The sequence below is a fragment of the Sarcophilus harrisii genome, chromosome 5 (genome assembly GCF_902635505.1).
Source record: "Sarcophilus harrisii chromosome 5, mSarHar1.11, whole genome shotgun sequence".
Lineage (NCBI taxonomy): Eukaryota > Metazoa > Chordata > Mammalia > Dasyuromorphia > Dasyuridae > Sarcophilus > Sarcophilus harrisii.
Genome location: NC_045430.1, coordinates 71,447,360 through 71,591,538, shown reverse-complemented (window position 1 = coordinate 71,591,538; position 144,179 = coordinate 71,447,360). Strand labels below are relative to the sequence as shown.

Here is a 144,179-nt window from a genome sequence, read left to right as displayed (position 1 = left end):
GTACCTGTGGCAACATACAGCTCAACTCTGGTTAATTCATTAACTCTGGTTAATGATAAGGGGCATGGAAGGACTCTTGCCCATCAATGGTAGTCATTTACTTCAGTGCTCAGGGCACCCCATGGGGGTTCAACTCAGCATTGTGAGCAATGGCCCTTGTGGCAGTGGACATTGCTTAGTGTCTTTTTTGGTTGTTGTTATCTTTCTGTCTTTTTATTTTTAGAAGAGAAAAAGTTTAATTAGCATCAGCGGATGGGTAGTTCCCAGGTAGTTAGCAATTTTTCTCTCTTAGTTTGTCTGTCTTTCCTTCATTGCTTCCTGTCCTAAACTTCTCTTGAGTTGTTCAGTAATAGTCCTAGGGCTATTTATGTAGTGTATAGTTCTTTAGAACTATCAGTGTCAAACTCCATAGAAACATGGAGTTCTATCTTTACATAGGAATCCCAGTAGGCAGGGCTTTGCATTAGTTTTAAAATGTGATGTTCTCTATGTTTTATTATATTTTTCTTTCTTTTGTTAAATATTTATCAATCATATTTTAATCCAGTTTCCATGTCATTCAGATGTATTGCTGGCTGGTGTCCCTGTGAAACAAGCACCTGCTTCCAACCAGGTCCCCATAATCATCAGCCAAATAGGACCACCCTAGCGGAGGCAGGACTACCTGTGCTAGCGCTGTGATCCTTGCTTCCTCAGTAACTAAATTGGCTGAAATCTCTGAAGAGAAAGTTCTCTTTGTCAAAGTGATCTCCATTGTCCAAGGATTTATGGTCAGAAAAGAATATGGCTCTATTAATCAAAATGACACAGAGATTAGTTTTATTACCTGTATATTCCAGTTAATCTGTATTGCTTGCTGGAATGTGCTGGATCGCATTTGGGAGAGAGCTGATTGTTAAATTTTCAGTGTGAGCACTTACAACTTTAATTTCTACAAATGCTGCAAATTGGAGCAACACGCTTTATTGTGTTGTTGATTGTCCCGATGGTTCTCAAACTTTTGTTGTCACTATCTTTACACTATTAAAAAAATATTGAGAATCTGTCTAAAGAGTTTTTGTTTATGTCAGTTATAGTTGTAGATATTTACCACATTAGAAATAGAAACAAATTTTGAATTTGTAGAATTCTCTGAAAGGGTTTCAAAAACTCCCAGCATTCTCTGGAGCATACTTTGAGAACCACTGATACAGAGTCTTAAGAAAGTGAAAGAGGAGGGGTAGCTAGGTAGAGTAGTTGCTAGAGTACCAGCCCTGAAGTCAGGAGGAATTCAAATTTGACTTCAGACACTCAACAAGTCTTAGCTGTGTGACCCTGGGCAAGTCACTTAATCTCAATTGCCTCAGGAAAGAAAGAAAGAAAGAAAGAAAGAAGGAAAGAAAGAAAGAAAGAAAGAAAGAAAGAAAGAAAGAAAGAAAGAAAGAAAGAAAGAAAGAAAGAAGGAAGAAAGAAAGAAAGAAAGAAAGAAAGAAAGAAAGAAAGAAAGAAAGAAAGAAAGAAAGAAAGAAAGAAAGAAAGAAAGAAAGAAAGGAAGGAAGGAAGGAAGGAAGGAAGGAAGGAAGGAAGGAAGGAAGGAAGGAAGGAAGGAAAGAAAGAGAAAGAGGGACAGCTAGATGGTCCAGTGGATAAAGTAACAACCTTGGAGTCAAATTCAACTTCAGATACTTGCTAGCTAGTTGACCCTGAGCAAATCAATCCCAATTGCCTGCCCCCCAAAAAAAACCGTGATAGAGAAAATGATAATTATGTAAATTAAACTTAAAAGTGGATATATTGTATAGTTCGTGTGTATTATATATTTTATATATTTGTACATTCCGCCCCTCCCCAGAACTGGTTATTAAACATTTACCAGCATACAATGATAACTTGCCATCTGTGCTATTGGACCTTCCCATGTGCCCTATTTCTTTCCCTTAAGGGCCAATTGAATTCCTTCTATCCCACAGCTACAACCTCTTTCTTCCCCTATTAAAGTGTAAGTTTCTTGAGAGCAGGGACTGAATCATTTTTCAATTTGTGATCTCAGAGTTTAGGACAACACTCTGTGCAGACTAAGTGCTGCATAAATCTTCATTCATTATCACTCTTCTTCCTAAAATCTGTGAATTGTCCCAAGTCCTTGTCAGGAGGGGATGGCTTTGTAAAAAGTTTACTTGTTTTCCTCTGGTCCCTGTCTCTTCTCTACTGTTGACGACTACTGTGATCAGAGGGACTCTTGGATTCTGGTTTCACCGCCGGCTCATGTCATGTAGCCTATTTCTAATCATCTCCCTAATTTGGTAATGCAGGCAGGAGTAGGGGCAGACTATCTCCTTGGCAATGGGCCAGGCACATTTTCATGCTGCCAGGTGGGGCTGTTGGAGGGGTGATGACCAAAAATAGTGTAATATTTTAGGGGATGAATTTAGCAGCTGTGCTGATTTTGGGGAGGAGAAGCTGTAGTATCAAGAACTACAAGTCTTTTCTCTGCTCCATTCTAACTGTGTGACTTTGACCAAGCCATTTCACTTCTCAGTGCTCCAAGAACCTCTCTGAGACTTTGAGTTATGGAAGAGCATCCAAATAATTTCGATTTATACTGTATTTAACTTGCTTGTACACACTTATTTGAATGTTGTCTCCACTATTAAACTGTGAGCTTCTCAAGGGAAGGGACTTTCTTTTACCTCTTTTTTGTGTCCTCAGAACTCAGCACAGTACTTGGCACATAGCAAGCATTTTTAAATGTTTGCTGATTGATTGATTTTGCCTTTCTTTGTATCGTTAGAGCTTAGCAAAGTGCCTGGGTATATAGTAGGTGCTTAATAAATATTGATTGACTAACTGGTAGAGAGATTCCTCATACTGAGATTTCATGAATTAGGACAAAAAAAAAACCTGATTTTTAAAAACTAAAATTAAATACAACAACTGAAATATGGGGAGTAGTTAGGTGGCACAGTGGATAGAGCACTGGGCCTGGAGTTCACTGGAGGATCTGAGTTCAAATATGGCCTCATTAGCTGTGTGACCCTGGGCAAGTCAACTTACTCTGATTGCCTCCAACTCTCCCTCCCTCCCAAAAATTAACGAAAATTAAAATACTGTATTTGTAAGGTAGTGTGGCTATTTAATCCAATTCTATAAAAATAATTTGATCTGATTAGAAGAACTTTATTAGCATATATATATATATATATATATCAGAGAGAGAGAGAGAGAGAGAGAGAGAGAGAGAGAGACAGAGAGAGACAGAGAGAGAGAGAGAGAGAGAGAGAGAGAGAGAGAACACTAAGTGTCTTAGTAGCTAGAACTCTGAGCCTGGAGTCAAACATAATCTTTGTTCATCAACAGATTTAAAACATAGTAGGTCAGCAAAGACAATTATCTCCTTATTAGCAAACTGCCTTGGTAAATCTTGGCTCTTCTCTGTTGGTGTTTTCAATGTATCTGTTGCTGGCAGTGAGGGAAATGCCATGGGAAAGAACAGAGGCCCCGAAAGGGACAAATGAAAAGAGGATAAAAACAACTGGGGAAAGGAAATAGAATACTGGGTATGAGAAGCCTGGTTAAATCAGAGCCATCAGCCAAAAGAAGAGAAGTGATGAGCCCAAAAGTTGTTCCCTGAGTGGAATGATAGGACATCCTCCTAGAACTACCTTCCCCAATGCCTGTGTGCTGGGCATCCTTCCCAAGGCTCCAAGGCCTTGGGTATGGGGGTGAGGAAAAGGCAGCAATTGTTCTTGAGACCAGTTTGAAACCCACCTTGTCCAGAGAAGCTTATTCATGGCTCCTCTCCACTCCCCCAAACTCAGGGAGAGCTTTCTAATAAAAGCTCTGGCATTTGGTCATGTTCTCAGATGATCTTGTTGTTGCAGAATGCAATGGCAGTTGGGTCCAGATGGAAGGTCGGGTCTATCTTTACTGAATTTGCTGGTTGACAAAAACTTGCTAGGAAGCTACTTAGGAAAGAAATGATATTACAGAGGGAATCTAGGCCACATAGCTCAGCTCTGAGAACAATGCTCTTGAAATTCTAGAGTTGAAAGTTGCCTCTGTATTTAGAAGGATGCAAATTGTATTACCATATCTATTTTATTAAAAAATAGAATACCTCAAATTCATGATGATTGGCTGGATGGTACATTTCTTTCACCTTTTTGCATTTAATATGTACTTTTTATTTGGTGGTTTCATTCATTCCTGAGACTGATACATTCTGATATTTAGAGTAAGATTTCCTTTAAAGCACAGTAAAGTTTTTTTTTGAAAACTTTGGTTGTTTTTGGAAGGGTCTTGAATTGTGCACTGTTATTTTAAAAGTCAATTTAATATGTGTGACAATCTCATAGGATATTTATTTGAATCCATTGACGCTCTGGAGCTTTTTATAAGTGTTGAAGGAAATGTAATTTCAGTGACATTAAATATGTTTATACTAAGCCAAAAAAATATTAAGTTCAAATCTGGGTTAGGAACTTACTTACTGTGTAATCCTGGGCAAGTCATTTAACCTCTGTTTGCCTTAATCCACTGGAGAAGGAAATGGCAAACTACCTCAGCATCTTTGCCAAGAAAACCACATGGACAGTATTGGCGTGCTATGGTACTTGGGGTCACAAAGAATTGGACATGACTGAGCAACAACAATTAGCATAGTGCAAAGAGAAATGAAGTCAGGATTTTCCAAGAGATTTACCCATAAAACAAAATAGTATGCACAAAAAGAACTCGTGAGTTCATTAATGTGACTGTTCCCTCTACCTATGCAAAATGAGACTTTTTCAAGCCTCAGAGATGGTTTGATTAATTGGACCAAAACTGTGACTTGGTGACCTAGAGATGGTCCCAATAAACTAGGCTCACAAGATCACAGATTGAGGGATGAAAGGAACCTTAGAGGCTCACCTAGTCCAACTCTCTGAATTTCACAGATGAGAAACCTGAGGTATAGAATGGCAATTTGTCTAGTTCATGTCTGAAGCAAGATTCAAACTCATGGTTTCCTAAGTCCAAGTTCAGGGTGCTGTCTTTTGAAAAGACAAATATACAGTTTGTCCAGCTCAGTAGGATCTACTAGACTTTGTCTTTGAGAACTCAGAATCAGCTTTATATTTTCATAAGGCCAGAATTCTGGTAGAGGGACAAATGGTATTATGTGCACCGAATAACTTTAAGGTTTTTTCCAATCCCCAAAATTCCTTTAATCATTGTTATTGTTGTTCAACTGTTCAGTCCTGTCTTATTCTTTGTGACCCCTTGTACCATAGCATGTCTATACTGTCCATGAGGTTTTCTTGGCAAACCTACTGGAGTCATTTACCATTTTCTTCACCAGGGTGACTTGCCCAGGATCACGCAGCTGGTAGGTGTCTGAAGATAGATTTGAAGATGGGTCTTTTTGACTCTGGGCCTAGCACTCTATTAATAGAGGACTCTCTAGTATTCTTTCTTTTTCTCTAGCATTTAAGAATGTCTAGCACATTTCATTTCATTTGTTCAGTTGTTGTTTAGTCGTGTCTGACTTTCGTGACCCTCTTTGGGATTTTCTTGGTAAAGACATTGGAATGGTTCACCATTTCCTTCTCCAGCTCATTTTAGAAAGAGAAAATTGAGGCAAACAGGATTAAGTGACTTGCCCAAGATCACACAGCTAGCAAGCATCTGAGATTGGATTTAAATCCAGATCTTCCTAAATCTAGACCCAGGACTCTATTCATTGAGCCACCTAGCTGCCTCCATTTAATCTATTATAAAATATATCACAACTAGTGAAGTGTTTGCTTACTTAAATATTACAATAGCACCATTATATACTCCTTTTTGAATAATAACAACTGTCATTTATAAGCTGCTTTATTTGCTTTATCTCAGTTGAGCTTCATAATTCTGAGGTAGATAATGCAGATGTTAATATACTCACTTTGTATGAAAAAATTGAGGCTCAAAAGCTAAAGGACTTGACCATAGTCACATACTAAATTGTGTCAAAGGGAGGATTTGAACTCAGGACTTTGTGATTCCAAGATCAATACTACAAATACTGTCTTCTTCTTGGGCCATACTTTCATAGCTATCCAACCTATTCCACATGTATTTCACCCACTTCTAATCATGTCAGGTCCTGGCTAAAGGAACAGGCTGGTAAATGTTTAACATCCTGCTCTCCATACTCACATACACTTTTCTGTTTAACCTGTATTTTTAACATATTCTTCATTACTTTCTTAACTCTAGATAATCAACCACACAATTAATCAAGTGCTGGTTTTTTAGTCTATTTTTGAGGAGCAAATGCTCACCTTGAAAATTTGAAATTTGACATGTCCGTATGCCCAAAGAACTATCAAACTGTGCATTCTGTTTGATTCAGCAAAGCGGGGTCTGTGTCTCAAAGAGATCATAAGAAAGAACCCATCTGTGCAAAAATGTTTGTGGCAGCCCTTTTTGTAGTGTCAAGGAACTGGAAACTGAGTGGATGCCCATCATTTGGAGAATGGCTGAATAAGTTAGGATATGTGAATGTTATGGAATATTATTGTTCTGTAAGAAATGATCAACAGGATAATTTCAGAAAGGCCGGGAGAGACTTATATGAACTGATGCTGAGTGAAATGAGCAGAAGATCATTATACACAGCAACAAGACTATATGATGATCAATTCTGATCAACATGGCTCTTTTCAACAGTGAGGTGATTCAGGCCAGTTCCAATGATCTTGTGATGGAGAGAGCCATCTGTACCCAGAGAGAGGACTGTGAGAACCGAGTGTGGATCACCACATAGCATTTTCACCTTTTTTGTTGTTGTTTACTTCCTTTTTATTTTCTTTCTCATTTTTCCCCCTTTTTGATCTGATTTTTCTTGTGCAGCAAAACAATTGTGGAAATATGTATGGAAGAATTGTACATGTTTAATACATATTGGATTACTTGCTATTTGGGGAGGAGAGTGGGGAGAAAGGAGGGAGAAAAAATTTGGAACACAAAGATGAATGCTGAAAATTATCTCTGTGTATATTTTGAAAATAAAAAGCAAAAAAAAAAAAAATTAGTGTTCACCTCAGAACGATGGGTCCAGCCCACCTCTGAACAGACCTTTCTCCTTTTATAATCACTTTCTCCTCACCCTCCCTTATCTTCTTACATTCTCTTCCATTTTTCATTCTCACTTGCCATTTTGCTGACACCTTCTTTGGTCTGGCTAGAAGCTCAGGCAGGATTGCCATCAGGCTGTGGCAAAAACTTTCTATCTTTTTCATCTCTTAGGCTTGAAAGTTGCTTCAGGAGGTTGAAGTGGCATCCACAGGACAGATTGGAAGAAATAATCTGCTTGCTTTCAGCTGGAGATGGGGTTGCTAACAAGGGGCCATTTAGATAGCTTTAACTGTGATTTCAGGTGTTAATGAAATTATTTCAGTACAGGTGGAAAGCTATCTAAGAAGTTTTAAGTGGGAAAACTCAGCTGCTTTTATGAGAGACATAAGAAACAAGAAAAAGCAAGGAATATTGAAAACTTATAATTGATATGCCAATTGATAAAGTCATGATTCTTCCTAATTTCTTTTTCATTTTATCCAGGAAGTGGCAGAAGAATAGCTTTAGTTTGGCTCAAGTGAGAAGTCAAAGGTTTTATAGAAGTGCTTATGATTCCTGCTTTCCCCTCCTTAACATGAGGCATATATCATCTGTCTCTCTGTCTGTCTATCTGTCTCTCTCTGTGTGTCTCTTTCTCTGTCTCTCTGTGTCTCTGTCTTTGTCTGTCTGTCTCTGTTGCTTTTTTTCTCTCATTCTCTCTGTCTCTCTGTGTTTGTGTCTCTGTGTCTCTCTGGATCACAACATAGCATTTTCATTCTTTTTGTTGTTGTTTGCTTGCATTTTGTTTTCTTTTTCCTTTTTCCCCCTTTGATCTGATTTTTCTTGGGCAGTATTATTGTGTAAATATGTATAGAATGATTGCACATGTTTAACGTATACTGGATTAGTTGCCATCTAAGGGAGGGGGTGGGGGTAAGGAAGGGAAAAAATTAGAACACAAGGTTTTGTAAGGATGAATGTTGAAAATTATCCATGTATATATATTTAAAATAAAAAGCTTTAGTTTTAAAAATAGCTATCTATAAATCTATATCTATATAGATATAGCTATATACATTTGTAGCATCTTATAAACTCCTTTTGGGCAGGGCTAACCTCTAAGATTTGAATGCACAGTACTCTGGGAAATGTAGTTTTAGACTTCTATGGAATGCTCATGCAGAGATATGTGGACTGAGAGGACAGAGATAAGCCTTCCAAGAGAATAGTGGATCAGATGATGTAGCCCTCCCTGCTGCTTGGCTGGGGAACCATTGCACGGAGCTGCAGGCAGGCTGGGACCAGATTTGAGGCTGAGGCTCAGTGGACGAGAAGTGGCTTCCCTTTCTAGGCCACAGGGAGGAGGAGAGACAATGAGGTCTGCCAACAAGGCATAAAGACTGCTCTATATTGGTCTCCTGGTGGAGCTGCAATTGCAGTCAGGGGAGATGAAGGAAAGTAAGGGAAGTGAAGGAACTGAGCTGGCTACCTAATTCTCCTTATCCCTTCACTCACTTATTCATTAGCATGCATTGATTCACAATCAGCTCTCATGTCAAGAGCTAAGCATATGTCTGGGTCAACCACATAAAGACAGGACAAAAAAAGCAAAAAAAAAAAAAAAAAAATACATATATATAAAGAAATAATATAGTTTTTTGTTCTTTTTGTTCTGTAAATATGTAGTTGATCCAGACATATGTATTGCTTTTCTTTTATTGGCGATGGTAATAGTGTGCATTGGGACAGCGCTCTTTCTAGCACAGAGCTAGGATTCTAATCCCTGGACCATTCATTGTTAAAAGAACCTCTTTCCAACTAGGGGCATAATTTACAATATCTTCTCCTTATAACACCATAAATTCCTAAAAGCAGAACTTCATAATGGGAATCCCAGGTCTTCAAACTCAGTAGATAAAAGTCCCAAAGCTTCAATTTTCATTATATATGTGGGTAGAATTTAATAGCAGTAGAGAACACGGGTGTCAATACTCGTAGATTACTCTAATGTTGTGGAAGGGGCTGGAGGAGAAAGAAAGAGAAGGGACTAGAAAGAGAAAGTCCGACAGTTGAGCTGGCTCTAAGAGAGGGAGTCTCTCTCTTTATGTCACTCTTTGTCTCTCTGTCTCTCTGTCTCTCTGTCTCTCTCTCTCTCTCTCTCTCTCTCTGTCTCTCTCTCTCTCATTCTGTATCTTTCTCTGCCTCTATCTCTATGTCTCTTCAAGTGAGGCGAGCACAGAGTAGAGTAGTTCACATGTATATATTCTATAGCAACAATATATATTCATTTACATGCCTCAGAGTTAAATTAATCAATTAGGTTGCTGAAAAAATGTCAGCCCTGAGGGCTACCACTTTGTGTCTGCTGAAAACTTTCTGTCAGCATGGAGTACATGCCATAGTTCCCAAGCATCTAAAGACTCAATGCCATCACTGGGGTTGTTTGCAGGGCTTGCATGTAGTCATCAGATGAAGGGCACACAATTTGAACTTGGACAAAAGACCAAAATGACCTAGGCTACCCTCCTTGCCATTGATCTCAGCCCCAGCATCTCCTAGGCAGTGATGAATCAGTAGGCACTATTCTCTGTTCACAAATTCAAAAAGTTGAACTGGGCATTTCTTTCCATTATGTCATGGGCTATTAGAGGACAAAGAGTCACTCTTTGCCAAATAAGCCATACGCCAAGTAAAGAGACACTTATGTAAGATAAGTGGACTTCTGAAAACAAAGGATATCCTCAGAGAAAGCTTTGGTCTAAAATGCAGCCTGAATATATTGGGAACTCAGAGTAGAGAAAAATCAAGCAACCATGATCCAACTCCAATTATGGAGTAAATTCTTTATTGTAGAATTCCTGACTCTAAAATTATCTAAATTTAATCTATTCACTTTCAGAGGCAGAGTCATAATTCTATGCATGGGGTGATAATTATTTGTCAAACATAAAAACAAACATAGGCTGACATAGTTGAGGTTATCTCCCCTCCCCCCAAACAAAACATAGACTAAGCTTGACATTGAACCTTAAAAATGCAGGATATTCTGACTTGTAGTCAGGCAGACATGAGTTCAGATTATCCCTTTGATATTTCCAAGCTGTGTGAACCCAGCAAGAAAGGAATTTAACCTCTTGGTATCTCCATTCCTCATCTGTAAAAATGGAAATTTGAGTACTACTTATTACACAGGATTGTTGTGAAGAACAAATGAGATAAGGCATTTTGTAACCTTAAAATCCTATGCAAATTTAGTTGTCCTCTGCTTCCTTCCCTTCCTCCTCCTCCTTTTTATTTCCTATTCTCTTGTTTTGGGTTAGTTTTCATTAGAATTTATAAACAACATGGGAGAGGAAAGAGAAGAAATATTAAATACATTTATTTTAGGACAGTGCTTGTATCCTTTAATCTATTGATGTTAGGATCAGCAAAAAATATTAGCAAGGACATAACAACTGTTTTCAAGTATTTGAAGAGCACTCATGTGAAAGAAAGATTAAACTTATTTTTCTTGGTCCTAGAGGTTAGAATTAGGAGTAAAGGGTAAAAGTTGAAAAGAGGCAAACTTCTCAATCTAAAGAAAAATATCCTAACAATTGGAATTGTTTGTAAATAGAAGGGGCTTTGTTGGGAAGTGATGGGTTCTCCTTCCTTGAAGGCACTCAAGGAACCAGTCTATTGATGATCATTTTTTGATGATGTTATAATTATTATACTTGTTCAGGTACTGGCTGGACTAAATGACCTTAGAGGTCCCAAGCCAGTTCTGATATTCTGTGAAGGTAAGGATTTTTGAGAAGAAAGGACATTTATAAATGAGGGAGGTGAAGAAGAAGCTTCTATGATTTATAATTGTTGCTAGACTCTCTGAAGCTAAGTATACCCCACAGTAGCCAGTGCAGTTCATTCCAAATTATGAAAGCTCTGCACATGTATGTATCTGAATAGCATTCATTAAGAAAATTCAGTACTGTACAAGGAGGGAGAAGAGTGTATTGTATGAATTTGATCTTCAGTGTTTTGAGGAAGGAAGTTTTAATAAATGAATTTAAATTAATTTACTGAGAGCAAGGAAAAGGAAGTAAACTCAGCATGCTGCTCACATATACTTTTTTAAATGAAAACTTTTTTATTTTCAAAACATATGCATAGATAATTTTTCATTAATCCTTGTAACCCTTGTGTTCCAATTCCCCTGCTTCCCTCACGACCTCCTATAGATGGCAAGTAATCCAATATGTTAAACATGGTAGAAATATATGTTAAATCCAATATATGCATATATATATTTATACAATTATCTTGTTGCACGAGAAAAATCAGATCAAAAAAAAAAAAAAAAAAAAAAAAAAAAAAAGAAAATAAAATGCAAGCAAACAACAACAAAAAGAATGAAAATATTATGTTGTGAACCACACAGTCCTCTTTCTGGGTGTAGAAGGCTCTCTTCATCACAAGATTACTGGAACTGTCCTGAATCATCTCATTGTTGAAGAGACCCACATCCATCAGAATTGATCATTGTATAATCTTGTTGCCATGTACAAGGATCTCCTGGTTCTGCTCATTTCACTCAGCATCAGTTCATGTAAGTCTCTCCAGATTTCTTTTTATTCATCCTGCTGATCATTTCTTACAGAACAATAATATTCCATAACATTCATATACCGTAACTTATTCAGCCATTCTCCAACTGATGGGCATCCAGTTTCTTGCCACTACAAAAAGGCCTGCCACAAATATTTTTGCACATCATATATATATATATATATATATATATATATATATATATACACATATTAAAAGATGAGACAAAGAATCTCATTCACATTAAATTGCAGTACAATTATTTTTATAAAGCACTCCCTCCAACTCTCCCAACTTGAACTTGTTGATTTGAAGGTTAAATCTCAAAGGTGCTGACTACTTCAGGTACTAGGAGTAACTCTGTGGAACTATATTTCTAAAACTGTAGCTCATGAACCCCCAGTGGTGTGTTTCCAATTAATAGTCAACCAATAGACATGATTATCTCCAAGAAAAAAGCATTTACTAAGATGGCATTGCATGAGCAGAACTTTTATAAAACATTGTTTCCTTAACCTGGCTTGCACTGTATCTCAAACATACAGAGTATACAAGAGAAGAGTTTAAAACTAAGAGTACAAGCGATATAGGGGCAACTAATGATTCCTGGTATTGCAAGATCCAGAAGTCCTTTCTCTCTTCATGGAAACATCACACAATTAATTTTAAGTATAGCATCTTTGCTAGATGGACTACTCAGTTGAGTTCCCAGAATTTAGTTCTCTTCATAGCTTGCCTTTTGCTTATCTAATGATTCTAATGATTCCATAGCTAAGTCTTTTTGCTGCTGCCTGCAGCTCCATTTTTTGAAGCTGTTTCTTCCATCTAGTAAGATTGATAAACTTTGTATCTATGTCTTTCTGGAAATGTATCTTTAATTTCCCAATTGTATCTTGAACACACTCAAACTCATATATATATATATATATATATATATATAATTCTTCCCAGTCCATTACTAAATAATGGATGATGTTGACAGAGTAGAGAGAAATCCTCTTTTTTCTTCTTGTAGGGATTCCTCCACAAGGTTCTTCCAAGATTGTTTTCTTAACTGCCCAGGCCCAAAGTCCCTAGGAGAAAGGATAATTTATTTTTTCAACCAATATCATTGTTCCCTTATGATTAACTCAAAGGACTTTTTCATACACTATGAAAACATGGTTACAGTTTTATAGTAAATTTGATATTTTGATACCACATTAAAAGTTCGTCATTCTTGATGTCCTGTGACTTAATTAATTAACATTAATTAAGTTGGGGTGAGAGAAAAATCACATTTTTCTTCCATTATACTTAAACATAGTTTGGATTTCAGCACACAAATTGAATTTCTCATGAATAACAGGTTTTAAGAAGTAGAGAATTGGGCATGAAGAGCCTCTTACACTAAATAACTCTTAATTGATTTATGTAAACAATTCTGACAGGAAAATATTTTATGAAGTCATTAAAAACTACATGATATATTAAAAATAAAGAAAACAACACATCATACTAAACAAATTACCCTTTGAGAGTGGAGGGTGAAATCACATTTTTTTCCTTTGGAAAATAGGTCATGAATAGTTATACAATGCAGTCTCTTTACTGTTACATTTTTTTCCCTTAACTTTATGAAGGATTTAAACAAATTCAAGGTAAGCATATACTGAGCATAATTTTGTTATGTTGAAAAATGTCTGAGATATACTCTCTTTATGATGAAAAATGATTATTTGCTTCTTCTACTTATTGCTAGTACAAAATTAGATTTGACACAAACTTCTTATAGGTTCTTAGGAGTAGAAAAGACCTTCAAGATTATCTAGTTCAATTTCCTCTATTTTACACATGAGGAAACAAGTCCAGAGATGTGAAAACATTTTGCTATGTCTACACTGCTCTGAGGGGCACAAACAAGACTTGAACCTAACTTAGTGTCTTATCTTTTTTAATTAAATTTTTATTTCTTAATCAATTACAATTGATCATCTTTCCCTCTCAGTTATCCTACCCACAAATGAGAAAGAAAGAAAAATAAAACCCGTAATACAAACAATTCTCTCATTGGTTTTGTAAAAATAAATTCAATCTGAACTTTGCTTTCATCTAAGCAGCATGCTTCATCATAAGTCCTCTGAAATCATGGTTCATCACTGCATTGTTTAGAGTTCTGAAAGCTTTTTAGAGCTATTTGTATTTAAAATTTACTTGTATTTATAATAACATTGTATGTATAATAACATAGAAATCATTCTTTTTCTTCTTACTTCACTCTGTGCATCAGTTCATACAAGTCTTTCCAGATTTTTTCTTATCCCCTTTATAATTTCTTAAAGAACAGTAGTATTCCATAACATTCATATACCATGACTTGTTCAGCTATTCCCTAATTGATGGGTCCCTTTCACTGTTTCAAATTAATTGCCATCTCCAAAAAAGAGCTGTAAAAGTATTTTTATACATATTACCCTTTTCTTCTTCTTTTTTTCCATTTCTTTAGAGTATAAACTTAATATTGGTTTCATTGGTTTGAAGGATTTTGAAAAACACAGTTACAAGTTGCTTTCCAGGATTGCAAGAATAATTCACAGTTCCATCAACCAAGTACTAATGTGCCTGGTTTTCCATTGTCTCTCTAACATTTCTCATTTTAGTTTTTTATTAATGTTTCCAATCTGATGGAAATGAAATGAAACCTTCTTTTTGGTAAAAATTTATATGTCTTTAATTTTTAATGATACAGAACTTTTTTTCATGAGAATATTGATGACTTGGATGTTTTCTCTGAAAAATGTCTGTTTATCTTTTGAGCATTTGTCAGTTGGGGAATAAATCTTGTAAATTTGAATCAATTTTTTAATATATTTTAGAAATGAGATCTTTATCAAAGAAACTTGATGAAAAGATTTTTCCCATTTACTTGCTTCTGTTCCATTTTTAACTGTATTTGTTTTGTTTATCCAAAAGCTTTTTAATTTTATGTAATCAAAATTATCTATTTTACTTCCTGTCACCCAGTTTAGCCTGTCACTTGTTTAGTCATGAATTCTCCCCCATATCCAAAGTCAATTATGAATTTGGAGTTTATCTTGGTATATAGAAAAAAATTTTAATCCACACCTAGTTTTTACCAGAGTGCTTTTCAGGTTTTCCAGATAATAGAGAATTAAGAAGAGCTTAAGAAAGGAAAAAAAGAGAAGTGGAAGCATCAATTATAGATTACTTTCTCCATGAATTTAGTCACAAAAAAGGAGAGTTATGGGATGACAGCTAATGGGGATGGATGGATCAAGTCATGTTTTTAAAAGGATGGGGAAAACATGGGCATATTTCTAGTTAGTAGGAAAGCATCTCTTTAGGCAAGGAGAGGTTGAATAAAGATTAGTGAGAGAAGATGATGAAGGCGGCACTCTATTGGAGAAGATGAGATGACATGGCATCATTTGAAAATATAAAGAGATTTTCAAGGAGAAGGGTCAACTTTTCATTTGAGACATGGGTAGTGGAAGAGATAGTGCCAAAAAGTATCTAGGTTATGTGAGATGAGGAAGAAGGGAGAAGAGATCATTGACAAATGGACTCAATTTTTTCTATAAAAGATGAAGCAAGATTCTCCACTGAGAAGATATAGGAAACCAGAGTCATGGGAGTTTTAAGGAAGGATAAAAAGATTTAGAAGAGCTGCTATAGTGAATGGGATATTATTAATTAGGGAAATTAAAAAGTTTCCTTGATATAGTGAAGATCCAGTTGAGATGATATAATATAAATTTATCAAGGATTTGATCAGCATAGTTTTGTGATTTTCCTCCAATGTTGTTCAGCAACATGTGTAGCAGTGAAGGAAGTAGTGAGAGTGATCCAAAGCTAAAGTTTGGCAGGGCAAGTTTGATGATACAATAAATTTTTAAGGGACCCAAGAGAAGACTCACAGTAGAAAATTGAATTTGTTCACTGAGGGATGCTGATGAGGAACAGAGCATAACTAGTACAGAGGAGATGAAGGAGAGAAGAAGCAAGAAATCAGAGGATTGGAGGTCAACAGTAAGGATGAAGATTAGGATTTGATTATGAGGCAGAGGGAGAGATAGAATTCCAATAGACTGTGACTAGATTAGGAAATTTCAGAGTTCATGAACATGGAAACGATACATTTGCGGATGATAGAAAGATAAAGGGTTTGAACTTTTTTAGGTGTATTTGAGGTAGAGTTGAGGAACAGGTCATGGGAACTGAGTAGGTTGAGGAATCACTACTCCATCATCTTGGCTCCAACTTTGTCCTTTAAATTATACCCTAAAGATTTTGACTTTCATCTTCAAATCTCTGAATATATTAGCCTTAGATTCTCACTCTAATCAGAAATAAAAGGATATGTTTGATTAAACAACAGAGGAATTAGAATTTAGTGGGAAAGTCTTTCGGTAGAAGGCAGGATTTTAGAGTTGAAATTTAAAGGAAGGCAGAGAAGTAATTTAAGAACCTACTATGTATTATACAAATATATAAGACTACCCCTTCAATCATCAAGAAATATTTATTAAGAAATTACTATGTGTCAGGCACAGTGCTAATCACTGTGGATACAAAAGAGATAAATGACAGTCTCTACTCATAAAGAAATTACAGTGTAATAGGGAAGAGAAGATGCAAACAAATATGTACTAAGTATAGGATAAACAGAAATTTAGTTAAGATTTTAAGTTACCACTTAACTTCCCTAGTTAAGCCAGGAGCAGAGGAGAGAAAGCATTCCAGGCAGAGGGGTTATCCAGCCAGAGAAAGTGCTTGAATCTAAGGGATGGAAGAGCCATTGGTGGAAGAGCCAGGAGACTAGTATTACTGTATTGAAGATATAATATGTGAATGGGACTAAGGTATTAAGAAGACTGCAAAGCTAGGAGAGGGTTAGATTATGAAGGTTTTTGAAAGACCAACAGAACGTTTTGTATTTGATACATGTTTGTCGAATAAATGATTACCTTTTCTTTCCAGAAATATTCTAGGATTTCCTTTTGAAGTAAAGCTCTGAGATTTCATGGACCACAGTCTGAGAATCATTGCCCCTGACCTTGCTGCAGATTGTAATGTTAGACCAAATATCTTTGGCCAGGAGCCCTGTGACTTGGAACTTTTCCCACCTGAGAATTATCTACTGATCAGTATCTTAATACAGAAGGAGCAACTCAATGCTTATCTCTTCATTATCAGGTCAAGAAATTTAGCATTTCAGTTGACCTTTTCAGAAAGCTATTTTAAATAGTGATAATAACACCTTTCTAACATTTGGTACAAAAATCTATTATGCATTAGCTGCAAATGTGAATAATGTTATCAGAATCTGATTTTGCCTTACATTGTAACATAATTAGATAATTGATAAATTCCATAAGGATATTTAGTATTACATATTAATAATTTTTGCAAAGTCTAAAATCAACATTTTGACAGAACAGAATTTATAATAAATTTCCTACTTATCTTAATGATTTCATTACCCATAGTATTACTATGTGAATTATATATAACATATATTACTATGTGAATTATATATAACATATATTACTATATGAATTATTATATAACATTATACAATGTTAGAATTGTAAGGAATCTTAGAGATCATTTAGTTCAATCCTCCCATTTTGCAGATGAGGATATTGAGGTACAGAACACAGGTCACAATAGGTCACAACGACTAGTTAATGGTAGATTTGAGACATGAATCCATGTCTCAGGTTTCTTTCTTCTCAGTTTTTTTTGATATAACAAGGATAGCCTCAATGTTGTCTTTATAGAAAGCACTTTGGGGGGGGGGGGAGGGATAAGTGAGACAATTAGGGTTAAGGGACTTGCCCAGGGTCATACAGCTAGTGCGTGTCAAGTGCCTGAGACTGAATTTGAACTCAGGTCCTCCTGACTCTCAGGCCAGGGCTCTATCTACTGCACCACCTAATGGCATCTTTATTTTTATAAATGAAAATGTATCTGCCTAGTTAAGTACTAATGTTACATTTTGTCAGCATCAATGTCTACAAATTAAGTTTAAAACAAAATGAAACAAAAAAAAATCTTATAAAGAAATGGATGAATACAATATCCAACACCAACAAACATAATTATCATCAAACAACAATTGATACTCATAATCCTCCCTCCTCCCCCCAAAGGAAAGGAGACAGATGCATTTGCTAATTTCTTCTTATAGGTCATTATAGCTACATAGTATTTGGTTTCATTTTAGTCTAATTTTGGTTTAGATTATCATAATCATTATGCATATTGTTTTCCTGGTTTTTCTTATTTTGTCTATATTAGTTCATATTAATGCACATAATTTCCCCATGTTTCTCTGAATTCTTCATAGTCATTGTTTCTGATGGCATAATAATATTTCAGTAGACTAATAACATTTCTTCATCAATGCTCCAATAAAAATTTCATTTTTAATTTTTTGCTGTCATCAAAAGGCTGCTATAAATATTTGAATATTTCTTTATTTTTGTCTTTGACCTTTTTGGTTTATATGTCCAGATGTGTGATTTCTGGGTTATAAAATGAAAGAGAGGGGGGAGAGAGAGAAAAGGGAGGAGAGAGACAGAGAGAGAGAGAGAGAAAGAGAGAGACAGAGAGAGAGAGAGAGAGAGAGAGAGAGAGAGAGAGACAGAGAGACAGAGAGACACAGAGAGAGAGAGTTTAGTTACCTTTTTTGAATAATTCCAAATTATTTCCCAGAATTTTTGGACTAACTCATGATTCTACCAAAAATGTATCATTGTGATGTAGGATAGCTCCAAGGGAGGATGTAGCAATAACCTTAAGGCTACCCAGCCTTGAGAGTGTCACAAACACACTGGCTGTCAAGGAATAATCTGTTGATCAGTAGTGACAAAATTTCTGAAAAATCAACAGTGGGGTGCAGTTTTTATATCTGCCTGGGTTCTAATCCCTTTTAAATTCATTCTATTAAGACATTTGAAGTCCTGCCATTCCTTTTAAAGATTTCATAGAGGAAAATTTGTGTCATCTAGTGAAGAGGAACAAAATAGGGATTCAATGAAAAGCAGGTTTGAGAGAGTTCATATTTCTGTACCTCAATTCTAATTGGATTTGCCTTCATTTTGCATTTTTTGGATTTGAAAATATAACAATAAAAATGACTTGAAATAGCGAATTAGGTATATTTCCTTATAAATTGTAGGATCTGCCCATCTTTAAGGATGGATGTGGATTGCTAGAAAACTCCAGCTATATGTTCTATCTGTACTTCAGAAATTGGGAATAGGGTGGATATTTAGCCATAGCATTGAGAAGAATGATGCTATCAGATAATTATAGAGCATTTTAAGGTTTACAAAGCACCTTGGATGAATTATCATCTTGATCCTCACAACAACTCTTCAAGACAGTGCTATTATTATCAAATCTATTTTTTTAGATGAGGCTCAGAGAGGTCAAATGATTTTTCTAAAATGTTCAAATAGTAAAATGTCTGAGGCAGAATTTGAATCCAGATCTTTTTGATTCCAGAACCAGTGCTCTATCAATTTTTGTCACATTACATGAGATAAGCAGCAACAGGTTCTTCAAACAGAGTTTACCTATGCTATGTGGAAAGAAAATAGATCATGACAAAGACTTCCAGGTCTCTTACCTACCCCTAGGCATAAGGATATCTGGAGTCAGCAATATGATCTTTGAGAACTAAGAAGAAGTCACATATAGACTAGATATATAGAGCAAGAGACACAGAAGAAGTGGAATAAAGCCTGACCCACTAATAAAAAGCTGATGCAAGATTTGTGTGTGAGATGTGTACTTTAATGTATGTCAAGGAAAAATATAGATTTTGAGTGAGGAAATTGAATTGTATTGCAATTTTGCTGAAAGCCATCTTTTGGACACTTGTACAAGGTTTGCTGGGGGCATTTTGTGGAGTGCTGTATGCTGAAAACATTTGCAGCTCAAGGGATTTCAGATTGAAATCATTGGCTCTGTACTTAGCTATACAGCCCTGATAATAAGACAAGGTTGGCAGGGTTAGGCATTTTTTTTTATTTTTGCAGTTGCATTCTCTTCGAGGGAAACATATGTATGGGGTGGTGGTGATGGTGTTGCTACAGAGAAAACCTTTGGAAAATGTTAAGGATAAGCTGAATTAAGATGGTAAAAATGACTATACTGATGAAACCTTATTATTTATTATTTTTTTGAGTTGACATCTGATTTTAATATCATAGTGAAAAAGTACAGTCTTTTTTATAAGCTTTTTATTTTCAAAACATATGCATAGATAGTTTTTGACATTCACCCTTGCAAAATCTTGTGTTGCAATTTTTTTTCTCCCTTCACCCCACACCTCCCTTGGAAGGCAAGTAAACCAATAAATATTAAACATGAAACACACAATCTTAATAGAAATGGAAGGCATTTGGGGATTATCTTCATATCCAAGGTTCATAACCATGGAGTCACCCTCATATACAGTCAATTGCCATATATCTTATTGATTCTACTTCTAAAACATCTCTAGACTCCATTTTTTTTTTCTTTCCACACAGTCACTACCCTAATTCAGGTCCTTATCACCTTTTGCCTGCATTTCTTTAATAGCATACTGATTAGTTGCCTTGCTTCCAAGTTTATTCCTATAATTCATCTTTCACATAGCTGCCAATAGATTCTTTCTATAGCACAGATGATAAAAGAAAGACAAAAACAGGAGAAAGGAAGAGACAGAAACAGTGACACAGAGAATGAGAAAAAGAGAGAGAGAGAGAGAGAGAGAGAGAGAGAGAGAGAGAGAGAGAGAGAGAAGAGAGAAAGAAAGGACAAAGGAAGGAACAAAAAAAGGAGACATATTAAGTAATATAAAAAGTTTTCTGTGCCAGGCAGTATACTTACTGCTGGTAATACAAATATATAGAGAAAAATAGTTCCTGCTCTCAAGAAACTTATGTTTTAACAGAATGGAGAAAACACACAAAATGGAGCTTCAGTGAAGAGAACTGTGGGAAAGGTGAAGATATTCATACAGATGCAAAATAGGGACATCCAGAAGTAAAGAGTTAGGCCAGTTTTGAAATGAGCATGGCTGATGGAGGTACTTCCTTAAATAGAATTTCTCCCAGGAAGAAACTTACCAATTGGAGGATGCTGTCTAGACAGAACATATCTTCCTTTGTGTTTTAGTCTGCCACTAAATCCATCGCCCCTTTCCAGGATCCCTCATTTATATCAAACCATAACCTTAAAGTCGTTTCTGATTCCTTTTCCTCAACATCTACATGCAAGTAGTTTCTAAGTCCTCTGGATTCTACCTCTATAATATCTCTTACATTAATCCCCTTTCTTCCACGCAACCAAACTTTTGTTTCAGTCCCTCATCATTTCTCTCTTGAACAATTAAAATAATCACCTAATTGGTTTTCCCATCTATGTCTCTTTCCTTATCAAACTAGACTCCATATGGCTGCCAAAATCATCTTCCAAACTGACAGGTCTAACAGTGGTTACTCCTCTGTTTAAAAAAAAAAAAATCTTAACATTGACTCTGGAATGGGGAAAAAAAAACTTCTTAATCTGTAATGCTTATCAGTTTTGAAGATAAAGACAAAGCTGGGAGGAAACAACACTGGCAGACAGAATCAAAATATCTTGACAAAACAGGAGAAGTTAAACCTTATAAGATGAAATGGTATAGAGAGATGTGTCAAGTTAATTTTTTTTAAAAATAACTTTATTAGTAGAATACAGGGGAATTATGGATAGATCAAAGTCCTAGGGAAAAAAAAAAAAAAACCTAGTTGGAGGAAAGGAGAAGAAAATGAGAGGCCTAAATTCACTATAGACCAGCAGGATGTCAAATAGACTTTCCTCATAAGATTCATGGGGAGGTTCTGAGAAGTCAAGTTACTTGGTTAGAACAGAGGAGGAAGATAGTAAGAACAGAATTTGTTTCTCCTTTTTGAAATCTGTTGAGAAGATGAATCTTCCTGAACAATGGCCAATTCTCTTTGATGCAAATCTTTCTTCTTGCTGGTCTCATGGGGTCCATGGGATTGCTACAACAACCCCAAATCCTACAGCAGAGGTGTACCTGAAAGTGACCAGAGCAACTCAACTCCATAAAAAAAAAAAAAAAACTTTGAGAGCAGATGGAGATAGAAAGGGGCTCCCCTAAATACTACCATTATAATAGGAAAGACATTGACAAACTGGAATGCACAAGGAAGTACAATTAGAATGGTTAAAGGACTAAAAATCTTGCCATATGCAAATTAATTTAAAGAATTGAGGACATTTAACTTGAGCAGAGGCTCTTAACCTTGAGTCATGGATCCTTTGGACAAAACCTATGGACCTCTTCAGGAAAACTAAGCCGTAGAGTGGATAGAACATCTAGACTGGAGTTCAAATCCAGCCTCAGATACTTCCTAGCTGTGTGATCTTAGGCAAGTCATTTAAACCTGTTTGCCTCAGGTTTATGTGTAAATGAGCTGGAGAAAAAAATGGAAAACGTCTCCAGCATCTTTGCCAAAGAAAACCCCCCAAAGGGTCTTAAAGAATGAGACATAACTGAAAATGACTAAACAACATCTTCCCAAAACCTTAATTCCTATTTCCTGAACTCATGACCTTGAAGGCAGCTAAGTAGTGCAGTGGATGGAGTCAGGAAAGCTCATCTTCCTGAATTCAAATCTGTTCCCAGACACTTATGAATGGGACCAGGTGAAGATTTCTCAGAGGCTGTAAGATCTTAGACCTAAGTTTCAAGAAGTCACATGATCCCTATTTTTAGAGGGCTGTATGGCAGAAAAAGTCAAACCTTAGGTCTAAGCTTCAGGAAGTTACATGACTCAGAGAAAGAAGACAAAATTGCTGATCAATGGTCTATGGTTACTTTCTTTTCAGTCCATCCAATGAACTTAAGTCTTTTGCTATATAATTCACTCCCTGTTTTCCTCCATGTGCCGTACACGATGTTGGATTTTGTCCAGCTGGTGTGCTTGGACCTCTTCTTGCAAGGACAGAATAAATGCTTTCTGTTTGTATCTGAAGATGCTTCCAAGTAATCAGTTTGGGTGAGAGGGCCTAGCACTCCATCACACACACTTACTGTGTGACCATGGGCAAATCACTTAACCCTATTTACCTTGGTTCCTCATCTCTAAAATGATCTGGAGAAGAAAATGGCAAACCTCTCCAGTATCTTTGCCAAGAAAAACACAGATAGAGTCACAAAGAGTTGGAACATGACTGAAATGACTAAGTACCACCACCAATGGAAACTTTCTCAGAATTATATTTTCAAATGCAAAAAATAAATAACCCAAACTCAAACGATATAAGATCCTGAAGGAAACTGATTATATTAAAAATATAATTATCAAAAATTCTTTTTGCTATTTTGTTAGTGGACCACCAATTAAGTACTCCTTATCAAAGGAAAGAAAACTTAAGTATGGAAGAAAAGATATAAAGACTGTATTCAAATATTAGATATATTCTCATAGAGAGAAGAGATTAGATTTGCTGTTTGAACTCAGATGGATAAATCTGGAACAATGGGTGGCAATTGATAGAGACAGAGTTGGGCTCAAAATAAGGGGGATAACGCCCAAATTTCCTAATGATCAGTTGTCTAGAAGTGGAATGGGTTTCTTTTTTCAAAGGTCCTGAGTATTCAAGCAGAGGCTGACTTGGAGATCTTGTTGGAGAGTTTAGAGATGGGCTGGGTGGAGCTCCATTCCTACTCTGGGAAAGGCATAATAATCACCATGATTTTTCTCACTCCTCTATAGCCTGAGGTCTCAAGTCATTAATGGCAAATTCGACTCTCACCTCCTGTGTCTGTTTTCCACAGCTATGATGTACTTTTGGCATGTGGGGTGCAGCTTCTTATGGGTGAATTGTAAGGTATGACAATTCACTGGAAAGTTGTTGAGCCAGTCTGACCTGATCCTGACTTGTTTCACTGCAGAGTCATCCTCCCATCTCTGGGCTTGTTGGAGTCTCCACTGACCAGATCTAGAGGTTGTTTTTCCTTTTTACTTGACAGTGGAGGCTCCCATCCCCCTCCCAGCTTGATATAATTCTTTAATCTCTTTCCTTATAAATAGGTTGCTTATTGCTGATCCAATATAAATAATGGTTGCTGGGCCCAGCAGATTGGGGAACTATGCCCACTCCCTCCCCATCAGGAGTCCCTCTGTTCTGGACCCAGATGTGTGAAACCCCCCACTTACACTTGTGCCCATTCCAAAACAGAATCTCAGTCTGCCTCTGGCTATTTATAAAGTAAGTGCCTATTGTCATAGTACCTCGACAGAAATAGCCAGTGGGTTCCAGAGCCAAATGAAAACAATAAGCCTTGTGAAAAGACTCTATTTACAGTAGTCCTAAATTATTGGAAGCCCAACTCTTTACACTCTGGACTTTCAATGCAATAGTGTGTGTTAACAAGAACAAAGATACCCACCCAAAATTGGTTCAGGTCTGTAGTTAAGAGTCTGAGATGTTTGTCCCACTGACCCAACTTTAAAGTGGGCAAATTGGTCCTCCTATATTGTCCCCAGATCTTCAGTATGGGTTTGAAAATTTGCACAGGATTATGCAAGTGCATAAAATGATAGCCAGGTCAAAATTGGAGGAGGGGAATTCTGTAGAGAAAGGGAAATGAAGGTAAGTATGGAAAGAGAAACTACAGTATTGGCTTAAGTAGGTCAGCATTTTCCTCCTGCAGAAGTAAAATTCAAGTTCCTGGAGAGAAACATAGAATCATTTATTCTGTCAAACAGCAAGCTTGGACTGGCTTTAACAGCTTTGTTGTGAATTTCCACCTGAGATTATTTCCAGATGATCATACCTCCAGTTATTTTGCTTTTTTTGGTCTCAGTTTCCTCATCTATGAAATTAGAGGATGGGCTACATTATTAGTTCTCCTCCAACTGTAAATCTGCGATCTGTATCCTGCACATAAATGTATACAAGGCAAAGTGAACAACACTTATTGTCCAAAAGAAATCCTTTAAGCAGTTTTATGTGTACCCTGGGGAAGCACTGAGCATGTCTCCTTCCAGGGTTTGTTGGGCAGAACAAATCTTTAGAGCGAATCCACATGGAAGGATTCTTCTAGCCGACCTTGGTAGACAGGATAAAGCCAGGTTTGCATATATCACTTTATTCAACAAGCATATATTAAACATCTATGTACAATAAGTACTGTGAGTGAAATATAAGAGATATAAGCCACACTCCCTGAAGTCAGTGTATGTGGTGTTTAAAAGTCTTCCTGTCACATCTGACTCTTTGTGATCCATTTGAGTTTTCTTGGCAAAGATATTTGGAGTGGTTTGCCATTTATTTACTTTTCCAGTTCATTTTACAGATGAGGAAACTGAGGCAAATGGGGTTAAGTGACTTGGCCAGGATCATGCAGCTAATAAGTGTTCAAATCTGGGTTTTCCTGACTTCAGGTCTGGTTCTCTATCCATTACACCATTTTGGAATTTTAAAGGAGACAGAAATCATTCCCAACAGAGAGATCAGGGAGAAAATTTCATGGAAAAAACAAAGAAATTAGGGAGAAGAAAAATGCACACATATGTATACATAGCATAATGCATACATACTTTGAAAAATCCATGATTTCATGTTAATAATGGTTTCCTCCCTAGTATCATCAAAGTAGATCGTAAGCCCTCTCCATCATCTCACCCTATATAACTCATATTCATACTTTCCCATATATCCTCTGCAGGTCATCTGCCCTCAAAGCTCCTTAAAACTGTGGGTTTAGACCCCATGTGGGATTGTATAACTGAATGTGGGGATCGTGAAAAATTTGGCAACAGCAAAAATTATCAAATATTCTGCCAAGATTTAATTCTTTATGTAAAAATAAACAAGTACATCTATCTCATTAGTATGCAAATTTGTTTTCAACTTTAATAAATGGTAAAATTATGTGTACCAAAAATTGTTTTAAAATAAATTTCTTTATTATTTATCAGTAAATGTTTGATTTGTAAATTTACATAACTATATGCCTAAGGTGGCATAAAAATTTCTTGGGCAAACAGGGGTTGTGAGTGGAAAAAGTTTAAGAAGCCCTGATCTATCTAATGCACTGGGGACCTTCTTTTAGGACTTTTATAAACTAGAGGGTATTCATTTCTCACTTAGGCCTTCCACGTATAATGTCTCATTCTTATTAAATAACCAGCCCATTTCTCTTTCCAATCATATCTAACTTCAGTGATGTTTTTTATACTACTTCTTGTAAACAAATCATTATTGGTAACACTGTGCAGCCCGCATAATGCAATTTTGAACTTTTTAATGTTTTAGGGCCATTTGTTATTTCAATTTTGCTTTTGCTATGCTCCCTGATTCACAGCCATGCAATATAATGATGATGTTAAATAATAATGCAGAGTTGTATATGATTATGTGCTGAAGCAGTTCAGGGTAATGGAAAGAGTGTTGAACATGACATCCAAATGATCTCAGTTCAAATTCCAGCTCTGTCTTTTACCTGAGTGATTTTGGGAAACTTGTTTGATCTTTCCAACTTGAGTTTTCTCATCTGTAAAATGAATGAGCAGTGCTAGATGACCTCTGGAAACCTTTCAAGCCACAAATCCATTATCCTTTGTAATGCAGATCTATGTGCAAGGTTGGAGTAGATAATAGCCTATTTATTGAATTCAACAGTTCAAGTTATAGACAGGTACAGATCCCTCCACCCCTAAAGACTTTTACTTTGGAAACTTGAAGAATTGGAAATGTCTTCCCACCAGAAAGAAGGCATTTCCCAGATTTCCCATGGATTTCAATCTTGAAACTGCTGAATCAGGAGAGAAGCCTGGGGAGCCAGATGAACAGGGAAATGGAAAAGGGAAATGGAACACTGTTCAGAGAATCCTGTTAGTCTTGCAACCTTGGAGGCCAGGAAAGGGCAGAGAATGGTGGAGATGGAGGATGCTAAACTGGACCTGAGATGTAAATCAGACCCAAATTCAGATATGTGGAGCTAAGGTGGTAATGAGACATGGGTACGTGCAAAAAAGGGGTAGAACCAGCAGATCATGGGGTGAATGGAACATATAAACTCCCCCTCCATCTCCAGAACCAGGAAACCACTTTCTTTGGCCTGTCTAACCACATTTAACTTCCTGTTTCCTTTCTGAATTGGTGGAAGGAACGGGGTGTTTGTGTGTATGTGTATAAGCCACCTTCCTTTTGGTAACAAAGCAGCTAACATTTTGCAAGCTTTAATTGCTTACTCTTCTTATATTTCTGTACTATGTGATGCAGATACTCATAGACACACAAAAAATGGTCATCTAATATGAATATCTTACTATGAATAAGTGGAGCAAGGCTGAGAAAAGAGAAGTCAAATTTAATGAAAAAAAGAAATTGTTTTTCCAGTTTGGATTGAGGGAAGGCAAAACCAAAAAAAAAAGGTGTTTGCTATTGATCTAAAATTTCTAGAATGCAATTGTGCATTATATGCATATATAAATATAAACATATATATATATATATATATATATATATATATATATATGTTTGATTAGCTAGGGAAAACAGTGGATAGTGTTCTGGGCCTCCTGCCCCAAAGACTCTTTATGAGTTGGACACTTATTAGCTATGGGAGCCAGGGCAAATCACTTAACCCTATTTACTTCAGTTTTCTCATCTATCACATGAGTTTAAAAAAAGAAATGGCTAACCACTGCAGGAACTTTGCCAAGAAAACCCCAAATAAGGTCATAAAACATTGAACAGGGCCAAAAAAATGATTGAAAAAGAGCAAAATATATTTGTGCATGTATATAAACAGACTCACAAATTTTTCTTTTTAACCCCAGAGAGACTTATAAGGAACCTGAAAGAGCCTGAGTGTGTGTGTGTGTGTGTTGGGGACCTGGCTAAAGTTGATGCAGTTTTGTTTCCCTTGAAGTCATCTTGGGGCTAAAACAACTTAGGGGATAGGACTCCTGCTGGCTTTATTTGCTTTGAAGAAGGCTGGCACATGCCCTCCCTACTCCTTGTAGGGAGTACATCCCACCCAAGACACTCCCCTCTCTCTCCCTCCCCTCATTGGGAGTTTTAGAATGAAAGTGGGATTTTTTTCCCCCTCTTGCTACCTGTTCAGTGAGGATGTCTTTTGGCAAAGTGCCATAGGGCTAAGTTACAGTGTAATAACCTTTCAGTAAAGGGGAAGAATGAGAGGATGGATAAAAACGATCCCCCTGAACATCTGTTACAGGTGCTCTTATGCTGGCACTCAACCTGGGACCTCCATGGAACAGCCCAAGAAGGCTGTTGAGTGTATTCAAATGACTTGTATTAAGTGGATTCATTTGGCTAGAGTGAGTCTGATTGAGAGGCAGGCGGCAAGAAGCCTGAGAGAAAGCTGGGTGGAGTCTCCCAAGGGAGGAGAGAGCCAGAGAAAGTGAGAGCTGGCAGCCTGGCAGGGCCACAAGGGCAGCCTGCAGTGGGGAGTGCTACTGAACAACGCCCCCAGGAAGGGCTCTGTGGGGAGAAGCATCTCTCGACTTGCCCAGTTGAAAGCCAGCTTGGGGAGCTTGCATTTAGAACACTGGCTGGCATGGGTTGGCTCTGGGACTGCCCCACCTGCTAACCTGCTAGGAGGGCGGAGAAGTGGAAGGGGCAGGGCAAATATCCTTTGTAAAATATAGGAGCTGGAGAAGCTACTATCTCTGTTGATGGTTTATGTTCTTTGTAAATTTTCATTTATGAATGAAATGAAAATGTATTTTCAAAAAGTATGCTAAGCTTCATAAAAATAAAATATCTTAAACCACCACCTCAACTCTTCAACCTTCCGATCAATTATATTTAGATTTTTGGAACTTAAAACAGAGCTTTATTTGTGGTACATTGACCACCTTCCTTGTCTTCCCTTTATGATCTTCTTAAAGACATTTTATTTTTTGCTGAAACAATTGGGGTTAAGTAACCAGGGTAAAACAGTTAGGAAGTGTTAAGTGTCTGAAGTCTAATTTGAACTCAGGTCCTCCTGACTTCAGGCCTGGTGCTCTATCCACTGTGCCACCTAGCTGCCCCAAGACATATTGTTTTTAACTTTTACTTGCTTTTTAAAAAATTAATTTTAAATTTTATTTGATTTTTTAAAATTAATTTTAAAAAAATTTTAAGTTAAATTTAATTATTTGATTAAATTTTTAATGAAAATTAATTTTAATTTAAGAATTTAATTTTCTTTTGTCTCCCTTTCATCCACTCCCAATTTAAGAAAAGAAAAATTAAATCCTTGTAATAAATAAGCATAGTCCAGGAAAACAAATCCCCACATTGCTCTTGTCCAAAATTATATGGCTGATTTTGATGACTCTGTAGGATAGTGAGATTGGCAACATTGCCCAGCACTGGCTCACTTAAATCCAATTCATGCTCAAGTCATCATCCTTGCACTGTCATTGGTCCTCTCTGAGAAGGAAAGACAAACAACGATGTCTTTTACATCTTGAATTTTTCTTTCTTTCTTTTTCTTTCTTTCTTTTTCTTTCTTTCTTTCTTCTTTCTTTCTTTCTTTCTTTCTTTCTTTCTTTCTTTCTTTCTTTCTTTCTTTCTTTCTTTCTTTCTGTGTGCATCTGCTGTGATGAAGAGAAATAGTTAATTAACACAAACTCAGCTCTTTAAGCAGCAGAATTTTTCAAGACTTAGAATCTAACCTTTAAATACATTGCTCTTTGAAATAGAGTAATGTGTTTGATAGAGTAGCTTAGTCACCATCTGTGATAAAAAAACAAAAATAAAACAATAAAAAAGCTCCCCCAAACAATGTGGTGCAAACTTCTAAGACTACTAAAAGACAGTCATAATTTATTTGATACTAGGCTGATCTATCCATGTATCCATCTGCAGGAACTGCAGGGGAACTATTCCCCTAAAAGTTGGGGCCTAAGAAATGTTCCCTATTTTGGTGTATAAACCAAAAAAACCATCAGATAAAAAAACAATTCCTTTCAGATGTCATGAAATTACATAAAGAGATCAGATGGAAGTTAGATTTTGTTGTTCATAGCTGATGTATACTATTGCTCTATAGGGAGGGGTGAATACATTTTCTAATGGATATGTCAATGAATCATCAATAGCAGTACATTGCAATGTACTATCTATACTCCTTGTTCAGAACACAAAATAGAAATTTCGTGAAAATGACATAGTCATATTTGCCATTAGCAGTGATAAGGAAAGCCTCAGAATGATTTTGAGCTAGATTTAGTTGTTTATATCATTCTCAGACATTTAATCTCAGAAATAAATTTGGGAACTGAAATGGTGTGAATTTTTTTATGTTTTTTTTTCTATCATAACTAACAATATCTTCAAAATATTTCTTTTTTTTACTTAAATTTTTTTCTGCAAATTAAAATCAGGAAAATTCATATAAAATTGGAAATGAAAACTTGAGTGGAAAAAAATCATGAGTTTAATTTTTGAGACAGAGTTTTATGCCATTTTCTATTTAAATTCTCATGCCCTTACTACCTAAGAGATTTGCAAGAATGTCAGTCCCTGAATCAATACGTGTATTTATTGGTCACTGGGCAAGGAGCTCACTTTTAGAGTATCAACAACTAAATTACTGCTTTTAAAGATCATAAAAATGTAAGGATTGTTTTTTTTTTTTTTTTTTTTTTTTTAGTACATTCTGGTCTATTTTCTTCTACTTTATTCTTTATTCTACTCTACTACTTTCTTCTAGTTTTTGTTACAGAAATAGATAGATTGAGGACCAAAGATCTTTGACAAAATCCCCCTTTTTATTTATTTATTTATTTTTTTTGGAGGGGGAGGAATTTGCCCTTGTTAAAATTTGCTGACAAGTGTTTGTTTTGGTTGACATATGATGTGTCAGAGAATGGCTTCCAGGACTCTGTATAGTCAAGAAACAGATAATTAAGACATTAATTGGTTTAGTTTGGTTGTTGTCTTTCTTTCTCACCAAAATAACAAAATGACAGTGCACCTGACTATGGCTGATCAGACTAATACAAGGTCAGAATGGTTTACTACAGTCTGGCACAAATAATCCCTATGAACCTTTGGGATGGACTTGCTAATTTTGTGCATCTCACATTTCTTTTGAGCTACGTCAGAGTGCAGCTTCTTCCCTGATGAAAGTACGCCATATAAGGCAGCCCTGTGCCAGTGTCTCCCATGCCATATAATCAATTCTAAAATTCTTAAGAGAAACTTTGTCCTTATAGTGCCTTTTCTGACCCCCTTGTGAGCATTTGCCCTGTGTGAATTCTCCATAAAATAATCTTTTTGGCAAGTGTGTGTTTGACATTCAAAGCATCAGAAGACATAGTTCTAAGCAAAGACATTTAATGAAATGTGATAGTATGGAAAATAACAATAAAACATGTCCCTGTCCCTCATAAACTTGGGGTTTGATGTTATTAATTATATATATTAATATATATTATATATATTGCAATTGACCCTGGGGAAGTCACTTAATCCCAATTGCCTCAGCAAAATATATATATATATATATATTCTGCAATTGTGGAAAAAGTAGACATGTGGAATGGTCCAGGAATGACATGTAGGTCATATGAGTGGCTAGACATGTGGAAACATGCACTAATAGGGAATTTGAGAAGGGATCACATCTGGTCAGGGCACAAATGTAGAGGGGTTGCTGCTGGAGGGCTCCTGATGTGTTTCAGCAAAGCCTTCACAGGGCTCCAACAAGGTCTGCTCCTTGCCAGCTGGATGGGTAATATGCTGCTGAATACAGGCCAGCTTGTGTATCCACTCCCTCCAGCACTGAAATCCTTGGCTCTCTCTTCTCTCAGGGCCCATGTTTTCCTAGCTAAAATACTATATATAGATTTTCTCCTTTTCTTGTAGAGAAAGCAGAAACCCCTTCATCTAGGACTAGCAAATAACTCCCTTTTTGTTGGGTTTGCTCAGAGTCTCTGCTCTTGAGGTCTCATATCTCCCCACCAAATTTTGTGCCCCAAATGTCCAAGCTCTTTTAAGAACAAAGGCCAGGCTTGCTTCAGTTAGCAAAGGCCCTTTGTCTTTTCTTTGAACTCTGATTCTGAGAAGAGGGATTAGGTTCTCAGTTAGAATTCTCCTTCTGGCTTACGATAAGCATTCATAAAATTTTCCAATCTGCAGTTTTTGGAGATTAGACTAAGAGGAAGATGATGGTTATTTGCTTTCATAACTACCAACTAACTGCTGTTCAGGAATCTCCAATAAATAAACATCTATGTAACTGAATTATATCCTACAGGAAAATTTTCCTGAATTTCTCTTATTCAATTATTTGTAACTCTCTCTATTGAAATTAGTATATAATTTTGAAAATACCCTGTACATATTTAACTGTGTATATATTATATTTCTCCATTCATCCCTTCAGGAAAAGAATTGCTTTGTCTTTTTAAACTTAATGTCCTGCACATAGTAGGTGCTTAATAAATGTTTGTTGAATTTGAGGTAGCATAAAATTTTACATCAATACTAAAAAGGAAGTGGAAGAATGATAAGCAATGGATAAACTTCTCAAGTGCTATATGAACACCTTTTATTTAAGGGAGCTGGAGAAGGGAGGGGAACTTGCACATATGAAATCACGGATTAATCTATGTATCAAAGTATCTTATGTATCTACAAAAGTTTAAGATCTCAGAGCAGGGATTCTTAATGTTTTTATGTGTGTTGTGTCATAAAAGTATGAAGTAAATATTTAACCATAGGCTGTCAAAATTATATGCATATATACTTTTTAAGAATTGGAAATGGAAGGGAATGGCTAAACAAGCTGTAGTATAGATTGTAATGGAATATGATTGTACTATAAAAAATGACAAGCAGGATGATTTCAGAAAAACCTGGAAAAACTTGCATGAATTGGTACAGGGTGAAGTGAATAGAACCAGGAGATTGTTGTACATAGTAACAACAATATTGTTTGATGAATTAACTATTCTTAATCCCAAAGGACCCATGATGAAGTATCCTATCTGCCTCCACAGAAAGAACTAATATTATTTAAATATAGACTGAAGCATGCTATCTTTCACTTTTTTTGTACATCTTCTCATACAAAATGACCAATATGGAAATGTTTTACATGATTGCACATGTATAACATATATCTGATCACTTGATGCCTCAGGGACAGATGCGGAGAGAATTTGGAGCTCAAAACTTTAAATAAAAATGTAAAAACAATTAAAAAAAGGGAAGACCAATAAAATGTAGAGATTTGTAAAAACAAAAGTGTAACTGCATTAGAGACATTTTCTCTCTCACTTTCTTAAGTCTAGCCAACCAACAAAGCAATAATTCAAGCCTGGTATGTGGCTTTTGCTGATTTCCAAGGTATAAACACTCAACTGAAATTATAATAAATGGCTCATGTGAGTTGAAATTTTTTATTTTCACATATTAAATATTCTTTACTAGAATATAAGGTTATTGAACATATGAACCTTGTCTTATTCATCTTTGTTTACTCCACAACACTTAGATTTGTGCCTTGCATATAGTGGTCATTTAATAAATTTTTGATGGATTTTCATTAGCTGACCAAATGCTTTTCAGAAATGTGTTGCTAAGGAACTAGAAACTGAGTGGATGCTCATCAGTTGGGGAATGGTCGAATAAGTTACCATGTATGAATAATAATGAAATATTACTATTCTGTATAAACTAATGCACTGGCTAATTTCAGAAAAACCTGGAAAGATTTACATGAATTGATGCTAAATGAGGTGACTAGAACCAAGAGAACATTGTACACAGCAACAACAAGATTGTGTGATGATCAACTGTGATGGACTTGGTTCTTTTCAACAATGAGGTGATTTAAGGCAATTCCAACAGACTTGTGATAGAAAAAGCCATCCACATCCAGAGAGAAAACTATAAAGAGTGAATGTGGGACATAACATAGTGTTTTCATCATTTTTGTTGTTTTGTTTGCTTTTTTCTTTCTCATTTATTTCCCTTTTGATCTGATTTTTTTCTTGTACAGCATGATAAATATGGAAATATGTTTAAAAGAATTGCACATGTTTAACCTATATTGGATTACCTGTTATCCAGGGAAAGAGGGTGGGATGAGGAAGGAAGAAAAATTTGGAACAGATGGTTTTGCAAGGGTTAATATTGAATATTATTTTTGCATGTATTTTGAAAAATAAAGTTATTTTTTAAAAAAAGAAATGTGTTGCTATTGATTTGGGCTCCAAAGCTGGTGTTTTTTTTTTTCTCTCTAGTAGAGTTCCCTTTTTTCAGTCTTCTGTTTATCCTTTATGCTAATGAGATACCAGAGGTAATTTGCTAGATTGCTGGACTTGCAGTCTTTATGAGATCTGTGTTCAAATTTAGCCTTGGATATTTATGAGCTGAGTTATCATGGACAAATTGCTTAACCTTGCTCAATTTTACTGACTACATCTATATACTAAGAGAGTTGTACCAGCTTGCTTCTGCTATCCCTTTCAACACTAGAACCCTATGACCAGTAGTCTTTGGCTCTTTGAGATATATGAAAAAACAATGAATACCTAACCCATTTCAATGTTTAAGATGAAATGTTATTATTAAATGAATCAACTGTTTTAAATGTCTTTCCCCACTAATCCATGTATTGTACCATGTAACTTCCGATTTAAAACTGCTATTCTATATTCTGAGTTTCCAGGAATAATTTGTGTTTTTGTAATGACTGTCAGGACATAAAGTACTTAGTGTCTCGTCTGGGACAATGGTGGGTAATTTTTTTGACCAGGAGGGTAGCATGGGTAGCAGAAGAGTGAATTGTACTAAGAATCAATCTATTCAGATTTAATTTCCAGTTTTAGTACTTACTACTTATATGAAGCTGGCAAGTCATTGAGCCTTAGCTATTTTTTCTATTTTGCAAAATGAATATAATTTTATTTCCATTTTACAGATGTACTATCTATTGTTTGTTATCAAGATATAACTCTGTTTTTAATCACAGTTATTAAGGAAAAGAGGGTAGGGAATAGAAGTGAAATAATTAGTAAGAGTGACTAAAAATACCTACCTATACATTTATTATGGAGTAGTGATATAATTGTAGTTTTCTTAGTACAGAGGAATTATAGATAAGAAAACGTTCCCTACTAATGCAATACAGCATTGTTTTGGCAACTTTTACAGATATAGAATTATACACAGTACTAAAAATTTAAGTGACTTGCCTAGGGTCATACACTCAGTGTGTTTTGGAAATGGGATTGAATTTAGGTTTGCCTGACTTCAAGATCGCTATGATACCTCTAATAATGAGATAACATCCCCTAATTTTTAATGTATTTAGTCATCGCCAATGTTTAGTTCTTGTATTAAGTCAGTGATGATCAGTTATATTCAACTTTGTCATTGCTCCCTTCTTACCTCTTTCCTACCTCAAAATCATCGTCAACAAACATTTACTAAGTGTCTTTTGTGTGCCAAACACTGTGCTAAGTGCTGAAGATAAAAAAAAAAAATGGATAAAACATAGTCCCCATCCTCAAAGAGTTCACATTTCCATGGAAGATACAACATAAAAAAGACTATATATATGTAAATGGGAGGTAATCTCAGAGGGAAGATGTGGTAGTCAAGGGGAGGGAGATGTCCATGAAAGACTCCTTGTAGAAATTAGGATTTGATGTGAAAATCTGCAGTATTTCTAAATGTCCAGTATTTAGTATTTATACCCTTTCTACTGACACAAATTGCAGTAATCTTTTGTCTTAGTAACTGATATCCATGAACTGCTAGGAACAGAATACTTTTATGAACAGGTGTCCAATCCTCAGTGATGAACATTTCTGATTTTAGTTATGCTGCCCTGAGAGGACAAACATATAGTTCGATCCTGGATCTTTACCCAAAATTTTTCCAGCTGAATGAAGTTGTCATACTTTTGGCATTATTCTTGTGAATCTAGCATCAACTCCTCATCAATATGAAGCATTGGATTGGGATATAAGTGAAAGAATCCCAAACTAATGAAAGATGAAATATTTTCCCTGTCATTTTATGACTACTTTTAGCTAATTCATGCTTTGTTTTTTCCAAAAGTGGCTTCAGAATTGTCATTGACCAACTGTTAAAATTTCCAGATTTTCTTTTTGAAATTTTATTGAAATCCTTTATTTTTATATCATTTCATTTCTGAATATATTTCCCCCTCCCCTTTTATCAAGCTAGTTTTTTGGTGTGGTGGGACAGAGACAGAGAGAGACACACACACACACAAGGAGAAACAAGGAGAAAGATAAAACAAAAAAAGACAATCACAGAGAGAGATAGACGGATGCATAGAGACAAAAAAGCAGAGATAAAGAGAAACACAGTCAGAGATACAGAGATAGTCTCAGAGAAACACACAGAGAAACAAGAGAGAAGGAGAAAAGAGAAATAAAGGAGAGGTGAAAAGAAAAGAGAAACAGAGACAGAAATAGAATAAAAAGCAGAACCTGTCCCACTTTTGTCATCTTAGGCTCACTTTCTGCAAGTTACCTGGAGGTATTGCCCAGAAGGTATGTCCGGTTTAAGACTTGTAATAGAAATCTAACTTATTGAGAAAAGAGCCCCAGTATTTCTCCCAGAACCTTTTACAAAAGAGTGTTAGCCACTTTAAGTGAAGGAACATTATAGTGATGTAGTGATATGTTTCCAAAACGGGAGGATACAATCTACTATGACTGGGATGATGCATTGGATGGTTCTAGAAGGAGAAATGACATATCAAAATGGGAAAATGAAATTGTAGTCAACATTTCAGAATCATTTGAAAGTTCCTTTCTTAAGTAAAGAAACTTATTTTCTTACTAAAGGACCATTCTAATGATTCTTCATTGTCTGGAAATGACCTTGTATCCCCAAAGATTATTCTAGCAGACCATGAGCTATAGCAGATCCCCATAATTAAGACAGTGTTAGATTATAAACCAGTGATTGATTATGGATCTGTTACCAGCAAACAAGCCTACCTAAATCCAAAGGGAGGAAGAAATCTTAGACACTATCAAGTCCATTTTACAGATGGAGAAATTGAGACTGAGATAAGACAAGTGACTTGTTTAGTGTCATTCAGTAAATAGTTTATCTTCCTGACTCCAATTTCAACATTGTATTTATTGAAGCATTTGTCCTAGCCATTCCATCTGGAAACCACATTATAGAAGTCTTAAACCTTTCAGGGTCAAAAATACTTCTGCATTAGTAAATGCCTTACCTGGTCTGTTATTGCAAGAATTGCCTCATATTTAATTAACCCCTCATTCCTCAGCTATCTTCCTTGTCAGCAATTTTGCAAATGTACTTCTAGGCTCTAAGCTTATCTTCCCCCACATCTTTCTAGTTCAGAAATCAATACCTACCATTATTCCTGAAAACAATGTGTCAATCTACTCCCATATAGCTCAATTACCATCATAATTTTCCAAACCAAAAACCTCTTACTGGCTTCTATTATTATATGTGGTATCTCCCTTTTTAGAATATAAGCTCCTTGAGGGAAGGGACCACCTTCAGTTTTTATTTGTCTACCCAGTACACAGCAAGTACTTAATATATGCTTTTTCATCCATTCATTCATTAATGGTAAGGTCGGGACTGAAAGTAATTAATGAATTACCAATAGATTAGATCAATCAAAAATATCAAATGTACCGACAGGAGGGACAGTCCCTGGGGAACTGATCTAGACCCTTCCAGTTGAGGAGGAATTGATCAAGAAAATAATTAAGTCAATTAAGCACCTATTATATGCCAAGCACTATGATGTTTTAGAGATACCAAATAAATAAATAAATGAAGAAAGAAAGAAAGAGAAAAAAAGAAAGGAAGGAAGGAAGGAAGAGAGAGAGAGAGAGAGAGAGAGAGAGAGAGAGAGAGAGAGAGAGAAAGAACGAAAGAAAGACCAATTCTTCCCTCAAGAAGCTTGCAACCAAAGTCAGGGAAGTTATTGGTGGTGCCAGTATACAAATAATTATGTACAAACAAAATATAGACATGCTGTGTTGGAGATAACCACAGAAGGAAAGCACCAAAGATTTAAGATTTAGGGAAGGCAGAAGCCTTGGAAATTTAGGTGATACTTGAAAAATGATAGGGAAGCCAGGAGGCAGAGATAAGGAAGGAAAGAGCTCTAGATGAAGTAATTTATTTCTCTTTTTTTGGTAAGAGAAACTCCTCAGTTTAAAAACAAATTACCATTTTCAAATACTATTGCTTTTGCATTTTGACTATAGTTCCATAAAATTATTAAACAATTAAGAATCAATTGAATTAAATCAATTCTGCATAAGAATAGTTCTTAGTAACAAATTTATTTCAGGTAAGTAACTTACATTGTCCTGATATATGTGTGTAATTAAAAGAGAATCAATTGGTTTCTAGCTCAGATACTATATCTGTAATACTTAAGTTGAGTAGCAGTTCGATTTAGTGAATAGAAAACCTGTTTCTGGAATCAGGAAGATCTCTGTGCAAAACTTGCTTCTGACACGTAAGTGGTTGTGTAACCCAAGACAATTTACTTAATCTCTCAATGTCTCATTGCAAGAAAGACCATATTCATTTCAGAGTGTGTGCTGATTTGCACTAATAGGGCAAGTTTTCTTAGTTGTATTTCTCATTCCAATGAATTTCTAGTTCTGGTTCAAAATGTTATTGATTGTTGATGACATGTAGTTCAATTCATGCCAAAGTTGTGAAAATATAAGATGACTTAGAACAGAGAGGCATTTCTTAGGTACCTGATATATTTTTTTTAAATACTGGAAAGATTTTATTTTACATTCTTGGAAGAATGGGCACCTAGGCTAGGAGGCACACTTTTGAAATTGTAAAGATAGTATTTTATTTCCTATACATCCTTGAAGTGCAAGTCCTTCCCCTGATTCCCCATTAATTTCATATTAAAGAATGTGAATCTCTACCCATCATTTTGTAGCTAGTCTTTGCCCCCAAGGAGCTTGAATTCTTATATTCTTTCAGAAGATAAAACAAATTGGGATGGGGGTAAAGTCCAGAGAGCTCCTCTTCAAATCTAAAATCTCTGCCCTTGAGTACATTCTTTGATGTTCTTATGGTTCCCAGCCTCCCATTTCTTAGCTTTCAATTTTCTAATTTGTTTCCTTTCTCTAATACAATTTTTCATAACTCTGTGGAAACTAAATCATCCTAATTCCAACAATCCCTCCCTTATTTTATCCATAGTTGGTTTCCACATTCTTTTCTAATCTCTCAAATTGGGCTAATACTTTTTACATCCTACTTCATAAAAATCTGTTAACTTCTGCACAGATCTCCTTACACAGGAAAACCTCCTGCTACTAACATCCCAGCAACTGCTGTTAATAAGATCAGGATGAAGATTCCTATTTCTTGTCATTTTCTAAACCATGACTCTAGCTACTCAGTAAATGGATAATTAATTCCTGAATTCTCTGCTAATTCTCCTGACAGTATTGTATCAGGAGTGAAGTTATAAGAATTACCTCCAATCATCCACCTGTTCCTCTTTTTTCTGCTAATAACCATCCCAAGCCATTCTATTTTCACATGCCATACTGTTAGTAGCCTCTAACTGCTCTGCTAACTGTGGGCCCCTTCTTACAAAGATTTCTTTTCTAAATGATGAGTATGAGGGAATAGGCTAAAAGCAGGTCTGTTTTTTTTTTTGGGGGGGGGGGGAAGGGGACACTGTTATTCCCAAGACTCTTGGGTTCATAGTTCTGGGCTGTCTCCATCATGGCTGAAATAGAGATGATGGTCAAGGAAATTGTGGTGGCTTGATTTGCCTGGCATATGTGGCCCCCTGTCTTTTTTCTTAAGAGTTCTACATTGCTTTAATTAGGCAATAACCAAAGTCAGCCACAAATTCAGCACCTACTAGCAGTCAGGGAAAATTAATGTGGATGTAGATGCCTTGTTCCAAAGGCTTTATGGCACTAAACCTATGAGGTGAAGCTTATGTGTGGTGCGTCAGTAACAAGATTTCCATGAAATAACATGGTAATAGCATGTAAACTTTATTTCCTTGAGCCATACTTCCATTGCCTCATTTGTCTGTAGCTGAGTTGTGATAGAAGCTGATGCTTACAAGAAGTCATACAAGATGACATGTAAATTAGTGATGCTTAAGGTTGGAAGTTCTATTCATGGCTAATTTGAAAGCAAAGCATTCCTACAGAAAGTTGGAACTGAGAGGTTGACTAGAAATGCCTGAAGGGATGAGTTGAGAAAGTGATTGGAAAGAATTCTCCAGCCCCCAAGAATGGGTGATGGAAAGAAGGAGTGATAACCTTTACACTAAACCAACATGATCCACACCATAACCATCACTGCCAGATTCCTGTGAGCTATCTGGGGAAATTCCAGATTTCCTTCTAGGCCAGTTTAGTCCTGGACATCAGCTGAGCCATTGCAGCATTTTTTCCTGGCAACAAATCTAACTGCTAAATGAATCTTCGCTAAAAATTACCCCAAAAGCTTGTCAGTCGGAAAATTTCTGGTATTCTACCCCTCAAGTGTACCCACAAAAATAGAATAAATGAAAACCTTTGTAAAATTATTATTCATCCTGAAACGAGAGACAGGTAGATATTTTGTAAAGTATTGTGATTGTTGTTATCAGCCGTATATTAATGCTTTGGGTGAAGAACAGGGGAGTGGCTCAGAAATGGAATTTCCTAGTTAAGGCTGATCAGTTGTATGACTAGACCATACCAATGCTAATATAATGTGGTACTGAGGTTCATGAAAAAACATTGTCTTGGATGGAAAAATTTGAGATGGATCATTATGATGATAGTGTCTACTGCTTTCCTTAGTAGTGCTTTCTTCCTAGTCTTCTCTAGGCTAATTTTTCTAGCTGTGGTTCCTTGTTTCAACCTTTTGCTTAATCCCTGGGATTTTACTGTCCCTAGGAACTCTGGTTTGACCCTTCATGGTGTGTTGTCTACTCTTTCAGATCCAGACTTAGATTTCCCAAAAAATTCTTTCCCTTGGGCTTCATTAATTCCTCCTAATTACTACCTCCCTTAGCCCTATTCTCAGGGGATGAAAAATTTGATAAGTCTCCTAGTGGTGCTAGATAAAAATAAAAACAGATTAAACTTCTGTATACATTTTCAGGACCAAGAACAGTGCTCCTCATGCACTAGTTCAATTGCATTCAATTTAACTGAATTTAATATGGTAATCTCCAAACAACATATTTTATCCATAAGCTTCCTTAATGTTTTGGGGACTGATTCAGTATATGTCTTTAGAATCTGGTGTTATTTTTTCTTCAGTGGGAAAACGATTGGTAGAATTAGGAAGATAGATTTACACAGCTATCTTTAGTTTTTAATTCTAGAAGCTTTAGGTGGAAGAGGTATGGACAAGTCATCTTATTTATTTCCTTGATTCTAGTTAGAACTATATATAAACCATAAAAATTGGGAAGACAATTATCTATGTGACTTTGAGATATGTCCAGTAGAAGAGATTAATAAATTTATAAGATCAGAGATTGAGAGCCAAAAGGTACCATCTAGGATATCTAGTCCAGCCCTCTCATTTGACATTTGAGGAAACTTGGCTTAGGGAGGTGGATTAATTTATAGAAATATACTCATGTTGCAAGTAACAGGAAGGATTTGATCCTCTGATTCTAAATCCCATATACTTTCCATTTCAGTCTTTCCCTCCTCCTTTCAAATCAGTTTTGTTCTAAGAGGTTTGGCAATTGTTAATGCTGTAAAGTTACCCATGCATATATCCTGTAAATAAAAGTCTATTAAATAAAAAAACAAAACAAAACAAAACAAAAAAAAAAACAAATCAGTTTTGTTCTTTTTTCCTGGTAAGCTTGAAATTCAATAGAAAGCACGTTTGCTGAAATGAATTTAGTCAGAAACAAGGTTTTGGGTGAAAACTTTTCAAAAAGAATTTCTTAAGTATTGTATGCCAAGGAGTAGCTGCTAATCAAAAGTGAAATCACAGAGAAGGAGGTAACTTGAAATGAGTTCAGCAGAGAGAAATAAAAAATGCTCTTTTGATAGGAAATTTCCATCATGGGATTTCACTCGGACCAATGAAGATCTCTGGTTGCATAACTTTGTCCTCTTTATTAGACAAAGGATATGTATTGTCTCTTTAAAAATAAAAGTTGATAAATTTTTTAGTTAGTTTTGATTTGTGATGATGGCAGTAGTGGTGGTGGTGATGGTGGAGCTGTTGCTGGTGAAGCCTGTAGTAGAAGGATTCCAGGAAAAGATTTTGATACCAAATTGCTCTGAAGCTCTGCAACATTGGCGCACAAGTATGGAGCTTTCATAGGATTTGATTTTTAATTGGAAATTTAAAGCAAGTTGAAATGCTCTACTCATGAAGGTGGGAATGGAGGATGGGATCATGGTTCGACTCACTGACTGCTAACAGAAATTGGTGGAAATTCATAACCTTTCCTAGATTTTTTTCTTTGTTCCCAATTGTTCATAGTTGCTTTTTAAAAGAATATTTAGTTTTCATAGTGTTATATTTTTCAGATAAATTAAATAATAAGCCACATTTGAATAGAGATCAGTTGTAATTATGAGACACCTATCTGAGTCATTTGACTGGATGGCAATTTACCTTAATGATAAGCTAAGTTTCTAGGAGGAAATAAAAAAAATATCATCAGGGTGGGTTTTGTTAGCCTAAATGTATAATATTGGAGAATGTGATCCTAAGTGTTCTAATGATTCAAAATGAAAATATTGAAAAAAGTTTTTCTCAAAGCATTATACAAATATAGTCTTCTAAAATTCATTTTGTGTGTGTGTGTGTGTGTGTGTGTGTGTAACTGGAACAAAACACATTCAAATTTTTACTTCCTAGTAGATTATACAAAGTATTTGCAGATATTCATTGCCTGGTTCCAGTCTAAGAAACCATATGGAAACTTGGGGGAAGCCTGTTTCTGGCCAGGAGTGATTAAGAAGTTGGTTCCATGAGATGATGGGACATCTTTGAATTGGGTGTGGAACTAAAATGACAAATGATTCAGGAGCTAGAACTCAAGAGATAAGTTCTCTTCCCTTTTGTTGCTCTTTCTTTCCTTTATAGTTTGTGTGAAGTTGCTGTGGGAAGGATAGCTCATCTGTTTTCCATCTGTGGGAAAGTCATGATATATTTGATTCCTTTCTTTGTGTCTGTCCTTTTCTGATTATAGATATATGAATATTCCAATAGTGTACTGTCCAGGTGACCTCATGAGTTTAGAAGATCCTGTTATCCCAGAAGAAGTTTCATTTGAGTGGTCATAGCTAAATGGATGAAACAGCTGAGATGGTGATAGTGTCTGGGGTAGTGGTAAATGGCTGTTGGAGAGTATGCAAAAGGTGTCCAGAAAGACCCCAAAGATAATCAGATTTAGAAGCATAAACTTCTAAGGAAAGGAAGTTTCAGGTAATATGACTCTTCATGGAGTATAGAAGTGTCAGATATAGATTCTTAGGAAGCACTGACCCACAGAGTTCTGCAGACATCTATGCATACCTCCCTCCCTTTCTTCTTCTTTTGTGTCTTTCCTCTCTCCTTCCCTTTTCCCCTTCCTTTCTCTCTCCCTCACTTCTTTCCTTCCTTCCTTCCTTCCTCCTTCCCTACTTTCTTCCCTTTCTTTTTCTTTCCTCCCCTCCCTGCACAATTTTGCCTCTGATATTTTATAGAAGTATAATTATGGGAAAAACACTCAATCTTTCAAAACCTCATACCTTTCATGTGTAAAAAAGGGGGGCAATTAATATTTATACTACCCATTTCAGAGGATCATTGTGAAAAAATGCTTTATAAACCTGAAATCACTATGCAACCATGAAAGTATTATTAGGTGCTAAGAGAGTTATAAATGTGTTACGATATGGTTCCTATCGTCCAAGAACTTGTAAGTTAATTGAAAAAAAAAAAAAAAGGAAGAAAACAAATTCATAGATCACTAAACATGTAATAAGGGCTTTTTCAACTTTCTTTTTATCAGTCTGTCATTATATTTTCTTTAGCTTTTCTTTTCCATGCTTATTTCCCACTCTGTAAAGCCATTTTAATTTTTCTCATTTAAATCCTCTACAAATTCTTTGCATCTTACTTTCATTTATTGAGTGATTGATAATTGATAATAGACATTTGTGAACAATGAAATAGCATACTTTAAAAAAGGTTTTGGGAAGGAGTAAACCTTAAAGAACTATGCAAATATAAGCTAGTATCATTCTTATTATTTCACTATGGATCCCCAAACTCATCATATATTTTAAAAATGGAGTATTTGGTACAGTGATTCCCAACCTTTTGGTATTTTATATCATTTCTGCCTATTCAAAATTTGTGTATATTTCAAAAGTTATATAAGAAATTTCAGCAGAGAGAGAAATTATTTTTAAAAATCCCCCAAAGAACAACATACTTTCTCTTACATGATATAAAAGTCTAGGGACTAAAGATGGACAAAGAATAACTCATGATTCCTATCCTTGGGAATCCTTTCCTCTCTTGGTGGAATCTCCACCAAATTCACTTTTGGTAAGCAAAATTAGTAATGGAAGGGTACCTTCTTCAACTGGCCTGTTTCTTTGCTGATGGCCCAATAATGCTAGATCTAGTGTCTCGATGAAGCACTTCCATTTGCATATCCTTACTTCATTTGACTACTCTTTTTTTTTTTTTCAAATGAGTCAATTGGGGTTAAGTGACTCGCCCAGGGTCACACAGTTAGGAGGTGTTAAAGTATCTAAATTCAGATTTGAACTCAGCTCCTCCTGACTTCAGGGCTGGTGCTTTATCCACTAAACCACCTAGCTGCCCCTGCATATGACTAGTCTTGCTACTAGCTCCTGTTGCTGAAGAGGTCTTTCTGATAACTTTGATAATCTCCTGAATGTATTGGCTAGGTGGATGCTCCCTTTACAGAATTCATTTACCTAAGATCAAAAAAGAAATGAAAAAACCACAAATGAAATGGAAATATCATGTACTCACATATATGGTGGTCAATTGGGAGATACTGAAGCTACTGCCCCTCTCTCACTTGCTCCCAGAAGTTCACAACAGTTCTTGTCTCACTTGCCATAAAGAAGGTAAAGAACAGGGGTCAAGAGGACACATCTATCTAGTTGCATGTCTTATAGGTGTTGGCTCCAAAAGTCAATTTGAAGGCTTTTTGTCACTATATAGTATGAATGTCTGAGTTATCCTGGCCAATTGACTTCTAAAATTCCATGTTAGATTGCCAGGAGTCAGAGAATGTCTATCCATGTTTTAAAAACTGTACCTCATTGTCCAGGTTATATCAGTAGCTCTGTCTAACTTGCTATTCTCAAAGTCAAGACTTTTCTTTGGGGTTACACTTTATATCAATTAATTGGATAAAATAAATGAAATAAATTCCAACACATAAAATAAAAATACAGTAGTTTAAGATCCCTTTAAATAATAAAATTTCTTAGAATGCTAAAGATTGACTATATGCTGTTGAGCAAGTCATTTCCACTTTCTGGGCCTCAATTTTCTTATCTGTAAAATGTAAAAGTTGAACTAGATGTTCTCTAATATCTCTTTTACCTCTAACTCCTATGATTTTTTTTAGGCAAAAGAAGCTCTATGAAATGGAAAACTGGGTTGGCAAATTGCATTAAAATATTGCAAATCTAGTTAAGGGTAAAGAAAAATTTTACACATAGTATAATTTCTCTTTTCATTAAACCACTTTAGTTGTATTTATTAGTTCAATGGTTTCCTTACACTCAATTTTATTAACCTCTCCTTTCATTTTCAAAATTTTCAATTTGATATTTAATTGGAGGAGTTAATTTGTTCTTTTTCTAGCTCTTTTAGTTGCTATTGATCTGCTGTTTCTCTATTTTGTTGTTCTAAACATTTAGAGTTATAAAATTTCCCCTAAGTACTGTTTGCACTGCATCCCATACATTCTGGTATGTTGTCTCATTGTTGTCATTCTCTTTGATGAAATTATTAATTTTGTTTTTTGGTCCACTCATTCTTTAGGATTAAGTTATTTAGTTTCCAATTAATTTTTAATCTATCTTTCCATGACCCTTTGATAAATATAAATAATATATGAGAATGATAGTAAAATGATAAATAAGAATTCATTAAATATTTCTGCCTTTCTGCATTTGATTGTGAAGTTTTTATGCCCTGATACATGGTCAGTTTTTGTGTAGGTGACATGTATCACTAGGAAAAAAAGTATACTCCTTTCTATGCCCATTCAGTTTTTCCTAGGGGTCTGTCATGCCTAATATTTCTAAAACTTGATTCATTTCTTTAAGTTCTTTTTTGTTTATTTTGTGATTAGATTTATCTAGTTCTGACAAGAGAAAATTGAGGTCCTTTACTAGTACAGTTTTATCATCTATTTCTTCCTGTAACTCATTTAATTTCTCTTTTAGAAATTTGAATGCTATACTATTTGGTGTAAAATGTTTTATATTGATATTGCTTCATTGTCTGTGGTACTTTTTTTTTATAAGATGTAGTTTCCTTTTTTAAAAATCACTTTTAATTAAATCTGTCTTTGCTTTTGTTTTGCCTAAAATCAGGATTATTTCCCCTGTCAGTTTTTTTTTTTTTTTAATTTCAGCTTCTCCAGCCTTCAGCTGCTCCAACTTTTTATCTTTACTCTGTTCTCTTTGCTTCAAATGTATTTCTTGAACATGTTGTTCTAGGATTGTTTTTTAATCTACTCTATTTTGTGATTCCATTTTATGGGCAAGTTCATCCCATTCACATTCCCAGTTGTGATTACTGTGTATTTTCCTGTATCTTGTTTTCCCTGTTTATACTTTTCTCTTTTATCCTGCCCCTTCTCATCAGTTTTGTTTTTGTCACTATTTCCTCTGCCCTGCCCTCTATCAACTCCCTCCCCCTTTTTATGTTCTCCTTCACTTATCTATAGGATAGGATAAATTTCTATACCTAATTGAGTGTATATATTATTCTATCTTTGAGGGAATGAAAGTAAAGTTCAATCAATGCTCAATCTCTTTCCTCTTTCCCTTCACTATAATAGGCCCTTCATGCCTCTTTATGTGATGTAATTTATCCCCATTCTATCTCTCCCTTTTCCAGTTAGTCAATTTATACCTGTACTCTCTGTCTATATATATTTCTAATTGTCTTAATAGAGATTTAAGTTATATCATTATCACATGTAGGGGTGTAAACAATTTAGCCTTAATAACTTTGTTTTTTTTTTTTTCATATTTACTTCTTTATATTTAAGTCTTGTATTTGAAAATTGAAATTTCTGTTTAGCTCTGGTATTTTCATTAGGAATGTTTGAAAATCTTCAGTTTCAATGAATTTTCATTTTCATCAGTTTTGTTTGCTAGGTGATTCTTGGTTGTAGTCCTAGTTCCTTTGTCATCTGAAATATTGTATTACAAGTCCTTTATCCTTTAATGTAGAAACTGCTAAATCCTGTATAATCCTGACTGTGAATCCTTGATATTTGAATTTTTTTTCTGACAACTTACTGTATCTCCTCTTTGATCTGAGAATTCTGAAATTTGGCTATAATATTCCTGGGATTTTTCATTTGAGGATCTCTTTTAGGAGATGATCAATGGATTTTTTCAATTAATATTTTATTCTCTAGTTTTAAGATATCAGGGCAGTTTTCCTTGATAATTTCTTGAGAAATGATATATAGGCTCTTTTTTTTTTTCCATCAAGACATTGATAATTCTTAAATTATCTCTCCTGGATCTATTTTCCAAGTCAGTTGTTTTTCCAATGAGGTATTTTATACATTTTCTTTTGCTTTTTCATTCTTTTGGTTTTGTTTGATTCTTGATTCTTGATTTCTCATGTAGTCATGTCAACTTGTTCAATTCTATTTATTAAAGAATTATTTTCTTTTGTTAACTTCCGTACCTCCTTTTCCATCTGGCCAATTCTATTTTTTTTTTAAGAAAATTTTTCCTTCAGTGAATTTTTGTACTTTTTTTTTCTATTTTTTGTGCTTTCTTTACCAAGCTATTGATTCTTTTTTCATGATTCTCTTGCATATCTCTCATTTCTTTTCCCATTTTTTCTTCTACCTCTCTGATTTGATTTTTAAAATCCTTTTTTAGCTCTTCCAGGAGGACATTTTGGACCTAAGACCAATTCATATTTCTCTTTGAGGCTTCTCATGTAGGTGTTTTGCCATTGTTGTCTTCTTCTGAATTTCTGTTTTGAGTTCCCTTATGGCCATAGTAGTTTTCTAAGACCAGAGGTTTTTTTTTTTTTTTTGAAATTGAACTCTGCTCCTTGGCTACAAAAGGTACTACCCATGCTAATAAGAGGCTTGGCCACTGGTTTGCTGTGGTAAACAGGTGTCCAGAGCTGGCAATTTGTCTGCCACATTGCCTAGTTGACTGCTGCATCTTCTAAGATTTTGCCCACCTTATGCATGGAGGCCTCCAGGGCTAGTGGCTTGCCTGCCAGACCTGATTACTAGCTGCTGCACTGAGCTGAAGGCCTCACAGTTGGCCTATTGTGACACTTACCTTCTGAGCTTGGGCTGTGGGGTCCCAGTTGCTGATCTGTGCTGAGACTAGGAACTTCCCACTGGTTTACCCAGATATGCCAGCATTGGGCTGCATTTCCCTTTTACCTATGTGAGACAGACCTTTCCTGAAGTCTTTCTAAGTCATCTTAAGCTGAAAAATTGTTTTAAACCATCCTTTTATGGGTTCTGTCTCTCTAGAATTTGTTTTAAGGAATGATTTAAAGTTGTTTCAAGGGAAACTAGGGAGAGCTACAGCAATATTCTGCCCTTTTTTCCCCTCCATCTTGGTTTCACCTCCTAGAATTTTTCTGCCAAATTATATGTGGTTCCCAGGTTATATATAGGTTACATTTGACAAGTTCATTGGAAAATTAGTCTTCTGAAACACAGAATATGTTTTCTCCTAGAAATAATATCAATTTTGAATGGTCATTGAATTAGCTGGCCAATACACAAAAGTCTAGAACTTAAACTGAAGATTAATACTAATGATATCATTTCTATGACACTTCATTACCATTTATAAAATTCTTTCTTTGAAATAATTCTTGCCAAGCTCCTGTTTGGGAGGCCAAGAAGGCAGGTAGTAACTTTTCTGGCAATAGTAGTGGGTGTTAGGGAGCAGAACCAAGATGGTGGAGTAAAGGCAGGAACTTACCCAACTTCTTCCCAAACAGCTCCAAATTCCTTTAAATAATGACTCTAAACAAATTTTAGAGCATCAGAGCACTCAAAAAGATGATGTAGAACATTTTCCTGCTGGAGGCAACTTAGAATCATAGCAAAAATCATCTGTGACACTAGGGTAGGAGTCTAGTGTGCAGTCCTAGTATGGGTGCATTAGCACAGCCCCAGTCCCAACCCAGCCCCAGTCTGGGCCTGACCTCTGAATCAGTGATAGTACTGGTGGCTTCCATACCTCTCAGTCCAGAGACAACAAAAGACAGCATGGGAGGTTAACAGAAAAGGTCTGTGGAACTAGAGCGAAATCCCAGTGTGCAAACCCAGCACAGCCATGGCTCCTATCTGGCACTGGCCCCAGCCTCCGCCCAGACCTCAGCATCAGTGAAGTGGGACTTCAGCAGCACTCCTCAGAAAGTCAGTGGGGAGGGTCTGAGGCAATGAGGTAGGAATCTGTAGTGCAGTCCCAGTCAATGAAGCCACAGTCCCAGCCAACAATCTAGATCTTACAGCTGTGGTGGGGCAGGGACACATCTAACAGCTCCAGGGCAAAAAAAGAGCTATTGTGATCAGATTCCCAGAAGGATCTCTGAAAATAGCTACACAGAACTGAAGCTTGGGACAATGCACCTCCACCCTGGAAACAGAACCCTACTTTAACAAAGAGTTAAAAGCTGAGTAATAGGCTAGGAAAATGAGAAGAAAACAATAGTGACAAGGAAGATCAACAAACACACTCAGAAAATGATAATAAAATTCAAGCTCTTTCCTCTAAAACCTCCAAGAAAAATAAAAATCGGGTTCAGGCTATGGAAAAGCTCAAAAGGGATTTTGAAAATCAAGTAAGAGAGACAGAGGAAAAATTAGGTAAAGAATTGAGAGAGTTACAAAAGGAAATACAAAAAGCTAATGAGAATTCCTTAAAAAGCAAAATTGGCCAACTGCAACAGGTGAAAAATAATTCCTTAAAAAATAGAGTTGAGCAAATAGAAATTATTGACTGTGTGAGAAATCAAGATGTAATAAAGCAAATAAAAAAATGAAAAAAATAGAAAAAATGTGAAATATCTCATTGGAAAAACAACTGATATGGAAAAATAGATCCAGTAGAGATAATTTTAAAATTATTGGTCTATCAGAAAGTCACGATCAAAAAAAGAGCCTGGACATCATCTTTCAAAAAACAATCAAGGAAAACTGTCCTGATATTCTAGAACCAGAGAGTAAAGCATAATTTGAAAGAACCCACTGATCACCTTTTGAAAGAGATTCCAAAATGAAAACTTTCAGGAATATTATAGTCAAATTCCTGAACACCCAGGTCAAGGAGAAAATATTACAAACATTCAGAAAGAAACAATTCAAGTATAGTGGAGCCACAATCAGGATAACACAAGATTTAGCAGCTTCTACATTAAAGGACTGGAGGACTTAGAATATGATATTCTGGAGAGCCAGGATTGCAACCAAGAATCACCTACCCAGAAAAACTAAGCATAATCTTATAGAAAAGATGGTCATTAAATGAAACAGTATTTTCAAGCATTCACGATGAAAAAACCAGAGCTGAATGGAAAATTTGATTTTCAAACACAGGACTCTGGAGAAGCATAAGGAGGTAATCAGAAAAGTGACATCACAAGGGACTTAATAAAGTTTATCTGTTTAGATTCCTATATGGAAAGTATTATCATTAGAAAGTCCTCATTATTATGGCAATTAGGAGTATATATATGTATGAGAGAGTATATATACATTTCACACATGAAATGAATATGAAGAGATACTATTTTTTTTTAGAATGATGAAATTAAGGGATGAGAGAAGAATGTACTGGGAGAAAGGGAAATGAAAAAATGTAATGGTGAAAATTATCTGCTTTAAAAAAAAAAAAAGAGGCAAGAAAAAGTTTTTACGTGAAAGGGAAATGAGGTAGGAGAGGGTGAGTGAGTCTTACTCTCACCAAAATTGGCTGAAATAGAGAAATAACATCCATCCTCAATAGGGATATAGAAATCTATCTTACCCTGCAGAAAAATAGGAGAGGAATGGGATATGGTAGAAATGGGGAAAGAGTGACAAAAGAGAGGGCATAATGGACAAGGGAGTGTCAGTAACAAAACACTTTTGAGGAGGTACAGTGTGAAAGGAATGGGAGTAAATACAAATAACAATAGTAATTACAAAAAAAATTTTTTTTGAAGCAAGTTTCTCTGATAAGGCCTCATTTCTCAGAGGGAAATGAGTCAAATTTATAAAAAAATAAGAACCATGCCCCAATTGATAAAAGATCAAAAGGATGATCTGCCCCCAAAGGGCTGTAAATTCATACCTATTCTTTGACCTAACAACACCACTATTAGTCAAAAATACCAAAAGAGATTCAGGAGAATAAAACAAAATAAAAAAGGGAAATGACCTATATGTACAAAAAAAATTCATAGCAGCTTTCTTCTCAGGACCAAAAAAAAAAAAAAAAAAAGGCAATTGAGGGGATGCCCATCAATTGGGGAAATGGCTTAATAAATTATGCTATGTGTTTGTGATGGAATAGTATTACTGTCTGGGAATTGATGAGTAGGATAATCTCAGGGGGGAAAAACACTTAAAAAGTCCTCCATGAACAAAGTGAAATATACTGTATACAAAGTAATAGCAATGTTCTGGAATGCCCAGATGTAAATGACTATTATTTTCAATAGTACAATCATATACAACTGCTCTGAAGGACATATGATGAAAAATTCAAGGAACTGATTGTGTCTGAATATAGACTGAAACATTCTTTCTTTTTAATTTAATTTTTCTTGAGAGTTTTTATTTTCATTAGGGTGGGAGATAAGTTTTCTTTCACAACTTGGCTTTTATGGAAATGTTTTGCATAACCTTGAAGGGGGTGTGAAACTGTGTTCCCTTTTGATCTGTAAAATTAACACTCTGAAATTCTGTCCCTTTTGATTCCTGGCGTCTCAGACTCATAGTCTGAAAGAGAGCATATCGCCCCAGACAAGTTAAATTTACATCATTATTCAATTGGAAATCTTGGTCAAAAGCACTCCATTGATCTTTTGGGGTGCTGCTTCTTCAGGAAATTCCATATTCTCAAAAAAGATCTTAAGTCTGATAATCAGCTCAAACTGCCTCCAGCCTCTCACCAAGATCTGCTCATAAAGTAGGTTTCTGTTCACTCATTTCTTTGCAGAATGTCCATGGTAGCATGCTTTGCTTCTTTGGCATAGCTTCCAGGTTTCCTGCCGCTGAGAAGACATTCTCTTCTCAATGCCAACCTCCATTTCCCTATTAGGATTTTGCCACTAGGAAGTCAGTTCCCTAGCAAAGCTAACTTCTAATCCAACAATAAATTTCCATTTTGCCACTTAATATTTTGGGTTTGTGAATTCTTTCATGAAGGACCTGCGCCAACCAAAAGGGGATTCCCATAACTCTCTGACTGCCACTAGAACCCCATCAACTTTACATGTGGTTTCTTAATTGTGGTTGGGGATAGGGAAAGAATCTAGTACTCAAAAATCTTTTTTAAAATGTAAAAAAATATATTTTGAATGTAACTGGGGAAAAAATTAAATAAATAGTAGTGGGTGTTAGAATTAGGCACTCTGGGCACTCTGTCCAATCCTTTCAACTTCCTACTCTCCCATTTGTATTTGTGAGAAGAAACCTCTCTAAGCCCCTCATTCCTCTAAACATTTGATCCAAGGAAGAATATAGTGATCAAATATTAATGTTTGAATCTGGATTCAAATTTCCTGACACCTGTTTTTAGTAGAATCTTTCTCTAAGTCAATGTTTTTAAGATGGGAGCAGTCCATTATACTATCTCACCATTTCAGTTTCGGGCAGTTAATTGTGTCCTTTCATTTCCACAGACATTGACAAAATGCCTATAAAATGAAAGGTACTTTGTGCTAGGGATACCAATATGGTTCACTTTCTTGTCACAGAGGTATGCCAGGGATGTGGCAAAAAAGCATCCCAAGGTAGTTTCAGTAACCCCATTTGTTTATACTCAAAAACTGAGACTAGAAACAAATTGGGAGGTATTATGATCAACTTTCTAGATTCACGAGGAATGCTTCATTAGGTATGAAACTCATTCATTGCCAGGTTCTCTGTGAGAACATCAGACTTGGGAAGCTGCTCTATTACAAGTGTGGCGTTGGTAGAAAACACCTGCTTGGAGATAGGGTGGAAATGGGAGTGAGGTTGGACTATATAATAGACTTCTGAGAAAATTTTTACATGAGGACCAATGTGAACACTCTGTGCAAGTGAGAGGATTCAAAGTGGACCCACTCTTCCCTTGCATGGTTTTTGAAGTGTGTAAGGAGAATCTGGGTCTCTTACCATGACAAGGAAATTCTGAAGTCATCCCCTGGATGGTTACATGATGGACAAGACAAGCTTTTTTCTCAGGAAAAACAAAAACAAAAACAAAAAAAACTAGCAATGTTACCTACTGAACACTCCAAAGGAGTCTGAGTATAGTGAGGGCTTATACTTCACAAAAGGCATAGAAGACTTTGGAAGGAATCAAAAACAGGGAGGGACAGCTGACAATATGGCAATATAGTTCCCCTTTAGATGGGAATAAATACCTTAGGACTTGGATTGTAACTTCATTTTGATACTAATTGTATGACCACAGACAAAACACTTTTGTTCTTGGAACCTCAGTTTCCTCATTTTGTAAAATGGTGATAATATTCGTGATCTAATGATCCCTTTAACATTTACCATGGAGGTCAACTTGGTATAGTGGATAGGGTGTAATTTTTGGAACTAGGAAGGCCTGGGGGCAAATTCTGCCTTATACTAAATGTGTGAGTTTAAGGAAATCATTTAACTTCACAAGACTTCTGGCAGCTCAGAATAAAGAGGTGGGGCAAGATTCTATAATATTAATATTATTAACTTTCATCTTATGAAATTCGGCCCATTTGTATTCCACATTTTTAATGTGAATTATGTTATCTAATCTGCTAATTGGCTTCACCAGTTTGGTGTTTGAGCAAATATAAGTATGCATTTGAATAAGAAAAATCTATCTCACAAATATGTTGGGAGAAATAGCTAAATATTCCTTTATTTGAAAAAGATCTGGCCACTTTAGTGGACTCCAAGTTTAATAGAATCAGTGTGATATAGAAACTTAATGCTGTCCTAAAGAGTTATAGAATCAGAACTAGGGAAGGAATAGTCTCCATATATAAAATCTTTCTGAATCCCCCTTAATGTTGGTGCTATCTCTTTGGTGATTGAGACAGGGAAGAGAAAGGTAGAATTGTGTGTGCACACATGAACATATATGTTGTTATATGCATGTATCTGTATATATACAGTACACGATGCATATATGCAACAATATCTTTATGTATATTTGTGTGCATGTGCAGGTGTGTATATATACCTATGCTATATATACACATACCTGTTTATTGTGTTTGTACATATATGTGAAATTTATTTGATAGTTGTTTGCTCATTGTTTTTCCCATTTGCCAATAAGTTCCTTGAAAACAGAGATTGACTTTTTGCTTTTCTTTGCATCTCTGGGACTTAGCACAGTGCTTGACATTAAGTGCCTAATGGCACTTAATAAATGCTTATTGTGTTCTGTCCCAGTTAGGGAACATCTGCAGTATTGTATTCACTTGTAGACAGCACATCTTGGAAAGGATAATGCCAATCTGGAAGGGGCCAGAAGGGAGAAACCAGAATAAAGAAGAGCTTCAAAATTATTCAATATCTAGCCTCAAAATAAGAAGCCTGGGGGTGGGTGAAATACTAATTTTTTATTACAATTAACTCATATTTATGTAGGTCCTAGTATGTGACAAGAATTATGTTAAGTGCTTTACAAATATCTTATTTTTATCCTCCCAACAAACCTGAGAGGTAAGTGCTATTATTTCCTCCATTTGAAGAAACTTAGCAAATAGAATATTGGACTTGGAATCCAAAGGACATGAATTCAAAACCCACCTCAGGCACTTGCAAGCCTAGAAACAGATTTAAATTTTTTTTTCAGCTCCCATTTCCTCATCTAAAAATGGAGATAATAGCATCTACTTCACATGATTATTGGATCAAATAGATATCAATTGCTTTGCAAATAGTAGTTATAAATGGTAGCTACTATAAAAGAGGAAGGATAATTTAACCAACCAGTTTATAAAAATTATAACTGAATGTTTATCTAAGATTGTTGTTGTTACATACTGTGTTCAGGGCCTAGCCCATAGCCCTGCATTGAGCTGTCTTTCAACAGCTATTTATGTGCTCACCCCCAGTTGATTTATATAGTTGATTCCTGCCCTTGAAAAGTTCTGTCACTGAGTCTTCCCAGAGAATAGGGATTAGGGTAACAATTTTCTCCCTAAACCACCCGGAGAATAAAAAATGGTATATATGTTCTTATATATTTGGAAGCTTTGTGGTGGCCTGAAAATGATTGTTGCTTTTCACAAATTCTATAATCAGTCTCACTTTAGGAATTTATTGATGCGTCAATGTACAATCTTGAGGTTTGGCTTTTCATTTACCCTTAAAATTTGTATTTTGTCAAGTGGTTTACCAGAAAGGAGGGAGGACTGGAAGGAGGGCCTCAGAGAGGGAGGGAGGAAGAGAGACAGGTAAGAGGGGTGGGAGGGAAAGAGGGAAAAAAGGAAGAAAAGAAAAGAAGGAAGGAAGGAAGAAATAATTAGAAAATTTAAGAGAACAAATGCTTTAAACTCTAAAATGATCCCCGTTCTTAGAAATGATCTGCAGAGCTGTTTGTCATTTTAAAATTAAGTTTCAAAACTATGTCTCTAAAAACAATCAAAGGGGTTATACATTTTAACATACTGGCTGCTTTTTCGGGGCCCAGGTATTTTTCTGGTGACTTTTAATTTTGATCCTGGAAACAGATGTGTGGGAATATAAACCAGACTCAGCTCTTTTCTTACTTGTGGAATCATGATTCCTTGCCATGTTTCTAATCTCATAAATTCTAGGCAGACACAAAGTTGAGAGTTTTCATATAAGAGCTGGAAGAATTTTTTGAGGCCATTTAATCCAGTGAGTTCATTTTGCCAGAAGAGGAAACTGAGGTTCAGAGAGATTAAACAATTTAAGGTTTTTCTCATTCAGCTCTAATCTAGGAGGGGAAGACCTTCAGGATTTCTGCCCAAACAGAAACAACTGCTATTAACATTCACTCTGAGTCAATCAGGACCCAAAGACCCAGTGGATCTGGAGGGGAAAGTGAGGAGGGTGACTTTGCACAGCCCTCTCTCACTTAAATCCAACTCACTTGCATGTCATGACATCATTTCCCTGATGACATGGCCCTGTCTTAGAACAAAGGACGAACAACAATTCAAGTCTAATTAATTCCCCAGAAAACCTTTGATTTACTCCCGCTGTTCCTAATAGCAGATGGACAATAGATTTAGAACTGGAGTGGATTTTAGCAGCCATCACATCCAATCATTCTCATTTTACAAGTGAGGAAACTGAAGCTTGTTAGGCAGGATTTGAATTCAGGTCTTCCTGATTCCGAACCCAGCATTCTATTTATTGCACTATATAATCTTCAGAACTCATCTTGGATTAGGTTTTGAGTCATGAATTCAAATCCATTTACTAGCTGTGTGATCCCAGGCAAGTCAATTTATCTTGTTTGCCTCAGTTTCCTCATCTGTACAATGAGCTGGAGAAGGAAATGGTAAAAAACTATATATCTTTGCTATGAAAACCCCAAATAGGTTCATAAAGAGTCAGACATGATTGAAATGAGAACTAAACAGGGAAATCGGATTCCTATCTAATATTTCAACCTTAGGAGGAAAAGAAAAGTGAATTTTCGTTGTTTCATTATATCCTCTCTCTTATCTGGAGCCTGGGACTAATTTGCACTGAAGGAAAAGAGAGCAGCAGAAAAAATTCAGTATACTTGTTGCTGTTATTGTTCAGTAATGTTGGACTCAAACAGAATATGGTACCATGAGGTTTTCTTGGCAAAGATACTGAAGTGGCTTGTCATTTCCTTCTCTAGTGTATCCCCATTTCACAGATAAGGAACTGAGACACACGAAGACTAAGTAATTACCCAGGATCCCGCAGCTAATAAGCGTTGGATTTGAACTCTTGTCTTCTTGGCTCCAGACCTACACACTGCTCTACTCACTTGTCCTTTGTACAGGGGTAATTTGAGGGACACTTTTGGCTGCCTACAGAGAGCCTTCCTTTATCTGGGTGCTCCAACACCTGAAATTCAATTAAGATTTCCTTTTTCAAAATATTCATTTCCTCAGGAGTAGTAATCCATTATTCTGCTATCAGTCAATAAGATCTTAGTGTGAATGGATTAGAAGCTAGAATATCTTCCCTTTTGAGAATGCAGCAGAAAGAACTGTCTCAAGAAGTGGCAAAGGGAAAGGGAAGAAGGGAAGGTCAAACATACAAAGGAAGAAGGAGAAGGTGAGAGCACCAAATACAAATTATGATTGTTTGATTATTTAAAGTTGACCTTTCCTCTTCCTCATATACCACAGTCTGATGGATAGTCTAGCTTTACATGTTATATTTCATAACCTTTGGGGTAGCTATATGCCACAATGGATAGAGCACCAGCCCTGAAGTCAGGAGGACCAGAGTTCAAATCTGGCCTCAGACACTTAACACTTACTGTGTGACCCTAGGCAAGTCACTTAGCCCCAATTGCCTTGGCAAAAAAACAAACAAACAAACAAAACAAAACAAAACAAAAACACTCAGGCCCTTTCATAATCATTGTAGTAGGCTGAATGAATTAATTTAACTTTTAGCTAACATACCAAGGAAAATGTCTCTTGTTGCCTACATGCCAATTTATGCAAACCATGTGAAAATTATAGCATCCTTGGATTAAAGCCGAGTTGAGGTGGGGAGAGAAGGTTGTTAGACAAGAAAAACACCTGTAGGTAGAAAATGAAACCCTTAATTTACTAGACGGAGTAAATCCACTACACAGAGGCATTTCAAGTTCTTTGCCAAATGCAGAATAGAACAAAAACTGAGATGTCAAGCAAAGGGGATATTTCAGGGAAAGATCTGACAAGACACTGGATGTGGTTATATCGAATTCAGGTCTTCCATTTGGTGATCACCATTCCTACTCTCATAGGGTCTGGCATTTATCAGAGCCTGTAGTTACCCCTTCTAGTTCTTCTCAGTGAAGAGGCAAGGATTCCTTATTTTGATGTTTCTCCTCACACAGCTCTTGAGGAAAGGTTTTTAGGGAAAATCTGACCACCAGCACTATCCCTGACAGGCAATTCCAAAAGGCAGTTTAGAATGTAAGAATTTAACCAAGTTTGGAATCTCAAACAAGTAACGGAGCAGGAGTGCACTTAACCAGGGCATTTCCTTATAAATGAAGGAAAAGTTAAATATAAAAGCAATTGTGGGCTCAGGCAAGCTTTTTGGGTTTTGTACACTTAACAATGCTAGAAATCTTTCAATCACTGGAACTTCAGAGAAGTTCTGTGACAATTCTATATAACTCTTATACCAATCTATAAATGGTCAAATCTGTGAAAATACTTGGATTTCTGTACATGAAGCTCCTCATTCAGGTTAGTACTTAATAATAAGGATTCAAATCTAACTTTCTTCCCTCCTTTTACCTTCCTTCTTTTCCTTTCTCTCTTCCTTTTTTTCCTTCCTTTCCCTTCTTTACCTTTTCCTTTACTGTTTTCCTTTCCCCTTCTTTTCTTTTTTCCCCTTCTTTTCTTCATCCTCCTTTCTTACTTCCCTCACTTCCTCCCTCCTTCCCTTCCTTTTTTTCCTTTCTTTCTTTCCTTCCTTCCTTCCTTCCTTCTTTCTTTCCTTCCTTCCTTCCTTCCTTCCTTCCTTCCTTCCTTCCTTCCTTCCTTCCTTCCTTCCTCCTCTCTTCCTTCCTCTTCTCTCTGTGATACTCTGTGTGTGTCTCTCTGCCTCTCTCTGTCTGTCTCAATATTCCTTCTACTTCCAAGTTATATAGTTCAAACTATCTTTTTCTCTTTGGGTATGATGTTATTGACAGTGTTATTCTTGTATTTACCACTGTTGTTAAGAAAGTGTCAATATTTCTTTTCTTTAGATATTTTCTTCCTGTAAGCTGTGTAGCCATTTCTTCCATTTGGCTTTCTTTTGGGAAGAGTATCAGACTAAACTAGTTAAAAACTAATTAAAGGTAGAGATTGCTAATGTTGAATTCTCATAAATACATTAGTTATTATAATGTAGTAAAAGTAAAACTTGACTTAGAGAAAGACAATCTGGATTTAAGTGCTGACTTTACTACTTGAGAATAATTCTATGATCCTGAGGAGGTCATAGAAATATCATATAATCATAACACGGACTCTACTTCCTTATTAATGATGTTTGTCTACATTACTAATGGAAAAGAGAATGTTTTAGTTTAGCCTCTTTGAGCTTCAGTTTCTTCCTGAAAAAAAAAGAAAAGAAAGAAATGAATAATGATTGTATTACTTGGCTCACAAAGTAGTCATGAATGTCAAACAAGAAACATTTTTAAAGTGTCCACCATAGTACTATTGGAGAAAGAAATGGTGAACTGCTCTAATATCTCTGCCAAGAAACCCCAAAATTGGGTCATGAAGAGTCAGGCATAACAAAAAATTGATTAAAAAAAAACCAAGATATAATACTGAGTGCCAAAGATAGAGAAACAAAAGCCATCAATCCATTCATTAGCAAGTATTTATAATGTGTTAGGCACTATGCTAAACTCCCAAGATACAAAGAAAAAGCAAATATAGTCCCATGTCCTTAAGGAGTTTATAATCAAATAGGGGAGAGATAACATTCACATAAATAGAAAAAGCAAAATGCATGTAGATTAGATACTAGGAAATCCTAAAAAAAAATCACCACCTATTGATAGTACTAGAAAGGTCTTTGGAAGAAGATGGTATTTGAGCTGCCTCTCAAATAAAACAATGGATTCCCAGAGGCTAATGTGAAAAGGAAGAATATTCCAGGCATGAGTTGGCCACCTGTACAAAGGCACTGAAGTAACAGTGCCTAACAGTAGGTCAATATGGCAGGACCATAGATAGAATGCATGAAAAGAAGAAATAGACTATGAAGATAGTAACTATTTAAATTGTGGAGCTTTAAAAAAGCAAAACAGGAAATGATGGTGATTCTGCAAATAGGGAATTGAAAGAGTTCATTGAATACAAGGACGACACAGAACTGTTTTAGCTGTGAAGAAAATTGACTGGAGAAGGGTAAAGAAAAGGAATCATTTGTAGAGCAGTCACTATGTATCAGGTAATCTACAAATATACAAATAATCTACAAATATTATTTCACTTGATCCTCACAACAATTCTGTGAGTAAGTAGGTAGTAAAGAAAAGGAATCATTTTTAGAGCAGTCACTATGTATCAGGTACTAAATAATTTACAAATATTTCATTTGATCCTCACATCAATCCTATGAGTAAGTACTGTTATTATCACCATTTCATAATGGAGGAAACTGAAGCAAACAGAAGTCAAATGACTTTTCCAGGCTCTCACATCTAGTCAAGTGTCTGAGGCTGGATGTGAACTCAGGTCTTCCTGACTCCAGACCTAGTCTTCTGTCCTCTGCATCATTTAGCTACTTGGACTATATTGGAGAAGTCCAAGGTAGGGAGATTTGTTAGGAGGGTATTTTAATAATCCAGGATAGAAGTGATAATGACCTGAAATGACTATTGAGGGAAGAGGAAACAAATGTGAGAGATATTGAGAAGGAAAAAGTAATAAGATCTGCAAACTGATTACATGAAATGAGCAAAAATGAGGAGTCCAGGATGACATTGATGTTTAGTAGTATTTTGGTAAGGATTTGTAGTGCCTTCAACAATACAGGGAAATTGGTAGAGGCTACTGAGGGCAGGTTGAAGTAAGGAGTTAATAGTGCTATTTTGGATTTTTGAATTATCCATTAAAAAATAAATCCATTTTGAAAGCTACAATGGATAATTTGTGATATGGAACTAGAAGTAAAGAGAAAGATTGGGCTGAGAAAAGACTCAGGAAAGGCCAGCTTGCATCTATTCTACATCCATATCCACAGATAGGAAGAAAATTGAGACAGGATCGTGTCATTTTAAAACCCAGAGTGGAGAAGATGGTCAACAGGACAAATGGAGAGAGGTCAAGAAGCATAACAATTGAGGAAAAGCCATTGGATTTGGTGATTTAGAGATCACTAAAGACTTTGGAAAGAACTTTTTCAGTTGAATGAAATCAGAAACCAGACAGAACATTGAGAAGAGACAGGGGAGGAAGAAAAGATGCCAAATTTAGGCAGCTTTTACAAGGAGCTTGCCAAGAAGGGGAAGAAAAGTAGATAATGCTAATTAATGAAGATGGTGGTATTTTTTAAAAGATTTTTTAAAGATAGGGGAAACTTGGATGTCTTTGTTGGCATTAGGATAACATCAGTAGATAAGGAGAGAGCAAAGATTAGGGAAAGAATTGGAATCATAACATGGGCAATCTGCCTGAGGTGAGAGGGAATGGAATCTAATATACACACAGAGGGATTGGCTTTGGCAAAAAAGTCCACATCTCTAAAATTAAAAAAAAAAAAAAAACAAAAACCACACAAGGGAATAGTGGAGGAAGATGCCAGGGAATTGTGAATTGAGGAAAATAGGGAAAGTATAGAGAATAGCCTCAACTGGATGGGGGTAGGGGGAGGCAAAAGTTTTAGTTGAGAAAGTTATGGGAAAGACAGTGGGGAAAGAAATGAGATTGGCAAGGATATTGATTTAAAGTATAAATCTACTTTTTGTTTTATTGTTTTACTTCCCTTGATATTCTGGAATTTTCATTTTTCCAAAGTAATTTTGTTATTAATCTATACCTCTGTAATATATGTTTGGTGGTTTTATTAGCAATAAATTAATTGTGGTCTTATTGTCTTTTTATTTTATTGCCATGGCCCAGCCATAAGCACTGAATGTCTCTGCAATTTTAAAAATAGCTTTTTAAAAAAATTTTCTTAAGGATTGTTTCATTTATTTATATCAGACATTAATCATATGTTCATCAATTGATTCCCAGATACTTTATTTATTTTACACTCCCTTTTCAATTATTATCTTTTAGATTTTGTTACTACCAATTAGAAATGTTGTGAGTTTATTTTGTAACTGTCAACTTTACTGAAGCTAATAATCTATATTAATTGTTTTGGTTTCTAGGCAAATTCTTCAACATTTTTGAAGTATAGCTTTAAGTGATTAGTAAACAGAAATAGTTTTTCCCCCCTGTCCTCTATCTTTATACTTTAAATTCATTTTGTTGCTTTATTGCTATTACTAGATTTTCAAGAATTAGCAATAAAATATCAAAAAGAATTTATAGAAATTGCTAGAATTTCAGAATTGTGTCAAATAACAGAGGTAAAAGGAGGCATCCTTGCTTTATTTCTGTATTTATTAGAGAAACCTAGTATTTTCCCTTTGGAAACATGGCTATTTTTTGACTTTGTGTTGACATTTTATCCTTTTATGCCTATGTTTTGTAGGGTTTTTAGTATGAATAAGTGTTGTACTTTGTCAAAGGCTTATATACTACATAGATTGATATATTGCATAAAAAACATTTGTATGTTTTTGTTTTAAGTTTAATTAATTTTGTTAATTGTTTTCCTAATATTGAGCTATCTTTGCATGCCTGGTATAAATTGAACTTGATCATTGTGATTTTTAAAATAAATTGCTATATTCTTTTCCCTATGGTTTTATTTCTTAAAAAATTTAAATCACCATTCATTAATGATATTAGTATATTGTTCTCTTTCTTTGCTTGTTCCTTCAGCTATTATAACTATTTTTGACTTGTAATGTGAATTTAGTAAAGTGCTTTCTTTTTTAATTTTTGAGATATGTAGTATAGGTATTAATTATTCACTAAAAGTTTGATATAAATCCAATTGGACCAAAACTGTTTTCATTGGTAATTCTGTTACAGCTAGTTCAATTTCCCATTCTGAGAAAGGATTAAGATTATTTGATGTTCTGTTAATTTAGCATTATGTTTTTGGAGAATTTCTTTTGAATTCTCAGTTTTGTTGGCATTTAATTGTACATAGTTATGAGAATTCTTATATTTTTCTCTGTTGTGATTTTTACATTGTTCATTTTATATTTGATAATATTCTTTTTCTCCTTTTAAACAAGTTGGTTAAAGGCTTATCAACTTTGTTAGTATTTTCAAAGAACCACTTTTAGCTTGACTCCTAGATTCTATGGTCTTTTTAGTTTTCAAGTTATGCATTTCTCTAATTTTAGCATTTTATTCTTGTGTTTTTTTAGATTTGTTTATTTCTTGGTTTTTAATTTTCTAATTGTGTATTTAGTTCATCAGTTCTCTCTTCAATTTTTTTCCTTGATCTTTTTAGGGGTATAATTTTTTTTTTTTTTTAATTAGTGCTTAAGCTTAAGCTATTTTGTTTCATTATCATCATGGTTTCATAGTTATTATTTCAACCTTTATTCTTTGATCTATTGTTTTTTAGAATTTAACTTTAAAATTCCCATTTAGTTCTGTTTTTTGATGGTGTTTCTTGTATTGATTACTATTTTTATTGCATTACAATGAAAGATGCATTTAGCATTTCTGCTTTTAGAAAAAGCATTTATTTGCAATTTCTCTGTGTTATAGCAACACATGGTAGAGTAAAAAAGGAAAATTGGATACCATTTAGATAGAGTCCAGTTCAGTCAAATCAACAAGTATTAAGCAACTGCTCTGGCTTTCTCTTGGGGATAGAAAAAAAGGCAAAAGACAGTTTCTGTCCTCAAGGAGCTAATGGTCTAATTGGGGTGGGAGTGGGGAGAACAAGGGGGAGAGAACAAATATGATATAGACAGAAAAAAATTGAATTAATCTCAGAGGACTCATAACCAATTATATAGTCAGATTTGAAAGGGAACTTGGAGTGATTTATTTCAATATTTTCAATTTTCAGATGAGCAAACTGAGGCCCAGATAGAAACAGTGATTTGCTGTAGGTCATAGAGGCAATAAGTAGAAAAACACGTTACTAGGTCCTATTGTTTCTATCTCTGCACTGTTTTTCATCAGTCCCCTTCTCTTTGTTTGCTCAGCCAACTACATTAATTATATTTTCATTATCACCAACCTGAACTACTGAAATAACTAACCAAAAGGCTTTCCCCCTTCACAGCCAATCATTCCTGAGTTCTGACTGACCTGTCCATTTTATGTGTAAATCTGGCAGTGTTAACTCCTTTACTCAAAACCTCTCAATGGCTCACATTTACTTATAGAATAATGTTCAGAATCTTTTGCCTAATATTCATAGTTCTCTACCTTTTCTTTACCTTTTCACTTATTATTCTCCTCCATATACTCCATGTACCAGTCAGTCTGAGCTATTTGCCATTCCCTGTTCATACTCACATAAAGGTCAGAAGAAATGATACAAGGACATTCTCGAGGTCTTTCTGAAGAATTTTGGAATTGAGAGACATGGGAGACATTGCACCAAACCCTATGACATACCTACATCAAAGAAGGCATAGTACTCTATGAGAAAAGCAGAAGTGCTCAAATGAAATGTGAGATGTGCAAATAGGATATCTCCATACCAAATGTTCATATGGACTATTTGTTCCTGACCTGTGGTAGAGACTTCCAGTCTCATATTGCTATGATCAGTCATGGTTGGACACATTATACTTTGATCCCAACATAGTCCTTTTAGTCCTCTTCAAGAATGAAGGACAACAGCCAACATGTCCCATCTTTTTTTATTTCTGTGACTTTGCTCACAAATTCAAAATATTTTTTCCCTAAGATTGCAAGGTCTCTTATTATCCTAAATCTATGGAATTTATCTTTGTCCTTTAAAACACAATTCAAGCATCCTCTTTTCCAGGAAGACTTCCCTGATCTGTTCTTTGGATCCCATGCTTGACCTGTATCTCTTGTTGTATGTTTCACATTTTGTTTTATACCATAGCTATTTGTATATATTTCACATGCTCCTACTGGACCACCGCAAACTTCAGGAAAACTTTTCTTTCCTAAACTTTTTAAATGTCTCTAGTTGATTATCCCTAATCATTAGTGGAAAAAGAGAGAGAGAGAGAAAGAAAAGGAAAGAAAAAAGGAAGGAAGGAAGGAAGGAAGGAAGGAAGGAAGGAAGGAAGGAAGGAAGGAAGGAAGGGAGGGGAAGGGAGGAGGGAGTGAAGAAAAGAAAAAACAAAAGAAAATAGGAGTGAACATTGAAGTTTTTTTTTTTTTAAACTTTGAAGCACAGTCCACATTTCTTAGTTTGTTCTTTCCATGCCTCCGTCCAAAGGCACTTAAATTTTTTATACTTTTAGTTTCTATTATAGCAATGTTCTGCCCTCAGAAAGTCACATTTTGGCCACATTCTACAAGCTTTGTGATGGTTTGGGTTATTTCACTGCTCCCTTAGGTACTCCACCAAATGAACTAAAGTCCTAGTTTTTCTTCGAGTATCTGGTTCTACAACTGTCCAGGTGTTTCTGATGATTCCAGCTATCACATCTCTTCACATCCACCCTATTAGTGTGTCTAGGCAACTGGGGAATCAAACCTCTGATAGCAATCTGACTGAAAAGTAGTCAATCCAGTTACATTCAACAAACAATTATTAATAGCCTATGTTATGCCAGGTATTGCTCTAGGCATTAGAGTTATGAAAACTAAAGGGAAAATCAGTCTATTCACTCAGATGATCTATCTATTTATCAGTTCTATATTTATCTGTGAACATGAATCATCATGTAGAAAGTATGAAGGCTGAAACTATTGTTTCTTTTGCATGTGTATATACATATATACATACATACAAAAAATACACATACACATATAATACACAAAAAATACACATACACATATAATACACGTACACATATATACATACAAAACATGACACAATGTAGCATGTACAATATAATATATATAACAATACAACATGCACACAACATCTATAATGCACAATACACACAACAGCACAGCATACACACAACACACATAACAGCATATATTTGCTGTGAGTACATGTATGATTCACATACAATATACACATGTGACATATAAAATGCAACACTATATATGTTTGTCCATAGCAAGGAAATATGCGTGTGCATATCAGTATAACATATGCATACATGTAATATGTACGTGCCACCACAAATGCACACAAAATAAACAGCAATAGGGAGGAAGCAATAGGGAAACAGCAATAAGGAAGTCAGTGAAGACTTTTGGAAGGAATGAATTCTTGATTTGAGCCTAGAAGGAAGTTAGATTCTAAGAGATAAAACAAGGATGGAGCATGTTGTGGAGAGGGAACAGGCTGTACAAAGGTAGATAAGTGAGAGTTGGAGTGTAATTTATGGGGAACAGCAAGCTGACCAGTCTGATTGGAGTACATGAAAGGAGGTAATGTTCAATAGACCTAGCCAAAAGGAGATTGTTAAAAGCTTTAAATGCCCAACAGAAGAGTGTTTTTTTTTTTAAACGTGAAAGCAACAAGGAGCCAATGAAAGTCTCTTCTCATATCTACTATGACTGCTAATAGTTAATAATCATATTTGTTGATCTATAGCAACCTAAAATATGCACTCCTGCTCATGAGGCTTTTTATCACTAGTAAACTTCTAAGGTCATATTTTTAGAACTTGCAAATTAAACTCCATATTTTTCTTTAATATGAATACTTATTAATGTTTATTTGATGCTTTAAGATTTAAAGTGCATTTCAATACATTAGCCTCTTGCATAATTATGTGAGGAAGATAGTAGAAATGTTGTTTCTACTATATTATAGATGAGTAAATATAGTATTATGTTCCAGTCCACTGGACTTGGAATCAGGAAAATCTAGGTTCAAATATTAGCTTAAATTCTTATAGCTGTATGACTCTGAAGGGAGGGGAATGGAGAAAAGAAACATTTGTCAAGCACCTACCAGGAACTGTGCTAGGAACTTTACAAATATTATTTCCTTTGATCCTCACAATAACCCTAAGAGATGGGTGCTAACTCTATTTTACAGTCAAGAAAACTGAAGCAAATGGAAGTGGAAAGATTAATAAGTGCCTGAAGCTGTATTAGAACTCAGGTTTCCCTGAATCAAGGCCCAGAAGATATACTGCTACGTCACCATGACTCTTTAAGAATGGACATGGAGACTGAGAAAAAGTTGACCATTTTTTCCTAAAATTCATCCCTTTTGGGAATTTTTGTGACGTATTTAGTCTCAGATTACAACTGAATATTCTGGCTAAAAAGTGCTAGATAAGATTCAGTAATATAGATTGAGGATGAGTGGTCCAGAAGTCAATTAAATTCCTATGGACAGCTGGCAAGAACTAAAGAAAAAAAACTTTGGTCCTTAGTGACTAATTGGAAGCATAGATGCGAGCTTGAACCCTCAGACAGGTGGTTATTTGAAAGGAAGGGGCTAAAGCAAGATGTTGCAGTGGCGGTTCCTCTTGGGTCCTCGCCACCCCCCACTGGATATATCCCCTAGCTGCCTGCAAGCTGCTCATCCCCTCTCTCCCTCCACCCCACATTTAATTATCTTTATGTCACTACAACCATTGGATTACATACTTAGACCTTGAGCATCTTATTGTGTCAGAACAAAACAGATTTGAGTCTTGGCCCAAACAGATGGAAAATTTGTGTGTTCTTCTAATATGAAGAGAGCTAGCTCTGCTTATTTGTGACTGAGAAAGATACTGATATAGGATCAATCTATCCTGTTTCCTGCCCTCAAGGAACTTGGAGAAACCATACAAATAACTATGTACAGATAAGATATGCATACTGGAAATGGAAAGTAATCTCTGAGGGAAGGCCCTATCAGTATTATATGTATGTGTGGGAAAAGTAAGAGGAAAGATTTCTTGCAGAAGATGAGATTTGAGCTGAGTCTTGAAGGGAAGATAAAGGTGGAGGGGGAAGTAAAAAATAAATCATTCCAGAGATGGGCAACAGCTGGACTAATAGCTGTAGAGAGTTATATTAGAAGAATACTAAGAAGCTTAGTATTCCTAGATCATAGAGTATGTGGAGGGTAGTAAAGTATAAGAAGACTAGAAAATTAGGAAATGATTAGCTTTGGAAAAAATTTAAAATACCAACCAGAATTTTTTATTTAATTTTGGTGACAATGGAAAGACACTGAAGTTTATTGAATGGAGATAAAACAGCCAGAACTGTACTTTAGGAAGATCAATTTGAATAAAGGATGGACTGGCATGGAGAAACGAGGTAGGGAGACCAATTCAAAGTGAATTAAAATAGTTCGGAAATGTTTTGTTGCCAAAAAAGTAATCCCAAGGATAGAGCCTTGGGAATAAAAATGGGCTGGGAAAAACAAGATTACTAGGAATAACTTGGATGAAGATTCAGGAAAAGAGACTGAGAAAAAAATCCTCAGACTGATTGAAGGAGATGGGAGGAGAATCAAAAGAAAGCAATGAGAAAGAAACCAAGAGAAGAGAAAATGTGCAGGGAGAAGTGAGATTGATTAGAGGAACCACTCAGAACCACTTGAATGAGCCTGACGAAGAATATGCATATATCTCATCACCAAGAACTTTGATGAGAATTGAATTAGGACACAGACAAAATGTGAATAAGGAATCTTTGAAGTGGTCACATGTATTTAAGTTCTCAGGAATCAAAGTTATAATGATGTGTAAAATTATGTAAAATATTGGTTCCAGCCCATGAAAATAAACAGCATAAATTTGAATACTGCTACTGACTATATTTTAGGGGATACATTATTCACACTAATTGAGACCTATTTGTACTAAGCACATCCTTTAGAGAAAACATAATTAAAATAATGATCAATTTAGGAAACACACAAACACACACACACACACACACACAAAACAAGGGCCTAAACAATGGATTAAAGAACATATTATAGAAATAATAAGTTTGTGAAAGAATGATGATGGATGAAACTAGAGTAATAGGGGAAAATTCTATCTCTAAAAGCATACATTAACAAAATTGACAAGGAGAGGATTAAAGGGTTGAATATGTGTTTTAAAAAATTAGAAACCCAACAAATAAAAAAAAGTAAGTAGAAAAGAGAAAATCTTGAAAATAGAAAACAAGTAAATGAATTAAAAACAAAAGACTATCAAACTGATAAAATGAAAATCTGGTTCTTTGAAAAGATCAACAAATTTCAGAAACTTTTAGTCAACCTCATTAAAAAGAAGATGACAAAAATCAGATTAAAAAAATACAAATGATTAAGGTGACAACCAAAGAAATAAAAGACTAGGATCTATTATGCAATTCTATACCAATGAAGCCAATGACACCAAAAAGAGGGATAGTTTTTAAAATATGACACCAACTATAACTAATGTACAACCAAAAAGAAATCTTAAATAATCCAGTCTTAGCAAATGACATTGAACTATCTAGCAAGAAATTACTAAAGGGGTCAAACTTTAAAAAAAATTATAACAATACTACATAACATTATGAATAATTGGCAAAGAAAGAACTCTACTAAACTCCTTTTGTGAGACAAATTTAGTCCTAATATCTAACCAAGGAAGGGAAAGGCAAAGAATGAGAACTATAGACATAGCAATGAATATTCATTCAAAAATTTAAATAAGATTCTGTCAGACTATAGCAGTTTATCTGATTTTTAAAAGCCATTAGATTTGGCAGTTAAGTGATCCCTGGTAACTTTGGAGATAGCAATTTCAGTAGAATGATGATGATGAAAGAAGAAGCCATATTGTACAAAGTTTAGTAATGAGTAAGAGAATAGAGATTGGAGGTAGAATCCAGATGGGTTTCTCAAGGTTTTTTCTGAAACGAAGTAGAGAGATCTAGGATGATAACTAGAATAGTTGGATAAAATAGAGAAAGAGTTTTTCAGCATGGGGAAAAGATGGGTTTGTTTGTGAGCAGTAGAGAAGGAATAGGTAGTTAAGAGAGAGGCCAGATATAGGGAAGAAAAAGAGAGAGAGAAAGAGATCAAGAGAGAGACAGAGACAGACACAAAGAGACAGAGAGACAGAGAGAGAGAGGAGCAATCTGATGGAGAACATGAATAAGAGGCAACAGGACCAAGGATACCACATATTAAGGAATTTGCTTTGGTAAGAAGGATCATCTCTTCACATTAGAAGGAAGAAAACACCAGGTAAAGGTAATCTGAATAATGTCAAATGAGCAAAGAGGAAGAGGGTATTAGAAGATTAAAATTTTCTGTTTGGTGGCAGAGGGCAGATTTAAGAACATCAGAAGGAAATTACATCTAATCTAGGATTGATAAAAGGGGGGGGAGAGGAGAGGGCGCGGGATTCTTAACATCCAGGGCTAGTCCAAAATGAAATGAACATTCATGATCTTATCAATATTCCTGTCATTTTCATTAGACTGAATTCCATGATTAAGACATTATAGAACTCTGTGCCTATGCAGAATCCTTTTCAACTAGTCCATTTGAAATCTATATTTGCCAGCAGTGATTATCAGCACTGATTTGGATGACCACTTGTGAATCAGTTGATCTGTGTTGGTAATATATTCATTTTGTATTGTTAATTAGCCCTTATTTATAGTTTGCTTTAATTATGTATTGTTGATACAATGGGAAGAACACTAGTTTTGAAGTCACAGTAAGGAGATTCCAAGCTCACCTGTAATGATTACTACTTGGGTGGTCTTAAATAAGTAATTTAGACTCTGAGACTCCAATTTATCCTGTATATATCATTTTTGTGCGTAATTGTTTGCATGTTTATCAGCTTATAAGACACTTCAAGTTATGGACCATTTTTACTTTCTTTCTCTCCCCAGGGCACAGAGCCTGATACATAGCAGACACTTAGTAAATGCTTGATGAATGTGACTTGGGATGTTGATGTAATTGGGGGGACTTGCAGGCTTCCTGTACTTAAGGTTTTCAAGCCAAGGTCACTATTGGATGTCTTCTAGAAGGAATTCTTGCTCAAGTGCAGGTTAGAGTAGCTGGTCACTGAGGTCCTTTTTCAGTTTGAGATTCTGTGATCAGTTTTCCAATGTATCTTTATCTTAAGATACCCATTTTGCTTTTTTGGGGGGGGGGAGGGGAATATTGAGTGACTTGTTAAGGTTAAGCTGAAAAGCTAACTGTATTGGCAGTTAGATAGTCTGGGGAGTTTGAAGTCATTTTGATTTTATAGTATTAATTGTGATGCATTTGCCCTGCCCTTAAAAGAAAAAAAGGAATTCCTATCTATTGAATTAAAGTCTCAAGAAAATAATGAGGAATGTCAAGAAAGTATCCTTGGCACAGATTTTTCTGATGACAAAAGAGCTTGTTGTGGTTCACATGTAGCGAGCAGAAGCAATCTAATAGATATCTCGGGAGCTTGTTTGAGGTGTGTGATTAGGATTCATAAACAGCTCAAACTGGGGTCTTCAGGAACTGCCTTGGTTTTCTTTGCTGTAATGGAAAGTCATTGTCTGCATTGCTCTTCTGTCTATGGGACTCGAGGAAGAGCAGGCCCATTATATATAGTCATTTAATTCCAGCGGCATCTTTAGAGCCCCTTCTAATGTGCTGAATAGCACATCCCTGGGGCACAATATCTAGCTCACTATGCCCTGTATCATCTCATACTGTATAGCAATTACTGCCACTTCAGGGATTTCACTACAGAGGGTCTTGGGTGGGGGAGAGATGGGAGGAGCAGGGATGAAAGGGCTTTTTCCTAAAAGGTTACATAGCTTGAGGTTAGACTTTTCTTACAAAGAAATATGCATTCTTGATTGGATCAGGCTGTTCCAAGTTCCCAGTTCACTGCAGTGCCTTATTCTATCCTAGACAATTAGCTCTCTGCATTCTTTTTCTTAAAGATTTGGAAGGACTTTTTATTACTTTCTTAGAAGACTTTGGAATGACACAGAAAATTGTGTGTGTGTGTGTGTGTGTGTGTGTGTGTGTGTGCTTAAGTAAATGATTTTTTAGTATTGTTCTTTTACTGGAATTCTTTTTAGATAATTTTGGTTGGTTAAGGTGATTCTGAATCATCCTGTCATTTCCTCTTAACTCAACTGCCACACCATCCCTTTCTTATAAGTAATCAAGATATTTAAGCAAAGTCTATCACAGTCTCATTGCATTCCACTTCTTTAGTCCCTACTTCTGAATTGAGAAGAGGGAGGTGTTTTCTTTATCAGTATTCCAGGACCAAGATTGTTAATTATAATTCATAAGAGTTCAACTATTTTTTCAGTGTTGTTATGGTAACGTAATTGTAGTCACTGTGTCTTTTCTCTTATTTCTCCTTTCTTCTCTCTACTTCAGTTTTTAGGAGTCTCCTCATGTTTCTCATATATTCTTCATATTCATCCTTTCTTATGGCACAATAATAACCTATCATATGCCATGATGCAATCAGGCTTTTAACATGTACTTATTTTTTTTCTCTCCCACAAAATGCTGCTGTTCTTCATGTTACCCTATCAGCTGTTTAAAATTCTTATTCAGTTTAAAATTCTCAGTTATTGGAAGAGTCAGCAGGATGAAATTCCCAATAACCATGTAAAATTAAAATCTTTGCTACTGCTCAAGTTAAAGTCACAGGTGGACAATCTTCTTTTTAGACAATTTAAACAATCATTTCCCAGAACCATGTGACAAAAAGGAGAGAGAATTAAAGAATATATCTTTGTTGTCCCCACATGTGTCTTGCCAACAAATCACTTGATACTGTCTACATAACCTGTTTTGCTTTTTTTATTTTTACTGAAGGTGACATTATTCCCTCCCTTTGGCATTTTATTCCTCAGTTATATTCATTCTATCTCTAAAGGATTTTGTGCTCCTTTGGGAAACTTTATGAGGTTTGAAAATTGTAACCCAGTAAAAAATGGCAGCCAGTGAGCTTAGTGGGATAGTAGAGCGATGTTCAGCATTATGAACAAGCAGCATGCAACACTTTTCTGCCATGACTTCAAAATTCAAGAAGCTCATTTGTGATTCACTGAAATTCAGACTACAGATAACAAAGGTGAAGAGATTTATCTGAATTCAAAACCAAATGACTCTTGGCTTTATGCCTTTTTCCAAGAAGAAAAGTTTACTCTATTTGTCTCCACTATTATTACAAATTCTTTTTGAAGATAAAGGAGAGGGTGTTAGCTAGGTAGTACAGTGGGTAGAGCACTACCCCTCAAGTCAGGAAGACATAAGTTCAAATCTGGTCTCAGATATTTAACATTTCCTAGCTGTGTGACTCTGGGTAAGTCACTTAACCCCAATTGCCTCAGGGAAAAAAAAGATAAAGGAGAGTTTCTTATTCTGGTTCATGGGGTGATATTTATTTGGAGACAGAGGTAGAAATAGGATTCTTTGGGTACAAAGACAAGGGTTGTTAACTTGAAATTTTAGCATTCAGGGCAAATAACAAAACAAATGCACTCAGACAAAGCAATAAGAATACTCCCCTTAACTATCCTTGTGCTTTCAGATGTAAACATAATAGAAGAAATAACCAAGACAAATGTATTTTAATAAAGGAAGGAATTAGTTTCTATAATGATTTTACACTGCTAAAGCAAGTAATATATTAAATGAGTGTGTGCTCTTAAATTTTGCTGTCCTTTATCAAAGCTCAGATCACCCTGCCCAAGTTATAGCTATACTAGAGTCAGTAAAATACAACCCAAGATTCACTAGAAATATTGAATGAGACTGAGAAATGAATCATATACTTTTGCTTCTCTTTCCTTTAAAGCTCACATCAGGATGTTTGTTTGTCAATGTGAATTTTATTGTATTGACTTCCATATTTACACAATCTCTCTCACATTAATCCCCTTTTTAATATTCATTCAGCCACTACCTAGTACATGTCCTATCACCTTACTTACATTATATCATTATATCATTGCTTACATTATATCATTGAGAGCTCTAATTTCTATGTCCAAAGTTATAACTTTTGACCTAAGTTCACTTCGCTTCTTCTTTTATGTATCTTACTTCCTCTTGAACTATTCTAGCTTCTGTTATTTCTTGTTCTTTGAAAAGTTCACAAAATTCTGTCCTGCATCAAGCAGCAACTGTATTTATTTTTCCACTGAATTTGTTTAAAGTGTTTTGGTTTGTCAGATTTTATTTATTTTTTTTCCTTCCATTTTCAAGATGTCAGTTTGTTCAAAGGGTTTTTATTTAGGCTCTATTTCATATTTTGGGTATTTAATTCTTTTTCTTATATTTCCTCATTAATCACTTTTGGCTCTCTTTTCTCTATTGGTGCACAGACCCTAAGGCTGGGTTATTAGGTGTTTATACTCTATTCATGTTGGTTATACAAAATTCAGCCAGCTGGATCCCTGTTCTGAGTGACCCCAAAGACTGGCTCCAAATGGTGTTCAAGGACCCTTTATGTGAGGGTCAAAATTCTGTTCCTTCTCTAGACCAAGGCTTCTTAAAAGTTTTCCACTTGTGACCCCTTTTCACCTGAGAAATTTTTATGGGACCCAGGCATATAGGTATATAAAATAGGTATACAAATCAAATATTTACTGATCATAATTTCACAATTTCATAAGCATCACAATTTCACAACTCCCATATTCATTGTGCCCCTTCATAGGAGATCATAACCCACAGTTTAGGAAGCTTTGCCCTAGACTGTGTCTATGAATGTCTGTTGCATATACTCTACCATATTATTAACCTGGCCCCTTCTTCCATTCTCCTTATTTCTTTTATACAAACAGCATAAGTAGAGTGGTCACTTCTATATCTACTAATCATTTTCCTTATCCTCATCCCTGGTTAAGATAATCAAGGGTTATTTTTAAAATTTCCTTTTCAATTATTAATATAACAACATCTATGTCATTAATCATTGAATTCTGAGTTCTCATACTAGCTTGTTACAAATAATTTATTTCATAAGCTGAAGAAACCTATTTTTTCTTAAGTGTTTTTAAAATATCTATATGTAAAGCTTCCTAATTTCTTAGTTTTAAGTAATAAGCTTTGAAGTTACTGGCTATAGTATTTATTAACAGTGCAAAAAACAATAAAAGAAAGATATAAATGGTTATTTACAACATCAGCTATGAGTCACCTTTAATTATCATTACAACTGCTAAATTCTCAATTCTGAAAACAAAGTCCCACCTTTTAGTTCTCTCAGGATGCCAATAAAAGTCTTAATATTCCCTTTTTGTTTCTTCATTGAGATAAGGTTAAAATTCAGTTCTCTTAGGAAATAAATTGCCTTGATCCTTTTCTACTGTCCTCTCTTCAACCATAACTGTTAAGTCTTTCCAGAAGAATTAGACTCTATTTCCTTCATGGATTCTTTATTGATAGACTATTAACTCTAACTTAAAGATTCCATTGCCTCTTAAAGATACTGTAAAATTATCTAGAGCCTTTGTAGGGAGATTATTGAAGATGTTTTAACATCTTTATATGACTGGGCAGAATCAGTTCTGCTGAGGTATTTGAGATAAATTATCATAGGCATGAGAGAATCCTGATCACTGGATCCTCAGTCACAACCTTTTAAAAATCTTTGCTGGAACCTATTGGAGAGAGCTAAGATGAGACATCTCCCTCAGAGTCATCTCTGACTCATGCCTCTGTAGAGTCCCATTTACCATCCACCATCCAAACAGTTTATGAACCCTGTCAATTTTACCTTTGTGTTTATATTTTTTACCTGTGGTTACATTATATGAGCACATTCTCCTTTCAAATCTCATTGCGCTCACTTTCCTTCAGGACTTAATCATTTATCATCCTGAACTTTTTTTTTTTTTTTTTTAATAAGCCTCCTAAGGGATAACATGTGTATAACCTTGGGCAAATAATTTATTTCCTCTGATCTTCTGGGTTGTTTTTTGCAAAATGGAAAGGTTAGGATGGATGATCACTAAGTATTTTTCTCTTTCAGCATGGTAATGGAGAAAAAAATATTGGACTTTTAGTTAAGAGGATTGGGGTTCAAATCCTGAATCTGCTACATGATACTTATGGGACCTTGAGCAACTCAACCTCTGGAAACTTCAATTTATTTATCTGAGGGGGGAAAAGTGAAGTAGATGAACTAGATCAGGGTCTTTAACCTCAGGGTCATGAACTTAAAAAATAATTATAACTATTTCAATTTATTTGATTTCCTTTATAATCTTATATATTTTATTTCATGGATTTAAAGAGCTTATTCTGAGTGGAGCTCAAAAAATATTTGTTGAAGAAATGACAGAGAATTATGTCAAATAAGGCAATTCAGTTTTTCAAATAAATGGAGCTCAGAACAATCCGTCTAAAAGATGTGAATGAAATCTTTTTTTTCCCCCTTTATTTTTTTCTCATTCCCATACCTACTGTTTTGGGTCATCTTTCTGTATAGGAAAGGGAAGAATTTTTCAGATTCTGATTTGCAGGTTTAATAGCTCAATATTTCTAAAGAGCTGAAACTGATTTTGGATTGCCCTTTGATATAAAATATGTTTCCTAACTTTTGTAAGATGAAACTCAGAACATTATCACTCAATAGAGATCCATCAATTATGAGGTGACAATGAGCACATCTGCCATCTGAGAAGGAAGACAGCACCAGCTGCTGGTAAATGTATCCCACTGGAGAGAGCCTGAAAACCCTGCCCAGGACAGCTACAGCAGGTAATGAAAGGGGGAGAATGATTCACATTCCAGGGGCTCAAACTTTACTGTCTATGAGGTGAATCTTTCCCAATAACCAAGCCACCTCAACTCTGGACCTCAGTTTCATCATCTGTAAAATGAGGAGATTGGAGTAGATGGTCTTTGATGAACCTTCCAGCTCTTGATCAATGACCTTTAAGGAAAGATGAGGGAAGAAAACAAGCATTTGTTAAATGTCTATTATATGCCAGGCACTGTGCCAAGCACTTTGCAAATATTTCATTTGATCTTCACAACAATTCTGTGAGGTTGGCTATTCCTCACTTCAGAGTTGAAGAAACTAAGGCAGACTTGCTCAGGATCACACAGCTGGTAAGTGTCCTAGGTCACATTTGAATTCAGCTCTTCCTAAATCTAGCCCCAGAGTTCTACCCACTGTGCCTTCTACCTGCCTTTTCTTTAGCAAAAGAACACTATGATACAGGTTCTGCAAATATTATTATCCCCATCTTCAGATGGAGATGTTGAGAATCAGAGAAAAAGTGACTTACCTAGATTCAAGTAGCTTATTAAATGACAGAGGGAAGAGACTACAACCCAAGTCTCCTGATTCCAAGTCTAGCACTCTTTCCATAGATGTAGCTGTGTGTCAGAAGGGAAAGAGTTTGGGGTTTGGAATCAGTGGTGGATGTTCAGTCATAGCTGTGTGTCAGAAGGGAAAGAGTTGGGGGTTTGGAATCAGTGGTGGGTGTTCAGTCATTTCAGTGATGTTTAACCCTTTGTGACCCCACTTAGGGTTTTCTTGGCAAAGACACTGGACTGGTTTGCTATATCCTTTTCCAGCTCATCTTACAGATGAGGAAACTGAGGCAAACAAGATTAAGCGATTTGTCCAGGATCACACAACTAGTCATTATCTGAGACTAGATTTAAGCTTGGGTTTTACTGACTCCACTGTCCCACATAGTTAAGATGTAAAATTTATGTCTGGGACTGCTTTATTTTTGCTGTGTACCTATTCTCAATGCCTTCCACCATACTGGTCACTTAAGTCCTGAATAAATTACTTATAGAATCATTCATTGGATCAAATGAGACAGACTTGTACTGGTTAATATTTAGCAACCAGTACTTTGGGGGGGGGGGGAATAGTATAATTTGTTGAAGCTTAATCTTTTTAATTAACATTTTCCCCTTCACCAAACAATAAATCAATTTCTGAGGCATAAATGCTCACACAGAAAATTTAACAATCAGCTCTTCAGAGCCAGTTGGAGAGAAAACCATCACATCCCTGAAAAGAGATAATGTATGTAAATTTTAAAGCACTATGTCAGCTATGATTGTCATGACTTAGCTATTCAGCTCAGTTGGATCTAAAGAAACCTGCATTTTTGTTTTTTGTTTTTTGGGGGTTTTTTTGGGTTTTTTTTTTTTTTTTTTTTTTGCATTTTCTTATTTAATCTTCATAAGAATTCTGTGACACTAGCATGTCAGGCAGATAACATTACCCTTTTAAATACAAGAAAATGGAGACTTAAAAGGAAGGGATGAGTCCAAGACCACACAGAAAATGATTGACAGACCTAAGATTTGAAAATGGGTATTTTGTTCCACGCCCATTGCCCTTTTTCATGCTGGTCCAGTTAATACGTTTCTAGAAAATACAACAGTATCTATAAATAAAATTTGGTGGTGTGATTTGCCTTTGTTCAGTTTTTGCCTCAACAATACCTATAAATAAAATTTGTTGGTGTGATTTGCCTCTGTTCAGTTTTTGCCTCAGGGATCTCCAGATGTTAAGGACAAGCAAATTTAACTGACTGGGTCTGTACTTAAGGAGTAAGTAGTTTGAATTGGTCATTGTGGAAATCTTCAATTAAAAAAAATCAACTTCACAATTGCGGAATGAGTGATGTGGTTTCAAAACATTTCCCTTTTTTTTTTTTTTTTTTTTTTTTTTTTTTTTTTTTTTTTTTTTTGCTGAGGCAATTGGGGTTAAGTGACTTGCTCAGGAATAGCTAGGAAGTGTTAAGTGTCTGAAACCAGATTTGAACTCAGATCCTCCTGACTTAAGAGCTGGTGTTCTCGACACTGTGCCACCTAGCTGCCCCAACATTTCCCTTTTAAGAAAAAAAAACCTATAGATTCACTATGTGTAAAGACTGTGATAAAATAGCCAAAATCATCAATATGACTTTACATTGAACCAATGGAAGTTTTTTCCAAATCCAGTGAGGTGAAAATTCCATTGTCCCCTTGACTAGTCAAATATCTGGAAAAACTGTCTTCAATTACAGATACCATATTTTCAGAGGATTTGGATAAATCTGTAGAGTGTATGGAGAAAGGCAAGCAGAATATCAAGGGACTCAAACCAGGTCATATAAAGATTAGTTGGAAAAAACAGGAATGTTTAGGCTAGAGAAGAGAAAACTTGAGAAATACAATGACTGTCTTCAAATAAACAATCATAAAAAATAGAGATTAAGATATATTATGTGTGACCCCATTGGGGAAAACTGGTAAGAATGCATAAAATTCTAAGGGATGTGGGCTTATTTCAACTTAATATGAAGAATGTCTTCCTGACAATTTAAACTCTTTGAAAATAAAATAGTCTTCCTGATCATTGAGAGGGTTCCCATAGAGGGTATGGGGTCTCTTATTAGGAATGTCACAGAAGTGATCTGGTAGAGTGATTGGGTTACATGACCTCTGAGATTGCTTCCAGTTCTGAGATTCCATGATTGCACAATTCTCTGAATATCCTAAATAGAAAGTAGGTACAGATTTACTGATAGATGTATTGGAATAGCTACAAGTCATAATTTTAATACCAATGTTTTTTTCTCTTTTTTTCTCAGTAGTATCTTATTTTTTCCAAATATACATAAAAATAGTTTTCAACATTCATTTTTGTAAGATTTTGTGCTCCAATTTTTTTCTTCCTCCACTTCTCCTTTTCCCAAGACAGCAAGCAATCTGATGCAGGTTATATATGCACAATCCTTTTAAGAATATTTTTGTATTTGTCATGTTGTACAAGAAAAATCTGACAAAAGGGGGGGGGGGGAAATGAGCAATAAAAAAAAAAACAATAAAAAATAAAAACAGCATATTTCAATCCACATTCAGTCTCCATAGTTCTCTCTCTCTCTATGAATATTGCATTTTCCATCCTAAGACTACTGGAAATGTTTTGAATCACTACATTGCTAAGGAAATCTAAGTTTAACATAGTTGCTCACCACATAATATTGCTATTACTATGTACAATGTTTTCCTTGTTCTACTCACTTCTTTCAGGATCAGTTCATGTAAGTCTTTCCAGGCTTTTCTGAGATTAGTCCGCTCATTATTTCTTATAGAACAATAATATCCCATTACATTCATATGCCATAATTTATTCAGCTATTTTCCAATTGATGGGGGCATCCTCTCACTTTCCAATTCCTTGCAACTACAAACATTTTTGCACATTTGATTCTTCTTTCCTCTTTTATGGTCTCTTTAACACTGATGTTTCTTGCATTAGGGTAATGGCAGAAGGGAACAATATTAAGAAGTGCAGAACTTACACTTTTCCCATAACAGAAACATTCACAAAATCTCAGCTAGTGTAGTTGTGGTGTCAAAGAATTGGAAAAAGAGTGGATACTCATCAATTTGGAATGGCTGAATAAGTCGTGGTATTCTTCTAGTTTGTTTTGGCCTTTGGATCTTGTTCTAATATTTCTTGTCTCATTAAGTCATTGAGTTTTCTTTGCTCCATTCACTTTTTCAGAGTGTTGATTACTTCAGTAAGGCGATCCATTTTTGCTCTCAGCTGTTTTCAAGTGTTCTAATTTCATTTTTTATGTTCTTGTTTCAGATCATCCTTCATTCCTTTCATCTACTCTTGGAGTTCTTGTGGCCAATCCATTCTACTTTTCTGAGGATCTATTAGCAATTATTTTGAATGTATTTCTTTCCTATGAGATTTTATCTTATGATTCCTTTGAGTCATAATATTTCTTCATTCTAGTAGGAGCTTCTACTGTTTGGTCATTACTTGAGTTCTTAGATAAGAACTCTGTGCCAGTTCTAAAATTTCCCCCTCCTCCATTATTGGATGTCCTGCTCTAGGTCTAGATCATGTTTCCCACTACAGTAAGAGTAATTTTGCTACTGAATCTAAGTACTGTCCCCATTGCAGTCCAGAAGATGCTAACTATCATATTGGCTTTGGGTAGGAGGCTACCTGAATTCAGTCTTACTTTCTTTCCCAGCGCTGGCCTAAGGCTGTAGAACTGATTAAGGTCAGAAATTGGATATAGTGTTGGTATTAAACCTCCCCTGATACCTATTATTGACTGTAGCCTCCATCTATTTCTTCTGGCTTCTCTCAAACCACCTCTGCACTGCTTTTGTTCATTCTTTCATATAATTACCCACTACATAAAAGTTTAGGGCTCAGTCCCAGGGACAGCCCAATACCCTACCTTTAGTATAATATCTTTTAACCTGCTTCCTTGTGCAGTTCCTGACCTGAAGGCCTTAGGTCCTAGAGTAAGACCTATGGGCAATCATGCTGGCTTCCCATTAGTCTTCTTAGGCAGACGCCCTGCCCCAGGTCTTGGGGAAAGGGAGTTCTAACAAAACCTAATTTTCTGAGAAACATATAAATAATGAAAAAAAAAATATTGTCTTAAACAGAACCAAAGAAAAACACCAAGAAATATCTTTAGCTCATAAAGCATGCACAGTGAAGTAGGGAGCAAAGCAAGGAACGCTCCATTGTTTGAGCCTTCCAAGGAAGCTGGGCAAGAGTGGAGAAATGGTACCCAAAGTCCCAACATTAAAGTGCTCGGGTGGATAGAATGCTGAACTTGGGAGTCAGCAAAACTTCAGTTTCATTCCTTCTTCAAATTCTTAGAAACTATAACCTATTAATTTCTACTAAGTTTCCTTATCTCTAAAATGGGTATAATAAGTTCCCCAGCCCCTAAGGTTTGTGATCATAATCAAATGAAATAAAGTACATATAGCACTTTGTAAAACTTAAAAGCATCTAGAGTTCCCAAGACCTTATAAGAATGCTGTGAAGTTATTTGCCTATTAAAATCTTCCTCCACTATTCCAACTACATATCAGGGTGAAGCTGAATTTTCTTCCGATACTTAAACCAAAGCAACATACTGCAATAGATTGAAGATAGAAGCAGATATAATAATAGCTAAGATTTATATAGCACCTGTTGTGTGCCAGGCACCATGCTAAGCATGCTTTGCATTCATTTTCTCATCTGAGAGTCACAAAAGTCCTGGGAGGTAGATGCTTTTTATTATCCCTATTTTACAGATAAGGAAATTGAGGCAAAAAGAGATTTAAATGGCTTGCCAAGTGTCACACAAATAATATATGTCTGAAACTGGATTTGAACTTGGGTCTTTTTGCCTCCAGGTCTGGAACCCTATCCACGGGGCCACTTTGCCTGCCCCAAATGAATGAGAGATTATACTAGTCTTCTATTAAGCCAGACATTAAATGGATTCACAAAAGTGTCTAGAACAATGGCATTTTTCTCACTACATTTTTTTGTTTTGAAGATGATAATTATTTTTCATTAAACTATGTTATTTATGTTTACATATAATGGTTTTATTACTACTGTTTTAAATATGTATTTTTAAAATATGTGCATATGTCTTTTGTTAAGTCAGACACCAGATTTACAAAAATAAGTAAAACAACATCACTCTTCTCACTAGATTTTTTTGTTTTGGAAAATACTCATAAAAAATTTTTAAAAATTCAAAAAAATTTAAAAGATTCACATTGAAATGTAATAGACTTATTATTGTTAATAAATGAATTAATAAATACAAATTTAAACTTAATTTTAATTTTAAACACATTAAACAGATATAAACAAAAGCTCTTTGGGATGTTCAATAATTTTTAAAAGCATAAATGGGGTCCTTAGAGCAAAAAGTTTGAAAGCTCCTGTATTAGATTGTATTTACTCTATTTAGTATTTAGTTGATATAAGATTTGTGATAATAAGATTTGGGGAAAAGAGAGGATGAACTGGTTCTGGAGGAAAATGATCTAGTAAAACAAGTATATAAGTAGTTTGATTCCTTCTGTGACCATACTAGTGAAGGGGCCGTTAATTGTCAGGGACTCTGTTTCATCCCTTCTGTGAATTCAAATTGCAGAAGTGACAGGAGAGGAGGGAAAGTGAACACCATTTGTCACTGAAAATATCATCTACATACACTACATAGGTACTGGGATTAATGTTGGGCAAGAAATGGGGCATGGGAACAATATGGATGTGTGTACATGGAGTAAGAAGGGACCATTTTGACATAAGATTGTCTTGTGCTCATGCTTTCTGGAAGAGGGAAATGGAGAGTCATAATATAACTTAGTAGCATTGTGTCCTTAAGTCTATAGCTCAGTTGAAGACCAAATTAGAATTTTGTCTTACTATTGTTGCAAAGTTTTTGATTTAGAAAAAATTAATGTTGACTTTTTCCCAAAAAAAGACTTTAATTTTTTTTTTTTTTTTTTTTTTGCAGATATGCTGTGGCTCATACAGAAAGAGGAAAGGGTGAGGCAGTAATAACATGGAAAGAGAGAAGAAAAGAAGGAAAGAGTTGGAAATAACATAGAGGGAAGCAACCAAAATGAAAGAGAATTGATATAATACTGAATGGGAAGAAGAAATTCAGAACACACCCGTAAAGTAAGCTTTAATGAATATAAAGAAATTTAGGAGTAAGGATTGGACTGGTAACTTCATTGGTATAAAGAATATCCAGGTGAGGAAATTTCCTCTACTAAAGCAAGTCATTTCTGCAGCTCACGATCTTAGAAGTCTAAAAAGTACAATCATTGGCACAACCAATATGAGTCAAGAGGCAAAACACAAAATCAGGACTTCTGACTTTTGAAGTCAACTCAATAACCTCCATGTCATACTAAGTTACTTAAAATAATTAAACTCCAACATTCCAGTAGTCTTTCCTTTAATGCTTTTGGGGCATGGGGTTCCCCACTCTTTTTTTCCCCAAATAACATTGTCTTTTTTTTTCACCTCCCAAGTAAATTTTAAACCAAACGACAATTCCAACCCAAATTCCTTTTCTCTCCTGGTCTTCATTCTCTCCCATCAGGTCAGTTTTTCCCCCAGACTTATTCATTGTTGGCCACTTAGATTTATTCTCTCTACCCTTCTACTTGCCTTTTTTTTTCTCTTCTTCCAGTTTCTGACAACTGACTAAGTTTCTTTCCTTGTCTTTTCCAACATGTGTCTCTTGAACTTGACCACATGTTGAAATGTTCCTTTAAATTCCTTTCTACTCTTATCACCTGTATTTCAATGATTATCTATGGACTCTATTGCAGTTCAGTTACATCTTAAGGAATTTTTATTATTTTTCCCAAGTAGAAACACATATTCCCTATTTAAGTGTTAGATTATTTATATTTTGTTAATCTAGAAGAACCTGTTATCAGAAGGCTATCACTGGATGAGCAATGGATATGTTTAGGAAACATTCATCATTGCGCTGAAATTGAATGTGTGGATGTGTCTTCTTCAACACTAAATAGTCATCACTAAAAACATTTTTTTAATCAAAATATTTTGTATCAATAATAAATAATAAAAATAATGAACACTGTACAACCAAGTGAACCTATTTTTTTAAACGACAATGTCCAGATCCCTGAAGAGCAGGAGAAGGCTTTTGGTTTGAATTACCAAATCTTATCTACATGAGATCAATAGCTGCAGTAGTGTCTCCTGGGCTTCTTTATGGGTGTTGACATTGGGATTCTGCATATTAGTCTTTTAACCTACTATCACTGTCCAGAGATGCTTGGTGCATGTGGTGCAGCTAGTCCAAGTCTCTCACTGACCCATAATGGAAAAGATTTTAAATTTCACATAGCTCCATGGATCATTTTTGCCCTGTCCTGACATGCCCAAGATTCTGTTACCTCTCTTTTTCACATCTTCATTCTTTTACGCATGGCAAATTTATTCATAGTGAAGGGGCATACTTTAGTAAAATAATATCTAAATCTAGTCTTTTTGAGTGGTTGGTTTATGGGCTTCTCATTTTCCCCCATTGGACCTGTAATTGCATTTTTTCTTCATCAATGGACCTGTAGTTGCAAATTTTCTCTATCACTGTAGGTCAGCAGCTACTCTGTAACTTATTGTCCTAGAGAATTTCCTGGGGGCAAATGGCAGACTGGTACAGAGTTAACCAACCAATACAAGTTACACATGGCATCAAGCCCATCACCAGTTGTCTTGCTGCTGGACTCCCATGTCTCTGGAGGAGAGAGTGAGGCTGATGACTCTACACAGCCCTGCCTCACTTAAATCTAGTTCATTTTCAAGTCAAGAAATGGCCCTCCTAATGTTGTTGGTCCTCTTAAAGGATGAAAGACAACAAAAAACCCACAGAATTTGAACCTAAGTTTATCTGACTCTAAGACTGGCTTTCTATCCACTGTGCTATGCTATAAGACTCTTAGCAAACTTTCCACTAGATAGAGATGTTAGATGTAGACCCATTAGCATCCCCAAAGCCTTTCCCAAATGTGTTTGATTGATATTATATTGTTTGATACCAGAGAGGCACCGAAATCCCCCTGCACTCCACTCATCAACTGAACTAATTTGCCTTGAGTTCAAGAATTCCTAGTTTAGCAGAATGTTCCCATGGTCTGACTAGAGAAGTCACGAATACTGGGTTAGAAGCCAAGAACACCAAGTTCTAATCAGATGATGGTGGGAACAAATTATTAGGGCTGTGACCTTTGGTAAGTGATTTAATAACTCTGTGCCTCAGTTTGCCTATAACAAAAATATAATTAAAAATACCAACCTTATGTTGGCAAGTTAATATAAAATAAGATACATGTCAAAATATTTTGAATTTTTAATAACTATGAGACACTTAGATGAACAATGCTTGCATTATAACAGGATCCCAAGCTGAATTGGGGAAAGCCCCAAATATCAATAGATGCAGGTGGTGATCTAGTCAAGTACCTGCTTGAATGTTCTTAAAGACTGCCAAGGGTCTAGAATAGCATGAGAACCACTCCTAAGCTTTTCAGCAGAGTACTTAAAAATGCAATTATTCCTTAGTTTCCTACCAGAGCTTTAACTCAGAATTAATTCACCTGGGGCATGGCAGTAGACAATCCAAATAACTGCTCTGGAAATCGAAGCCACAATCAGAATGGAACTACCAGATGTGTCTCCCTGGACATTTTTAATTTTAGAGACCAACCTTGGTAAAGACCTATATATATATATTCTTGGGTAATTAACACTATCGGACCTCTAGCTTTGCTGATTAGGAGAGATATAGGTTCAGAATGCCTAAAACTAGATAGAGGAAATTAAGTAAAATAAAACTAGGCAGAGCCATAATGAGACCTAGAAGTACTACTGACCTGAATGAAGCACTGTATGACCTCAGTTCAGAGGTGTTAGGATTTGGGAAAGTGTTCACCCAAGTCTTGTCAATTATTAGCTCCTTATTTTAACTAATTATTCTTACTTCATTAACTCCTGTCATTTCTATTCTGCAGAAAAATTACAGGTACTTTCAATACCTTCTAAATTTAGTATCTTGGGACAAACCCCCAGGTGCCTTTCCCTACACTATGGTTCTCTTAAAGGTCCAAGATAAAAGTATCCTGACTACACAATCAGGCATTATGGCCTTAGTTATAATTTCCAGTGAGTTATAGTACTTGTGTCTTTCTGCACACTGGATAATTTTAGTGTTTTTTGAGGTTTCAAAGATGACATAAATTCTCCCTTTTGGTATTACTGTCTTTTTAAAAGCACAGAAATCATTTAATAGGAAAAATACCCCATCCTTCAAGTAATTCATTTCCTTTCAATGACAATGTACCTCCTAATTTAATTTTGAACATTCTGTATACAACTTTATGCAAAAAGCTATCGCATAAATCACATCAGTTAATAAAATTGGACCCCAGGTTGTACAATTTATTATGTCATTCCTTTTCTCCTACCTCCTTCCAATAAATGATTAATAATTCTTTCCAGATGGCTGGGAAAGGACATGATTAGGTTTCTTTTGGATCTTTAGTTTCCTTGACCTATTATCTCTTAATTATGTTTCAATTTAGCTAAATTTTTTAAAATGAGATTTCTCATAGAATGCTTAGATATGTAGCTTCAAAAATTGCATATGCATATAAAATGCTAAGTTGGCAAGGAAACTCTTTGGCCCTTCCATCATATCTTTCCTTTCCAAACTCCCAAAAGAAAGAGATTTCATTCTGAAAGTTGGAGGGAATTCATGAGATTACTTGATTTCTGTCATCCAATTTTACCATATGAAAGGTCAATCAAACATTTGCCATACGACCTGTCCAGGACTAGCAAAGAGCAGAATCTGCCAACCAGTTCTAGAGGAGTTATTTGCTGATAATTGCAAAAATTTTCTAGCTGATCTTAACAGAGCAGGCCCTTAGTAAGAGCTCATCAACTGCTGATTAGTCTTCATGATTCCAAGCTCTAGACCTTCTCATCTCTCTTGTATACTTAAACAAACTTATTTTCCTTTACCACATTGCTTTCCCACTCAAAAACTTTCAATGACTCCAGGTTTCTTATCACATCAAATCTAAATATCTCCTCCTAGTATTATAGGCCCTATTATACTAGTCAGATAATAAATTTTGGAAATAATCTTCTTCAATACAAACCCAAAGCTATAGTTAGGTTGATATCTTAATTTTCTCTTAAACATTATATACTTTATTTTTGCCTTTATCTGCCACATCTTTCTTTCTGTATAAATTTCAAAGACCCAACTCAAGTATCATCACTTCCAAGAAGCTTTTTCCAACTCCTTTACTCACTCCATACCTGATCAATCAACTGTGGAATCTTAAAGGGAAGTAAACAAACCTTAAATGTGTCTGTGTCACTTGAACAAAAACATTTTATTTAATCACCTTGTGATTGGTTGACAGGGCACAAAATAGATTGTGCCTTTCAAATTAGCATCAGCAGATGAAAAAGTCAGATTATTTTTGTCATTTTCATTTAATTTCATGGAGACTTTCTTTGGACTTTAATTTAATTCATCTGTATACAATTCAATTTAATCAAATTCAATTAAACAAATATATATTTTGCACCTACTATGTGCCAGGCACTGTGCTAGTCCTGAGGATTCAAAGATAAAAATGAACTTATACTCTACTGGGAGAATACAGCATGCAAATAGATAAGTAAGTATAATGTATATTTATAATAAATATAAAGTAATATTGGAAAGGGAAAGAATTAAGCATTTGGAAAAAGAAGGAAAGCCTTTTTGAAGGAGATCTTATATGAACTGAGCCTCTAATGTAAGTAGGGACCTCATGGGGGTACAGTGCAGAGAAAGTGCATTCTAATCAAGGGGAATAGCTCTAGCAAAATCACACAGGCAGGAACTGAACTGTTTTGTTATAGATATAGCAAATAAGTCAGTTTGTTTGGGACTAGAGTCAATGAGTAATAAAAAACTAGTCTAGAAAAATGGATTGGAGGCAGATTATGAAAAGCTTTAAATGCAAAATGAAGAAGATTGCATTTATCATAGAAGAGAGCCAGTAATAGTTTTAGAGTAAGACATGGGAAGATGTGCTTCCCAGTGACATGAGCTATGTGGAGTGTTATGGGCCAGAACTCTGAACTTGAAACAAGAATTCTTACAAGGTGCTAACTCAGTGGAATTGATAATACAATGGTTATCTAGTTTAGCATGGTGATTAGTAGTTCTCTAGTTCAGTACACGTACTTAATATAGTTCCTCAAGATTCACATCTATGACAATGGAGTATATAACAGCCATCAAGGACTGGATGAGATTCATTTTCACCTTCAGTCAGGCTTCTGGTAGCTCTCCTCCGGGACTGAGAGGCTTGAAGGGAGAGAACTAGGGAAGACAAGCAGATTGGAGGCTGAAGCACAAGCCCTTGGACTCAGATTCATTCATCCCATCTCACACCCTGTGGTGGCAGACCTGTCCTCCTGCATTTTCTCCACTGAGACCAAGGCCGGTCTGAAAGGCTCTCCAGAAAGCCGCAAGCCCCCGGAAAGAGATAATAAAGGATTTGGACTTTAACCCCTGGCTACTCTTGTGGGTGATTACTTTGCTGAAAGGAAGGCTGCCCAGAGACCTCCAGAAAACCACCAAGAACATTACAGCGGAGGATGACTGAGGAAAAGAGATAGTAGAGATAGAAAGACCGGTTAAGAAGCTATTGCAAAAGTCCAGGTAAGAGGTGACCAAGGCTTGCATCAGGGTAATTATGTTCCAAGTAGAGACATGGGAAGTAATGGAGGTAGAACTGACAAGACTTGTCAAATGTTTTGAATATGGAGGTGAGAAAGAGAGAAAAGTTGAGGACTGCTCAGGGGTTGTGAATCTGGATGACTGGATGGATGGTAGTATTTTCAGAACAAAAAGGGATCTCAAGAAGAGTGATAACTAGAGGTTTGGAGAAGGATTATGAGTTCCAATTTGAGCATGTTGACTTTAATATGTCTATAAGACATCTAGTGGAATTTTTCCATGGGCAATATGTAATAGCTTAAAAAGACCAAGGACTCCTACTGTATCCAAGGCCACCTCCAATTATCCTGATCCCAGATGGTTCTAAAGCAGAAAGCAAGGCTCCTGACTTTGCACAGCCCTCCCTCACTCAAATCCAACTCACTTGTTTGTGATGGTATTACCTCTCTGATGCCATGGTTGTCTTCAAGGATGAAAGACAAAAAACATGTGATATCAGACTGAAGCCCAGGAGAGAGAGGAGGGCTGGATATGTAGATTTCAAAGTGATTTATGTAGAGATTGGGACTAATGAGACTGACAAGACAAAGTGTGGAGAGAGAGTCCAAACAGAGCCTGTCTAGAAATGAAAATAGAAATAGGAGGACCACAAGAAAGCAGGACCATAAAAACCCAGGGAAGAGAGAAAAGAACAGGAGAGAACCAATGATGTCAAATACTGTTGAATAATCAAGAAGAAAGGAGACCAAGAAAAAGCATTTGGATTTAATAGTTAAGGGTTTGTTGCTGATCTAGGTGAAAATAGTTTCTGGATACTGGTAAGCCAGATTACTAAAAGGTAGAAAATAAGGGGGTGAGAATGTGAGAAGTGACATAGACTTCTTAAAAAATTACAACTATTCATTTACAATCTATATCAGGAGATAGAGCCAATTTAATATAAAAGAAAAAGCATTGTACTATTGATGATGATCATAACAGCTAACATTTTATGTAACACTTGAAGATTTACAAAGTTACCTCATTTGATCCAAATAACTGGATATAGAGCAGATATAGAGTAGATGAGGGTAATTTAAAAAGAGAATGAATCAGCAACATGAGTGGAGAGAACAGGAAAGTGCTCCTATAGAAAATGAGATTTGAATTAAGTCTTGAAGGAGCTAGGAAAGCTAAGAAGAGGTAGAGGTGAAAAGGCAGAGAATCCCCAGTATAGAGACAGTCAGGAGATGGAATAGAATATTTGAAAAATTACTGGATCATGTAACTGGATCAGAGAGAATGTAGAAGGGACTAAAATGTAAGAAGGCAGTTTTGTTTCAGTTGTGTCTAATTCGCTGTGAATCCATTTTCACTTTTCTTGGCAAAGATACTGGATTTCCATTTCCTTCTCATTTTACAGATAAGGAAACTGAGGCAAACAGACTTGCCCAGGGTCACACAGCTAGTAAGTATCTAAAGCTAGATTTGAACTCAGATCCTCTTGGCTCCAGGATTGAGGCTCTATCCACTGTACCATCTAGCTGCTTGTTAAGAAGGGCAAGGAGCCAGATTTTGAAGAGCTTTAAGGGTCAAAAACAGGGTATTATGTTTGATTCTAGAGAAAATAGGGGCCCATTAGATATCACTGAGTATGGAGCAGTCAGATTTATACTTAAGAAAAATATCCTTGGCAGCTGAGTTTAGGATGGTGCAGTGAGGAAAAAAGTTTTAGGAAGAGACACTTGCTATTGCAGCGAAGACATGATGAAAGCCTGTATTATACATATCATTGATAAAAATGCATACACGAGATGTTGTGAGGGTAGAAATGACAAAATTTTGTGATGGGTTGAATATACATAAGGTGATTGAAGATGAGTTCAGGATGACATGACATTAGGAGAATGGATTAGGAGGATGGTTTCTCCAATTATGGTAATAGGGAAGTTTGAAAACTGGGAGAAATTAAGGAAGGGAATAATTAGTTCTCTTTTGGACTTGTTTTGTTTGAGGTTCCTATGGGATATCCAGTTGAAAATGCCTAAAAGACAGTTGGGAGATGTATGATTATAGCTCAGGGATGAGATGAGGACTGGATCTGTAGATTTGGAATCATCTCAATAGTTCAGTCATGTCTGACTCTTTGTGATTCCATTTGAGATTTTCTTGGCATAAAGATGATACTTGACCCCATGGGAGCTGATGAGATCACCAAATGAGATTATGTGGAGTGAAAAGAGAAGGGAATTTGGATAAAGTTTGGGGAGACATCCAGAGATAATGGTCATGACATGGCTAAAGAACCAGAAAAGGAGACTAAGAAGGAATGTTTGGATAGATTGGAAGAGAACCAAGATCAGTGCCATGAGAAACTAGAAGGTACAGAGAGTATCCAGAAGGAGATTATTGACAGTGTCTTAATGCAAAGAGATCTACAATTAGGATTGGAAAAAGGTTATTAAAATAGGTAGTTAAGAGATCTCTGATAACTTTAGACAGGACAGTGAAATGATGAAGTCAGGAGCTAGATTTCAAATTCAGAAGAGTGAGAGGAGAGAAGAAGAACCATCAGGTGCAGATAGCTTTCTCAGTGATGGAGAGGAGAAATATAGGACAACAACTAACTGGGATGACCTATAAATTGTATCTTTTTTTTTTTTTAAAGGATGGGGAGGTGATATGGGCATGTTTACAAGCAGCTTTATATTTATATGCAATGGGTGAGAAAGCCAAGTTAGCTGAGGCAGTAAGGTACTCTGAGGAAGAGGGAGGAAAGCAGTAAGTTCCAAATGGGACAAACCCTTACCAATACTACTAGCTCATCCATCACTTTCCCTCAGGCTTCTGTGGAGACAACAAAAGACCATAAGGCTAAAAGCCCCAAGAATAAGAAGGACTTCCAGAATATTGGCTATACTTCTAAAGTCCTCCCTGTATCCATCACCAAGGGGGGCTACAATTATGAAGAAGGACTCCGTAATCCCCGCCATCATCGTTATGAAGTACCAATCATCTATCACCAATGGGAAGGTAAGTCCAAGAGCTCTAAAAACAACAATGCCTTCTGCATTTGTTGTGTTCCTCTTATTAGATTATGAGAACCTTGAAAGCAACCACTATATTGTTGTCTATTGTATTCCTAGTGTAGTGTATTGCACCCAACAAGTATTTAATAAATGGTTATTTATTAAATTATTTTCATTAAATTTCAACTTAGTAGATTTGGCCCATTTCCTGAAATTTTTTGGATCCATACTCTATTATCTAATGTGTTTTTCATACCTCTACACTTAGTATTATCTGAAATATTGATAAGTATGTTATTTATACCTTAATTTAAATAAGGGTTTCTTAAATTTTTCTACTCGCGACTCCTTTTTGCCCGAGAATTTTTATGTGACCTTGAGTACATATACAAACCAAACATTTACTGTAATAAACCATAATTTTGAGACCCCCATATTCAGTTATGTGACCTCATATGGGGTTTAGAAGCTTTGATCTAAGTAATTGATAAAAATATTAAACAGCATCGAGCCAAGAGAATATCTTTAAGGCACCTGAGATCTCCCTCTAACTTGTCATCTATCCATTAATGATTTATTCTTTTGATGAATCAGTTCTGATCATAAAATAATCTTAACTTGTAATTCTCCATCATATACATTGTAGAGCAAGACAAACTTTATTGAATATTTTGCTGAAATCTAACATTTGAAGTATTCCTCTGATTTGTCAGTCTAATTATCTTGTGGAAAATGGAATTAAATTAGTCTAGTATGAAACATGAACTATTCTTGGTAAAGTAATGCTGGCTTTTGATGATTATTACTCCTCTTTCTAGGGGCAGCTAAGTGGTGCAGTGGATAGGTCAGCTGGGCCCAGAGTCAGGAAATCATTTTCCTGATTTCTAACCTGGGCTCAGATACTTGCTGTGTAACCTTGGGCAAGTCACTTAACACTATTTGCCTCAGTTTCCTCATCTGTAAAATGAGTTGGAGAAGGAAATGGCAAACCACTCCAGTCTGCCAAGAAAACCCCAGATGAGGTCATGAAGAGTCAGACATGATTGAAAAACAACTAAACAACTCCTCTTTCTAAGTATTCACCTATAAAAATGGGAAAATATCTTTATAGTTGCCTCCACATAGGGAACTTCTGGTGTGGGAATTTTTCTCTACCTTCTGAGAGCATAACCCCTTTCTCTATAATCCATCAAAAGTCATCACCTTAATATTTTTAAGAATTTTTTGAAAATGTGAGGTACCTTTTCAATTAAGCACAATCTTTCACAGATCCTTGATGAGAGCTTAGCAATCAAATCTACCATTTTCAGAACTCTAGTGATAATTTGTCAAATGGTGTGAGTTGAATTCATAGAGACAAATATTTGCTTGGCCCATCTTCTCATTGACTGTATCTGCGGTTCTGCTTTTCTATCTATCTATACTATAGATCCTTGTTCTAGTTTCTAGTTTTCCTAAAATGAATATCATTCATCTTAAAATAGACAATTGAAAGGGAAAAAACCAGATAATTGACTAATTACCATATTCCTATCTAGATAGAACTTTTTCTTCTTTTATTTTCCTTTTTCTCCTCACACAACTAAAAGCAAAATAAAACTTGATAGCTCATCCTGGACTAGACTTCTCTTTCTTTCTCTCTTCTCTCTCTTTTGTTCTCTCTCTCCCTCTTGCTGTCTATCTTCTCTCTTTTTCTCTCTCTCTTCCTACCTATCATTCTATCTATATACAAAAATACAGATATATATGTGTGTATATATAACTAGATCTTGTGGTTTTTATATTTAACCTTAATTATTTATTTTCACTTTCATCTTCTTTATGTTTGTAAAATAGAATAGAATTAATCTAATTTGAGAGTACCTAGCTGACTCAGTGGATAGAGCACCAGAGCTTGAGTCAGGAAGATTCATATTTGTAAGTTCAGATCTGGTTCACTACTTGCTATGTGAACCTGGGCAAATCACTTAACCCTGTTTGCTCAGTTAACTCATCTGTAAAATGAACTGGAAAAGGAAATGGCTAACCCCACTAGTATCTTTTTCAAGAAAACTCCAAATGGGGTCACAACGAATTGGACATAGCTGAAAAACGACTAGACAACAACAACAACAAAATCTAATTTTAAGTCATCTAGTCATCTGGATTTTAAAAACTATTTTTAAGGAACCTTTTCATATTATCTTTCCACTTTCCACTACCTCTTTCTCATCCTTTTCTTACTTAGCCTATACTCATGTTCAGAAATGTCTTTTTTTCTTCTTTAATTTTCCATTTCTTCTTTTTAAGATCATGGATACAGAGCTCCAAAGTACTTCAGAGGACATCTAGTTCAACACCTTTATTTGACAGATAAGGAAACCAAGGTCCAGAAAAGTTAAATGATTTGCTTAAAATATTGAATATTAAAGGCAGCCTTTGAACCAGGTTCTCTGACTTCTGAGCCAATTCTTTTTCCATTACACTACATTTTTGTTTTCTTCTTTTGAAGATGCTTAGTAATGAATTTTTCGAGTTCCTCTTTTATTAGGGATAAAGTCAGGAAGAAAAAACCCCAGCAAAAATGTACTTCTCTATACTCCACACTTGGATTGTAGCTGGTCAGTCTTAAAATGCTAATTTATAATTTAACTGTCTAAAATTTTCACAAATCTCTTTTCTATTCCTACTAGATTATCACATTAAAACCTCAACCTCCTTTACCAGAATTTTTTTTATCCTTCAACTCACATGCATGCACATACTTATGCACATGCATGCGCTAATACATGTATATGTATCTGTGATGTTCTTTGCAGTTCAATTCTGAATGGAAAGGAGAAAAGCAATTTTTTCCCCTGCTATAATTGGTATATCCTACTGATCTTTAAGTTTACTTTTTCCACAAGGCTCAGTGGATACTACAAGCATAGAAACAGTGGGTTTCTGAGCAAAAAGGGAGAAAATCAGTAAGGTTATGTTTAAGGATTTGACTTTTTTTTTTTTTTTTTGCAATGATCCAAAGCTTTACCCTGAAACAAAAACCCCTATTTAATATTTAAAACATGAGTATTCCTCCACTGATGTTGTGTGATAGTAAGTCAATGAGTCGAAATTGCAGATCACTCAAAAAACAGTGAAGAAACATAAAGTAAGGTGTCATCCGAGAGACTTCATTTTGGGGAGGGTGCAGGCTGACCAATCTTCATTTCCATTCACTTCTGTGCTTCTAATTTTCTGTATTTCAATATCATGTTCCAGAGTTGGTACATTCATTCCTGTCCCTCTTCATTACTGCTTTTCTTCTCTCTTTTGTGTGTTGTCTTTCTACTCCTTTCTGGGCATTACTTTTTCCTTATTAGAATGTAAGCTTTTTGAGAGCAGGAATTGTATTTCTTTTTGTTTATATTTTTTTCTTAAGAGAACTTAGAACAGTGCCTGGCACATAGTAAGCTCTTAATAAATGTGGTATGTCTCATCTTGTTGCCTGTAATATCTTACAAATGAAATATTATATAGACATGGTGTGAAGGATGGATACCTTGAGAGAAAAATGTTACCTGAAAAAAAAAGTGGATAGATCACATAAACCACTGGACCATCACTGGACATTGGATCCATTGGTATAGCTGCAATGTCAAAAGAACATATGAGAAAGACCTCAGAATATTGGGTAGACTCCCAATAACAAATAATAAAAGGACATAGATTAAAATTGCATAGGATAGATCATAATAGATGGATTTTAATCTGAATTAGTAGAAGCCACATTAATGAAGTTACAAATCCATTGTCACTTAGAAGTATATTATGCTATGTTATTGTTAGCTGAGGAAGACTGTAGTTATAGCGAATGAACTCCAATGAACTTAAATGAGCCAAAAGCAAGCATAGCAATCAGAAAGATAATATTATCTTCCAAAGAGCTCCAAGATGATTCTTTTTTTAAAAACATATTAAGGGGGTAGGTTTGTGAAATACTTTAGTTCATGAAGTTCTTAGTTTATAAAGCAATTGAACATATGTCTCAATCTGTAAAATAGCTGCTGCTTAGCAGAGAGAAATTTAGTTGACTGAAAACAGTAACCTAAAGCCTGGAAAAGTGAATGCAGTTTTATTTCAGACATGTAGGAATTACAACTAGGTCTAGAAGGATTCTAGGAGAATTGGGTTATTCATTTTTTTTAAAGTATGCGCAACAAATAAGATGAAGCTACAGTTTTTATCAGTCATAAAGCAATAAAGTCTTAAGGGGGGGAAAAGTGTTTCAACATATCTCTTTGTTCACAATACATAGGATTCTTTGTACCTCTTTTTCCAAAATAAATTCCTTGGTGCTTCCTTTCCTCCATATTAAAGGAGTAAAATAATAGGGTAAACTTTGTGCTCGTAAAGTCTTCTGTAATAAACTTATGGCAGCTTTTTTTTCTCCATGAATGACAGTATTATTATGTTAAGACTCTACTGGGGTATCATATGAATAATCTAAATGAAAGAAGCTTCAGGTTATTTGTCACAATCACTTTCCCTTTACTCTCACACTCTATTTGAATGATAAAGGGTAGGAAATTATCAAGAAAAAAGAGCAAGTTAAAACACTAAACATTTTATATGGGGGAGAAGGACATTAAAATATATGTATCCTTCTGTGTTACTTTATTATTTAATGATTGCCATGAATTGCATTAAACATCTGGCCCCCAACTGGCCTCTTTAGAATATCTTATTTTCTGCTTATAGTAATTCTTTCCTAATATAACTTAGTAATGGATTCCATATTTCATCATATTTTCCCAATTTATTTTCCAGTTTCCAGATTATCTTTAGGCTATAGAATTTTTTATTTAATTTTCAATCAAACATGGTGATTTAATATATCTAGGTGTATGGATGGAAGAAGAATGTGTCTTTGCAACATTTCTCTCAATACCCATCCTCAGATCAGATTTTTTCATTTGGGATAATCAATTTGAGCTGATATAAAAGTACAAAAAGCAGCAGAGTCAGAACTGCTTTCTCCTTTTTACCATTATTTTAACTTTAAGGCCTCATTACAGAACTTCTCTTTTCTTTGGAACTTCTAAAACATATATTTGTAATATATTGTTGTGTTTTAAGCACTTTTCTTTATCATTCTCATATAGTCCCCTAATCTACAGAGAAGGGCTGTACAGCAATATAGTTTATGATAATTTCTAGCCTTCTGATTTTATTAATTTCCTATTACCCAAAAGCTTACTATAATTCATATTTCATATTGATCCTTCCTAATCTTTTTTTTTTTTTGTATGTCATATACCCCAGGTCTTTTGCAGACTAGTGAAATCTATGAATTTCTCAAAATAATGTTTATTGCCTAGATTCATAATTGAAGAAAAATTTTTTCATTTCAGTTAAAATTTAGTGAAAATAAAGAAGTAATTTTTTTCTCCCATCCAATATCATAGGCTAGACTTTTCCCATTCCCAAACTTTTTTTGGGGTGTGGTGGTGAAATTTTTATGCTGCCCCAGGTTTATAGGTATAGAAAATAGGTGTACAGATCAAACATTTACTAATAATATATCATAGTTTTGTGACCCCCCACATTGTTATGTGGCCCCTTATGGGGTCAGGGCCCACAGTTTAAGGTGCTTTGTCATAGACTACCTGAAATCTTTTCAGTTGAACCTAGGTCAAGAACCACTGATATAAACTCAACATTTAGAATCTTTGGGATGATAAGAAAACTTGCATTTAATATAAGTACCCAAACAGTTGTGACATTTAGATCATGCTGGACTCTTAAACTATCGGGTTTAAACTGTTTTATTTTACTTTGAGTCTGTTTTATTGAGAAAGAATACCAAAGGATTTATCTGCATATATCATATCTATTACAATGCCATGTGTGATCCCTGCCTCCCACATCTTTATTTTAGGGCTTTAACATTCCATAGAAACTCAAGAGGCTCCTCCAACCTCATAATCTACTCTGGAAAACTGAATTTAAAAGGGAAAGGGAAAACACATTTCCCTCTTTGGCTTTAGATAAATTCAGTGAGAGATCAGGAGGTTGTGTTGCCATGACAGTGATTTGAAAACAGTGGGACTGCAGAATCTAGTTTAACTCCATTTAGTGCAATTCCTTTCAATTCAACAAACATTTATTTGCTCCCACTATGTGCAAGCCACTATGCTGGGGCTGATGATCCAAAGACAAAAAAACCACAACACAACAAAATAGTCTTTGTTGGAAATATAGAGCTGAAAAAAAGGAAAGAAGAGAGGGAAAAAGAAAAGAAAAAGGGTTTCTTTCTTTGTTGTTGACCCTTCCTGGCCCCATTTGGGATCTTCTTGGCAAAGATACTGGAGTGGTTTGCCATTTCCTTCTCAGATCATTTCACAGATGAAGAAACTGAGGCAAACAGAGTGAAATGATTTGCCCAGGCTCCCGTAGCTAAGAAGTCCCTGAGGCTGGATTTGAAGTAAAATTTTCCTGATTTCAGGCCCAGTGGCTCTATCCACTGAGCATTGGCTACCTCTTTCCTGCCCCTATGGAGCTCATATTGCACTGCTTGGATTCAGATTTCTACTCCAGACCCCCTATGTAGACTGGCTTGAGTGCTCCCGATTATAAGGGGAGGGGTATTCCTTCTGTTCCTTTCTTCTTACGGCGGTCAAGCTGCTTTTGCAACATCACTCACCGAAATAGCAAAGGGCACCCAAAGGATTGATTAACTGACAAAGGTAGAAACATCTATGGCGGAATGGATAGATATAGACTAGGTGGGTGAAGAGAAAGAGGAATTGGAAGAGCAAGATTATCTTTTATTTCAACAGTGGTAGGTAAGGCTCATCTTAAAGGAATGTAAGCTCCTTGAGGACTGTTTTCTCTCTTCTATGTCAAATCCCTTGAGCTTCATGAGCTATGAAAAATTGCTTGTTAATTTGAGCTGAATTGAATTGAATTGAAGGGAGATGTTTTCCTAGTAACGTGCCTCTGGGTGTACCTGTGTGAGAAGAGCTCATCAGAACTAGTAGCGTGACAGTAGACTGAAGGGGAGGTAAAGCCCAAAGTGGGAAAAGGGTATTAGCAGGAAAATAGCCCCCAAATCCTTCTTTTTCTGTGGTGGAAGGGGAAAGAGAAACCTAGGCTCTGCAGAAGAGAGGAATTGCTAGTGTCGCTCCCTTATGGTAGTGAGTGGAAAGGAAGGTGTATCTTCCCTGGTGGCGGTGGAGGCAGCGGGGAGGTATCTGCTGGAAGGAAATGGGAGGTGTCTCTGATGTTTATTTTTGCTTAGCAACCTGCGACCAACTACTTCCCCAGCTGCCTGCCCACACGCGCCCAGCCGCCTCCCCAACATTCTAGGGACAGGAGAGCGGTCTCTTTGACTAAGTAAAACGTGGAGGGTGTGTTGGAAGCCCCCCACCCCCTCCCAGGCTCTCAGGATTCCCTCCGGAGCCGGGCTGAGCGAAAGGCTGTGTGGGTTTTTGGCTGGCTGAGGTGACCGAATTGGATATTTTAAACATAGGTTGGGGGACGTTGGATTCATTTGGATCGGGGCCGTTCTGGGGCAGGGTGGGGGTGGGGTTGAGTAGGGGGAGCACTGTTGTCTGTGAGGGCTAGAGAAAATAAATGAAAAGGCATTTTTGGTCAGGGGCGAGAGGGGGCTCTGCAGACATTTCCTTAGAGTGAGGTTACCAGAGCCTGGGATGTGGAGGAAAGAGGAGGGGTCTTTGCAGATGACTGGGAGAACAGGAAGGGAAGGGGGGAGGGGAGAAGGTCCTGAGTTGACGGGAGTGGAGGGGAGCCAGAGGTGGAGGGGCGCTCTGCAGAGAGCTATAAGGGGAGAGAGGAAGGGTGTTTAAGGCTGCTGAGAGTTTGCCAGGGAAGCCTGGGAAGGGGAATATGCAGCTGATTTGACAGGGGAGGGATTTCTGTAGTTAGTTGTTTAGGAGTGGGGCGAGTGTGTGTATGTATGTATGTGTGTTGGGGGGGGAGGTTGGGTTGGGTGGGGAGCAGGGGACGGGCTTGCACTGCTGACTGACTGCTTGGCTGGGAGGAGGGGAGCCCAGGCAAGCGAGGAGCAAGGGGCGGGGACAGCGTTCTAGGTCTGAGCCCATAGGGAGAGAGAGTGAGAGAGAGAGAGACAGAGTGTGTGAGTGTGAGTGTATGAGTGTGAGTGTGTGAGCGTCTGAGGACTGGGAGGAGGCTCTCCAGCTCGCCTGATCCCGGCCCTAGCCGCTTTCCCCAGCTCGCTCCTCCGCGCCCCTATGTGAGGGAGTCGGGGAGGTCGGCGGCCAGGGTGGGGGAGGGTAGAGTGATGTGCATGGGCCGGGGGGTGGCGGCGGGGCTTCTGCTGCTGCTGCTCTCGGAGGAAGAGGAGGAGGACGACGGCGGCGAGGAAGAGAGTAGGGGGCTCGCGGCTGCGGGCCCGGGCCCTGGGGATGCAGCGGAGTGTGTGTGTCTGGGTATAGCTCTTTGGAGACCGCGACCAGGCGCCGGGGATCGGCTACGGGAGAGCAGACTAGGAGGCGGCGGCGGCGGCGGCGGCGGCGGCTGCAGCGAGAAGTAGCAGCAGCTCAGCAGCAGCAGCGGCTTTGGCAGCAGCAGCGGCGGCCGCCCTGAAATGCATTTTCCTCTCCAGCGGCCATGTTAACCAGGAAACCTGCTGCCGCTTCTGCCGCCTATCCAGCTGGTAAGGAGGAGGAGGAGGAGGAGGGGGGCACACGCGCCGAGCCCAGCGCTGAAGCCCAGCGGGGCAGCTGCAGCTGGCAGCCGGGGCCCCACGCGTCCGTCCCGGGAGACCTGCCTGCCTTGCCTACCGGGGCTGGAGAGGGGGGGAGGGGCCGCCTCGCCAGGTCCGGGCGGGCGCGCGGAGCCCCTGGAAACAAAGTCCAAGGCGAGCCAGAGCGCGGGCGGAGCTGGGGCCCGGGCGGGCGCCGCGCTGGGCGCGCCCTGGGCCGATCGGAGCCCGCTCGGGCCGGGAGCGGCCGCTTCCTAGTGCTGCTGCTGCTGCTGCTTCCTCGGGTGGGCGCCGCCACTCTGCGCGGGGAGTCGTTCGATCATTGTTCCCTAGGGTGGAAATGTCCCCCTCCAAGTGGGGATGCGAGCTTACGGTGGCGGGAGGGCTGCTCCTCAGCCCCCACTGCCTAGGAAAACTCGGGCGTGCAAGCCTAGGGGCGACTCTCGGGGGCAGCTGCAATTGCCCTTAGGCTGGGTTTGGAAACGGCGGTGGGGGTGGCAGAAGAGAGCCCTGGAAGAGTCCGAAACATTGTTCCCACCCACCAGACTCCCTTTTCGCCCCCCCCTCGCCCTTTTACTCTACCTTCTCAGAGCACACCAACACTCATGCGGGCACACACCACACGCGCGCACGCACACACACACATATAAACGTCCATATACAGGCTCAAGCTGACATACACCCTCCATCACACCTCCCCCTCTCAGGCAGACGTCGCCTAAAACGTGCACCAAACACCCCCAAAAGACAGTTTCTTTCTAGGTCTCTCAAATAATCTCTATTCGCGCTTGAGAGGTTGCTTTAACTTTGCAAATGCTGGCGACCCTAATCGGAGAGTAGGCGGACTCGAATGCTGTGTGCTGGCTGCTGTGCTTAGCGTTGGTCATTAACTTTTCCCGGACGTCCGTCCCCCCCCTCCCCGCCGCCCCAAATGGCTGGGCCTGCGCCTCCCCCCTTACCAGTAGTACCCCTTCCCCTGCGGGGGGGAGGGCTGTTTTTGCTCACTCGGGCTCAAGCGAGGCCCAGAAGAGGGCCCCAGGCTAGCTCCCGGGGCGCTGGCCGAGGCCCCCTCTAGTTCGCTTCCTCTCTGACTCTCTTTTGTCTCCCTCGTGTCTTCCCCAGGCAGAGGAGGGGAAAGCAACGTCCGTCAGCTGCAAGGTTCGCCAGGACTCGGAGCTGGGGCTCCCCGGACCGGAGTGGGAACTGGCACACAGTCCCCCCTCACCCTGCCGCCTCTCAGGTCCAACACTACGGCGTCTGCCGTTGCCCATGCGGTGAGAGCCCCTCGGGGGAAAGGAAGGGAGGAGGGCCTGAGAGGGTGGCCACATTAAGGCTTGTATCTGTCCACTCTCGAGCTGAAAGGTCAAAGGGCAAACTTAGAACTAGCTCCTCCACTCGTGGAGTTGAAAAAGGCACTTGGAGTGTAGACCACACCTCGTGCCTTTTACAGAGGAGGAAACTGAGGCCCAGAGTGGAAAAAATAATTTGTCCAAAGACTCTGGACTACTTGTTTGGTTTGGCTGGGATTTGAACTTAGATGGTTAGATAATCAACCAGTGTTATTTCTACCATACTGTCCTGGCTGAAGTCTTAAATGGAAATGAAGTCTTAAAAACTATAGCCACAAAGAAGGATTTCCAGCTTCATCTTTTCCTTTTTCTTCTTACTCTCCTCACTTCATTTCCTCTTTCTTTGTTGCCTGCCTTCTCTCTTCCTGCCTTCCCATGCTATCCCTTCCTGCTCATGAAGCGCCCCTTTCTCCACCCCCATGTGGGTATTTATAGAAACAAATGTGCCAGGGCAGAGTACCTACCCGGAAAATTGATCCCTGAATGAACCTCTCAGACCTCTCTCACTAGCCAGAAAGGAGCCGTGCCAATGACCCATTGCTTGTATAGGCATGTTTTATGAGTGTTACAAGTTTGATCTCAACAGAAGGAGTAATTAAAATAGGAGGAAAAAATAAAAGACCATGAGATTAAAAAAGCACAACAAGCACTAGGTCCCTGCAGTTTGACATCAGACTGATGGAAATCAACAGCCCTGTGTTTGTAGGGAGAAGGCACAAATAAGTATTTTAATAAGAGGGAGGCCAGGAAGCTTCAATATTTTGTTCCTGCTGCAGATTGCAAAACTGAATCTTGCACCAATAATGAATGCTTTTCTCAACTCCCATGATCAGACCACGGATGGTTTCTGCTACAAGAAAGGAAATGTGTTTAAAGGTAGTGATGTGATCTTTTTTCCCTCTTTCTTCAACCAGATCCTCCAGTCCAGTTGAATTGGGCAGACAGCCATCTCTGTTCACTGTTGGAGTGTTTGCCAGAGTCAGGGGTGGGATGGGAGGGGGCAGCTAGATCTGGCAGGTGCTTGCCCCAGAAATGACATCACTTAACAGATGGAAGTTCAGGCCTTGCCCTCTTTCTTTCAGTAATGGTTGCTTTTTTCTGTCTTTTCTTCCTTTTTTGTTTATTTTTTTGGTCAGAAGGAAACATTATAAGTGGGTAAAAAGGTCAATATAGCTGCTTGTTCATACTCATTAAGGGGAATGTTGATTCTCTCCGTCTATAAAAATGGCTTATTTTACTAACACTAATCTAGGACATTAGTGAGCTAAGATTTCACTATAAACCTTAAATATTATATTCTCTGGGCAGTTACAGACAAATCTGTATTATTATACAATGCATTAAGGAATATATTTGTTGCAGCCAAAGTTTTTTTTAGGGTGTTTTGTTTGTTGAGAGCCTGGTCTTTTTTTTTTTTTTTTTTTTTAGGGGGGAAGTAAGTTTGTCATTTGAAATTTTACTGAATAGTATAAGTCTAGGTTTGTACTAAAGGTTGTAAGAGGGAATTGGACTCTTGAGTTCTATCCAGCCTTAAATCTATGATGCTGTTTCCCAGCTTTAACTATCATAGAATTATAGATTTAAATCTGAAAATGGAGCTGATTGGTCATATAATTCCACTACCAATGAGGAAACAGACCCAGAGTTGTAGTCAAGGTCACAGAGGTCACATAATCCTTCATTACATAGGTAGTAAGGTGCTGATGCAGAAAGCTATTGATTATTAGAAGTACTTTATTTATATTTAGAGTTCACTTTAATAAAGGGGTACCTTTTTAATCAGAGAGCCAATCTGCACTTCAGAATGAATTGCAATGAAAATAGCAGATTGATTTAAAAGATATGATAGAGCCTCTTTAGAGAGAATATATACTATAATAATAATTGCATTTAAAAAGTTTTCAAAACACTTTGTGATCTCATTTTATGTAGTGTATGAAACAGAATTGGAACTCAGTTCTTCCTGATTAAGTATAACTTTATGCACTGTAACACCTGGCTGCCTTTGCTTCGCTCTGGTTTATCAGAAATGTTATTGGGATTGTTATTTACCGATTCAACTAACCATTTTAGAGCTCATTTTGATATCAACTTGTTTTACTTGTGTTTGAACTCTGCATGAATTGCCAATTCCTAAATACTTGGGTTAGGAAATGTGCTGGGATTTTTTGTTTTTGTTTTCTGTAGGATAATGTTGGTCAGGGGGACATACTGAATAGTAGATGTACATTTCAAAGAGTCGTAAACTAGAAGGAATCTTAGAGGTCATTGAGATCAACCCCCTCGTTTTACTGAAGAAACTGAGGAAGCTTACTTCCTAAGGTCACACATTTGGTGACTGAATTTAACTCACACTACTACATAGTGGCTGAGGTTGTTAATTCTAGTGTTTCTAGGTTATAAAGAAAGGCAGGTACACTTTTCTGAACCTATATCTCCCCACACTTGTCAGACTGTTAGAAGTTTTTATTTTTAATTTTAGGACAGATCTTGGAAGAGCTATTTTTAAATAAGAGTGGAAAAAAACAAGTCATTGTGGAGGGGGAAAGTGATCTTGTCATAGGAACTTGCCCTAGCACCTCTTGACACATTATATATATAAAGGGTAATGCTAGGTTGCACATATAGCATAAAGATTATGAACTTTGAGACTTAACTTATCCCTTTAACCTCTTCTTCCTGTCGTCTCTGCACGTTTGTCACATTATCTATCCTATCTGTCTGCCCGATTCTATCATCTATTCATCTCTTTCTATCTCTGCTTCTGTTTCTCTCTGTTATCTACGTCCATACCTATGTTACATCTCCATTCATTTTCTTTACCTTTGATCATTGAGCTAAAAGTATTCCAGATAACCTTCTGCAAGTTGTCTTGAGGCACATGGGAGATGCTACTGTAGCATTTTCCTTATTTAATTTTCAAATGTAATTTGATAACATTTCATGATGCTGTTCTTATGTAAAGCATTCTCCAGGCATTAATCATCCATGCCTGAATTCAATGGGGACTCAATAAGTGGTAGTATTCCCATTTAATGGATGGGGATATTTCAAAGCAGAGAAGATAAACAGATGGTGTGGGAGGTGTAATGAAAATTCTAATCTTCTTGGATTCAATCTTTTTTCCTAGACTAATAGACAATGCTTTTGATGACATCAGAATAGTGTATTATGACATTTAATGTATTTGGGAATGTTAGCTCTTTGAGTTAGCAAGGGCTTGCCATTGCATTGTTGGCAGTGATTATAATTACCAGAAAGAGTAGAGCATCGTATTTTGTTTTTTTTTTTTTTTTAATATTTTTCAACATTTTAAAAAAAAGTATTCTTTGAGCAGAGCTTGGTGGTCAGAGGAATATTTTACAATGGAAGCAAGGTAGTCTAGATTAGAGACTGTCTGACAGCATCATGGGACAGTGAGAGAGGTATTGATATTTAAGTCTTGAGTTTATTACCTATCCCTGGCAGATGTATATTCTGGAAGTAATTCTAACTAATCTCTTCTTTCCATCTTCCCCCCAGAGATTTTTTAGGCTGCTGCAAATTGTTCCCAGGTTTTAGGGTAGTGGATCTGCTTTCACTGAATTCAAAGTCTGTGATAATAAATACAGTATAAGATTCAAGGTCCCTAGAGATGTTTGTCATTCCCTGGGCTTTGACTTCATGTTTTCTTATAATACTGTGTAAGGCAATTCTTAATAATGTAGTTCAATGTGGAGATTAAGCAGGCATTGTTGACATTTAAATCATAAAATATCATTTCCAAAATCTACAACTGTTTTATAATTTATATTTCCAATTATGCAAAACACAGAAATATCTATTTTAAAAGTCCTCAAAATTCTCAACTACCAAAGTGTACTTTTTACACTTAAAACAACTCTTCTGTAATGCCTGCTCTCTAGAGCCCCAAGAGTCTCTAGAGTCCCAAATTTTATTTAGTCCTTAATAAAACTCCAACATTTAAAGCTTTGCTGTGTCAGCTTGGGTTTTCCTAAATTCTGCTGTTCGAATTTCTCTACCTTGACCTGTAAAGACTAATTATTTTGGAAAGATTTGGTTTTTGATTTTCATTTTTTCTTATGTTTCTTTTTTTGCTTTTTGAGGCCATAAAAATAGTGGAAATTGGGAAAGAAAAAAAAAGATGCGAAACTAAGCTGGCACATTATAACTAATCTGCTGCTTTTATTTCCATTAATTTTACCATTTAGGAATCTGCTCAGTATTTTAAAATTCCTATCTTTTTATTTTTTACATTACCTAGATTCCCCCTTTTATCCCCTTTCTCTTCCCCATCCCTGGAAGACATCTCTTATAACAAAGATTTCTGTTGCCCAGTATAGTGAAAGTGACAATTCCTACCATGTATATGTCCTTTAAAACATTCATTTTTAAAAGTGTTGGCAAATTGATAATAGGAAAGGAGCTAAGGAAGCTTGAGGAAAATCTCATGGCTGAAATATCAAATGCCTTAGAAGTGTATATGTATCAAAACTGAGTATTCAAATAGTTAACATACTTTCCATATCTGCATACATAGTATCCACTAAAAAAATTGCTAAAAATCTTGGTGGCAATTATGGCACTAAATTACCATTTACTGACATAAACTATCCTGTGTCACGTACCCAATTGTTATATTGTCTCCAAACAGGACCCAACTGTCCCATAAAGGAGCTTTTGGATTATAAGATCCTAGATTTAGAACTGGAAGAGATCATCTAGTTTAACTCCCTCATTTTTAGGAAACCCATGTGTATACATATGTAGCAGGTATAACTCTTGAGACATAACATAATTGAAAATATTAACTTATATACACCTCAGATAAAAAGAATAGTAGAAGTAGAATTTAGAAATAAATGGTGTTGGTAGCATTTAATTTCACCACCCCTCATTTTGAGGAAGCTGATGCAGAGAGAGGTTAAGTGACTTGCTGGTAAATAGCAAAGCAGGCTCCCATCACTTCAGTTTGGATTGCTACAGTAGCCTACTACTGGTGGGTCTGCTTGGCCCAAGTCTCTCCCTACTCCACTTCATCTTATGTTCAGCCATTAAAGTGATTTCCTAAAGGGCAGGTCTGACCACGCCACCTTCCCTATCCATCAATCCCAATAAATTTCAATGGCTTCTAATTGCCTCCACAAACACAAACAAAATGCCTTTTTTGGCATTCAAAGCCCTTCATAACTTAGCCCCTTCCTACCTTTCCAGTCTTCTTTCTTTTTAATTCCCAACACATTTTTCTTTGATCCAATGATACTGGCCTCCTGGCTTTTCCAAGAATAAGACACTCCCATTTTTCAATTCCAGGCTTTTCCTTTGGCTGTTTCCCATGCCTAGGACATTCTCCCTCTTAGGTTGTGACTACTGATCTCCCTGTATTCTTCTAAGTCTTAATTAAAATCCAGTTTTCTACAAGAAACCTTCCCCAAGCCCTCTGAATTCTGGTGCTTTTCAATTCGTAATTATTTAATCTGGTTGTTATCGAAAGTTTATGTTAAAAAGTGAGTTTTTCTTGTTGCACAAAGACATAGTCTTCTGGATCGACTTAGGTTGCTGACCAAACGTCTCACTGGAAAAAGTGAAGGGGCTGGATTATTTGTCAGAATAGGTAACCTTTTGTAGCCCTACCTCTGATGAAAAGTAAGAGATTTTTTAGATAATAAAGAGAATAAGGATTTTCAAGAGTACCTCCATTCTTGATTTGGTGAAATGAATCCTTGTCCAACATTGTTTGGTCTTATTCTCCATTAAGAGTGGCCAAACAGTAGATGATTCATACCTATCTTTGTATAAAAGCTCAAAATTCATAGCAGTAGCTGAGTTTGGAGAGGAATACTAGTGCCTACAAGATAGGGCAACTTTGGAAAAGGTAGCTTCTTTTTTTCCCTTCTTCTCCTTCTCCTTTTCCTTGTCTTCCTTCTATCTTTCTCCTCTTCTCATTTTTTTCCTTCTGCGTTTTCAGTATTTTCACCACCATCTTGGGGATCCATGTTTTTGGAAGGTCTCCACTCAATTTATTAATACACTTAATTCTGAAATGTAAATTAAGCCACATGGAGTAAGGTAGATGGGAAGTTGATGTACAGAATGCTTAGGTCAAAGAGAGAGACTCTTTATGTTCTAACTTATATCTTTGACTTGCAGATTGCTGGTAGCAAGCACGTTATGAATGATCACCTGGTCCTTGGCAGCCACGCACAACTCCAGGTACAGCAGCTTTTTGAAGATAATAGTAATAAGAGGACAGTTCTTACTACACAACCAAACGGGCTTACAACAGTTGGTAAAACCGGATTGCCACTAGTACAAGAAAGACAATTGGACAGCGTTCATAGACGGCAAGGGAGCTCCAACTCTTTGAAGTCTGTAGAAGGAACTGGGAAAGTAAAAGCCGCCTCTATGACACCGGAACAGGCAATGAAGCAATATGTGCTAAAGCTAACAGCCTTCGAACACCATGAGATTTTTAGTTACCCTGAAATATACTTTTTGGGTCCAAATGCAAAGAAACGCCAAGGCACGACAGGCGGGCCAAACAACGGTGGCTACGACGATGACCAGGGCTCTTACGTGCAAGTGCCTCACGATCACATTGCTTATAGGTACGAAGTCCTAAAGGTCATAGGGAAAGGGAGCTTTGGACAAGTGGTGAAGGCCTATGACCACAAAGTGCATCAACACGTGGCCCTCAAGATGGTGAGGAACGAGAAGCGTTTCCACCGGCAGGCTGCGGAGGAAATCCGGATCCTGGAGCACCTGCGGAAACAGGACAAGGATAACAACATGAACGTCATCCACATGCTGGAGAATTTCACTTTCCGCAATCACATATGCATGACCTTTGAGTTACTGAGTATGAACCTCTATGAGCTGATCAAGAAAAACAAATTTCAGGGCTTCAGCTTGCCCTTGGTTCGAAAATTTGCCCATTCAATTTTGCAGTGCTTAGATGCTTTACACAAAAATAGAATCATTCACTGTGACCTTAAACCCGAGAACATCTTATTAAAACAACAGGGTAGGAGTGGTATTAAGGTGATTGATTTTGGCTCCAGTTGTTACGAACATCAGCGTGTCTACACGTACATTCAGTCGCGTTTTTATCGGGCACCGGAGGTGATTCTTGGTGCCCGGTATGGGATGCCTATTGATATGTGGAGCTTGGGCTGTATTCTAGCAGAGCTCCTGACAGGTTACCCTCTCTTGCCTGGGGAAGATGAAGGGGACCAGTTGGCTTGTATGATTGAACTCTTGGGCATGCCAGCCCCCAAACTTCTAGACGCATCCAAACGAGCCAAAAATTTTGTGAGCTCTAAGGGTTATCCCCGGTACTGCACTGTTACAACTCTGTCCGACGGCTCCATCATTCTAAATGGTGGCCGCTCCCGAAGGGGGAAACTGAGGGGCCCGCCGGAGAGTAGAGAGTGGGGCACTGCACTTAAGGGGTGTGATGATCCACTTTTCCTTGATTTCTTGAAACAGTGTTTGGAATGGGATCCTGCCATACGCTTGACCCCCGGCCAGGCGTTGAGACACCCCTGGCTCCGGAGGCGCCTGCCAAAGCCTCCAACTGGGGAGAAGACAGCAGCAAAACGGATAACGGAAAGCGCTGGTGCTATAACGTCTATTTCCAAGTTACCTCCACCTTCAAGCTCAGCATCAAAACTGAGGACTAATTTGGCACAAATGACAGATGCCAATGGGAATATTCAGCAGAGGACAGTGTTGCCAAAACTTGTTAGCTGAGCTTGAGTGCCCTAATGCTGGTAATCCGAGAGATACTCTATTGCTGGGCCTTATTCATTTGAAACAAGTAGCTCAGATGTTTTCATTTGCTCAATAATTTTACTTATTTGTATCTTTTTAGCACTTATTTTAATGTAAGAGTTGTTCATTTTGTTTTTATAAAGTATATGGGGACAATGCTTTAAGTTTTTATAGTTTTAAAGAATGTTTTGTCTTCTAAAGTATGATGAGCCTTACTGTATTTCGTGTGGCAGAGTAATAAATATCAATGGCAGGCCATTGATTACGACATGACTGTCATGCGTTACAGCTTGGTGTCAAAGATAATTCACTATGTTTTTATGGTTCACATTATAGTTTCCTCAGAGTGGTTGCCCCTTAAGCCTCTCCCCATCTTCCACATTTGCCCACCAATGGAGCGTGTACTGTTGTTTTCCGTAACATCCGGGCGGTAGGAGTAGGAGTGGTCAGGGTGGAAGTGATCTGTCCTCTGAAGATACACTTGTGTCCTACAGTATTTTTGAAAGGTCACTATTAAGATCCAAAACAAAAGCAAAAAATAAGATCCTGAAGATAAATTTTGTCTTATTAGCATTCAGACAGTGTGTAAAAAGCAAGAGAAGCAGACTGTGGGTGGATGAATGAAGATGGGAATCTGTGTGCTCTTCTAAAATCTTACAATGTGACAGATGAGCAGCTTTGTAAAGAGAAACTCATGTATTGCAAAATGTTTTAAACCTAATTTTAGATGTGTAGCCCAAGGAGTATTTCTCTTTCTCTCCGTTCTTTCGTTCACTCCTTACCTAACTTCCACTCTGCCCTTCTTACCCCACCGTGACCTCCCTTGATTGCAGCTGCAGTTTGCTTTTTTTTTTTTCTTTGAAGTAGCCCCTCGAATTGGCAACATAGAGAATACTTTTCATTTCTGATGGATTATGACCTCAGTTGAAAACTCTAGGAGGAAAACTAGATTGACTAGCTATGTGTTATTCCGAGATGGTACCAAAAGTTTCTTTTAGCCCAAGAAAAACTCATTCTTCACTTAGAAAAATTTAAATCTCCTCTAATAGCAGAAGTACTTGTATAGCTGCCCTGGGTAGGATTGATTCACACCAGCACTTAAAAAAAAAAAGAAAGAAAGAAAAAAAGAATGATTATAATTCAAGGACACGTTTGTTTTTACTTACTCCAGGAATGATAATTGAAAGAACACTAGAAGTTACATTCCTTTCTTATTTTACATTTTATTTGGAGAGCATTTCTAGTTTATTTTGATTTTTGTTTTTGAGGAAAACAATTCACCTGGAAGAATAATATCCAGATTAGGAAAGGGAATATTTCTTCTGTGAATAGTAATGATTCCCATGACTGCAGAGTCAGTATTTCATCACAAATTGATGAACAGTGAGATGCACCAGATAAGTAAGGGGGGCCAAAGAGCAAGTTTACAGAATGTGTAATTTAATATAGAAAGATTTCTGGCTGTTTGGACAAGAGGCTTTAGTTAGGGTAATAAATTAGCATAAATGATTTTTATATGAACAGAGAATCTTAAATTGCCTGTAAATTGTTTTACAAGTACTTAAAGCATGGTCCCCAGTGAGGCCAAGAAAGTTTCCGGTTAATTTCTTCTCCTATTTATCTTACAACTTCATTTCTTATTTTCAAAATAGCAAAACCATTTTGAACAAAACATTTTATTTAGCCTTGTGGGTTGGTTGATAGTGGAGAAAAATGCTCAGGAAATATACAAATATTTGCCAAAAAAAAAAAAAAAATCAATACTTTAAAATTAAAATTCATTGTTATTAAGGTATTGGTGTTGATATTTGCTTTAATATTTAAAGTTGTCACCAATAAATTAATCTACTTTTTCTTTATTTAAAAATGATAGCTTCTTGCCCCTAGTCCAAATAAAATGTAGAATACCGAATGCAATTCTATGTAATCTGTGAGAGTGCAATAATAGATGAGTGTTGCATTTTAAGTGATACTAATGTGATACACAAACTGATCAGTGGCTTTTGAAATTTAAATATCTGCTTATTTATTAACATTCGATCCTGGGAAATCCAAGGTTTGGTTTACCCTGCAAACCACAAATCCCTTAATGATGGTTATGGAATCAACAAAACAAAAATGTCAAGACTCAATTTTCCTTTTCCTTATCCCTTTGCTTCTCCCTCCTTTTAATTTCCAGTTTGTCAATATCTAGTTTTAAATATTGAAGCCTGAGCCTGAGCCTGCTTTTAATATACATTTCATAATAAAACAATTAAAAACAATCATTGATGGGTTAATGCCACTTGTCTTCTTTTCTAAATTTTTTTTTCTCCCACCCAACTGGTTCTTAAAATGCCAATAATGCATTTGTGACTGACTATTCATAAATGCAACCGGAAACTTTTAGGCCAAACTTGAGTGTGCAGAGATATTTTTTTAACCCCCAATACAGTGAAATTTCCTTTATACTTAAAAAAAAAAAAAATCCTGCTATATTAACAGCTTTCTGTGATATGGCTGCTTTAAAATATTCTAGCACACACATATATGTGTATATATATATATATATATATATATATATATATATATATATATATAAAATGCAAAGAAGGAAAAATGTTGCATCTTGCTTTAATGTAAATTTAAGAATTATTCTGTTAAGGGCTCTGATAGGCTGCTAGGAGTTGGCTTGGAAACAGCACTTAGCCTCACAGGTGACCATTGTCTAGGGATGTCTGAGCTGTTTTCAGACCGAGTAATAGCACCGTGTTGTCTTGTCTTTGGTTGCAGTCTCTTTTGGCTCAGTTTCTTGCACCACTGGAGTGTTTATTGCCACTTAAGTGTATCGCTAAAACCATGGAAGGATAGAGTGATGCAAGACTGTGTAGATTAACAATAGAGTATAAATCGTGCCCTTAGTGTTAACAATGTGCCTTTTGTTATGAATGCCATGTTGTAAGGCATGCATCTGGGCTTCTCTAACCCTTTGAATATGAGGTAGTAAGGACCAGGAATTTCTTTTTAAAAAGGTAAACCTGTCTTAAAACATCATTAACTTTCAAAGGCCTTAATGCTAACCATAAGGCATGAGTCACTCGCCATATGGTGGGTGCCTTGACACACACCACCTTGCCACACAGGTAATGCCTACTTTACTTAAAGGGTTGAAGACAGCATTCCTTAGTTATTTGTATCTTAACATCAGACTGATTTTTTAAATGCTATTTTTTTTCTTTTGGTTATGTGAACACTAAACAGAAATCAACTGTATTTGTAAAATTTACCTCAAACTGTTTAATTTTATAGTGTGATTAATCCCAGGGCATTTGGTTTGAACCAAAGTGCATTCCTTTTCTATGTACCTGGCTGTAGTAAAGGCAAAGCCAGGGATTTTTACAATTTGGGTGCGAGGCACTTAAGCCACTTTTACCTGAATGGGTGGTTTGGAGTCATATGAAATCACTCCATCAGAATGTTAAAAAACACTTTAGACATCAGTAGCATTGGGCCATATTGGAATCTTTTAAGCCAGCAATTGGAGCATGGATTATTTTAAAAGAGATGCCATTTGTTTTTGTAATTTTTTTCTCATCAAAAAGATATTTCTTGTAAGCAGAAGATTTTTTTTTACAGAAAGATTCTGTCAAAAAAGATTTTAATATTGCCCTATTCAGTGCTACAGTAGCATTAAGACACACACACATCGTGAACCATTTGTTTCTAGGGGCTTGTACATCTCTGCTATGAAAATATATCAGAAGTCATTGTAATTACTCAGCTCAACTGCTACAATTATGTCTAGGCAGTGGCTTGGGTTTTTATCAAGCGACAACTTAGACAACGTGACTGTGATATGCTGCAACTGTGTGTACTGAAAATATGTGAAAAAAAATGATTGAATGTGGATTGTATATATGTATGTAAAAAAAAAAAAAATCTGTGAGATGCTGCTGTCGCCACTGAACATTAAATATGTTGTAGTGGATTCTAATCCTAGTGGCCAGTTCTATGATACTGTGTGTATTGTACAGCTGATGGCAGGAGTAAGACTGTTTAGTGAATATTTGTTGAATTTTATTGTTGTGGCCAGAGATCATTTCAGAATAAAATTTTAATGTCCTACCTTTCCTTCTCCCCTTCTCTAACTAGAGGGCTATTCTGCTAATGTGATTCCCCTGTGTAATCTGAATGATTTAATTGGTCTGAAAAATTTTCAGGATGCTATACAAGTAAACTTGTGCCGGCCATCTCAAAATTTAAAAAAAATATTTTCAATTTGTTCACCTGCCATATGGATTCATCGGGTGTTTGAAGAATTTTAAGTCAAAAAGATTTTTTAACAAAAAGAGTTATGAGGCAGGTCTTATTCTTAATGGACTATTCTGTTCATCTGTCTGCAGTAGTTTTTTTTAATGTTTCTCCCTCTCCCCACCCCACCCCCATTTTCTTTATTTGTGTGGCCCTGGCATGTGCTTCCATTTGGATACTTAAGTTATAAAGGTTCTGGAGTCCTTCAGGTACCAATCACCCTATGAATATATAGGAAAATTTTCCCTTTCCCAATACCCCTGTCCTTGTCTGCCTACTATGACTGGCAAAATTTTAATACTCTTTCCCTTCCCTGTGTGTGTGTCTTAATGCTTATGCTTCTATAGTCACATTTTATGGTTTTTCCCTGATTTGCCTTTTTTTTTTCTAAATGTTTTCAGGTTTTGTTTTTTGTTTTTTTTTTGTCTCTGATGTGATGGATAAATTTGAAAATAAGGTTTGGAATCTGCAAGTAGGACTTGAAAAATTAATGTGAAGTTCAATTAATACTAGAAAGGTTTATTTTACAAATGTGGGGAAACTTGTTTTCTCATAAACTTTGCAAACACTGCAAAGAATCTTAAAATCTTAAAAGAGACCATTGTTGGTCATTAGTTGTTAGTAGGCTAATTAGATAGAATTCTGGACCTAAGACCTGGCAAGATGGGAGCTTACTTGCTACCCTAAGCAGTTATTACCTACATATATGCCTCTAGGCAAGTCACGAAAACTCTCAAAATTACTTTATCTGTAAAATGAAAAGGAAGGGTTGGATTTAATGACCTTAAAAGCAAGAGTTTCCTTTCTACTCTTAAGTCTATGACCCAAGACAAAGTCATCTTTTATTACCATCCCCACCACCACCACCACCACTGTAGGAACTTCCCAGACAGCACATATTGATGGGTTGTATTCAAAGACTTTTTGAATGATCTGTGCTTATTCCCCAGGTATTCCATTCCAGTTTTGGACAATGAAACCTAATAACTGCTTCTGGGTCTGTTTTCTAAGGTTATATAGAATAAGCCTAACCTTTCCCCTATAGATCAACATTTCAAAATTTGAAGTCTTTAATTCTCTCCAGTCTATGTCCTCAGTCTCATCATTATGTCTTCAGATAATTTTCCTTCCAGTTTCCCTCCTCCCCCCCAAATCCTTCCTCTAGAACAAAAGCTGTTTTAAAAATATTTTGTTAATGGTATTTCAATATCATTAGCTTTCTTTGTAGTCCTAAATGTTTTATTTGCTGCATTTAAAAATGGGATCCCATAGGCTTTCCTTGATTGCCAAAAAGGGATATGGCACATATAAGGTTAAGAACCCATTTTGAAATAGGATCTCTTAAAATATGGTACCCAGAACCAAACACAACTGATTGTGATTTGACCAGCAGAGGTTACACTGGAACTATTGATACTCCCCTGTTGGTCTAAAGGCCAGGATCACCCATTGCATCTGGCACCATTACTTTTTCTTGCCCCTGGAGTCTGGAGCATTCTCATCAATGAGGATGATGACTTTGCTCACAGCTCTGCCTTCCTTAAGTCCAGTTCATGCACAAGTCAAAGCATCCCCCTTCTCATGCCATTGCTTCTCTCCTAGAATGAAGGATGGACAGTGATAAGAGCTCACTAGCTTTTCAGTGAGGTCGGCCATGTCACTGACTTCCTGAACCTCTAGGCAAACCAAACTCAACCAACTTTTCATTCAGAACTGTTAAGTTAGATCTCCCCCATGTTGTACTTTTAATAACATGATTAAAAAACAAATCCAAACCTAAAGAAATGATTTTATATTTCCATATTATATTTCATTTGGTTGTTTCCAGGTCATCTCAAAATTTTAAAAATGATTTTTTCTGGCTTCAGAATGATCTTTTATCCTCTCAAAGTTCTATTGAATTTAGGCAAATATTTTAGTTTTTTTATTAATAACACATAACAATAATTTATAATATATGTAAATATATTTTACATGATAAAATGTAGTGTCAACAATACATAATTTCTAATATAACATGCCATAATGAATTACATATATGTATTATCTATATTAAAATATATTAACAATATATAATAATTTATAGTATAATATATGTTGTATTACATGTAACATGTATTATATAGTGTATATTATACATATATTATTGATATGTAACAATTTATAATATATGTATAACATACAATGTATTAATATGTATAATCATATAATATGTAATAATATATGATAAATATATTATTAACAACATAATTTATAATATATGTTATGAATGTCTTAAATAATATATTGATATATATAGTAATTTATAGAATATGTATAATAATATGATAGTAATATAATATAATCTCTTGTGATAATAACTGTCTTACAATTTTGATATATCCTCTCTGACAGATACCATTTGGAGAATCTTCATTTAGTCAGTATCTTTTTAATTGGGAGTGTTTTAGGTATAGTAAAAAAATGTGGACTAAATGACTAGCACTATCTCTGTCTAATCACATTTATCATCATACTTTCAAGCACAAAACTCTCCCTTCCTTCTATTCCCTTTAGGATGAAACTTTAGGGATATTCATTTCCCAGTCCTTGTCTCCTAGCAAGATGATAATGGTGTGTAAGGAACGTTTTGACCTCATGGTGAGAGGATTTGGGTTGAAGTACTGGCTTTGGCCAGTAATAGCTGAAAATACCAATAGGCAAATCATTACACTTTAGTTTTTGCTCTGTAAAATTGAAATAATACTTATCTAAATACCTCACAGGATTGCCATAAGAATAGTCCTAGATTAAAGTATCATGCAAATCTGAGCTGTTATACTCAGTATATTAGTCTTTAAAGCAAAGACCTGAATATGTATTTTGTTGTTGAGTTTTCCATGATTTCAGGGATCTCTGTATTTTTTGAAAACAAAAAATACTCATTGATGTAGCTGTAGGAGCCCAATGGAAAGAAAAAAGTAAACCAGGGAAACCATAAAATATGAAAACTGTAAAAACATAAGAATTAAAAGACAGCTACAGAGAGAGTTTAAAAGAAAACCTCCCAGAGCTCAATCCATGATGATAATCTGTTTACCTACTTCTCTCCTCCTTGAATTGTCACTCATTCAATTTGTGTGTTAAATAAGAACTATATATTGTTTGGTCATTTAAAATTAAGCACTTTTGTGTAATGATACTATTAGTAAGCCTAGATCATAGAATCATAATACTTGTGGGGTTATAAGGGACTTAAGGCAGTCAAGTGATGCAGTAGATAAAGCACTAGGCTTGGAATTGGGAAGAGCTGAGTTCATATGTGGCTGTAGATACTTATTAGCTGTGTGACTGAGCAAATCATTTGTTTAGGTTCTTCTGTAAAATGGGAGCACATAGGAGAAGGAAATGGCAAGTCCAGCATCTTGGCCAAAAAAAAATGATGGATAAAAATCTGTGAGTCATGTAGAATCAGTCATAATTAAACAAATGATAAGAAATTTAAGAGAATATTAAGATTGTGGCCAAGTGGCAAGGGTTTGAACTCAGGTCTTCTGACCCTAATACTTAGTGTGGTTGTAAGGCTGAAATGAGGCCTCCTGGGAACTTGCCTATGTTTGTGTATAATACTACATAGACCAGAAATAGAACATATTTATATATGTGTGTGTATGTATATGTGTGTGTGTGTGTGTGTGTATGTATTGTTATTGAATCATTTTAGTTGTATCTGATTCTTTATGGCCTCATTTGGGGTTTTCTTGGCAAAGTCCTAGTTTGCTGTTTCCTTCTCTAGCTCATTTTACAGATAAGGAAACTGAGGCAAACAGGATTAAGTGACTTGCCCATGGTCACACAGCCAGAGTTTGAGGCTGGATTTGAATTCAAGAAAATGAGTCTTCTGACTCCAAGATGGTGTTGCCTCCATTATTCTATATAGATACTTATATGTGTATGGATATACATATATGTATATATCATCTGTTATTAACTTAATTTTTAAAATGATTTTTATTATCTTAGGAGTCAACAATCTGTCATTTTGGTCTGCCCCTGCCTTGATGTGAACCTCCCCTTACATCTGTTCCCCTCTTCCTGCATATGTTCAATGATGAAAATAATTACCACTTGCCTGAATCTTAATTTGATGTTTCTCTGAAAAGGGCTGGTATTTAACATCAGTAATCTATAACTATTAAAATATGGTCATTATATACATACCAGAGCATCTGGATGAATCTCAGGTATAGAGATAGAATCAAGAGACTGTTCATCTTTACAAAGATAGCTCTATATGGATCTCATGGTGCTTTACAAATGTCATTTTTTATCTCAATAGATTAGGATTGTCCTTGCTTAAGCAAATTGGTGCATTGGAAAATGAATTGTTCAGTCATTTTGTGTCTTGACTTTAAAGCTAATCTGGATTTTTGGTGCTTGATAACAAAGATATATCGTTTAACTATACAACCAGGAGGAAACCAATTAAATGAACAAGGTTTGGTGAATAAATTGTCACTTGAACAGATTCGCAGCAACTTCTCCAATTGTGTGTCCAAAGGGAGCAGAAAGAGAAATCAGTAGGCCTGAATGCACGTATAAGTGCTCATGAAAACCTGTTAAAATAACATGCTCAGTTACTGGCAAATCAGGGTTGATTGTCTACTGTCACGTAGTCAGGTTAGTCATAGTGGATGATTTCTTCTCTTTCCACATTTTAGGCCATATTTTCTACCTTTGAATATGTAGAAGTATGGCTGAACTTTATTTTTTTTTAAATGCACAATAGAAATGAAGGAAAGGTCCTCTGAAGCAATTGCCAAATTATAATTCATCTAGTTGCACTTCATACTTTTTGCTCCTAAATTTAAAGAATTGTGGGATGTCTGTCAGAGATACTTTGATGCCTTAGGGGTACTATTATCTTATCCAAATAAGTGTTCCTCCCATAATTGAAGATTGCAACTTAGATACTTAGTCATTTTGAATGATTTTTGTTCATGTCCTCCCATTAATTTTGTACAGAAGATTTAACTTGTGTGCTAACATTCCGTGGGGATTAGTGTAGTTCTCCAGCTACTTGTTACCCTCCCCTTTTGCCACGTGACCAGCCTACTTTATTTTCAGTTATCTATATCCATGTTTGATGGTGGGGTTTTTTTTTAAACTATTTCTGATATGTGAGTTATAATTTACAAGATGCTTCAGTATTTTTATGCCCATCACCCCATATATTTTGGGTTACCTGAAAATTTTTTTCTTCTGAGATTTTGCAGTTGTATGATTCTCATCCATATACCATCATGAGGGAAATATTGGTACTAAGTTGGGTGAGTATCAAAACTCTTTGGGATTATTGATTGCATCACACAATTTCCCCAAAGCAAATCCTCTTTCTTCTACATTCAGTTCTAGGCCTATTTAATTTTCCATCTGTAATGGATATATGTCCCGGTATACTAATTCATACTAATGCTGCCCATTGAGCACCCCACTGAATTTTACAATCTGTTTTTTGAAGCCCTTCAAGAAAATAGACAAATTGTACCATTCACAAAGAATATATGAGGGGTCTTTGGAGGATTAGACAGATAAGATGGCAGAAAAAGCTCACATTCAGAGTTTAGATCAAAAGTGGGGTCTAGAATGACTGAGATCCTTAACAACCTTTCATAGCTTCAGAACATAATTTCAACAAACCCCAGAGTACAATCACAGCTTGAACCTAGGAAAGAATAGGGAATAGGCCTAATGATTCTGTGGACACGTTCTGTAGGAAGGAGTTCTGTTAGACAAGACGGGTAGCAGGCAAAGTGAAGACTGAAAACTTCTATGACCTAATTTGCTTGTGTAGAATACTGGGATTAATAGAAACAGGCTTAGTTTTGTATTAAAAAGTGGATACATATTCTTTTTATGACACACTAACTCTATGACCCTGGGCAAAATAATTAATCTTGCAATGCTATAGTCAATTCTTTGGGACTATAAAATACGGAGAAGTTGCCAAATAATATTGATAGAAGGAATTTCCTTATCTGGGAGTTCCCCATACAGTTGAATTCTTAGGTCCACTTCCCATCCCCCATATTCCCCTGTATTGATTATTAATGTAAAAAATAGCTAGCACACATAGAAACAACTACCAAAAAACTAACCAATCAAACAACCAAACCTCAAGAAAGGTTGCATAATAATGTCAAAGAGGGTGATGGGAGTAAAGGGAATAGCCAGTGTTCTCTAAGGGTGACAAGCCAAAGTGATGACAGAAAGTAGTGGGGAAAACTCGTGAGCTAAGCATGGGGCTGCTGGTTAAAGAAAAGTGGTGACTGAGGAATAATACAAGAGGTGTAGCAGGCCCATTGCACCACAGAGATAAGTGGTAAGCTTTCTGTGATTTATATTGGTAAAAGAACACTCAGAAAGGGAGGCAGACCTCAGGAGACTGGAGAGTGAATTTTCATTGAGGAATTGGACATTTGGCATAGGACCCTAATTTGGTCCAATTCATCTCACTAAATATTTAATATCTGCTCTGCACCAGGTACTGTATTAGATACAGAAAGGAAAGTGAAAAATTGGTCATTAAAGTGACAGCTGGGTACAGAAGAGGTTTTTTTTTTTTTGAAAGAAAGAGCACATGATCAGAGAATGGCCTTTTTAGAGTTCAACCTATTCACAAAAAGAATCTATTTTGACAAAAAGTTGTCTCACCTTTGCTTGAAGGACCTCCAAGGAGGGAGAACCCTCCACTTCTCAAGGTAGTCAATCCACTTTTGAACTTCTCTAAATGTTAGAAAGTTTTTCCTAACATTAAAACTCTTTGCTCTTGGTTCTTTGCTCTGACTTATGTTTATTCAAAGGCAAAGAGGAAGGAGTGGTTGCAGAAAAAATGGCTGAATACATAGCAAATCTCATTTTTGATGAGACTTGGTAACTCAGTACTATATAATTCATCCAGGAAAATTTTCTTGACTTTAGCACAGTCTTTTTTTTTTTTTAATAAAAATTCTCATTTAGGGGCCAGCTAGATGGTTCAGTGGATAGAGTATCAGCCTTGAAGTCAGAAGGACTTCAAAATTCAAATTTAGTTCAAATCTAGCCTCAGACACTTACCACTTCCTAGCTGTGTCACTTAACCCCAATTGCCTCAGCCAAAAAAAAAAAAAAAAAAAAAAAAAAAAAAAAAAAAAAAGTCTTAACAAGAGATTTGAATATTTTTACTTTAGTCAGATTTGGTAACTTGTTCTTGAAAATACCATAGAGAGTGTTTGTTCTTTTGTATATTTCTCCAAAAGGAGTTATTTAAAACAAATCAACAAAACAGTTTTCAGGATTATAAAAAAATTTTTATTCTAATTTTAATACTGGGAATCTTCATGTATTTTTTTTTTGGTGGGGGGAAAGGGAGGGTGGGTGAAGAAAGGCAATCAGAGTTAAGTGATCTGCCCAGAAACATAGCTAGCTAGTAATTATCTAAGGCCAGATTCGAACCCAGGTACAGGGCCAGTGTTCTCTCTATCCACTGAGAGTGAAGCCAGTCATTTTTCATAATTCTGCCTCTCACTTAAATCCCAATTCACTTGAAAGTTAAGACATCACCCTCTGCCACTGGTCCTCTTTGAAAGCAAAGGATGAATATCAATCCAGCCATTGCACTACTTGACTGCCCTGGAATTTTCAACTTAAAGATATAAATATTTATGCCTCTTTGTTTTTTTTACACCAAATTTCCCCACATTCCCTTATTGAACCCTCATTAGTAACAAAACAACACAGTAGTTTTGCAAAAGTGACTGTGGCTGATATAATAAAATCCCATAACTTTAGTTCTTTACCTCTGTATTAAGAAATCATCACCCCCTTTACCAATTAAGAATGACCTACCTGTATGGTTTCTTCTTTTTTTGTTTCCTCCTACACTTTTATTATCTTTGATATTTTAAGGAGCTAATTGATGGTAAGAAACCATAGATCATTACTAACAAATTCTGAAGCTAATTTATGTCTTTGGTATCAAAGTTGGCAAAAGGAGGAGAGGAGTCTGGAGAATGAGTCAGGAGGGAGAATGGGCTAATTTTTCTTATGGTGACATATGTTATCCTTTCACAGTTTGGAGCTTGCAAGGATATTGCTCTCGAGACTTCCTTTTCCCTCCCTGGTTCAGGAAGTTCTTGTTATTTATCACACAGCATTCTTGAGAGTCCCTGGAACAACAAAATGATGTATAGTAGGGCCAGCTAACCTAGTGACTTTTGTATTTTATATGAAAGAATTGCTACTTCTGGGAGTTGGTAAGAGATTCACTGAAATTCATATATGATCTTTCTGGCAGAGTGTGGAAATAAATGGAGATTCGGTCTGGGAGTGAAGAAAACCTGGGATTCAAGGCTTGATTCTGATATCTGCTAGCTGTGTGACCCTGAGCAAGTCACTTAATCTCTTAGTATACTAGGCAACTCTTTAAAATTATAAATTTCATGGCTAATATGGAAACACATTTTTGACTTCACAGAAATACTGGGAATTATATTGTTTGCATTCTCAATAACTGGGGGAGATATTAGAAGGAGAGAAAGGATTTAGAATTAAACCATCTTAAATTAACATTAAAAAAAAATCAGTACCCCTAAGAACTCTTGATTATTTGGGTTATATCTGTTGAAAAAATTAAAACTGATAATTTTTTTAAAAAATTATACATTGTAGAACTGTTCTTAGTCTGTACTGGTAGAGAGACTTTCTTCATTGGAATCTCCCTAAATTGATGAAATCATAATTCTAAACATAAGAAAAAAAACCAAATGAACAAACAAACATAACCTATCATCATAATACACAAACACACCAATGAAAATACTTTTAGCCTCTCCTGCCTTTTTCAGGGCTTACCATTGTGCTTTGTTCCAGAAGCCTTGGATAGGAAGTAATCTCTTCTGGTGATCCCACTAAGAACTATTATCCCTCTTTCACAATTGAATTAAGCAGATGAAAGTGATTAGGTAGCTGTGATGTAATGAATAGAATGGTGGGCCTGGAGTGGGAAGACAAGGTCAAATCTATCCTCAGACACTTATTAACTGCATGACCCTGGGCAAGTCATTGTTTGTCTAGGTTTCCTCAACTGTAAAATTGTGAAACAGAGATAACAGCACTTTCCTCCCAGGGTGATTATAAGGATCAAATATTACAAAATTGGTGTCAGAAGTGGGATTGGACATGAAACTGGGCCCTTGGACTTTCTGATACAATAGGAATGGACAAGGTGTCCCCAGAGATTTATTTCTCCAGAGTCTGATTCTCTTGTTAATTGCCCTCTGTTTCTTTACTACATCTCCTATTAATTTGCAAATTGCATATGCCTCCTACTGTCTACCTCTGCCTAATGGGTTAAAATGAGCATTGTTAAGTTGTACACTATATATTAGAATTGTGTTGTAGAATGCTTGTTTTTGTGATTTAAGTGACATCTTTGTAGAATCACTTGTACAGGTTGCTTGAGTAGTATCATTATCTTTCAGCGTTTGCCTTTGCTATGGGACAGGTATACTCTAAGGATGGGGAGAGGGAAGGGATTAATTTAGGCCACTGACAGTGCCATTTCCTCCTGCCCAAATTAAGGAAAAGCCTATCCATCTTATGTGGAGATATTCCTTACTTCATCAACTTGTGACACTGTTGACATATTGCTTAATTTAGCTCATATGTCACATACAATCAATGGAATTATTTTCTATGGCATAGCTGTTCTGGAATGACTGGACATCTAGCCTTATAAAATAGGGCATCTCACATCATGAGGAAAATCTGAGGTCCATTTCATTAGAGGAGACGAAAGACCCTTTAATAAAGTGCCATTAGCACAGACCTCTGCCTCAGTCTCTCTTATTGTAGGTGGGATAATTTTAATCCTCACAACTGAAAAAGATTACTGAACTTTCATAGTTGAAACAGTAAACAGAACTAATCCTCACTTTAGGTCTTCTGTGGAAGATTAGGTTATAAGAAAAAAGAAAAACATTGTAAGACATCTTTTCCCTAGCTGTGGAAATAAAGAAATAAAAGTCAGATAATCAAAATTGTAGAACTGACAAAAACATCTTGGTAGATTAAGCAGTTTGGAAATTAATCATTTAAGATTGCAAGAGAGAATTTCTGAGACTGAGTAATTCCAGGAACTCTCTACTGAAATATCTTAGTAAATTTTGGGAGTACAACTCTGTAGAATTTGTTTTAAGGAAAAATAAGGATTAAATTTTGTAAGGTTTTAAAAAGTAAATGACAAGATTAATATTTTTGTTGTTCTAGGACAATAAAGTAAGGCAGCTAGTTTTGAAATAATCCCAGAGTGAAGAAGGAAAAAAAGGTAAATAGTTTGTACCTTATAGCAACCTTTTGTTAATCCTTCCTTGATTCCCCTCTCCTCGTGAACCCCTCTTATCCCAGATCAGATTGAAAAAATGCCGGAAAAATGCAGGGAAACTTGAATTACATTCTTCCCCTTTAGCCAAGCAAGGTCCACCTGGTAGAGGGGTGCAGCAGCTGCAAAAGGGTTCCCCACTGGCAGTGGCCTCAATAGCCCTGTGCTCCTGCATGTTCTGCACCCTGGGGGTATCACTCAGATGTATCACATCATGCCCATTTTGCCTCAGCAGCTGTAAGTGAGCTCAGCAACACCTGGCTCCATATCTGAAGCTATTAGGGGGTCAGGATCCACAGCCAGCATCTGCCGCCACCAGGAACTACCGCCAATGAGCAAATCCTAACACAGCCATTTTAGCTCCTGGGATTCTCATTCTGAAATCAATGCTCAATTCACTTCCCCAAATCCAGTCAGAATTTCCACTACATGCCCAACCTTTGGCAGACCCTGCCCAGCTGCTGCCTGGGAAGGTCCTGATACAACCTATCAAGGTAGCATGAAAGGTATGGGGCAGTGGATCTTGGCCCTCCTTGAGCCCACCCTTCTCTGCTCCAGTTGTAGAAACTCATTAGTTATATAATCTTAACCAAGTATTTGCCACAGTTTCTGGATCTGTAAAAAGAAAATTAATGGTATTTATCTCCCATGGTGGTTGTGAGATCAAAATAACGGTAAGGTGCTTAAACAGTGACTAACATATGCTATACATATTATTTCTTTAATGAATGTAATTGTTCCATACTTGATAACTCTAAATATAGTTTTAAAATGTCCAAGTTATATAAGATTAATGATTTTTATATGGGATAATTTAGAATTGCAATTGATGTCATCTGAAATTTTCTACATGATATTTATGTTATTATTGTATTTACAAATTCTCTTATATTATGAAAATTGAGAGACAATTATAGTAGAAATGCTGTTAGGCAAAACTTTTTAATCTGAATACTGCTACACATGAATTGGAGTTTTAAAAGGATGTGACAAAAAAACAAATTTTTGAAAACTGTTAAATATTTAATGAGAGGGCAGCTAGATGGTACAGTGAATAGAGCACCAGCTCTGAAGTCAGGAGGAACCAGTTCAAATCTAGCCTCAGACACTTAACACATGCTAGTTGTGTGACCCTGTGCAAATCACTTAACCCCAATTGCCTAGCAAAAAATAATAATATTTAATAAGGTATGTTTTCTAACAAAGCAGATAATATTTATTATAATGGCAAGTTTTCTTTTTTTTTTTAAAAAGTATTTTGTTTTTTTTCAAATACATGTGAAAATAGATTCAACATTCATCTTTGCAAAACCTTGTGTTCCAATTTTTTCTCCCTCTCTTCCCTTCATCCTCTTCCCTAAGACAGCAAGCAATCCAATTTAGGTTAAATATGTGCAATTCTTCTAAACATATTTCTATATTTGTACAATGGCAAATTTTCAGTTGAAATTCTTGGCTATTATGAAAGTGTATAGAGTGGTTTAAGGATGTAGCTTCAACATATTAGTGATGAGTCAACTATCAGATATTTGCTGTATGTCTGAAGCCTCAGGATATATGGATAATTTTAAAGTATAACTAAAGGATTAATGAAATGTTAACTATCAGGGAAACATCAGGAAAGATATTCAAACCCTGAGTTGTGGTTAATGAAATTTTGTTATTTAAGACAAAAATTCCTGGGACTGTAATTTACTATTATTTTGAGTTTTGATTACAGAGATAGTTGTCTGAATTGTCTTGAAGCCAATAGTAGAAAATAGATTATGTTGCAGTGTGGGAATTACTAAAAATGAACGTCTGTGAATGGGAGAAATTCTGGGGATGGCTGAGTTTGGACCCTTATGATTCTGTTTCCCCACTATGTTATTTCTTTTCTGAAATGAATATATATTATATATTTATAACTATTTCCCTCTTTTTCCTTTTATATCAAATTTTCATAATCAAGAAATTTTGTAAGTACAACACTAAATCTATTAAATTGATACCAAAACATCTCTGAGTTGGTAAAATAGGATACAAATATGAACAGCTTATGATTTTTACAATAACCTTTTCAAAATACATGCAAAAGATAATTTTCAACATTTACCCTTGCAAAACTCTATGTTCCAGATTTTTCTTCCTCCCTCCCCCTTCCCCTATTCCCCAGAGAGCAAATAATCCAATAAAGGTTAAACATGTGCAATTCTTTTAAACATATTTCCACATTTATCATGCTGCACAAGAAAAATCAGATCAAAAAGGGGGAGGGGGGAAAGCAAACAAACAATAACAAAGATGAAAATATTCTTTTAAACATATTTCCACATTTATCATGCTGCACAAGAAAAATCAGATCAAAAAGGGGGGAGGGGGGGAAAGCAAACAAACAACAACAAAGATGAAAATACTTGTTGTGATCCACATTCAGTCCCCACAGTCCTCTCTCATGGTGCAGATGGCTCTCTCCATCACAAGTTTATTGGCTTGAATCACCTCACTGCTGAAAAGAACCACGTCCATCACAGTTGATCATCACATTGTATACAGTGTTCTCTAGGTTCTACTTGCATCACTTAGTATTAGATCTTTCTCTCCAGGCCTTTCTGAAATCATCCTGCTGATCATTTCTTATAGAACAATAATATTCCATTACATTCATATGCCATAAATTATTCAGCCATTTCCCATCAATGAACATCCATTCAGTTTTCAGTTCTTTGCCATGCAAAAAGGACTGTTACTTGTGAGTCCTTTCCCCTTTTTTATGATCTCTTTGGGATACAGACCTAGTAGAGAGACTGCTGGATCTAAGCATATGCACAGTTTGATAACCCTTTGGGCATAAGAACATCTTACAATTTTTATATTTGTGATCAAATTATAATATAGAAATAACATTCTTTTAAGAGGGAAATAAATAAATAAATAAAAAGACAAAGATGTAATGGAAAGATTTTCTAAATAAATAAGACAGTAAATATTGAAAAAGGCAGCAGTATTAGACTATTTTTCTCTAAGAGTCATATATAAATTTATATGATTGGCTTTCAAAATCTATCATGAAAATTCAGACTTTGAGCATGCTTTGGTAATAAGTTCTTAAAATTGGATTAAGAATTAACTAAATATTAAGGAAGTTACACATAAATTGTGTTGTTAATAATAAAGTGAAATTATTTTCCATTATTAAAACATCTATCTGATATTTTTAAAAGACAGAATTCATTTTATAGTTAGGCTATCATAAATTTTTTTAAAGAGATTCTTATATTAGGTACAGGATTTAGGGGAGGATAGAAAAAGCAAATGATATGTAAGCCAAATTCTCTGAAATTTCAAAATGGTGGGCCAAATTCAAATGATATTATTAGCAGAATTATGCAGGAACCTTTAGGTTTGGATCCAGAGAAGTAGAACTCTCTTTAGAGCTGTACTGAGAATAAAGTCCAAGAAAAGCTATGTAGAGACAGATAATTACATGAGACTTTTGGGACTCAAAATGTGCAGGTTAAATGGACATTGAAAATACTAGATACTAAAATATGAGAAGACAATGTTAATTAATATTGGTGATAACTATTGTATTGCTTTGTTCTTTTATATTAAGACATTTAAGTTTTCTTGGTTACCTTGGTGATATGTAAATTTGCTTTCTCAGAATGAGTTCATTGTGAGATCTCTAAGTAGTTTGTACCTGACTTAATATAATTATGCAATTATGGGAATTATTAATTTGAAATTTTTTATTGCATTGTTTAAACCTAGCCCTGCATGACTAAGAAATTGGATTATTTCTATGTGTTCTTTAGAGATTCATAACTAAGGGCCTGGGTTATGTTGGCAAGAAACTCAGATCCAAAGGTTGATGCAAGAACCTTTCTCTAAGGGCCCCTACCAGGTTTGTTCTTCTGACTGCTCCCACAGCTGTCAACCTTGTGGGTGTGGACTCCTGGATCATCTAAAGAAAGCCCCATGCCTGAGTGGACAGAAAAATCTCCTGGGACCTAAAAGTTCATCTAGTATGTACCCAGAAGCAACTAATACCCAAATGACATAGCTATCCCAAGATTCCGGATGAGGGCTGAGAATACTGCCCTAGGTTTTTCCTTTTCCCTTTTATTATACCCCCAACCAAGACCCTGATTCAAGCATATATTGGCATTTTCTTGCTTCCTCCCTCTTTACTGCTTGCACACAAACAATGGCTGGCAAAGATAACTGGAACACACTTCCCCCAATAGGTCCCATCAAGGAATTAATGAATCCCCTGGGCAACATCTTGCCCTGGTTTAACTAGTCTCTTGTGATAGCTTGGCTTATATCTGCCCCTCCTTTATTGGCTACAAGGGGAGGTGCTTTTTCAGACCCTTACATGTGCCCCAAAGGGGAAAAAGTCAAGATTTTAGATGTCCTGTTTTCCAAGGTTAAGTCTAGCTTGGTACAGCAACAATTCTTTGCATAAACACCTTTAGCATAATAATCTTTAGCATAACAACAAATCCCAGCATTGGGACTTATGATTTTCCTATTTTTTAGGGGATCCTGACTTGAGAGATGGAACTGCAGCTGACATACTACAGGAGAAAGTGGTCAATCACACCTCCTGTGACTGTGAACAATTTTTCTGCACCTGTAACTGCTAAGTGAACTGAACCAGGTGCTGCACTTATGTTTCTGCCATCCTCACATGAATTCTGTGCCCCACTGGATGTTCACAAAACTGAGCAACTCTTAAGACTTGAGATAATCACGTCGCTCAACAATTCTAAAAACTTGGAGGCTGTTCCCACAAGATTCAAGAATGCTTGTATTGTCCCCAAAATTCCTGCATGCATGGACCTGCTATAGGAACTGTTTCTTCAAGATCTTAAGAATGACTGGATTGCGCCCTGCCTTTTTGTGGTTTTCATGCTTAAAAACTCTACCCTGCAACAGGTGAGCAAGCCTTCCTTCTCTGGAAAGTGGACTTCTACTTGAAAGAATTTTCCTCACTGTGAAATTAAACTGCTATTTGATTCTTTACTCACCTGCCTCTGGCCTGCTTTGTTTGACTCTGGCCACCCACAGATTAGAGACTGGTCTAGTCCATACTACATTTAAAATTCTTTTGTCAATATTTACAAAGTGCCTTGCAAACATTAAACAACTATACTATTATATTAGGTTAAAATCAAGTTAACCTGCAAGGATTGTTGCCGTCATAGACCTCAGTTTAGTAGGACCAGATGTTGTCACTGGACATTCTTATTCAAAGTGAGGATTTATCCCTGGCATTCCTTGAGCTAAGAAGGGTAAGAATGAACTCGTCAACCACTACTAGGAGATACCATTGCTACTTTTGTCTTAAGAACAGAGAATAAGCAATAGTACATCAACGGAAACCTTCTGATGGTGTTTTTCTCCCCCTCAGCTCTAAGGCTCTCTCTGCCACTTGCTGCAGAGTGAACTCTTCCAGTCTATTTCTTGGGTCCTACCTGCAAAATAACTTTAAAAATATGTTAAGGAAGGACATGGGCCAGGAGCTAACCTGTTTACAGTCACCTTTTAGATGAAAGATTTATTTACTTCTAAATGAAAAATTAGCCAAACAAATGAACAATGAATACATGGTGGCGAATAATGATTTATTGTAAACCCCAACTGAAATTTAAGAAAGCTGCTACCAACTACGGTCTGGCCTTAAGGACTGAGAAGTCAGATTTCTTCTAGATATGGTTAATCAAATTCAAGAGAAAGATGGTCGTTGATGATGTTCAGTCACATCCAACTCTTTGTGACTCCATTTGGGCTTTTCTCTCACAAAGATAATGGAGTGGGTTGCCATTTCCTTTTCCAAACACCTTTAAATGATGCCATAAAACAATTCTTGGAGGAGCATAACTCAACAGAAGGTTGAGATGAAATCATTTTCCAGCCCAACACAACTTAGAGTGTTGTCAGGAAAGGTTTGTTGCATCAGAATGAGAGTGGAGTACAATCCCATGCAGGTTGTGCCAGTGCCCACCCAGTGCAGCAAATCAGGAGCAGACCTTGGGAAATGCTGAATTAGCAGCAGCAGCAGCAGTTGCTGCTGCTTCCAGAGCTTTCAGCCCACAGACAGTTAAGGGCAGAGGGGGTCAAACAACTCATCAGAAGGAATTTACAGGGGTCTCTTTGCAGACACTGGGAATAGGACTCTGTTGCTTTCCCCATATTCAGATCAGTAATCTTGGGTTGCAGTCCTGGGTGACAATCCCAGGGTGAGGAAGAACCCTAGCAGACCAGAGCTTGTGGCCAAAGTAGAGAAGAGATCCTCATCACAGTTCTAGGGCAGAAAAGAATGCTGATGGTTATGCCCAGGTTGAGCCCCTGGTACAGACCAGGAAAATAGTAAATACACATCTCCTTAGTCAATCACTTTGGAAGAACTGAAAACTTAGAAGTATCTCTGAAAACAGTTATACAAAATTCTTGACGCTTGGGACAATATGCTCTCTACTTTACAGAACCCCATTTAACAGAGTTAAAAGTCAAGAAATAGACTGGAAGAAAAAGCAAACAAGGAAAAAAAAAAAGTCTGACCATAGAAGATCAGTGAGAAGATGAGAAGGAATATCAAAACACACACTCAGAAGAAGATAAGAAAGTCTACCCAGAAAAAGAACTCTGGGAGATGACTAAAAACCATTACATTGAATTCCCAGTCCCTATATTTATGCACACCTGCATCTTTGATTTCCTTCACAAGCTAATTGTACAATAATTCAGAGTCTGATTCTTTTTGTACAGCAAAATAATGTTTTGGTCATGTATACTTATTGTGTATCTAAGTTATATTTTAATATATTTAACATCTACTGGTCATCCTGCCATTTAGGGGAGGGGGTGGGGGTGGGGTAAGAGGTGAAAAATTGGAACAAGAGGTTTGGCAATTGTTAATGCTGTAAAGTTACCCATGTATATATCCTGTAAATTAAAGGCTATTAAATAAAAAAAATAAATAAAAAAAATAAAAATAAAAATTTGGTAGAATTAGCTTATAAAAAAAAAAAAAAAAAAAGAAGATAAGAAAGTCAAAGCTCCTATATCCAAAACCTCCCAGAAAAATATGAGGTGGTCTTACTCAGGTCATGGAAGAACTCAAAAAGATTTTTGAAAATCAAAGAAGAGAGATATAAGAAAAATTGGGAAGAGAAATGAGTGATGCAAAAAAATGATGAAAAAACCCATAAGTTTGGTAAAGAAAACAAAAATAATATATACTGAAGAAAATAATGCCTTACAAAACAGACTAGGCCAAATGATACAAGATATGAAAAGCTAATGCAAAGAATGCTTTGAAAAGCAGAATTGATCAAATGGAAAAAAGAGGTACAAAAATTTGCTGAAAAAAAAAAAACTCCTAGAAAAAAGTAGAATTGACCAAATGGAAAAGGAAGTATAAAAGGTCACTGGAGATAATGATTTCTTTAAAATTAGAACTGAGCAACCAGAAACTAATGACTTTTTGAGAAATTAAGAAACTATAAAACAAAACCCAAAAAATTAAAAAACGAGAAACAATGTGAAATATCTCATTGGAAAAAATGACTGACCTAAAAATAGATTCAGGAGAGATAATTTAAAATACATTGGACTATCTTAACATTATGATAAAAAAAAAAAAAAAAAAAAAAAGAACATAGACCTCATCTTTTAAGGAATTATCACAAAAGACTTCCCTGGTATTCTAAAACCAGAAATTGAAAGAATTCACCAAGCACCTCCTAAAAGAGATCCCAAAATGAAAATTTCCAGGAATGTTGTAACCAAATTTCAGAGCTCCCAGATTAAGGAAAAAAATATTGCAAGCAGTGAAAAAGAAACATTTCAAGTATTGTAGAGCCACAGTCAAGATAGGGCAAAATTTTGGAGCTTCTACATGAAAGGATCAAAGGACATGGAATATGAAATTCTGGAGGGCAAAAGAGCTAGAATTATAACCACGAACCACCAACTCAGCAAAACTGAACTTATTCCTGCAGGGGGGAAAATTATCGATATTCAATTAAATAGGGGACTTTCAAGCATTCTTAATGAAAACACCAGAGCTGAATTTGACTTATAAATACAAGACTTGAGAGAAGCAAAAAAGGAAAATGGGCAAAGAAAATCATAAGGGACTTACTAAGGTTAAACTGTTTACATTCCTACTTAGGAAGATGATACTTACGAATCATAAAAATTTTCTCATTATTAGGAGAGTTAGAAGGAAACAAAGGACATGGGTGTGAATTGAATATGAAGGGAATGAAAATCTTTTAAAAAATAAAATTAAGGAATAAGAAAGAAAATTGTACTGGGAGAAAGGGAAAGGGAGGAGTTGGATGAGTTAAATTATTGCACATAAAAGAGGTAAGAAATAACTTTTACAATGTAGGGGAAGAAGGGAGAAGGAAGTAGACATCAACCTTACTCTCTAATCAGAATTTTCACAAAGAGAAAATAAGACACACATTCAGATCAGTATAAAAATCCATTTTACTTTACAGGAAAGTAGAAGGAGAAGGGGATAAGAGAAAGGCAGAAAGTGATAAAAGGGGCAGATTGGGGCTAGTCAAAAGCAAAATGCTTTTGACAAGGAATAGGGTAAAAGGAGAGAGAGAGAATAGAATAATTGCAGTCAAGGGAATAAAATGGCAGGAAATACATTTAGTAATCATCAACTATTAAAAAAAATTTGAAGCACGTTTCTCTGCTGAAGGCTTCATTTCTCTCAAATATATAGAAAACTGAATTAAATTTATAAAAATAAGACCTCCTTCAGTTGATAAAAGATCTAAAGATATGAATAATTTTCAGATGAAGTAATGAAAGCTATCTATAGTCATAAAAAGATGCTGTAAATCACCATTGATTAGATAATTGAACATTAAAACAATCTGAGGTATCACCTCATGCCTATTAGATTGCCTAATGGAACAGAAAAGGAAAATGACAAATGTTGGAAGGGATATGAGGAAAATGGGTCATCAGTGTGCAGCTGGTGGAATTGTGAACTGATTCAGCCATTTTGTAGAGCTATTTGGAACTATATAAAAGCATGCATACTCCAGAAAGAGGACTATAAGGGCTGAATGTGGATCACAATATAGTATTTTCACCTTTTGTTGTTATTATTGCTTGCTTTTTTTTTTAAATTTTCCCCCCTTTTGATCTGATTTTTCTTGTGTAGCATGATGAGTATGAAAATAGGTTTAGAAGAATTGCATATGTTTAACCTATATTGGATTACTTGTTGTCTAGGAAAGGGGAGAGGTGAGGAGAGAGGGAGAAAAATTTGGAACACAGTGAATATTGAAAACTATCTTTGCATGTATTTTGAAAGATAAAAAGCTATTAGTATAAAAAAAAAACCATGCATACTCTTTGACTTAGTAATAACACTTTTCCTGATTTTTCCAAATTATATCCAAAAAGAGATAAAAAAATAAAAAGAAAAAAGACCTATATATACAAAAATATTTATAGCAACTCTTTTCTGGAGGCAAAGAACTGCAACTTGAGGGGATGCCTATTAATTAGGGAGTAGCTGAACAAATTGTGGTATGTGGTTATGATGTAAAACTATTGTGCAATGTGAAATGATGAACAAGATGCTCTAAGAAAAACCTGGAAAGATTTCCATAAACTGATGCAAAGTGAAATGTACTGTCTACAAAATAGCAATATTATAAGATGATTTCTGTGAATGACTTACTTATTAACAGCAATATAATGATACAAAATAACTCTGAAGGTTTTATGATGAAAAATGTTATCCACCTTTAGAGAAAGAATGAATTGTGTCTGAATACAGACTAAACTATTAAAAATGTAATTGGGAAATATATACAAAGTAGATAAAAATATGACAGAATATAGATAATGTCAGTATGTGATTTTCTAAGTCAGCAGGGGGCTCACAGAGGTCCTTATTCTGACTTAATGGCCCCCTTTTTCCATTTGAATTTCACAGCACTGCTCTAGGTCACTCCTTAAAATGTTAAATTGTAGAGAAGGCCTAGGCCTGAATTAATAGAGGTAGTTATCTTATCTGCAAATTCTTTATATCAATAAAACCACAGATTCCATCCCACTCTCAATTTAAAAATATATGAATGGCAGTTTTGAGGAAATATGAATACTTACATAAAATCAGATCTTTTTCTTGATAATTTTCCACTATTTTCAATTGCTTTTTTTTTTTTTTAGCTAACATTTATATAATGTTTGTGATGTACTATAATGTGCCTGCCAAACATTATGCTACGTACTTTACAATTATTATCTCATTTGATCCTCACAAAAACCCTGGGAGAGAGTTGCTATTATCTCCACTTGCTAGCCCCAGAACCCAGGCAAAACAGACAGGCTCCTGACTTCCAGGCTAAGAAGTTTGGGACAGTGTTTCCTGTTCCTCTTGAACAGAGCTCAACTTTAAAAGCCATGAAATAGGCTAAAAAATGAACAAAACATAGAAAAGAGCCCAGACCATAAAAACCTATGGCCACAGGGAAAATAAAAACACAAACTCAGAAAAGGATGACAGTATCAAAGTACCTTATGTGAGGAATCTGAACAGAAAAAATGAATTGGTCTCATGTCCAAAAAGCCTTTTTAGAAAAGCTCAGAAAGAATTTTGAAAAATCAAATAAGAGAGGTAGAAGAAAAATTAGGAAAAGAAATGAGAAGTATGCAAGGGAGAATCAACAGTTTAAAAAATGAAAAACAAAAACTGAAGAAAACAAAACAAAAAAGCAATTGGCTAAATAGAAAAAAAATTCACTGAAGAAAATATCCTTAAAAAAATAGAATGGGTCAAATAAAAAAAAGGTTACCAAAGCTAACTAAAGAAAATTATTTCCTAAAAATTTGAACTGGGTAAGTGGAAGCGAATGACTCTTGTGAGGCATCAAGAATCAGTCAAACAATATTAAAAGACTGAAAAAAAATAGATGAAAAAGTAAAATCCCTCATTGGAAAAATAACTGACCTGGAAAATAGATTCAGGAGAGATAATTTAAGAATCATTGGACTACCTGAATCCATAATCAAAGAAAGGACAGCTACTTTCAAGAAATTATCAAGAAAAGTTTCCCGGATTTTCTAGAATCAGAGAGTAAAAAAAATAAAAGAATCTACTAATGACTTCCTGAAAGAAATCCCAAAATAAAAACTCCAAGGAATAGTGTAGATAAATTCCAGAATTACCAGATCAAGGAAAAAAAGCTGAAAGTAGGTAGCAATAATTCAAATATCAAAGTGTCACAGTCAGCATTGCATAGGACTTAGCAACTTAACAATTAAAATATTGGATGGTTTGGAATATGATATTTTGGAAGGCAAAGTAGCTTGGATTACAACAAAATTTACAACCAGCAAAATTGAGCATAATCTTTCAGGGAAAAAGATGAACATTCAATAAAATAGGGGACTTTCAAATTTTCATGTTGAAAAGACCAGAGTTGAGCCGAATTATCCATTCCCCAAAGAATATGAATAGTTTTCAAATGAAGAATTAGAGCCACCTATAGTCATATTTTAAAAAAAGGTTCTAAATCACTATCGACTAGAGAAATGAAAATTAAAACAACTTTTAAATGCCACCTCACACTTCTCAGATCGACTAATGTGACAGAAAAGAAAAATGGTAAATTTTTGATGAGATGTGGGAAAATTGGAACATTAATACATTTTTGGTGGAGTTGTAAACTGATCCACTTATTCTGGAAAGCAATTTGGAACTGTGTCCAAAGGGCTACAAAAATACTCTTTGATCCAATGATGCTAACACTAGGTATAGGTATAAGAAAAAAGGAAAAGGATACCCATGTACAAAAAGATTTATAGCAGCTCTTTTTTGTGGTGGCAAAGAACTGGAAATTAAGGAGATGCTGTCAATTGAGGAATGGTTAAACAAGTTGTGGTATGTGAATGGCATGGAACACCACTGTGCTATGAGAAATGATAGACAGGCAGATTTCAGAAAAACCTGAAAAGACTTCCATGAAATGAATGTTAGTGAAGTGAGCAGAACCAGTAGAATATTCTACACAGTGACAGCAAATGATGATCAACTGTTATTGACTTAGTTCTTCTCAGTAATAAATGATCCAACATAATTCCATAAGACTCATGATGGAAAATACTATCCACATGCAAAGAAATAACTATGGCCTGTGAATGCAAATCAAAGAACACTATTTTCATTTTTGTTTTTTATTTTTCTTAAAGTTTTTCCCTTTTGTTCTGATTCTTCTTTTCCAACATGACTGATATGAAAATGGTAATATGATTGTACATGTATAATCTTTATCATATTGTTCACTGTCTCAGGGAAGGGAAATGAGAGGAAGAAAAGGAAAAAAAAATTTGGAACTCCAAGTCATAAAAATAAATGTTGAAAACTATCTTTACATATAATTGGGGAAAAAAAATACAATACTATTAACTGGAAAAAAATAAGTGATGTAAGTGACTGGAGACTGCCAGTATTTAGAAATACTGGCCTTTGATCTTGTACTCTGCCTGGTTTTTAACTTGGCCTGTTATTTCAAACCCAAACTTAGTCTAAGCCTTTGTTGGATGCTGTTGCATGCCTTGTGTTTGAACTCACTGCTTTATCTAGGATCAAACCAATCCATATATAGTAATGAGCAGAGTATGTATGTGTGTATTGATACTACTATTACTACTACTAATAAACTAGCATAGTATTTTAAGATTTACAAAGTATTTAATGAATGTTATTATTTGATCCTTATAACAACCTTCTGAAATAGCTTCTGTTATTATAATGTTAATTAAAAGTTGGGAGAAGCCTTGTAGTTTCAGCTCTACTTGATAGTGCTGAATGTGGGGACTGGAGTCTTCTTTAGTTTGCTTTTGAATTTGGGGATGTTCATGGATATCTTTTTGGCTCTATGATCAAGGTACTTAATTTTTCTAAGGTCCATAAACAAGTGTGTACCAGAATTAGAGGAATGATAACAAGTTAAATTTTATATGCATTTTGGACTCAAAGGAATTCTTCAATGACCAACAGGATGATTTCAGAAAGGCCTGGAGAGACTTACACGAACTGACGCTGAGTGAAATGAGCAGGACCAGGAGATCATTATATACTTCAACAACAATACTATATGATGACCAGTTCTGATGGACCTGGCCATCCTCAGCAATGAGATCAACCAAATCATTTCCAATGGAGCAGTAATGAACTGAACCAGCTACGCCCAGAGAAAGAACTCAGAGATAACTAAAAGCCATTACATTGAATTCCCAATCCCTATATTTATGCCCACCTGCATTTTTGATTTCCTTCACAAGCTAATTGTACAATATTTCAGAGTCTGATTCTTTTTGTACAGCAAAATAACAGTTTGGTCATGTATACTTATTGTGTATCTAATTTATATTTTAATATATTTAACATCTACTGGTCATCCTGCCATCTGGGGGAGGGGGTGGGGGGTAAGAGGTGAAAAATTGGAACAAGAGGTTTGGCAATTGTTAATGCTGTAAAGTTACCCATACATATAACCTGTAAATAAAAGGCTATTAAATTAAAAAAAAAAAAAAAAGGAATTCTTTGCCTGTGATTCATAGTTCCCAAGTTCATAAAGTTAGTGAATCTGAATTTTTAAAAAAAGTTATCTTTATTTTCATTAATTTTTGTTTTGTAATCTTATTTTAAAGCATTTAAAAACTGCAAGGATTCTTGGATTCATCAGATTGTCACTAAAAAATTGAGAATCCCTAGTCTAACAACATATATCTAAATTACATCAGCTAAAATTATATCAGTTCTATCAGTAGTCCCAATGCCATATTCCTAGAGAATGATTATAGTTTCATGGAAACTTTGAGGTCTACTCATTTCATTTTTTCAGATGAAGAAACTGAGTTCCAAGGAATTACCCAAAGTCATTTAGTTCACTGGATTTTCATGATTAGAATCCATATCCCACAACTCCAAATCGAGTGTTCTTTTCACTATACCACCCTAACTGCCTGGCAAAATCACTAGTGCCATTATCTTCCACATTGGATTGCAATGAAATCATTGCCTCTGGTCCTGAGACATTATCAATAAACTCCTTCCTCCCCCACTTCTGTCTCTGAAAGGCTTATTTGTGTCAGAGAGAACAGTTTAATTTCCCCTTGAGAAAGGTTTCATCCTTAACCTTGTCCCAAAGGTAAGTATGATGCACTAGTCAAAGGGTTATTAATGGTTTTGTAGAAATCTTCGATTTCTAATAAAGGGCTAAGTCCTATCTTCTACTACTTTTTAAAAAATTGTAATATGTGTCATTTCCAATATTTCATTTTCTCTTACCCTCACCCACCCTAACCCTTTGTACCTAATCTATTGTCATGTTCTGTTGATATTGATAGTATCTAATATTTCCCCAATACATTCCCTGCTCTGATCTGTTACTACCCTGGGATAAACCCATTATCTTACATCTGGAGTAATCTTAATTGGAATATTGGAATAGTCTTTTGTTTTATCTTTCTTCCTCAAGTTTCTCCTCACTCCAATCCATCCTCCACTAGGAAGTCAAATGAATTATCCTGAAACTTGGACCTGACCAGGTTATTCCCCTAGTCAGCAAACTCCAGTAGCTCCCTGTCAGTTCCAGGATCTAACATAACATTCCCTACTTGGCATTCAAAGACCTTCCCTATCCCTTCCTAGTCTTCTTCTACTATCGTGTGCTCTGTGACCCAGTAACACTGGTGTCCTTAAAACACCTCACACAAGACACTGCATTTCCCAACTCTGAATGCTTTCACTGGCTGTCCCTCTTACCTGAAATTCTGTCCTTCCTTGTCTCAGCCTCCTGGCTTCCCTGACTTCCTTCAAGTCCCAACTAAAATCTTACCTTCTACATAAAGCCTTCCCCTATCCTCTTGACACCAATGCCTTTTCTCTGTGAATTTTCTCCCATTTATCTTGTACATATCTTGTTTGTACAAGATGACTTTCTGTGTTGTCTCTCCCATTAAACTGTGAGCTAGTCAAGAGCAGAGACTCTTTTCCCTTTCTTTGTATCCCCCACAGTGCCTGGCACATAGTAGGAACTTAATAAATGCTTTTTTACAGACTAACTGAACAGTTATATTCTTTGTCTTTTGTAGGCAGACATATGAAGAAAATAATCACCAATAGGCAGGACTGAGATTTACCAGTATGGTCTCTCTGTGACTTGCCTTTTCCTAGTCAAGAAAAAATTGTGTGTGTGTTTTGTTTTGTTTTGTTTTTTTCCCCCATTCTACCTGATCCCGCTGTTCTTCAGCTCTCTCTCTCATTCCTAATTTGTACACAATTTTGTAGCCATTCTCTCTCTCTCTCTCTCTCTCTCTCTCTCTCCATAACAGCTGTCACTTTTCTACAACCAGATTATATGTTTTAAAAGGGAGAGCATTCCTTTTCTTAGAACATAGTTCTCCCTCCCTAAAGAGAGCAAAACAAGAATTTTTAATTGAGACATAAGAAAATTTTTTCCACAGTCATATTCATGTAGACAGACTTAAATATTGTGGTCAATGTTGTCCACAAGAATTTTCTTTGGAGTTGTAGGCCTGCCTTTTGCTGCAGGCAATCATAACAGTGGAATCCAAACATTCCTGGACTCTCTGTTCTCAGAATGAGAAACGGGTAGTATAAAAATGAATGATCTAATACAGTATATGTTTTCCTGAATTTTGGCACTATTTCCCTTGCTTTTCAATCGGAATCCGGCTCTGGCTGCAGCTTTTCCATAATCTCTCATGAGTCTGACTCAGTTAAGAGCTGGCTTGTGCTTTTCCAAAATATGACTTCATTGATGATCCAGTCCATTTGGCCAACAATTAAACAGGCTTTAGAGGCCTATTAAAGGAATTGTGGCCATATTAGAGCCAAGTTTAAAAGAACACTTGTACAAAGAAAGAAGGAGGGGGGGAAGGAAGAAGCATTTCTATAGCGCCTACTATGTGCTATGTAATATTATTTCATTTGATCCTCACAACAACCCTGTGGAGTGGGGAGGTAAATGTTATTGTTATTCCCATTTAACAGCTGAGGAAACTGAGATAAACAGAGGTTATGTAACTTGCCCATACCACATAGTACTAAGTATCTGAGATAGGATTTGAACTCAGATCTTCCGAACATTGGAATTTCCCAATCTACTTAAGACAACAGAGAAACCCCTATTGATGGTTCATCTATTGAATTTTCCAAGAGGCTATTAGTGTCATTTTATTGTCTTGGTGCTGAATGAACTTTGTAGGTCATAGGAGATTGGGTCCCTGGATTGTAGCTGTAAGAGTTAATGAATGTTTCTTGAATGCTTTGACAGTTATGGATGAAAGACTTAGTAGAAAGGCAAATTGTTATTAAGTCTGATTATTATCACTTGCATAATATTATCATCCTTTGGCTTTATAATAGATAACAATTTATAAGGAAGTAGTAAACACTTCTTAAGAAAACTCAGTATTTGGGACCTTTTCTTTTTAAAGATAAAGTGAAATGAATTGTGTCCCTTTCATGGATTGCCATGGGATAGATGGTCACTCATTAGCTGCATTGAGGTTGGAACATTTAACTACATAATCTATATTGAATTTTTTCATAATGGAAAAACAAAATGTATAGATCTCTCTCTCTCTCTCTCTCTCTCTCACACACACACACACACACACAAATATATGTGTGCCATTTATTAATTTTATCCACTTTATCCATTTATCCATATACATATGTACGTTTGTATTTATGTACATATATTGTGTAAACCATCTCTAGATGATGATGGGAACCTTATTGAACTACACATCAATATGGATACTTTGTACAGATGCTACATGTTAATGAATATATGGGGTCTATAACTGAGGAGAAAGAAAAAGAAGTTCAGAGATGACATTTGAGAAATTGTTTAGTGCTTTCAATTATCTTTACTGTTTTCCCTTAAAAAAAGAAAAGCTCTGGCTCTTAACTCCTATATTCTCCTGATGTTATATGAGTGTGAATCTAAAATGTTAAGAATGAAACTGATAAATAGCCTACAGGGAAATGTATGGATGTTATGATGGAGAGATGTCATCTGCAGGATGTTACCAATGGTTATTTGTGTGAAGTAAATAAAGAATATTATCACAGGAAGTGATGATGAATGGGTTGGGCAGATATCAAGGATGAAGAAAAACAAATGAATAGCCTGAGTGGCCCATTGGCATTTAGAAAGATTTAAAAGAATAATAGGAATTGACTCCATCATTCATGGTAGTAATAGTGGCAGTGGCAAGGAGATTCTCACTGGAGGAACTTTGGAAAAACACAGATGATATTTGCAAAAGACAAAAAGGTTTGGATCTGTTGTGATATGCTTTAGGGGAGGGAATACCAAAAACAATGAAATCACAACTCTGTAAAAGTGCCAAGTGTCATGATAATTTTGTACAATATATATCCTGGATAAATAAGAATTTAGTATTTGTTTCTGTAACTAATTAACTGAATTATGTCACCAAGTCCTTGGGTATTTTGACTAAGTTCCTTATCAGCTATAAATCTACTTTCTGGTAAGACTTAAAAATTCAAAGTCAAGACTTTTGATGAATACAAATTAATGAAACTAAATTAGCAAATACAATTTTGTTACTTTAAACAAGTTTTGTAACTTTAAAATGACACCTTACATTAGAGCCATGTTTCATTTCTATAAAATGAAGGGATTAAAGTAGCTGATCTTTAAGGTTTCTCCTAACTTTCAATATATGTTCCTTAGAGCCATGTTTCATTTCTATAAAATGAAGGGATTAAAGTAGCTGATCTTTAAGGTTTCTCCTAACTTTCAATATATGTTCCTATGACTTTGAAAAAGGATTACCCCAGAGAATAAAGCTAGGAGAAAGACATGGAACTTTCAGAATTTTATATCTAGGTTTATGATTAACATACTTCTTCACAATTAAAGCTGTTCTGAAGTAGAAAAGTGACCTCAAAAAATGAGTACCAGGCTATTTTTCTGGCCACTTGCTCAGGGAAGATCTAGAGGTATTCCCGGGTGTGTGTCAGATTAGATGATCTCTGAGATCCCTTCCTTAGATGATGAGTTTTGAGTCTGTATTTATTTAACAATTAGAAATTAGGTTGTAAATCCATTGTGCCTTAGAGAAGCAGGTGCCATGGTTCATGGAACTAGAATACCATAGTACTTTTAGTGTTTCTGAACTTCATACCCCATCATACTTGAGAAGACTGTGAGTCTGCCATCTCCAAGAATCAATTTTAAAATATTCAATTTTATTTTAATTTTTAAAAAAATTACACATATGTATAGTCATGAAAACAAATTCCCATTTTGTTCATTCCCCACCTCACCCCATTTGAATAAAAGAAACTAAAGGTGAGACTTAGTTCCCTGAGGACCTCTAAAATGGCTCCAAGACTTCTTAGTTAGCTCTAGAGACCTAGAGCTTCTATATCTATTCTAGGCATAGAATAATGAACATTTTACGAAAGTCAGTAAAAGAAAGTCCTTCAATCTTGTTGTTACTGTGTACAATGTATTCCTGGTTCTGCTTGTTATGTTCAGCATCAATTCACGTAAATCTTCCTAAAATCAGACAGAGAAGGAAAGAAATATGTTATGGTTGGAAGCTAGATTTTCACTTTCTCACAGGTATATGAGAGCTTTCTCTCAATCAACCAACAAGTATTTATAAAACAATCAGGTATTGTGTGCTAAGGTTTTAGATTCTATGAGGGAAGTCAACATAAATGCATAGGATTTATACTTATACATACATGTATACATATGTATATGTACATGTATATATGCTACATATACACATGGGTATATATGGGGGTATATACACACATGTATGTGTATATGTATATATGTTATTGTTCAATAGTTTCTGTCATGTCTGACTCTTTGTGACCCTCATTGGGGTTTTCTTGACAAAGATACGGGAGTGGTTTGCCATTTTCTTTTCTAGTATATCCCAATTTTACAAATGAAGAAACTGAGGCAAAGAGGGTTAAGTGATTTTCCCAGGGTCTCATAATTAGTAAGTTTCTGAGATCAGATTTAAATTTAGGTCTTTCTGAGTTCATATCCAGTACTCTATCCATTGCACCACCTAGCTGCCCACATATATGTGTATGTATATATATATACATAATCTATCTTAATCTATCTGTCTGCTTATCTATCAAATCACATATGTATTTATGTGTATGTGTATCTGCATACACACATATATGTATATACAAAATAATGAGGACAGGGAGAAGACAATGGCATCTGGGGGGCAGATATTAGGAAAGTTCTCAGGTAAAAGGTGGTGCTTATCAGCTTTGTTGATTTTTATTTTTTAATATTGGGTTTTTTTGTTGCATATGAACATTTACTTTTTAAATACACATTTCTTAATGAATCATATTGGGAGAGAAAAATCTGAACAAAAGGAAAAAACCATGATAGAGAAAAAAAAAAAAAAACAGAAGAAAAAGAAAAAAAAAAGTGAATATAGAATGTATTGATTTACATTCAGTCTCCACAGTTCTCTCTCTGGATGCAGATGGCATTTTCCATCCCAAGTTCATTGGAATTGCCTTGGATCACTAAACTGCCAAGAAGAACCAAATCTTTCATAGT

General features: G+C 36.1%; 1 protein-coding gene across 8 annotated transcripts; it reads left to right on the top strand.

Annotated features, from left to right (window-relative positions):
- The first annotated feature begins 58,290 nt into the window (after window positions 1–58,290).
- DYRK2 (dual specificity tyrosine phosphorylation regulated kinase 2) lies at window positions 58,291–129,672 on the top strand. 8 transcript variants are annotated; one of them, XR_004229921.1, is made up of 8 exons: window positions 76,458–76,678; window positions 83,230–83,396; window positions 91,827–92,016; window positions 101,842–101,993; window positions 108,219–109,840; window positions 124,419–124,476; window positions 128,328–128,537; window positions 129,055–129,672. XR_004229921.1 is itself a non-coding variant. In XM_031940824.1 (5 exons), the coding sequence occupies exons 2-5, from the start codon at window positions 83,364–83,366 to the stop codon at window positions 109,818–109,820; spliced, it is 1,977 nt and encodes a 658-aa protein (XP_031796684.1). In that variant the 5' UTR covers window positions 58,291–58,545; window positions 83,230–83,363; the 3' UTR covers window positions 109,821–110,981. The 8 variants fall into 8 exon arrangements, 6 of the variants coding, with proteins under 6 accessions (XP_031796684.1, XP_003770966.1, XP_031796685.1 ...); XR_004229922.1 differs by lacking the exon at window positions 124,419–124,476 and having other exon boundaries at window positions 129,055–129,670; XM_031940824.1 differs by lacking the exons at window positions 76,458–76,678; window positions 124,419–124,476; window positions 128,328–128,537; window positions 129,055–129,672 and adding an exon at window positions 58,291–58,545 and having other exon boundaries at window positions 108,219–110,981.
- Window positions 129,673–144,179: the final 14,507 nt, after the last annotated feature.

Excerpts from the sequence above, each read along its gene's own strand:
- DYRK2 (XM_031940824.1), top strand. The coding sequence starts at position 83,364 with ATGGGAAGAAGAAATTCAGAACACACCCGTAAA. Across the intron at positions 83,397-91,826 it reads ATTCAGAACACACCCGTAAA|GCTTCTGTGGAGACAACAAA; the intron begins GTAAGCTTTAAT and ends ACTTTCCCTCAG. Across the intron at positions 101,994-108,218 it reads CGTCTGCCGTTGCCCATGCG|ATTGCTGGTAGCAAGCACGT; the intron begins GTGAGAGCCCCT and ends TTTGACTTGCAG.